At 35.0% G+C, this 144,179-nt stretch overlaps 6 protein-coding genes across 15 annotated transcripts; 2 read left to right on the forward strand and 4 right to left on the reverse strand.

Moving 5' to 3' along the window:
* Positions 1–20,435: 20,435 nt before the first annotated feature.
* LOC123525538 (crossover junction endonuclease MUS81-like) lies at positions 20,436–58,558 on the forward strand. 6 transcript variants are annotated; one of them, XM_053521335.1, is made up of 20 exons: positions 20,436–20,509; positions 26,226–26,388; positions 28,435–28,507; positions 30,357–30,518; positions 34,081–34,172; positions 39,848–39,949; positions 40,962–41,042; positions 46,084–46,172; positions 47,087–47,296; positions 47,677–47,750; positions 48,280–48,364; positions 49,138–49,256; positions 49,732–50,308; positions 52,018–52,142; positions 53,055–53,167; positions 53,293–53,409; positions 54,242–54,337; positions 54,573–54,698; positions 56,732–56,835; positions 57,852–58,558. In XM_053521335.1, the coding sequence occupies exons 2-20, from the start codon at positions 26,251–26,253 to the stop codon at positions 58,000–58,002; spliced, it is 2,634 nt and encodes an 877-aa protein (XP_053377310.1). In that variant the 5' UTR covers positions 20,436–20,509; positions 26,226–26,250; the 3' UTR covers positions 58,003–58,558. The 6 variants fall into 6 exon arrangements, with proteins under 6 accessions (XP_053377310.1, XP_053377319.1, XP_053377303.1 ...); XM_053521344.1 differs by having other exon boundaries at positions 20,449–20,509; positions 26,246–26,388; XM_053521328.1 differs by lacking the exon at positions 20,436–20,509 and adding an exon at positions 21,222–23,894.
* Positions 58,559–77,793: 19,235 nt separating this feature from the next.
* On the reverse strand, positions 77,794–80,705 carry LOC123525551 (uncharacterized). Its single transcript, XM_053521358.1, has one exon. The coding sequence runs from the start codon at positions 80,703–80,705 to the stop codon at positions 78,744–78,746; it is 1,962 nt and encodes a 653-aa protein (XP_053377333.1). The 3' UTR covers positions 77,794–78,743.
* Positions 80,706–81,039: 334 nt separating this feature from the next.
* Positions 81,040–101,200, forward strand: LOC123525561 (carbohydrate sulfotransferase 14-like). Of its 2 annotated transcripts, none has more exons than XM_045304698.2 (3): positions 81,040–82,383; positions 99,814–99,986; positions 100,164–101,200. In XM_045304698.2, exons 2-3 carry the CDS (start codon positions 99,903–99,905, stop codon positions 101,049–101,051), a joined length of 972 nt encoding a protein of 323 aa, XP_045160633.1. In that variant the 5' UTR covers positions 81,040–82,383; positions 99,814–99,902; the 3' UTR covers positions 101,052–101,200. The 2 variants fall into 2 exon arrangements, with proteins under 2 accessions (XP_045160633.1, XP_045160643.1); XM_045304708.2 differs by lacking the exon at positions 81,040–82,383 and adding an exon at positions 83,699–83,828.
* On the reverse strand, positions 82,899–85,999 carry LOC128550777 (uncharacterized). The gene is made up of 2 exons (XM_053530547.1): positions 85,121–85,999; positions 82,899–82,916 (listed from the first exon to the last, which is right to left on the reverse strand). The coding sequence occupies exons 1-2, from the start codon at positions 85,997–85,999 to the stop codon at positions 82,899–82,901; spliced, it is 897 nt and encodes a 298-aa protein (XP_053386522.1).
* A 5,250-nt stretch (positions 101,201–106,450) lies between the features above and the next one.
* Positions 106,451–116,378, reverse strand: LOC123525572 (carbohydrate sulfotransferase 11-like). The gene is made up of 4 exons (XM_053521369.1): positions 116,360–116,378; positions 115,853–115,943; positions 108,669–108,820; positions 106,451–107,572 (listed from the first exon to the last, which is right to left on the reverse strand). Exons 2-4 carry the CDS (start codon positions 115,935–115,937, stop codon positions 106,679–106,681), a joined length of 1,131 nt encoding a protein of 376 aa, XP_053377344.1. The 5' UTR covers positions 115,938–115,943; positions 116,360–116,378; the 3' UTR covers positions 106,451–106,678.
* A 5,447-nt stretch (positions 116,379–121,825) lies between these two features.
* LOC123525579 (carbohydrate sulfotransferase 11-like) lies at positions 121,826–130,331 on the reverse strand. 4 transcript variants are annotated; one of them, XM_045304736.2, is made up of 4 exons: positions 130,024–130,331; positions 126,477–126,567; positions 125,236–125,387; positions 121,826–124,520 (listed from the first exon to the last, which is right to left on the reverse strand). In XM_045304736.2, exons 2-4 carry the CDS (start codon positions 126,559–126,561, stop codon positions 123,630–123,632), a joined length of 1,128 nt encoding a protein of 375 aa, XP_045160671.1. In that variant the 5' UTR covers positions 126,562–126,567; positions 130,024–130,331; the 3' UTR covers positions 121,826–123,629. The 4 variants fall into 4 exon arrangements, with proteins under 4 accessions (XP_045160671.1, XP_045160666.1, XP_045160665.1 ...); XM_045304731.2 differs by having other exon boundaries at positions 126,477–126,596; XM_045304730.2 differs by having other exon boundaries at positions 126,477–126,625.
* Between the last annotated feature and the right edge of the window lie 13,848 nt (positions 130,332–144,179).

A 144,179-nucleotide genomic window follows, 5' to 3' on the forward strand; every position in this document is an offset into this window, starting at 1 on the left:
TTAATTTCACCAATGACTTATATTGTGTTATTAAATTGTTTGGAGCAAAAAAATGTATTAATTAAAAAGTTTATTAATTCTTAGTTTACAACTGGAATGATTTCAGTCCCACAAAATAAAAAATTGAAAATACCTTTGCTAATATGCTTGCCTAAGTCTTTCGGCATGCTATGCATACTACCATACTTTTGTCAAGAGTTTAGGTTGATGGTTTTCCCGGATTAATTTTGTATAAGCCATATATCTTCCAAAATATGAGTGATCACAGAAGACCTCAGTTTTTGTCGAGACTTTGGAGGAAGCCATTTTTAAATAGAGTAGTTTCCCTTGGCGAAATTGTCCCAAAGAACCGTAAATACCAGAAAGAAAAAGGTCAGAAACAACTGAATCATCCGTTTAGGATGCCAAATAATTAATCGGTCAAGGAAAAGTGCAGTCGGCGATCGCGCTCATGAATGCAACGCCGACGATTATTCGATTGTCGCCGATTGTCGGCCCATCACTACTGAAACGGTCCCATTTCAATGCTTATAACCGGCCTGATTTCATGTATAGAATAGTTTATCATATACACCTTCCAGTACCTTAAAATAGACGAAAATAGAATGAAAATAGCACTTTAGCCATCTTTATAATGACTAATTAATTTTGAAAGAACTTGACAGCATGCTAGGTTCCAGGAGATCATTGAGCATGGGCCTAATACCTTCACAATTTTATTCCCAATTACTTTTCTTAAATATAAACAAACGATCCCTCAGAGTCATTTCTTGGGAACAATACCGTCTTAAAGACATAAATTTTCCTACATAAAGAACTGCCTGTATCATATTATCCCCCAGACAATATTGGTTCAATACAATCAGCTGAGTTATAATTGATAGCGAATACTGAATGACAAATTAAATTGGGATTAATTTACTTGTAGCCTCCCTTGGGTTAGCAAAGACCTCAGCTAATTTATGACAACAAAATCCGCTCTTACTGAAATATTGTAAGTAGCAGCTTATGAGACTAGTATCTCGGTTGACAAACACATAAAATTCCTGTCTTTATGGTATCTTTCGTGTCTAATTAAAACCTATTTTGTCTCAACATATCATGAGAACTACGGACTATACTACATTTTCCTGTACAACTGACGCAATCAAAAGAAAATCCGAACATTCGACAAAATTTTACTTTTGATTCATGTGTATATTTATCGCTGCTTGAAGTGTCACCCAGTTTTTCAAACATTTTGCACACGATACAAAATAAACTTGAGGAAAAATATCGCCCATTAAAAAGTCTACCAGAGCAATATTATAAAATCAAAATGTTCTTACATACCATATATACAAAATCAAAAATATCTGAAGTAACGTTTATTGAATTAAAGGTATTAGTATAGCAAAACATCAAGTCGAAGAAATCATTTAAATGTAGGCATAGTTATGAATATATACATTTACAATGTATCCTGTATAGACAGGGGAAAACCAACAACATTCACGATGACAAGAAGTGCCAACACATAACTTCCGGCATACAAGCTGTTTTAATTTGCATTGCATATACAGTAAAATTAAAGCAAAGCATATTTGACATGACGCCACGTTTTATGAAATTGCAGTCATTGAAGTCACTGAAGGTTCTATGTCCACCACCGTATGAACACATTTGGATGTCTCTATTTGTAACATGTATAAATGCTGAGTTCAGCTCAACCAGAGGGTAATGTCGTGGATGGCAGTATGCATTCCCCGGACTACCACCCACGCATGGGTTCAATTAAATCCGAGCTGACAATATTTTCATTTCTGTCGAGCTGGGCGACCTGTGGAGTTTCCGCTTTTCCTGTTCACGTGTATATGTAGAATTTAAACATTAACGACAAACACTGTTTTTGACAGTAGGGGAAAAACTTTTCTTTGTCAGCAAGGTAAGGTTCCAAGATTTAAGTTTGAACGACAATTTGTAATTATTTACGCCAGAGGAGATGAATATATAACATTTAACTTTACTCACTGAACATTTGGGTAGTAGTTTAGTCACATGTTATTTCATGCCTGTAAAAGTCAATGCATCATGAACAAAAAGCGAAAATTATGGCACCGTATACTGAATTAGCAGTCGTAAATGAAAATACAATATAATCAATAAACCTGCCGTTGCGAGAATCCATTTGTTTCGATATTTTAAAATATAATAAAATCTCCACATTATGAAATTGTTATCTTTTACTTTAAGATGCGTTTTGAAGATATTACATGTTTTTTCGCGGTCTATACTCTACGTGGCATTTTTATGCTTCATTGTGTCTGAAAGGGCGGATGGACCGTTATTAAACTTAAACACTGACTGATTACATGTTTTTATTGAAACTGTACATACTACGGTGTCCATATTTTACATAAAACGATGTATATGGTCTAAGTTATTTCTTTTTAATCCATTCTAAGTAAAGTCAAAACGTTTACAACATAGATCTAGATCTAGATACATTCGAAGACATGGGTAACAAATTTACTTTACATAGTGACCATTAACTCAAATATAGTACATAAACAGTTTCCTGTGCTTTAGTACAAAGCTTTCCGAAAATCATTCTCCGCACCCACAGGCGCGGAGTATTTATGATGGCTTTTTTGTCGTAAATGACTATTTCATCCTTTCGATTTGCAAACTTTCAATTTTTCATTTTTAATGTCTGGCCTGGCCCTTAATAATGGTATCAACTTTAAAATCATAAACGAGAAAAAATAGGTTTCATAAGATAGGAAAGAAATCAAAGAGCAGAAAAGGAAGCAATTTTTGTCGGACATCACTTGGAAATTTCCTTTCCTTTTCAGTTGATCAATAAATTCTGAAACATGTGACTGTGCAATTGATGGCTTACCAATATTGTTTTAAATGTAAGCGTATCCAAATATTTTGTTCAATGTGTTGCAATCGTTTGCATAATTTGCAAAATTGAAATGATATTTGTGGTAGCTGAGCAAATGTTTCGCACAAATAACCAGTCTGCGAATTTTGTAATCGCCCAGTGCAAATAACCAATGTGTGATTTAGACATAATGATTTTATCCTCCGACAAATTTCATATGAGGACCTTTCGTATAAAATTGTTTAACGATATAAAGGACAGAAACAGACACATGCTTGGAGGTGAGAATTGTCCCAGCCGCTCTGTTTTGAGTGTATATTTCTTTAAACAATAAAAAGGTGATCTATATATTTATGCAGTTATTTGAAGAAGATATTTATGTCCTTTGTAATTTACGCACTATTTCTTTAAAAAATCGTTTTTAAAGTTACTTATCGTCATCCCAGGTGTATCTAATAAACACTTATTATTCTTAACCTTTTAATGTGTTTATATGTTAACATTTAAAAACTGAAATTGTAACTTTCACAAACTCATCAACAAAATATCAGATCCTGACATGTCTTCTAAGTATTTTTTCATAAAATTTTGTTAATTTTACCAAGGACGTTATTTACGTCCTAAATCTTACTTTTGTATGCATTATAGATCAAGGTTAAATTATGCCTTTCATTAATCTAAATAGCCACGTTGTTTTTTCCTTTCAAAATTTGAGTTTCGCGCCTCTTTGTCCAACATTCATGAAACGCCATCAGACTTTCTGTTTGCCTAGGGTCTACAGCAAAGACACGTTCAAGTCACCTTCTGTTCTATCAGTACTACATACACTGCTTTGTTTGGCGCGAAGTTTCATTTTGCTGCATCTTGCAGCAACTTTCTTACTTGTAGGTTAATTGAAGTTGAAGCTTTTTTATTGCCAAGAGTGAATAATTTTGGTAAACGCTTTGAGTTTGACGTCGTTTTCGTTGGTCGAACTGACTTTGTCTATAACAGGTAAAGACAGAAGGAATGTTCAATATTTCAGTTGGAAAAGCTAGCATATGATAATATTACATTTGCGTCTTTCCACGTTGAATTTTTTTAAATCGTTGAATAAAATTGAGATAACGCTCGAAAGAGCCTTGCATTTTATTACTGTATTCAGCTCGTTTAACAAGACACTCCTCTAATCGCCTCTATATGTATAGGCATTTCATATGTTCGAGGCAAAAATATATATTCTGACGTTAGGTAGGATAGTTCTTCTAACACTTCTTGTCAAAATATTGCCATTGTAGTGTAAACACTCAGGATTCGGTGTACGCCCGAAAGTATGTGTTGACACTTGTCGCTGTGATAATTGTGGGAGATGCAAGTGCGATCTGACGTCCCACCCATGTATGCATTAAGATGGGTATAAAACACATTGGACATCCCTATTAACAATGTTTGTTATAACGTACGTAATGGCATTTTATTTTTCGGCGACGCCGTCTAAATTCGTTTTCGTTACCTATGCCACGTGACTTCAGTTTGCAAATCAAACTACTTGATAACGCATTATAGATAATTTATCAAAATGGAAGATTTATGCAACACTCTGCCTGATTGGACGGGAGTGTCAATTTCTTTCACTCTGTTGACTAAAACGAGGCTATGAATATGGCGGACGTAATTTTTGAATCTCTCTTGGTGTTGAGTGAGAAAATACATAATAATTGGATAATATTTGCTTTTTTTGATCGGACATTATTGAAAATCTAGAAAACTTTGTTCGTTGTTACGGAGTTAACACTTAGTGACTAATTACTATAGTGGATTGGGTCCAAAAATAGAAAAAGGACTAAGTCGGAAGCTTCACCAAATTCTGCACTGTTGACTCAGGATAAACGCCCTTTTCTTGAAACTTTAAGAGCGGTACCGATGGCACAAAACTTAACCTCACCGACTCAAACTCAGGCTGGGTTTGTGAACCAATTTCCAGTTTACATGGGCAGCAATCCAGGAAATAATGCAGGTCAGTTCGTTCCTCCATCAAGTTACATGTATATGTCGCCACCACAAATGGTTAACTCAGTACAGAATCCACAGTCTTCGGCAAGTACTAATGTTGACTTTACATTTTTGTTTAAAAAGTTGGAAAATAAAATTGACTCGAAATTTGCAGCCATTGACAATAAGTTGAGGAAACTGGATGATATTGAAAACAAAATTTCGGAATTGACCCAGAAAATGTTTAGCATGGATACGAGATTAGGTGCGATTGAACTGAAAGTGAGCGATTGTCAACATAACATAACAGGCCTAGAGGCTAGTCGTGCGTATGATTCAAGTTTTTGTGACGAAATTAGGTCAAAGCAATTAATGATCGATAAACAGTTAGAAAATGAGAAAAAGGTGCAACAAGAAATTTCGAAAGATCATGATCGTTTGCAACGGGGAAATACGAGGTTATCAGAGGAGATTATTGATCTTCAGGCACACTCCATGCGTGATAATCTGCTGTTGTATGATTTCGAAGAAGGGAAAACAGCAGATGAGAGAAAAGCAGAAGACTGTGTATCATTAGTATATAATTTCTGCAGGGATGAGTTAGAAATTGACAATCCGCAGGAGAATGCCAAAATTGTTCGAGCTCATCGTATTGGGCAGTATAACCATGACAAGAAACGCCCCATAGTAGTTAAATTCAGGGACCCGGATGTAAAATCAGTAATTAAGCAAAAGGTTTTGGACAAAAAAGAAGCGACAGGGCATGGGGCAAGTGACCAGTACCCTAGAGCAATTCAGGATAGACGGAGGCTGTTGACCCCATATATGAAAAAAGCACGTGATGCAGGTTTGCGTGCGAATCTCCACCTTGACCGTCTATACATTGGCAACAGATTATACACAGTCAACGACCTTCCGATTCATGAGCTTGAAAATTCAAGTTCTATCCCGGGTTTGCATTTTATTGGCAGTAATTCTATGGAAACAAATCAAGGGTCAGTATAGGAAACACTATGGGAACAGTTTAAGATTGTATTGTGGAATATTCATGGTTTAACATCTAAAATAAATGACGCTGATTTTTTAAGTTTTCTTTCACAATATGACCTGATACTTTTGACAGAAACATGGACGTCAAAAATTTCAAATGTATCTATACCGGAATTTGAATATTTTAATTGTCCCCGACCGGAAAATAGCCAAAAATCAAAACGTGCTAGTGGGGGCTTAGTTATTTACTTTAAAAAGGAATTTTTAGGTAAAATCGAAGTAGTTAATTCGAATGCAAAAGGAATAGTATGGATTAAATTGAAAAAAGATTTTTTTGGGTATTATAAAGATATTTATATAAGTGTATGCTATTTTCCACCAGAAGATTCGAACTTATATAAATCGCCGAACTCGTGTTTATTTGAGTGCGATTTATTTGATCAGTTGAACACAGACATAAGGAAGTACAGTGACCTGGGGTATTTGTTCTGCACAGGTGATTTCAACTCACGTACTGGAGAGAGACCGGATATCATTGAAACTATAAATATGAACCGTTACATTTCTGCGCCTTTAGATGATGATAATTTGAATGACTTACCAAACAGGAGAAATAATGATAAAACAGTTAACTCTTTTGGGAATCAATTATTGTCGCTTTGTAAAGAAAATAATATACAGATTTTGAATGGACGTCTCGAAAATGGTGAATGCACTTTTCATTCAAAAGTAAGAAATAAATGTATTCAAAGTACGGTGGATTACGTTTTGTCACACTATAGTAATTGCTCTAGTGTAACCAACTTCAATATTTTAGAGCTAACGGAATTTTCGGACCACTGTCCGGTGGCATTTTCACTGAATTACAGTACTAAGTTTAAAATACAGACAGAATTGATCAAGGTTGATAAAATTAAGTGGAAGGAGGATAACAAGGAAACATTTTTTTTATAACCTTGAATTAAAAAGGCACATATTTGATCAAACATGTGATAAACTAATAAACGGAGAGAATGATATAAACGAGTGTGTTAATTGTTTATCAGATCTTATTCATGTATGGTATATTGAGGCACAAGCAGGTTTTAGAGCAAAAATGAGCACAGTCGATAATGTTTTTGTATTGAATGGTTTAATAACGCTAATATACTAAAACTTTTGATTATGTTGTACGTGATAATCTCTGGTACAAGTTAATTAAGCTAGGTCTTAGAGGAAATATTGTAAATGTCATAAGGTCAATGTATGAATCAGTCAAATCTAGAGTTAAGCATTGTAACCAATTAAGTAATGAATATACATGTATGCTTGGGGTAAGACAGGGGGAGTGTTTGTCTCCCTTTTTATTTTCTATGTTTTTAAATGACCTAGAAGAAATGTTTATAAATAGTAACATGGAAGGTATCAACGTTAATATGTTTAAAGTATTCATGCTGCTTTATGCTGATGACATAGTTATTTTTGCTAATACTGCTGAAGAATTACAAAGGAGTTTATATTTATTATATGATTATTGCTGCACATGGAAACTGAAGGTAAATGTTTCAAAAACAAAAGTAGTAATATTTAAAAAGGGTGGTTCCGTTCCCAGAAACACAACGTTTTATTATGATGGTAAGGTGGTTGAAATAGTGAATAAATTTAGCTACTTAGGTATTGTTTTTACTACTGGAGGATCTCTTAGTAGTGCACAAGATACATTAGCCGGACAAGCCCTTAAGGCCATGTATAAACTAGATAAATATTTATATAAATTCACTTACATTCCGCCTAGACATAAATTAGAGTTGTTTGACAAACTTGTTTCTCCTATTTTAAATTATTGCTGTGAAGTTACATGTTTTGCAAAAAGTCAGTCTTTAGAGAGGGTTCATATGCAATTCTGTAAGAAATTACTTGGAGTAAAGAAAACCACACAAAATGATTTTATTTATGGGGAATTTGGACGGGTTTCTTATAAAACTACTCAAATGCTTCAGATTATAAAGTATTGGTTAAGAATATTGACATTAAGGCAAGACAAATATGTGTATATTGTTTATCAGTTATTGAGAAACGACATGGAGTTATATCCAAACAAGGTTAACTGGTGTACTTTACTTAAAAATTTGCTTTGTTCTCTTGGTTTGGTAGAAGCGTGGGTGTACCAAGGAGTAGGTAATGATAAAATGTTTCTTTCTTTAGTAAAGCAAAGGTTAAATGATCAGTTCGTGCAAAATTGGAATGATCGATTAAATAACTCAAGTAGAGCATTATTTTATAGATCAATCGCATCATTCAAGTTTCAACCATATCTTGAAAGTTTTAATACCAGTAAGTTCAGTCAAGCTTTGTTTCGTTTAAGAGTATCATCCCATAGATTACTAACTGAAGCAGGAAGGTGGAATAAACCACTAAGAATACCATTACACGATAGAAAATGTCAAATTTGTAACATATTAGAAGATGAGTATCATTTTGTTATTGAATGTATTTTATACCAAAATATTAGAAAAATGTATATACCAAAAAGGTTCTGGACAAATCCTAGTATGTATAAGTTTGTAGAGCTAGTAACTTCCGAGAATAAAACACTGTTGAAAAACTTAGGTATGTATACATATCATGCCTTTGAATTAAGAAACTTGAGAACGTATAGATAATTTAATGTATATCACACAGATGACTTGTATATGCACTGCAAGGTATTGAGTATGCATAAACGAAAAGTAAAGGAAATTTTAAGTATTTATATTAGTTTTATTTAGAGTAAGAATAATTAGACCTTATTTTTCGATGATTTCGTATAAGGTCTTCCTAAGCTAAATGTTGTTTAATGTAAATCATCTGTAGGATAGCTAGTCTTGTATTTTATTTTCGACAAGGCTTTGCATCCATATTGTAGCATAAAAATATAATGTACTATGTAGTTTATGTACTTTTGTATTTATATAGCTAATGTGACAGTGTGTTGTTGTTGTCTTGTTGTCTCTGTTAAAATTGTTTTCAAATATGTTACATAAATATCCTTAAACTGATTGTGAAACTGCTATTTGAAATTGGCTTACCAGTCTCGTAATTATCTTTCTTTCCGGTAAACATTGAACGTAACTAAAAGGTGAAATGTTGACATTCTAAAATCGCTGTAAGGTTAATACATTCGAAATGCACTCTGCTATGACATTAGTTTTGATATCTTATTTCTATTTCTTACCGGCCTTCTCCGGGTGAATATATGTACTTTCCTCAGAAAATAGGGTTTCATTAAACTCAATGTCAGTTTTGCTAGATGTTTATGTTACTATATTAGTATGTGTCATTGAAATACTATATTTGTTTTGTACACTGTCCGCTATTGTATTTGTGTCAAATGTATGTCATCATGGGCTTTTTAGCCTATTTGATTTGAAATAAAATGTCTGTCTGTCTGTCTGTCTATCATTTAAAAGTTTTGGTAGAACCTGTACAGTTAAGGAGCGTAAAAATGATAAAAAAGCTCCGTGGTTTAATACAGAATGTAAAGAAGCAAAGAACTATTTTTTCAAGTGTAAAAGGGACTTTAAAGCTAGTAAATGCGATAGAAGTTAACATATATTTTTGCAAAGTAGGGACAGCTATGCGAAAGTTAAAAATAAAGCTAAAAGAGATTTTTACTTTAAAGAAAAACAAAAGCTTTCTGATTTGAGTAGAAAGTCTCCAAGAAATTTCTGGAAATATATTAAGAAATTTTACAAAAGAAACAATAGTGGAAATATTTCTAACTCTAACGATTTCTTAAAGCATTTTGAAGATTTATCGAATAGTTCGGACAGGCAAGTTCCTAATGATATTTTTGATAATGGACGTAATGAATCGGTTCGGATAGACCAGCTAGATTGTGAAATTACTGTTGAAGAAATAGAAAAAGTTATTTTATCTATGAATAGAAATAAGAGTCCCGATTTTAATAATATTGTTGCGGACTTTTTTATAGATGCTAAAGCATTCATAAGTCCATATTTATGTATTATTTTTAACAAAGTTTTTGATTCGGGTGTATATCCAGAAAACTGGACTAAGGGTATCATTGTACCTATTCATAAAAGAGGTGATAAAGACAATCCTGCTAATTATAGAGGAATAACATTGGTTAGTATCATGGGTAAGATTCTATCGCTAGTGTTGAGAAACAGAATTAACTCTTGGTGCAAATCGGAAAATGTTTTTAGTGATGTGCAGTATGGTTTTAGGCAATCACGATCTACAACTGACGCGATATTTATACTTCATTCATTAATTAAGAAAATATTAGATAAAAACAAAAAACTTTATTGTATATTTATCGACTATGAAAAAGCATTTGATACTGTTGTTAGGGATGCACTCTGGGTTAAATTAGTTGATTCTGGAATAAGTTGTAAAATGGTAAATATTGTAAAGTCTTTATATTCTTGTGTAAAATCATGTGTTAAACTAAATTTTGATGTATCAGATTTCTTCGATGTTTCGATTGGTTTAAAGCAAGGAGGGCCATTATCTCCCTTGTTATTTATACTGTTCATTAATGATATCGAAAATTGTATTAATTTAGAGAGAATGACTCCATATGATCTTGAACTTTTATCAAAATATCTTCTGTTATTTGCTGATGACATTGCACTATTTACTACTGATATCGATAGTCTACAGGCACAAGTCGATAGCATATATCAGTATTCATGTAAATGGGGTCTTAAAATTAACGTTTCGAAAACAAAAGTTTGTGTTTTTGAAAAGCGTAAATCCATTCATGATAAAGCTATTAAAATAAATGGTGTTAATATAGAATTTGTAGATACATTTACATATTTAGGCGTTAAATTTGCTTACACAGGGGATATGAAATTAGCTATTAAGGCCTTATCAGACCAAGCTTTGAAGGCGTATCATAATTTACTGTCTTTATTTGACAGAGTTGATTTTGACATCAAAACGAAATTAAAGCTTTTTGACTCTATGGTTGCACCTATCTTATTGTATGGATCTGAAATCTGGGGAGTGTACAACTGTAGTGAAGTAGATAAGATACATATTAAATTTTGTAAATATTTGTTAGGGGTAAAAAAACAAACACCTAATTATGCGATTTTTGGAGGATTGGGTAGATTTCCATTGTCAGTGTTATGTCAAGAAAGAGCCTTGAAATTTTGGATTAAGATTAAGAAACAACCCAAATCACAATTATTCAACATTTATATTGATCAGCTAAATAATGTAAGAGGTAATTGCTGGGCTACTTATATTCATAACCTTATTAATAACTTAGGATATGCAGATGTTATGGGGCATTCGACAATAATATTAACTACACAGCACTATTTAAGCAACGTCTGCGTGACCAGTTCGTACAGAAATGGCACGACTCTATTAATAATATGTCGAAACTTGATTTATACAGAAAATACAAAGATGTTTTTTGTTTCGAGAAATATTTAGATAATGTAGGAAACAATAAGTTACGTAAAGAGTTATCTCGTTTTAGATTGTGTTCGCATTCTTTAGAAATTGAAGTTGGTAGATATAGTGGTTTGGATAGACAAGATAGACTTTGTAAATTATGTTCACAGAATTTTGTTGAAAATGAATTTCATTTCTTGTTATGTTGTCCAGTATATAGAGATTTAAGAATTCTTCATAAGATACCATCAGCTTTTCCAACTGTTGACAAATTTGTTCGAGTTATGTCAATCTCTAAGAAAAAGCAAGTATACAATCTATGTAAATTCTTGAAATTTGCTTTTAGCCGTAGAGCTGAGTTGTTACAAAACGCTTGATATGTTAACTACATGACGTAACGTATGAATTGTTTTTTCTGTTAACGCTTTAAAACTGCTTTATATTGTACGAATTGTATGTTTGCCATATTCATAATTGTATATTGCCAAAGGCAGATAACTGCCGATTTGCAAATAAACTTGACTTGACTTGACTTGTTGATTGTGCTACGCTGAGTGAAATGTAGACAAAGCGTTTATCCTAAACGACGCTGTTCACAGTTTTAAAGCTAACTTTGGCTCAGTATATTTAGCAAGAATACTGATATATCTCAAAATGATATTAAGTAAGTTTAATAAATATGATAAAAACCTGTTCAAATACCAACATATAACAAATTAAAGAAAGAGCTGAATACGGTCTGCGTATCACATGAATAAGGGTGTGATAAGAGTCTTATATGTAGAGAAGTGCTTTTTAAAAGATTTTCCTTGTTCCAATTGTCGTCTGCATATGAAAAGGTTTCTTGCTTTTGTGACTTATTCAGATTGCATATTAAAATGAGTACTTGTTTGCTTTGATATATTTGTTATAAACTATTTAACTGATTTATTATATATGAATATTTTTCTTTAGTATGGTATGCAAATATTGAACTCAGTTGAAATCTGTTTTATTATATATATGCTATATAATGACTGAATCTCATTACACTGAAATGAAGGTACGCTGCATACAGTTTATCTATGTGATATGACTAAGGTCAAACTTTGCTTATGAAACAGAAATAATGAAATAATTACAGTTGTATGTTTTGCTTGACCTTCACTTTTTTATAGGTGTGACGTCATTGTCCAAAGATTCATGAATAGCGAATATGCATTTGTTAAAGCGGGATCAGTTGGCCTATTTTAGAAATAAATAAAAATAATAAATAAAAAATATCCTTTAATTGTATTTTTTCTCATGTATTCTAATCAAACTTGATTTGTAGCATCTTTATTATATTAGGCCCGCAGCCAACTTTGTTCAGCTCGGACATTTAACCCCTTTTAGGGGCTGCTAGAGCTAAAACTAGAAATGCCTTTATACAGCGTCTCATGAACAGCTTGGTGGATCTTTGTCATACTTGGTCTGAAGCATCATTATAAGGTCCTCTTCCACATTTATTTATATAGGAACTTGGACCCTATTAGGGACCACTAAAGCTAAAAGTAGATATGCCTTTCTTCGATCAAACTCGATGTGTAACAATATCGTAAGGTCTCCTGCTATTTTGTTACAAATGGGGATAGAGACCAATTTAGCTAAAAATATAAACACGTTTAATGACCTCTTCTCATGAACCGCTTCGTGAATCTTCATCAAACTACTTCTGTAATTATTCGTCTAAGGATAAACGAAACAAAATTGCAACCCTACGAAACCTATGCGAAAAATTAAAAGAGAATCATTTAAATTGTTAAAGTGCGGTGTTTAGTTTTGCAATTTGAAAAAAAATGTTAGATGAAAGATGAATGTTAGATGAAAAATTCATAAACTTCTTTCCTTATTACAATTCGCCGACCATCATTTTTAAAGATATTTCTTGTTAAACATATTTTATACTTTTTTATATCAGCAAAAACACAAGACTCATTGGTGATATTTCAAAGCCATGCTGTTGTAAAATCTTATAAGATGTAGTTTCTTTTCTTCCAAATTTGCTCTTTCATACAGTATGAAGTTACGTCACAGTTTCAGTATTCTGCGTTTAATAGGACAACAAATCTGGTTGTGTTAGGATTCAGGTTTAGTTTATGTAGGGCTTTTACTGAATAAATTAATCGTATCCTAAATATTATATATACTATTCTTAGTCGTAAAATTAAAACTTTTTGTGTTGAAACTGGTAGGGTTTGTAGTGTAGCACAAAAAATGACAAACATGTATAATGTTTTCATATTTCTATACTGAACGATTCTCAATATGGTAGTTCTGGCTACCATAACTTAACTGACGCTATTTTTATTTTCTGATGGTCGCGTGCAGAGATCCATAACAGCATATAAACATCTCTGAGCTGAATATTTTTAGCTATCAATATGGTTGAATTCTAGCTACTTACGAGTTTTGTAAGGCGCATTACACTGTTTGACAGTAACTTCTGACAGTCTGTTTGGCGGGGCATATTGTAATAAGTAAGTCACAAGTTGGAATATCCAGTTTTTCTTACATTTCTTAACCTTTCCACTTGCGAAACACTGGCCATTCTTTGAAAAAAAAAACGTTTTTCCCAGACATACCTTGTTCATTTATCAATTTCACAGAAGCAACTCCACTGCTCAACTGTCCAGCGTAAATATTTCATTTACCTTACAGCTCAAAATATATTCCGTTAATTATGCAGACAGGACACCCGGGTCGTATGCAGTCGGGGTATACTTTTCATGCATATCAGATGCAATTAAAGTTATTGAAAACATTCTTGTACACGAACGGACGGAGCCCAAACACTTGCATAAAGTGTTTAAACGTGCTCGACAAAATATATACAACTTGACCCTGGTAAGTGCAAGTTTAGTTTTATAATTCCTTCAAAAATAATTACAGGAACAGGGGACATGACCGCACATGCAAACAATAGTACAAGATATGCTTAATTGCACGAACAAGTGTGGACCAAACATGACTGGTATCACACGCTCTATGTGTAAATCGCCTCTGTAAGATATGGATTTTCATGGGACAAACCACAAAAATGACACGTATGACAAAGTACATACTTCCACATGTGGTTTTGTTTTTCCCTATTTTGATTATATCCAGCCTTTAGTATTGTAGTTAGATAGCTTAACATTTACGTGGCAGCAAGTTTGTTTCAAAACTGAAAAACCGTCATTTTTAACACAAGCATAGAAGGACAATTTGGAATGTATCTAATACCACACAATGATTCTTTTCTCCGGATCATTGTCTTTATTCTTGCAGACATAGCTTGTGTTCGAAACTGACGAAAAACTTCTTTCTTTATATATAATGTATTTTTTTTTTCTTCACACAGACCATTCCCCAGTGGTTTAAGAAAAGGATAACGACAATGTTGTAGAAATACTTTGAAATAACTGAACATAAAGAAATTGTGCAAGAAAAGTAAAATCTACTTTGTATTAAACGTGAAAACGTGCAAGAAGAAGTTTAAACAATGGACAAAATATGCTGTTTAGCACTGTTTGGCAAGAATTAATGCCATATTACAATGTGTTTGCAATGTTAAACAAAATTGAATTTAATATTAATTGCATAAAGGGAGTGTGTTTGAAGTGTAAACAATTTATTTATATGAATACCCGGTACATGTTATAATCACGTTTGAGAAACACGTTCATTGATAAAAAAAAACAACAAAAAAACGTCCGTTATCGTTAAAATTGTAGCTCCACCTAGCAGTTTGTCGCACTTAAATGTAAGACTTTAGTAAAGAAACAGCTGTATTTAAATCATAAATTTAAACAGCTGTAAAACAGTTTTGCACCAAACACTTGACTAACAGGCAGTTACATATTTCTCACGAGTAAAGAGGGGAAGAATAGAGAACTCATTGAAGTCCCGTATCTTGTCAAAGCAAATAAACCTATAGAAATTCATTCCTAAACGTTACAGTGGGTTAAATAAACTGACATGCAAGATAGGTTTACATTATAGCTCCTTCATTAATTTCCTTTTTAAACTAGTCTAGGCATTTAGTTGTCTGTAGGTTATAATTTTAGAATGCAAACATTGCACATACCATAAAATTACAGGTTAGGAATTCCCGTTTGAAGATTCAAACACAAGTTCTGCATTAGATTGTTTAAATATTAATTCTGTCTATTTGTAAACATAATGTTTAAATAAAGGCATCAGAAATACATCTTAACATTCGATATGTTACATAAGAAGTCTGTTTGTTAGAATGTCTGAATACCGGTACATGATTATTATGGTATTGCATTGATTGCCACAGTCATAATATATGAAAGAAATGCTTGTCCAAAAGCGAAACAGTCTAATTAGGGGTATGTACAGAAACCATAAATTATATTTTTCTGTATATTTACTTATCATATGGGACTACTTTCAACTTTACATCAAGATATTAATTCATCTTCAAAAAATGGTTAAACTTAAACACTGGCTGTAAGTTTTTCGTCCGACTAAAACATTTACTACTACAAGTTGTATTTCTTTTTTTTTCTTCTTTTTTTTCTTCTTTTTTTTTTTTTTTTGTTGTTGTTGTTGCTGCTATCTATTGTGGTGTGAGGGGATTGATTAAACAGTAGAATTTCTGAGGTTATAGTGTAGGTTGGGTATTTTTGACTTCTTTTATGGTTTGAATAGCAATACCAGTATAAGCTATCATTGCATGTATAGAATCAAAACCCTTGGTATCATGGATATCTTGGTATTTTGAAGCTCTGTCACACTATTAACTGACTCAGAAAATTCTTGGTAAAATCAAATACATGTTTGTGGCACAAATATTGTTTTCAATATGGATTCTGACTTGCGACTGTTTCAAAGACAAAGTCGGTCCTATATACTTCTCAGCGCTTATGTTAACTGATGTATGCCTTGTCGATTAAAATGATTTTTGTCTTATTATGCAAAGTACTTCGATAAACTCGTAATTGATTATGTAGCAGTACAAATAAAAGCGCACTGGATCTCATGAAGTGCAGTGTCATTTTTAATGCTATAGTTAAAACAGGATGAAGGCTACAGTGACCAGTGGCTCAGGATTTAGGCTTGGGTTGGACGGCACAGGGCTAGAAAGGCTGTTCCTGTTAATTGAGCAGTATTGGGTACGTGGATATGGAGTAGGACTAATTAAGTTTAGGTCTCTGCTAGAGATAAGGTGAATGAGGTCTACATGGATAAGATTCCAACAAGACGACGACAATTAAAATTATAAAATGTGGATACATTATTGTTCTACGGTTTGACATTCCTTCATGCTGTCTTGTCTACCAATTATTTCAGTAACGATTTGAGGAGTTTTCCAGTGCAAAACATTAGTGCAGTATTCTTGTTGAACATGCGATATATGACACTTGTGTTGATTTTTACAAAGACCTTTTATTTATATTGACAGTCTCCTAGAGAAATGCAGATAATAAAGTGCATTTGATGTTATGCTAGGCCTAGTCATTTAGATTTTTTGTTTGTTGAAGCAACGTCAGACTTTAGTGTTCAACCCGTTTACAGTTGGACACTACGCTTCCCTCTTTGATTGTGTCTGACGGAAGAGGGGGAGGACTCTATGATAAGCAGTTTTTAAATCCTACCAGGACTGAACTGTTTTGATATCTGTCTTCTGGTCTGTTTCGTCGGGCCCTTAAGGGTGTTTCTCTTGTTGCTCTGTCTTCTGAAAAGGCACTGAGTACTTACGTTTTTGGTTCTAAAGGTTTGCTTTTTATATTTTTATACACGAGCATTTTTTGTGTTTTACATGCCATACCTTTTTGTTTCCATTGCGTGTGTTAGAGATTCACCTGGAGGGGATTACTTTTATTTACACTGTCCCGTGTCTTTGGAATATGGTGGGGGTAAGAGTGAGGTTGGGTGCGCACCATAAACCGGTTTAAGCTCCCCAGTGGTGTTTTTGCCACTGACCATTCCAAGGCGGTGCCCCACTGTGTTCCTTTGTTTGTTCGTTTTGTCCTCTTGTGTAGGCTTTGTGTGTGCGCGCGTGTTTGTGTGTGTTCCTTTGTTTGTTCGTTTTGTCCTCGTGTGTTGACTTAGTGTGTGTGCGCGTGTATGTGTATGTGTGTGTGTGTGGTGTGCACGTCTGCGTGCTGTAGGTTTCGTTTTTGGGAGGCTGCGATTTTGGTACGTGGCATTCCCTGTTTGATATTTGTCTTTGTTTTTTTCAATGTTGAAACAACGTTAAAATATAATTGGATCTGAAAATTCAAATGATTGAAATATCCACAGGTACTTGGGGTTTGGACCAGATACGACCCTGTCCTGATTAATAAGTTGGCCAAATGCAAACAAAGTCCATCTAAAAAAGCATCATAACAGCTCCCAAAATAAGAATTTAATCAAAATTAATCCACTGTTATAAAATCAAAGAAACACCCACCGATCTCTTATCTCCTAAATGGTGTTAATTGTGATGTTTTTGTTGCATTTGGCTAAATTATAGATTATCCAAATCCCAAGTATCTGTGAAAATTTCAACGTTGAAACAACGTCTTTTTAGTATTTCAACCACATTTCAAAGATGATATATGGTTGAAAACCTGACATTGTTTAAACTTGGAAATATGTGGTGAATTAAGTTAAGTCGTTAAAACCAGCAAAATTGGCTAGCATTTGTCAAATTTGCGGACAAAACATAAGCTGGTTAGACCGGAATCCTTTTATACACTCAAGATAATTCATAATGTAGTGCTTTTTTCAAATAAACATGATTTTATTTCACATAACACACACATAAATTATTTCAATAAAAAACAATGTAGACAAATAAAACAACAATGAAACAATCTACAACCACTCAAAGGAGCAAATCTGGCCTTTGTTGACAGGGGTTAGAAAAATGTCACACGCTTTCAAAATGTTGGCATTTGGATGCAAGTTTTCAAATTCTGCTGGTATTTATTGTACATGATATCTGTATGACATTTAGTTTCCCTACCCGAGGGACAGCGTGGAATGAAAGGCAGGGCGTTAGCGAGTTTTATTCATGTTGTCCGAGGGTTTGGAAAACAGCTGTTATTCAAAGGTAAACATTTAGCATAATTTTTCTTGCCTATCATGTATAGGTAAAATGTATTTCCTGGCATCATGAATAAAGTTTGTGTCATAAAAGTGATGCCATTTTTCAACGGTTCAATGCATCTAAATCACATTGTTGGATTTGGGAGTCTGCAAATGAAGATTTTATTGTGAGTTTTTATATATTTATACACGAGAATTTTTGTGTTTTACATGCCATGCCTTTTTGTTTCCATTAAGTGTGTTAGAGCTTCAACTGGAGGGGATTACTTTTATTTACACTGCCCCGTGTCTTTGGAACATGGTGGGGGTAAGACTTAAAGAGTGAGGTTAGGTGCGCACCATAAACCGGTTTAATTAAGCTCCCCAGTGGTGTTTTTGCCACTGACCGTTCCAAGGCGGTGCCCCACTATGTTCCTTTGTTTGTTCGTTTTGTCCTCGTGTGTTGGCTTTGTGTACGTGCGTTTATGTGTGCGTGGGTGTATGTGTGTGTTTGTGGTGTGCACGTCTGCGTGCTGTGGGTTTCGTTTTGTGGAGGCTGCGTTTTTGGTACGTGGCATTCCCTGTTTGATATTTGTCTTTGTTTTTTATCTATCAACAGTCAATTTGTTTTGGGATGAATCAGCGAATCTTTAAGAGAAGTCGTTATATGGCACAAAAGGCTAAGGGCCATTGGAAATGTATAAAAGTTGTTAGTCTAAATCTTCTCCAGTAGTCTGGATTAGGCCTAAAAAAATCTTTGTTTCCGGTAACATGCTCAAAAAAATTAGGGAAGGTAGGTCGGAATTTTTTATTTTTTTATTTTTTTTTTTATTAAGGGAGACTTTTCAAAAATTATTTTTGTGTCAAAAAATAAATACAGATAAGGGGATTACGCCTTTAGAGCATCAGTAAGTTCATTTCTAACATCACTGACCATGTTTAAAGCATAAAAAGGACAGTTTTACAACTTTTTGTTAAAAAACATTTAGGGTCGGGCCAAAAATTTAGGATAGGTCGGGATACCGGAGACAAACAATTTTTTTTACGCCTTACCTGCCCATTACTGCTACTAGCCTCCATGTACCATCTCTCGACCCAGTTTTACACTATTTTGTTGTAATTTTATAGGTTAAAAAATAATCAAATATAAGATATCAACATTGATTGGTAGACTGACCCTTTTCAAAGCTGTGTATTCTATTTTGAGATGTTCACTTCTACTACATGATGTAATACAGGTATGTACATGTAGGTAGGTTCGATCGATAATCACATTCAGCAGAGAACCAATTCTCGACCTTCCACCAGTACTGCCTTTAACGGTGTCATGACACCAAATCAGACAAATATTTCAGCAATAATATTTAATGCATTTATTTAAGGAAGTGTCTAGGGGTACGGATCCGTACCTCTAGACAAGCCTGTTAGGAGTTTTCTAGGGGTACGGACCTCCTTCTTCTAGAGATTTAGGGTTATTTACATCTTAAGTTTTGTTGAAAATGAAATATCAAATAAGACTTAACCAGTGTTCACTTAAAACTTGGATCTAAATGGTTTACAGATACCAGCGTTCACCCGATTGTTTACCTTTTTCTTTCAAAACCTAAATAACCGAGGAACTCCAGATGAATACACTCTTCCGTGCCGATTAGTTTATTGTAAAATAAACTGTTGATAACAGATTAATGACTGATTCTAAACCTTGAATGAATTATATTTGAAATTCAGCAGAAAAAAAATTAATTAGGCATAATAATAAGCACCTATTTATTTTGTTATGGTATTTGAATAGTCCATAAGTTTATTTTTATAGTCTCATCAAAATGACAAAATTTGTACACATGTATGTGTTAGATCTGACAGACGGGAAACATACCAAAACATAAACAATTAGATTTTCTTGTAAATTTTATGAGGTCGGTGTACTTTGTCAGTAAGAAAAGGATAGAATAAAACACTTACCATTTCTTTGCTTAAAACTGGCAAAAGACCAATGAAAATGCCAATAGATTAGTAAAGTACCTTTGCAGAAAGCGGTAATCCGGTGATATATTGAAACCGATCGAGAGATGGTAGCGTTCGATAGTTGGAGGCTACAGGTCTTTGAGATACAATATCTCTTTTGGGGCTGAGTATATTCCTTTGGGTTTATAAAGTTGTAAACAAAAGGGGAGGTAACACATACAATTGGCGGTCGTTTTAAATTTAACAAAATCATTAATTTAAAGTCACTGACTTCAAGTATGACATTGAAACTGATATATTTTGAGTTCAATAATAAATCAGACCTGACTTTGTATGTAATCAGTTGATTGTAAAATTTATGAATCGTAGAAATTGTAAATGTTATTAGATTCCGCGATGACAATCAGACAATATCCGAACTAACTTATTTAACGTAGGCCACATTGCATTGTAATGTTTTGTGTTATGGTACTTTGATACTTTCCTTACATTTAAAGTTTTAATGCGATCTCAGGATGAAAGAACTACTGTAGCCAAGTCCTAGTCAAAATAATTTGACGTTCGGATTGTTTCATATTTGTGACAGGGCAATTCATAATTTTAACATGTCCAAAATATTGCGGAATGATACTTATTTCACTTGGGTATTGATTACATTTTACTCGGACTTTATCATAGACTCCCTGTGTAAAATCTTAAACTTTTAACTAAAATAAAGGTATTAAATCGATATAATATTTCAGTGAAACTTCAAAGTTTTGTTGTTTGTAGCATCATCTGGGGCATGTGCAGTGAAAAATCTGAATTTGATTTCTAAAATAGTGTGATATCTATTTCTGAAGTCACTGTATCTTCATTGTAAATATACTTCGTTATACCCAAGTGGAAACTGGCAGGTACTCGAAAATGCAGCCCTCTGATTGGTCAATTAGAACCCCTAATGTACTGTGATGTCATGATAAAGTTAAACGTCAAAATTTTGAAGGACCAAAATAATGGAAGATAAATCCCAGTACAGGGCATCACTGGGCAAAGTGTAAAATCTGGCCGTCCTATCTATCCAGTTAAGAATTTATTGAAAAATCCGGCCATACTGGTACTGATGATAAACCCGAACAGAAAATGAGGTTTTTTACCTGTAACTTTTTTATTTCTGCAAATTGAAATCAATGGTCAGTATCAAAATAAAGCTTAACCTTTGCTGAAAACTTTACATAATTCAAATTTATATTTAGTAAGCAAGCTCACATGAAGTGAGGGCCTGAAAGGGGTATGTAAACAGGGGACTTTATGAACGTTGACTGATGATAAATTCGAACCCTTTGTCATTTACAAAATTTCCTTGATATTATTATATTGAAACTTTCCCCAAAAAGCTGCAACAGTCATTCCTGATCAAGTAATGAAAAGTTAACAAATGTCAGGCCTTCATGTTTCGACAGTGAGCATGCGCAATAAACACCCTCTTCCCCAGTAATTTTGGATAAATATTTTTTATACAAATTTATGTAAGTCATTTATACAAAATATTTACCAATTTTGTTTTTGTTTACACCAGTTGGTGTTGTAAGTGGAAACTATTAGATGGTGTGTTCGATTTTATAAATAACCGATTGCAATCGAATATTTCCAAGGTGTTCGACTTTATCATCTGTCCGGGTTTATCATCAGTACCAGTACTGCAGTACCCATTTATTTCTTTATTTCTTGATCAAATTTAATAAAATTGATATCAGATGAAAGCGGTTATGTACTTGCTAAATATATAACTTAAATTAAGCTTGTATGCTGAATAAGTACGGAGAACTACATACAATATCGACTCATTTTCCAGCCATAGGTTTGCATATTTTTGAGAATGAAAACTACGGCCATCCCATTTATTTCTCGAAATAAGATACATATCGTAACAAATGTAATATCTTTTGAAATAATACCTTCCTTACTTTACATATGTGGCATTTGAATGACAGTCTTGCAAATATTAATAAATTGTGCAACATCAAACTTTTATAAATATTACAACTGCATGATTCTATCCAGCAGTAGTAAGTACAAAGTACAAAAATACGGCCATAAATTATTAACTTATAATTCTTAATAAACCTTATATATTTTGATATCATATGAAAGAGTGTGTTACGAAGTTTCTAAAAATGTTAAATTTGTGGAAATTCATCAATTACAACAGAAGATATACTTGGTCAAAGATTTATGATTTTTTTTCGACAGCGTTTGGTGTTATTACTGCATGCTGTATATAGCTATGATGACGAGGACCTTCTTATGTTCAAGTCATATTATTATGAATAAAGTTCTGTTCTGTTCAAAAAAAAGTTCTGTTCTGGTGTTGTCATTTATTGAAAATTTGAAGTGGTGTAGTTCTTAACCCTTACCCTGCTAAATTATTATTTCTATAATGAACTTGTCCATCTTCCAATCTGGACAGTGCCACTGACTGTTAAAAGGGGTGCTTACCAAAAGGATACTGGCTGAATGGCGAACAGTGCAGATCATAATCAGACTGCACAGATGTGCAGGCTGATCATGATCTACACTGGTCGCAAAGGCAGAATTACTTGTGTATAGCATGGTAAGGGTTAATAATAGGAGCAACAAACTGAGAAGTATTGTAAATAATATATACAATATTCACCGTAAATAATTAATGTATTTTTACTTGCAGTTTGAACATCATTTTACATAACAGAGTGTTCTGTGAAATATCGTGACAATAATTGTTATAGATCTAAGCTCTTTTAATTGTGTCTTATAGAGTCTTATCAGTTTATCACAACAGGCTCTAGTTCATTATGTAATCGAAAATGACTTAATAAAATATGTGTCGTCAGTGAATTCATTTATGGTTTCAGGCATAAAAGGAACAAAACGCGTAGTGACTTTACAACCAACAGAATTGTGCAGTTGTCCCTCAACTGGGCAATGTTATCATATTTTAGCCGAGAAGCAGTCTTTGATTATCGATGATAATTTAAAAAACAAAACCAAAACTGTTAAGAACTTGTCTATTTTAAGAAAAATCACAAGACCAAGAATTGCCAGAAAAACGGGCCAGAAACAACCCAGAAAAACTGATAATGAAGTAATCGCTGCACCTGATTCTTTGTCTGCACAGAAATGCTCCACACCGTCAGCAAATGATCCACCGACACCAGTGTTCAAAACAGAAAACAAATGTTATGTTACACCACAGACACCCTGTACAATAGAGAATCACATTTTAAAAAGTAGCTTTAAAAAACGAAAATCCAGCGAAACTTCCTCTAAAGCCAAAAAGAAGATGAAATTTTATGAAAACATCGATTCGGTTGGAAACAGTGATAATTTATGTCAACAAATTTTGATTGAAGAACTGAGCACTTCAACCTTCGATTTAAATACTTGTATAGAGGATAAATGGATTGATCAGCTTCTATTATCAGATAGGGACGATGTTCTAAACGAAAATGCATGGCTGAACAACCGAGTCATGAACCATGTTCAAAAGCTACTTAAATCTTCAGGCCCAGCTAATGGTTTACAGGACACTTTATTTGCTCTGCATTTTGATGACACCAAACAAGAATGGGTTTTACATGAACATTTCAAAAAACAAAATGTTCAAAGTGGCCAGCTTCATTTTAATGGCAACAGTCATTAGGTATCTTCTAAAGCCAAGGAACTGATTTACTTTGTTAGTTATTGAGTTTATGTGCTTATCCCATTTCAAGTTGTTTTGAAGTGTTACACCTAGATATTTTGATGACTGAACTTTTTCTAGAGTATGATGATGTAGTTTATATTTAAACTGTATGGGATTCTTTTTCTGTGTAGTACTAAGGATGTTACATTTATCAGGACGAAATGCATCAACCAATGCTGTTCCCATTTACCAGCAGCTTCCAAATCAAACTGAAGAAGTTTAAAGTCATTTAAGGTTTTAATTTCTCTATAAATCATGCTATCATCTGCAAAGAGTCTTAAAGTACTGTGTTAAATTATATAGTTGGCAAAATCATTGATGTAGATTAAGAAGAGGATAGGACCCAGAACTGTTACCTGGGGTACCTGTAAAACTTGAAGGGTTTGGAACGTTGGGTCAATTATTTTTAGCTTGACTGTATTGAGCTATTCTTACTCACCCTGGCGTTTCCGTCACACCTTGGATAAAGTTTTGCATGCAAGTAGGCAAGTACGTATAGCAATCATTTAAGGAGCTTCATTTGTTTATGCTGTTGTATTTACACTACATGTATCTTCTTAAAGACCCTCAGCCAAACCTTTTTTTGATGATCTCTTTTTAGCTCACCTGAGCAATGCTCAGGTGAGTTTTTCTGATCGCTCGATGTCCGTCGTCTGTCGTCCGTCGTCTGTCAACATTTAGCTTGTGTATGCGATAGAGGCTGTATTTTTCAATTAATCTTCATGAATATTGGTCAGAATGATAACCTTGATGAAATCTAGGCCGAGTTCGAAAATGGGTCATCTCGGGTCAAAAACTAGGTCACTAGGTCAAATCAAAGAAAAACCTTGTGTATGCGATAGAGGCTGTATTTTTCATTTAATCTTCATGAATATTGGTCAGAATGATAACTTTGATGAAATCTAGGTCGAGTTCGAAAATGGGTCATCTCGGGTCAAAAACTAGGTCACTAGGTCAAATCAAAGAAAAACCTTATGTATGCGATAGAGGCGGTATTTTTCAATTAATCTTCATGAATATTGGTCAGAATGATAACCTTGATGAAATCTAAGCCGAGTTCGAAAATGGGTCATCTCGGGTCAAAAACTAGGTCACTAGGTCAAATCAAAGAAAAACCTTGTGTATGCGATAGAGGCTGTATTTTTCAATTCTTCTTTATGAATTTTGGTCAGAATGATTGCCTTGATGAAATCTAGGCCGAGTTCGAAAATGGGTCATCTCGGGTCAAAAACTAGGTCACTAGGTCAAATCAAAGATAAACCTTGTGTATGTGATAGAGGCGGTATTTTTCAATTGATCTTCATGAATTGTGGTCAGAATGATTACCTTGATGAAATCTAGGACGAGTTCGAAAATGGGTCATCTGGGGTCAAAAACTAGGTCACTAGGTCATATCACGTAAAAACCTTGTGTATGCGATAGAGGCTTTATTTTTCAATTGATCTTCATGAATTTTGGTCAGAATGATACCCTTGATGAAATTTAGACCAAGTTCGAAAATGGGTCATCTCGGGTCAAAAACTAGGTCACTAGGTCAAATCAAAGAAAAACCTTGTGTATGCAATAGAGGCGGTATTTTTCAAATGATCTTCATGAAATTTAGCCAGAATGATAACCTTGATAAAATCTAGGCCGAGTTTGAAAATGGGTCATCTGGGGTCAAAAACTAGGTCACTAGGTCAAATCGAAGAAAAACATTGTGTATGCAATAGAGGATGTATTTTTCAATTGATCTTCATGAAATTTGGTCATAGTGATTGCGTTGATGAAATCTAAATCGATTTTGAATATGGGTTATCTGAGGTCAAAAACTAGGTCACTAGGTCAAATTAAAGAAAAATCTTGTGTATGCGATAGAGACTGTTTTTTTCAATTGATTTTTATGAAATTCGATCAGGTTGATTGCCTTAATGAAATCTAGGTCGAATTTGAATATGGGTCATCTGAGGTCAAAAACTAGGTCACTTGGTCAAATCAAAGAAAAAACTTCTGTATGTGATAGAGGCTGTATTTTTCAGTTGATCTTCATGAATTTTGGTCAGAATGATTGCCTTGATAAAATCTAGGTTGAGTTTGAACATGGGTCATCTAGGGTCAAAAACTAGGTCATATCTAAGAAAATGCTTGTTTTATCGCAAGAGACCAATTTTTTGGTCCAATCTTAATGAAAATTGGTCAGAATATTTGTTTCCATGAAATCACTAGGTCAAACATGTTTTACACTGTTACGGAGTGTTTCTTAGGTGAGCGACCTAGGGCCATCTAGGCCCTCTTGTTCATATTTTTCAGTTAAAACCTACATACTACAGATAACATGGACAAACACCCTCTGTATGGTAAAAAGAAGAAAAAGAAAGAAGTATGTCCGAATCCATTGTTTGTACAATGGCTGACAGAGTGGAGAGACAGTGCAGCTGAGAAAGGCATCAAGAGTCAGTATACATATGGAAAGGTATTTGTTTAATGTAATCATACTTATTTTTTGTCAGTTTTAGAGAAATCTGTTACTAGTTATATTATATGTAAACTCGCACAACTCCTTCCTGAAATGAAATATAGTACTCTGGCCTTCAAACTGGAAATATGAAGACTGCAGTTATATTTGGCACTCCTTCAGATTCAAACATTAAGTTCTGAAGTAGTAGTTGGATGCTGTACCTAAACATCTCCCTGTCCTGTAATCTGAATGAATAGTAATAACTGTCTTGGCAAGTTCATTTACAGACTAATAATCATAAATCACTCACTCTAATGGCATAAATTATATATGACTGCAGCTTTCAAGTTTTATAGGATTATTGTCTGTGGTCACCTGTTGTCAAGTGGATAGTACGTCAAAGGTTAAGATTACAGTGACTTGGAGACTTAAAATTGTTTCTTGTCAATAACTGGAGAATGCTAGGACCTACAGCTTTCAAACAGAGTAGAGTTATTGCCATTAGTCAGTAGATTACCCCTTAGATTTTTGTGTTGATCAGGTCAGGACCCTCGGGCTCTTGTATCTTATGTTGTTTGATTGTTTGACGCCCTGCATTTTCGAGCATTTTACTCATCTTGCGACCTTCAGTGAGTTCTACTGTGTGCTGAATAAAAAGATGTCAAAAATAGGTTAAGTGGCCTCCATGATTGAGTGGCTAAGGTTGTTGACTTCCAGTCAGTTGCCCTTCACTGATACGGTTCTAAACCTTGCTTTAGCCAAATTGGGTGTAGAATTCTTTATGTGAAAAAGCCATCCAGCTAGCTTTTAGAAAGTTGGTTCTACCTTGGTGCCATCACATGTCTGAAACATTGCCTGGAGGGTTGCCAAGAGTCCTTCTCCACCATGAACAGCAGAAGTCACTATATGACCTATGTTGTGTCTGTGTGAATCTAAACCCAAAGAAAACAGACAAAAATAGATAAGACACACTAATTTGTTAAATGTGTTGACCATTGCTTCTGTTAAAACAAAGTTCATGAAATTGTAGAGATACATCCAGGAATATTGCAGGGATCAGCCTAGGTCAAAATTTTAGGGAGAAGTGACTTCTCCCTCCACAGAATTTAGGGAGAAGTTGAGAAATTTAAGGAGAAGAATCGGCATAGCATTCAGTTTCTTGCCCATATATATCCACTTTCTGTGGGTCTAGCTGTAACTTATAAACAGTAAATATTTAAGGAAATTGATTCTTGCATTATCATTTTCATGAATTTCTAAATAAAGTATAAACTTAGCTATGAAAAAGTCGCCTTTAAATTTTTATCCGAAATTTACATGTCCGAAATTAGTAAATTTAACAGGTGCACGATCAAAACGGCGTGAAAATTTTCATTAATGTTTCGATTCTCGTACTTTTATAATGCCCGATTTTTGCACCAATTTGTTCAGATTTATACATTTAATTTATTCATTTATTATTTTTTTCGAAAATAATACCAAACTCGTAGTTAATGGCGATCTTTTTACAATATTTTGTACGGCAGTTCTGACGTCCGCGAAATCATTTTTTATCCACAGTACCCGTGCCGTTCATTTACAGAAATTGACCGTAATTATGGTAATTGAAATAATTTTTGAAGTAATCTTTAATAAAATGAAAGAATAATATACAATTGTTGCATAAAATCATGCTCTCGTTAAGTTTATCGGCTTTTTACACGCCGATTGAAAATTTTCAAAATGGCGGCGGCTTACAATATTATTGATTGACACTGTTAGATATTAACGCTACGATTGGCTGAAGTTTGACAGGCGAGTAGGCGGGGTTGACTATGGATTTATCGATAATTTAATCTAGAATATGCATCAAGTTTTGCAACTTAAGTAAACAGATAATAACTCGCTGAAAAACTCGGCGATTTGGATTTCGCCCGGAGGCGATAATTAAGCGAAGTGGCCGACTTTAAGGCGACGATATCGCTCAAATCGCCTTGTAGGCTGATCCCTGATATTGGTAGGTTTTTATTGTTGGTATAGTTATACCATATTTCGTGAAGTGTCGTAATTTATGTATTTTAGGCTTTGAACACTCTACGAAAATTCCCCTTGAGGTTTGAAACTGGAAAAGAATGCAAAATTTTAGAGAATTTTGGTAAGTATTTAACTCCTTACCTGTGCTTTATGATAGTACCAATTTGCCGCCTCATATTTTCAATGTTTTCATTTTTAGTTGGATTTTGGTTGAGATCCATTTTAAAACAGGAAGTTGTTTAGTTATCTTAAACCAATAATCTTGTATGAATATGTATTGTCAAGAGCATGTTTTTAGCTCGACTTTTCGAAGAAAAAGTAGAGCTTTTGTACTCGCCCTGGCGTCGGCATCGCCATTTGTTAAAGTTTTTGATAAAACCAAATATCGCTGTTACTATCAAAGCTATTGATTTGAAACTTTAAATAGTTATTTACTATCAAAGTCTACACTAGGAGAAACAATCCCCATAACTCTGATTTGAATTTTGACAGAATTATGCCCCTTTTTAACTTAGAATTTTTGGTTAAAGTTTTTGATAAAGTCAAATATCTCTGTTACTATCAAAGCTTTTTACTTGAAACTTAAAATAGTTATTTACTATCAAAGTCTACACCAGGAGAAACAATCCCCTTAACTCTGATTGAATTTTGACAGAGTTATGCCCCTTTTTAACTTAGAATTTTTGGTTAAAGTTTTTGATAAAGTCAAATATCTCTGTTACTATCAAAGCTGTTGACTTGAAAGTTAAAATACTTATTTACCATCAAAGTCTACACCAGGAGAAACAATCTCAATAACTCTGTTTTGAATTTTGACAGAATTATGCCCCTTTTTAACTTAGAATTTTTTGTTAAAATTTTTGATAACGTCAAATACCGGTATCTCTGTTACTATTAAAGCTTTTGACTTGAAACCCAAAATAGTTATTTACTATCAAAGTCTACAGCAGGAGACACAATTCCCATAACTCTGATTTAAGTTTTGACAGAGTGATGCCCCGTTTTAACTTAGAATTTTTGGTTAAAGTTTTTGATAAAGTCAAATCTCTGTTACTATTAAAGTATTTGATTTAAAACTTAAAATACTTATTTACCGTCAAAGTCTACACTAGGAGAAACAATCCCCGTAACTCTGATTTGAATTTTGACAGAATTATGCCCCTTTTTAACTTACAATTTTTGTTAAAATTTTTGATAAAGTCAAATATCTCTGTTGCTATTAAAGCTTTTGACTTGAAACTCAAAATAGTTATTTACTATCAAAGTCTACACCAAGAGACACAATTCCCATAACTCTGATTTGAATTTTGACAGAGTTATGTCCTGTTTTAACTTGGAATCTTTTTTACTGGCGAAGCTTTAATTCAGAGTCAAGCACTGAGAAAAGTCGAGCGCGCTGTCTTACGGACAGCTCTTCTTTTGTTTGTTTTTGGATATGTTGTCTCTGTAAAATAATATTAAATTTAAGGAAGAACTTTAAACACCAGTTCTTAGGTTTTTGAATCACTAGCCCCTCACTGCTGAGTTCTGCACTTGGATTGTAAGATTCGTTCATGTGAGGAAGCCATCCAACATGTATATACAAGGTTGGTTGTAGTACCCAGTTGTAACTGAAATATGGCTCGAGGGGTTACTGGGTCTTCTTCTTTCACCATAACTTGAACCTAAAATTATGTTGATATGATTATGTTGTTATTAATTGAGAAGTGTTGTACAAATGATCAGAAGTAAACAAGCTAGTGTGGGGAGGGGGCGGGAACAGGAAAGAGTGGCAGATTTCCTTTATACTACTTTAACTTTTCGGGGGGAAATGTCCATCACGGTTGGGCAAAAGGCAAGATCCCATGTAACGTATATCATGGTGGCAATACAAAAGAAACATGAATTTTTTTACTCTTAATTAATTTATCAAAGAAACAAAAGGGAAGGAGGGACTGAATTTTTCAAAGTTGTTAAATATTGTGTTTCAGGTGACAAGATATGTAAAATGTTAGATGAGAAACTTGCAGAGCATGTGTCCCTGTATGGCACCACAGCACCTGTGGACGTGACAGACACAGTAACTGATGTACACTTAAACAACCAAGCTAGATGTAAGGTGACTACATCAACAGGGGCTAAAAAGGAGAATGGTAAGTTTACACATAATATTTTAACTTATAAAGTTCCATAGAACTTTAAATTTGTGTTAAAAAAAGAACATGTATTGTAACGTGGATAGAAAAGCGCAATTTTATATTTTTCACAGGAATTTATGCTGTTAGAGCCATTAAATGGAAGTAATAAAAAAGAACAGATTCAGTAATATTTTCTACTATGTTAATCTAGTATTCAGACCTATGATAAATATATGAGGCAACCATTATTAGTCCCCTACTGGTTGAAAACCAGTTTCGGGGGCTATAGGAATGCACTTTTCCATCATTCATTCATTCCATCCGTCCGCAATTTTGTATCCGGTCCATAATTTTGTCATTCATGAAGGGATTTTAATATTACTTGGCACAAATGTTACCCGTGATGAGACGACATGTCGTGCGCAAAATGGGACCCCTGGCTCAAAGGTCAAGGTCACACAAGGCAGTTGTCTCAGATGTTTTACAAGGCATGAACAGGGTCTGTTTCGTGTCCAGTCCAGCATAAATGTTCCCCGTGATGAGATGACATGTCATGCGCAACACCCAGAACCCTAGCTTAAAGGTCAAGGTCCCACTCAGAGATCAAAGGTCTGTAGGATTTCTTTCCTGTTCGGTCTATAACTTTGTCATGCAAAACAGGATTTAGTTATCAGTTAGCACAAATATTTCCCTGGATGAGACATGTGTTATGCGCAAAACCTGGGCCCTTAGCTGAAAGGTCAAGGTCACACTTGGAAGTCAAAGGCCAAAGGGGCTCTTTTCCTGTCCATTCTGTAACTCAACTATCCTTAGAGGGATTTTAATATTACTTGGCATAAATGTTCACCATCATGAGACTGATTGTCATGCACAAGAACCAGGTCCTTAGGTCTAAGGTCATGGTCACACTTAGAGGTCAAAGGTCAAATTCAAGAATGACTGTCCAGAGCATTTCTTCTTCAGGCATGGAGGGATTTTGATGTAACTTGGCACAAATGTTCACCAGCATGAGGCACACTTGTTTTTAGAATTGCTTCCCTTTGTTGTTACCATAAATAGCTTATATTGTAACGTTTTTTATTACTGCTGTAGGGAAAAATTGAGACCACTTTTTTGTGGTACAACATGCATGTTACATCCATTTTTAGGTGTATTTTGACCTATCTCTACCTGGTAAAGCGTTTTTTGTGGACTTATATTATATAGAATTTTTTTTAGGATTTACTTCCCTTTGTTGCTACTATAAATAACAGTAGAGAAAATTAGGTGCCTTCCAGTTACATGGCAATACTTCATTCACTTGTAGGAAATAGGGGTGTCACGATAAACTGGTATACCAGTACATTGCAATATGTTGCCAAAACTGTATTGCACCGCGATACGCACCCAACGTACCGGTTTTCTACGGTATTTCCTCACATTTTTTCTTTGTCAAATATGTTTTGCAAATTGCCATTTTTTTCATGGTCTTCTTGATGGAAATATTACTTCCAAAACATTAATCGAATCGATAAATGTTCCGTGTGATGCAGGTGCTTACAGCAGTTGATAAACCAACCTCCGCGCAGGAAAATAAGTAAATTTATTATTTCTTCATATTTTTTTTTGTTCTCTACTCGTGATACAATCAAAATATACATTTTTAACTATTGGCATTTGAACTTTGTACAACAAAACTCAAAATTGAAAAAAATTCACTCGGCTGAAATCCAGCCGAATTTATATGTGGTGGCAGTGTCTACTGTACCGATAAGGGGAGGTATCACTGTGTTGGAGTTTGTTGATAAACGCATGAATCCAATCTTTCCATGACAATGATTAAATATAAACAACATGGCAGACAGAGGTGCTGGCCTTAGAATTGTCGCGAACTAAAAGACAAAGAGAGAAATCTTAGGTCTCGTTTCGGGTTGAAATTTGACCTGCAGACAAAAAAAAATAGTCAGTGGTATTGTAATCTGTCGGTTGTGCAGTGGTACCGTAAAATACAGCGGCGGGACATTTTACTTTAAGGTATTGGACCTGTAATAGAGTACCTCCTTTTTGAAGAGTATTCAATTCCTACCATAAACCTACTTTGACTGCAATTTTCAGGGGTGCTTAGGTTCACGCCCCACTGGGACCCAAATTTTTTTCTCCATATTTTCCTCTTTTTCTAGTAAGTTTTTACTTCTTTCAAGACTTATTATGGATGTTTTGTACGAAAGTGGAAAATTTTCATTTTATAAGCAGTTTCTTGCTGTTCAAAGTGAATTTACCTCTGAATCAGGAGGGGTAGAGTTAGACATCTTTAAAAATACTGAGTTATATATGGTAAAAGTTCTCTATTTTGCCGTCATTCTTTAGATTATATATTGTGGAAGAAATGCAGGTAGGTTTTACTCATGCCCCAAGATTATTTTTGAATGAAGTGAGCAAAATTCAAAACAGACCTACAGGATTCGACTTTAATTTTTCAATGTTGGAGTTAGAATTCTGTCTCATTAAATCTGTTTACTTGAGGCACCCTAGAAAAAAGTTATATTTACAGTTTTATTTTGTGTTTTATAATTGTTTAACAATAGTTTGATGTTTCTTTCATCAAAATTAATGCTGTAATGAAATTCTCTGCAAACATTTTAGATAGTGGCCATCACATTGAAATTTGTCTCTATTTGAGCTTGAGGAAATTCCATAAATTATACAAAATTTACAAAAAACGGCACAGTAAAAGTTGTTTAAAATTTGCAGCACGGTGCGAAACATGGTCAACTTTAAGAATATACCAAGCAAATGCCATTTTTAAAACATTACTATAAGGGGTCCAATACCTTAAAACGCATATCAACCAGCAGCATCTGAGAGTGGAACCGAAAGTTGGACACAATCATGTCCATACTCTAAAAATAAGTTGTAGAAAACAATCATGAACTAAACATGTTGAAACAGTGCAGTATATATCTAGTACATACAATAACTTTCAGAATGAAACTGACTTGCACACGTATACATTCCTTATGTTAATTATTTTCTAATTTCTAGTTCAAGTCATGAAGCCCTTATAAGTTATATTCTATTCAAAACCTTGAGAGTGATACTTGTTTTAGCTTATGTTTACTTTCTACAACTTATTTTTAAGAGTATGGACGTGTATAAAGGTTTTACAGTAGTAAAAGAATCTCGGGTCATAGCTTTAGTTCAAGAAGCAATATATTGTGGTACGTATTGCAATACGACAAAAATGTATTGCAATATATTGTGGTACACTTCAAGCGTATTGTGACACCCCTTACTTAGGAAATAGCAAAAAATTAACAAGTTTTGTTTTGATAAAAAATGTAGCAGCCACATTATAACTAAGCCCTTTAAAAGCTCTGGATGATTGTGTAAATCTTACCTTATTTGTTTTTATACCTGACAAAACTTTGGTGAGCATTGTTGATATTGAGGTGCACAATGAGAACCTACAGGTTGTTTTTTTTCTTCTGTGGGATAAAAATTTATCTAAGTTTTGTCACTTGCAGGGAAGTATATGCTCAATTGGTACTGCTTAGTGCTATGATGACACCACACCTGATTACGATTTGTTCTTTTACAGTTAAAGCAGCACCCAAAGAAAACATTGCTCCAGTCCGTGTACATGATATATCAGACAATAGTGATGATGAGGTACAGGAACAACCAGCCAGAGTAAGTTCATAAGACATATATATACATACGTAGGTCTTTACAAACACCCCATCTATGCATTGAGAAAGTTTGATCCAGATGAGGTCTTCGTAATGCATATATCTATGAATTATATGTTCAAATGGTTCTGCTTGACCCCGTTTAGGAGCTGCCACAGGTAACTATAGGGAAAATCATTAAACAACCATTCACATAAATCACTTGACAGATCTTTACCAAACTTGTTCCATAGCATCCAAGCATGTACCTCTCTCTACTTTGTTCAGATGGTTGTGATTGTGAGAGCTTAAAAAGGAAAATCCTTGTAACAACTTCTAATGAAACTCTTTAAGGAGAGAGTTTCAAATAAGCTTTCAGCTTACTACTCAATCCTGTATGCTTTTTTGATATATATATATACATGTTGTAAATGAATTGTGATTAATAAAGTATTGTTTAAACCAATGAAACTCTTGAAAGATCTTGGTGAAACTTGGTCTGTAGCATTTTTGGATTGACCTTTCTCAATTTTTAGCTCACTTGAACATGAAGTGCTCATGGAAAGCTTTAAGGATCGTTGGATGTCCAACTTCAGTCTACCATCCGTCCATCGTCTGAAGCTTTGTTAAAGAACGTCTTCAAAACCATAATGCCAATTTCAACGAAACTTTATTGGAAGAAACTTGGTTAGCTGCGGTCAAAAACTAGGTCTTAGGTCTAAAAATAGAAAAATCTTGTGACCTCTCTGGAGGCTATACTTTTGAATGGATCTTCATGAAAATTGGTCAGAATGTTCATCTTGATGATATCTAGGTCGAGTTTGAAACTGGGTCACGTGTCATCAATAACTAGGTCAGTAGGTCAAATAATGAAAAAACCTTGTGACCTCTCTAGAGGCCATATTTTTCATGGGATCTGTATGAAAGTTGGTCAGAATGTTCATCTTGATGATATCTAGGTCAGGTTCAAAACTGGGTCACATGAGGACAAAAACTGGGTCACTATGTCAAATAATAGAAAAAAATGACGTCATACTCAGTTCAAAACTGGGTCATGTTGGGACAGGTGAGCGATTCAGGACCATCATGGTCCTCTTGTTTATTATTGGCAGTAGGGAAAAACCGAGACCACTTTTCTGTGGTACAACATGCATGATACATCCAATTTTTAGATGTATTTTGACATAACTTTACCAAGTAAGAATTTTTTTGTGGACTTTGAAAAAAAATTTTGGGGAATTTCTTCTTTTTCTTGTTCCTGTCCTTTTGGCTTCAACAGTCAAGTTCTTTAAATTTTGCTCCCATCCTCTGATGTAACCCTTTGGGCGTATATTGCCCCGTTTGGCGGCGCTCTTGTTTATGATCTGATTTTTACCAAACTTGCACAAAACTTGTGTCACCATAAGATCTCGGTCCCTTTCTTGAACTGGCCAGATCCCATTATGGGTCCAGAGATATGGCCCCTGAAAGGGCCATAATTAGCTATTTTGACCTTGTCTGCACTATAGCAGCTTCATTTATGATTTGATTTTAACCAAACTTGCACACATCTTGTATCCCACAAGAGATTGGTTCCTTTCTTGAACTGGCCAGATTCTGCCATGGGTTCCAGAGTTATGGCCCCTTTAAGGTCATAAATTTGCCAATTTGGCTAAAAATTTGCAGCCATATAGAGACTTCATTTATGGTTTGATTTGATACAAACTTCCAAAATATCTTCAACAACAATAAATCTTGGATTCCATGGCGAATCTGTCAGATCCAATTATAGGGTCCAGAGTTATTTTTCATCTGATTACCTCCCTTGATTTTAATCAAAATGGGTTTATATCAGTAAGTACTTATAGGACTTATTTGAAATTTCATTATTGTCATAAGTTGGACTGAGACAATCAGGGTAGATAACTGTGGACTGATTTTATGTCATATTACCTCCCTTTATTTCAAATTATAATGGGTATATCTTGGTAACTAATGAAGATACTGATCTGAAATTTCATTTATGTCAACAGATGGACTTGGACAATCAGTGAAGATACATATTGACTGAATTTATGACAAATTACCACCCTTTATTTTTATGCCCTCAGCATCTACTGATGCGGGAGGCATATAGTGATTGTCCTGTCCGTCCGTTCATTCGTTCGTCAGTACAAGGTTAACCAAATGGGACCGTATCATCTAGCATCAATACTCCTTACTAGAATGACTTGATACTAATGAGATGTAACCTGTGACCTTTCCTCATCTTCAGACATCACCTGACCTAACTTTGACCTTGACCTCATTTTGGACTTAGGTTGCTTTATATGGACCATCTCTTGGTTAACCAAATGTTTTGTCTAGCATCAATACCCCTTACAAGAATGAATTGATACTAATACAGATGTAAACTTTGACCATTCCTCATCTTCAAACATCACCTGACCTCAGTTTGACCTTGACCTTGTTTTGGACTTAGGTGCAAAATCTGTCGACAAGGATACCACCGGGGGCATCAAGCGTTTATTGAACGCAGCACGCAGCTTCTTGTTTATCTAAATGAATACACCTTAGCAGCTTCTAATGAGATTGGTTTGAAATGTTATTTATGTCTTCCATGGTAAGAAAGAGTCATATTAGATAACTTTTGATTGAACATTTATCGATATGAATACTTTACTAATATATTGTTGTATAGGCTTGAACTCTGTATCTTCTACATGCATATACCAATGCATGATTACTCGCCTGATTTTAATAAAAATGGATTTATCTCTATAAATATTTATAGAACTCATTTGAAATTTCATTATTGTCTTAAGCTGGACTGAGGCAGTCTGGGTAGATAGCTATGGACTGACTTTGTGTCAAATTACCTCCCTTTGTTTCCGTAGGGAAAAATCGAGACCACTTTTCTGTGGTACAACATGGATGGTACCTCCATTTTTTAGGTGTATTTTTTTGTGGACTTTATACATATCTGTACCTTGTAAGATTTTTTTTTTCTTCTTGGTTAAATTTCTTCCCAGTGTTGTTTGACCTTCTTGTCCTTAAGTGCAATGATATCAGGTGAGCGATATAGGGCCATTATGGCCCTCTTGTTTAACATATTGTCCAGCACTTGCAGACGAGCGATGGCACCCGTAGGCGGTGCTCTTGTTCTTACCTTATTATGTGGAGGAGTGACCAGTGCCAAGCCATATGGTGCATATTATTGGCATGTTTTGGTTCATTGATTTTCAGCAGAGTTATGAACCTTAATTTGTCGATCTTATGATGTATGTGCTACTTCTATACCACTGGTTGGAATTCCACCAAACTTTACAAGAGTGATCAGTTTCAAGCCAAGTTGTGTTTATCAATTAATGTTATGGTTCAGTGATTTTCATTAGAGTTATGGCCCTTAATTTGTGGCATTTTACAATGTCTGTGTGGAAAGTGGTGGGAGACATACATTTTTTCATGAATAAGAAGTTCTAGTTATATGATTGCAGATGTATAACAGCTATGTGTATGGCCTCCTTAACTATTTGTCCTCTTTTTAGCTCACCTGTCACATAGTGACAAGGTGAGCTTTTGTGATCACCCTTCGTCCGTCGTCCGTCTTCTGTGCGTCCGTCCGTGCGTGCGTGCGTCAACAATTTCTTGTCTGCACGATAGTGGTTTCATTTATGTTTTTATTTTAACCAAACTTGCACACAACTTGTATCACCATAAGATCTCGGTTCCTTTATTGAACTGGCCAGATCCCATTATGGGTTTCAGAGTTATTGCCCCTGAAAGGGCCAAAATTAGCTATTTTGACCTTGTCTGCACAATAGCAGCTTTATTTATGATTTGATTTTTACCAAACTGGCACACAACTTGTATTACCATAAGATCTTGGTTCCTTTCTTGAACTGGCCAGATTCCATTATGGATCCCAGAGTTATGGCCCCTGAAAGGGCCAGAATTAGATATTTTGACCTTGTCTGCACAATAGCAGATTCATTTATGATTTTATTTTAACCAAACTTGCACACAGCTTGTATCACCATAAGATCTTGGTTCCTTTTTTGAACTGGCGAGATTCCTTTATGGGTTCTAGAGTTATGGCCCCTGAAAGGACCAAAATTAGCTATTTTGACCTTGTCTGCACAATAGCAGCTTTATTTAGGATTTGAATTTAATCAAACTTGCACAAAACTTGTGTCACCATAAGATCTCAGTTTCTTTCTTGAACTGCTAGATCCCATAATGGGTTCCAGAGTTATAGCCCCTGAAAGGGCCAAAATTAGCTATTTTGACCTTGTCTGCACAATAGCAGCTTCATTTATGATTTGATTTTAACCAGACTTGCACACAACTTGTATCACCACAAGGTCTTGGTTCCTTTCTTAAACTGGCCAAATTCCATCATGGGTTCCAGAGTTATGTCCCCTTAAAGGTCCAAAATTGGCTATTTTGGCTTTTGCAGCCATATAGAGACTTCATTTATGGTTTTATTTGATACAAACTTCCAAAATATCTTCAACAACAATAAATCTTAGATTCCATGACAAATCAGATCCAATCGTAGGCTCCAGAGTTATTTTATATCTGATTACCTCCCCTGATTGTAATCAAAATGGATTTATTTCAGTAAGTACTTAAAGGACTTATTTGAAATTTCATAATTGTCATTAGTTGGACTGAGACAATCAGGGTAGATAACTATGGACTGATTTTATGTCAAATTACCTCCCTTTATTTAAAAATAAAATGGGTATATCTCCATAACTAAGGAAGATACTGATCTGAAATTTCATTTATGTCAACAGATTTATTTGGCAGAGCCTTCTTTTGTTCACTTACAATATTTATTTTTTTTAATTACTTCCCTTTTACGTTACTATAAATAGCTTATTTTAGTAACTTTATTATTATTGGCCGTAGGGAAAAACCGAGACCACTTTCCTGTGGTACAACATGGATGGTACCTCCAATTTTTAGGTGCATTTTGACATATCTGTACCTTGTAAGAATTGTTTTTTCTTTTTGGTTAAATTTCTTCCCTTTGTTCCTTCCTTTGGACTTAAATATTTTTACTGATGACCTTCTTGTCAAGTGCAATGATAACAGGTGAGCGATATAGGGCCATCATGGCCCTCTTGTTAAGATAATTCCATAGAAATGTTCCATGAGTCACTATCTCCAATTTACCAAAGATTGTTTTAACTATTTAGATTCATCAAGGAACATGGCTGTTAGGGGCATGGTGAAGTTTTCCCTTTTTTGTATAGATTATAGTGGAAATTTTATAAATATTCTTGTCAGAAATTTTCAGCCAAACTTTTTTCAAAAGACAATTTTTGGATGACCCTCTACCATAGTGTTCAATGATAATTTCAGTTTGTCTGCAGGCAATGCACCAGTTTCCCTGTGTGTGTGCTGAGAACTTAAAAAATATTCATGCTGGCTCTATATTGAATTAATTTGACATTGTTGTGAACATCTGTCAAAAATTTTAAAATGAATAATGAAGGAAACAACAGAGTGCAGTTACTTTTACATATCTGTATATAGTGGACACTTAAAAAATATTGTCAGAAATTGTTTACCTGATCCTGCACAATTCTTTGATTACCCTTTGTCAAAGGTGTTCAAATTATTTTGATTAGTCAAAAAAAACATGGCCACTTATAGACTTAATTTATTCAAGCTTGAAATGAGAATAGTTGTTTTTATTATTTACAGAAGCGGCAGAGATCAGGACGTCATAGTGGAGAGCGAGAATATATTCCAGCTTTTCGGTCAGGACCGTATGCGTTACTGCTGACACTTTACAGAGATATGCAGGTAATGTGAAATCTCAGTAAAATAACTCGACCTTTTACTGTACTACTGATATTTTAGGACCACTAGTGTATTCAATTTTTAGCTCAGGACCATCAGCCTATCAATGACTCACATTTGTTTTACAAAAAGGTAAATGGTGGCGGACTTCAGATCGTTTTGCACCTCACGTCTGTGGATTTGGGTTATCATGAGCTAGCATATGGCAGGTTGGTGGTTCTTAGGATCTTACCCAAATGCACAGTCAAGGCTAAAGTAATTTCTGGAGAAGCATCTGGAATTTTTTTCCACCTTTAAAGCTGGAAAGTAGCAATCTGACCAGTTGCGTCAGTTTAACTCAAACAAAATCAAGCAAAAGAAAACAAACGGCCCTTGTTATGTTTGTTAAATGATACATGCTTGAATTCTATTTACATGCATATGTAAACATTTTTAGCTTGACTATTCGAAGAATAGGGGAGCTATCGTACTCGCGTCAGCGTGAGCATCACACAAATGTTATAGTTTGTGAACCACCCCAAATATTTTCAAAGTCCATTGAGATATTGCTTTCATATTTGCATACTTGTTTACCATCATGACCCCAGTCTGTAAAAAGGAGGAGGCAACTCTATCAAGCATTCTGACTGAATTATGGCCTCTTTTCGACTTAGAATATGCTTATTGTAATGTTAAAGTTTGCATACCACCCCAAATATTTTCAAAGTCCATTGAGATATTGCTTTCATATTTTGCATACTTGTTTACCATCATGACCCCAGTCTGTAAAAAGGAGGAGGCAACTCTGTCAAGCATTTTGACTGAATTATGGCCCCTTTTCGACTTAGAATATGCTTATTGTAATGTAAAAGTTTTACTCATAGCTTTTATTGTACTGTCAAGCACTGAGAATAGTCGAGCATGCTGTCCACTGACAGCTCTTGTTTGTAGATAATCTTGTGCATGTACAGAATCAATTTTCTATGTTTTCTGTCATCCATTCACTGGTGCATATAACTATCATGTTTTTTTTTAGTCAGCAGAGTCTCAAGGATTCCTGAGTAAAGCAGATCTTGTGAGGAAAGCTCAGCCATTAGCTGACAAGTCCTTTACTATGGTAATGTATCTATGCTAACAAGTTCTTAGCTGTGGTAATGTAACTATGCTGATAATTCCTTTTCTCTGGTAATGTATATGTGTATATGTGCTGATAAGGTCTTTACTCTGGTAATATATCTTAGCTGATAAGTTCTTTACTCTGGTAATATAACTATGCTGATAAGTCCTTTACTCTGGTAATGTAACTATACTGATACGTTCTTTACTCTGGTAATGTATCTGTGCTGATAAGTCCTTTATTGGTGATGTAACTATGCTGATACATCCTTTACACTGGTAATGTACCTATGCTGATAAGTCCTTTACTCTGGTAATGTATCTGTGCTTATAAGTTCTTTACTCTGGTAATGTATTTGTGCTGATAAGTTCTTTACTCTGGTAATGTAACTATGCTGATAAGTCCTTTACTCTGATAATGTATCTGTGCTGATAAGTCCTTTACTCTGGTAATGTTTTTGTGCTGATGAGTTCTTTACTCTGGTAATGTAACTATGCTAATAAGTTCTTTACTCTGGTAATGTATCTGTGCTGATAAGTCCTTTACTCTGGTAATGTAACTATGCTGATAAGTCTTTTACTCTGGTAATGTATCTGTGCTGATAAGTTCTTTACTCTGGTAATGTAACTATGCAGATTAGTTCTTTACTCTGGTAATGTATCTGTGCTGATAAGTCCTTTACTCTGGTGATGTAACTATGCTGATAAGTTCTTTACTCTGATAATGTATTTGTGCTGATAGGTTCTTTACTCTGGTATTGTATCTGTGCTGATAAGTTCTTTACTCTGGTAATGTATCTGTGCTGATAAGTCCTTTACTCTGGTAATGTAACTATGCTGATAAGTTCTTTACTCTGGTAATGTATCTGTGCTGTATAAGTTCTTTACTCTGGTAATATATCTATGCTGATAAGTCCTTTACACAGGTAATGTAACTATGCTGATAAGTCCTTTACTCTGGTAATATATCTGTGCTGATAAGTCCTTTACTCTGGTAATGTACCTATTCTGATAAGTCCTTTATTCTGGTAATGTAACTATAAGTTCTTTACTCTGGTAATGCATCTATGCTAACAAGTTCTTTGCTCTGGTAATGTATTTGTGCTGATAAGTCCTTTGCTCTGGTAATGAAACTATGCTGATAAGTTCTTTACTCTGGTAATGTATCTGTGCTGATAAGTTCTTTACTCTGGTAATGTAACTATGCTGATAAGTCCTTTACTCTGGTAATGTAACTATGCTGATAAGTTCTTTACTCTGGTAATGTATCTGTGCTGATAAGTTCTTTACTCTGGTAATGTGACTATGCTGATAAGTCCTTTACTCTGGTAATGAAACTCTGCTGATAAGTTCTTTACTCTGGTAATGTATCTGTGCTGATAAGTTCTTTACTCTGGTAATGTAACTATGCTGATAAGTCCTTTACTCTGGTAATGTAACTGTGCTGATAAGTTCTTTACTCTGGTAATGTATCTGTGCTGATAAGTTCTTTACTCTGGTAATGTAACTATACTGATAAGTTTACTCTGGTAAGTATCTCTGCTGATAAGTTCTTTACTCTGGTAATGTATCTCTGCTGATAAGTTCTTTACTCTGGTAATGTATCTGTGCTGATAAGTTCTTTACTCTGGTAATGTATCTGTGCTGATAAGTTCTTTACTCTGGTAATGTAACTATGCTGATAAGTTCTTTACTCTGGTAATGTATCAGTGCTGATAAGTCCTTTACTCTGGTAATGTAACTAAGCTGATAAGTCCTTTACTCTGGTAATGTATCTGTGCTGATAAGTCCTTTACTCTGGTAATGTAACTATGCTGATAAGTCCTTTACTCTGGTAATGTAACTATGCTGATAAGTTCTTTTCTCTGGTAATGTATCTGTGCTGATAAGTCCTTTACTTTGGTATTGTAACTGTGCTGATAAGTTTTTTTACTCTGGTAATGTATCTGTGCTGATAAGTTCTTTACTCTGGTAATGTATCTGTGCTGATAAGTCCTTTACTCTGGTTATGTATCTGTGCTGATAAGTTCTTTACTCTGGTAATGTATCTGTGCTGATAAGTCCTTTACTCTGGTAATGTAACTCTGCAGATAAGTTCTTTACTCTGGTAATGTATCTGTGCTGATAAGGTCTTTACTCTGGTAATGTATCTGTGCTGATAAGTCTTTTACTCTGGTAATGTATCTGTGCTGATAAGTTCTTTACTCTGGTAATATATCTGTGCTGATAAGTCCTTTACTCTGGTAATGTAACTATGCTGATAAGTTCTTTACTCTGGTAATGTATCTGTGCTGATAAGTCCTTTACTCTGGTAATGTAACTATACTGATAAGTTCTTTACTCTGGTAATGTAACTATGCTGATAAGTTCTTTGCTCTGTTTATGTAACTTTACTAATTTTAAGTCCTTTACTGTGGTTATGTATTACAGTAACTGTGCTGATAAGTCCTTTACGAAATGGTAATACATCTATAATGATTCTTATAGGTTGTTAATGATGCTGACACATTTACTATGGTGATATAACTATGATGATAATTCCTTAAATTTTATAATGTAACTGTGCTGAAATGTTATTGTATTTATTTTATTAGATTTGTATTGAGAATTATGTGATAGTTCTGCAGTGGAGATATTGCATGACTTTAGGAGTGCCATATTATTAGCTCATGTGATTTTTTGAAAAAAAATGATGAGTTATTGTCATCACTTGAGCGGTTGTCGGCGTCGGCGTCGGCGTCGGCGTTGCCTGGTTAAGTTTTATGTTTAGGTCAGCTTTTCTCCTAAACTATCAAAGCTATTGCTTTGAAACTTGGAATACTTGTTCACCATCATAAGCTGACCCTGTATAGCAAGAAACATAACTCCATCTTGCTTTTTGCAAGATTTATGGCCCCTTTTGTACTTAGAAAATATCAGATTTCTTGGTTAAGTTTTATGTTTAGGTCAACTTTTCTCCTTAACTATCAAAGCTTTTGCTTTGAAACTTGGAATACTTGTTCACCATCATAAGCAGACCCTGTACATCAAGAAACATAACTCTATCTTGCTTTTTGCAAGAATTATTGCCCCTTTTGGACTTAGAAAATCAGTTTTCTTGGTTAAGTTTTATGTTTAGGTCAGCTTTTATCCTAAACTATCAAAGCTATTCCTTTAAAACTTGCAACACTTGTTCACCATCATAAGCTGACCCTGTACAGCAAGAAACATAACTCCATCCTGCTTTTTGCAAGATTTATGGCCCCTTTTGGACTTAGAAAATATCAGATTTCTTGATTAAGTTTTATGTTTAGGTCAACTTTTTCTCTTAAACTATCAAAGCTATTGCTTTAAAACTTGCAACTCTTGTTCACCATCATAAGCTGACCCTGTACAGCAAGCAACATAACTCCATCTTGCTTTTTGCAATAATTATTGCCCCTTTTGGACTTAGAAAAATCATTTTCTTGGTTGAATATTATGTTTAAGTCAACTTTTCTCATAAACTATCAAAGCTATTGCTTTAAAAGTTGCAACAGTTTTTCACCATCATAAGTGGACACTGTACATCAAGAAACATAACTCTATCCTGCTTTTTGCAAGAGTGATGGCCCTTTTTAGACTTAGAAAATCATGTGTAGGACAATATTTCTATTATACAAAAAAAATCAGATGAGCGTCAGCACCCGCAAGGCGGTGCTCTTGTTCCACATTATATTTAGTGAATGTCTCTTGAAACAAACGTGATAATCTTTCTATTGCATGCAATCTACATTTATTATTGCTGTTATTATATAAATAATAACACCTTATTCTATGAATAGATGAATCAGATATGCAGAACTACAGAATTGAAGTCTATAGCACAACAAATCAATAAAACACTTTTCTCCAGTAAAACATTTTAGATGGTTATACATGTACATGTACAGAAAAAACAAGAATTGAAACAAGTCATTATCTTGGAATAAAAAATTGTTAAAGATGCAGTCAGCCTTATATTGTATCATTTTTGTAAAGAGAACATTTCATTTGTCATAAAATAAGGATTAAAATGGTTTAATTGTTGATACAATCATAATTGTCAAATGTTGTATCCTCAATTGTTGACTACAATCATAATTGTCAAATGTTGTACAGTGTAACTTCCGAAAACCGAACGACCTCCGGACCAGCCCAAAAGTTTGGTATTTGGAAGTGTCCGGAATTCAGAAGTTTGAAAATTTGTAGGCAAAGTGGACGTGGTGCACAAGAGTTATATTTTCTTATATGTAGGATGAAGGAGATTATTATCCTTTATAAGTTAATATATAGTAATTAATTAATTGATTGATTAATTATTCAATTACAAACATTAAGGATAATAAATACAAATATAAAAAACTACATATCTATAATAATAGCATTTACTCAAATATTTTCCACTTAATTTTACCATCTCTTTGAGTCCTGAGTTCGTCAATACTTAATTAATGTTGATAATGTATATAAAAGTTTAATTTAATCGATGTAACTAAATCAATTAAAACACCGGTCTTTCTTTCATTCAAACCTCAGAAAGTTTTTCACATGTAAGATATTTAATTCATCACGTTTTCATAAATAGAATACAAATGAAAGTAATCGCTGATTACTTTCTTACTTTTGCATCAAATGATCATTGTGATTACAAATCATGTCAAAACAAACAGCTGCTGCTAAAAGATAAATAAAAAAGCATGTTGACAACTTGCCATGGGCGTTTTTGGATTAATAGGTGATACTTTTAATCTGGCAAATATATATTGCTGTTCGGTTTTTGGAAGTCAATTTTAGTGTTAAAATATAAACGGTCTTTCAAAAATCGTCCTGTTTTCAGAATTCAGAAGTTCCGGTTTTCAGAGGTTAAAAATATATAGAAATAAGAACAGAAAAAAACGGGACCTTGAGTTTCGTGCGGTTTTCAAAGGTTTCCGGTTTTCGGAAGTTACACTGTATCCTCAATTGTTGACTACAATCATAATTGTCAAATGTTGTATACAACAGACCCTTACATGATTACTACTGATTTATCTACCTTGCAGGCAGACCCAGGATGTCGCTATACTGCCTGGTCCTCTATGGGAACTTTGATAAAGAAAGGCTTGATTATTAAAGAAAGTAGCCCTGCAAGGTAATGTTCATTTGAGCCATGTCATGAGAAAACCAACATAGTGGGTTTGCGACCAGCATGGATCCAGACCAGCCTGCGCATCCGCGCAGTCTGGTCAGGATCCATGCTGTTCGCTTTTAGTTTCTCTAATTCCATTAGGCTTTGAAAGTGAACAGCATGGATCCTGACCAGACTGTGCGGATGCGCAGGCTGGTCTGGATCCATGCTGGTCGCAAACCCACTATGTTGGTTTTCTCATGGCACGGTTCATTTGGTTTTCTTAATATTTCACTTTGCGTATGCATAAATTCTTACCAGGATGGCTATTCGATTTATACCTATATCAATTTATGTAATCTGTAGGTACCATGTAGACAGGATGCTTTCAGTTTGACAAGAAAAATTTGTCTTGAATTTTTAGTGTAATTTTTCAAGATCCAGGTATAAGTTAAACATTGTCTTAAAGCTTAATGGTCTCAACCTGTAGTGTAGTGTAGAAATTTTTAAGATATCTTTGATAACATTTTTGTCTGAAATGTTTTTGTATTTTTGTTTCGAAAAGGAGCATTGATTAAAGGGACATGTTTCTTTAATACTTACTGGGGTATCCTGGAAGTTTTAAAATAATCTATCAACAAATCAAATAAAACCGAAATTGAAATTGTAAAACTTTTGATGTAAGAAATAGCTGATTTACAATTAAAAATACCCATTTCAAGTAATCTTTTAACAACAAATTCAAGAATAATGAAGACATTTTGAAAATTTTAAAGATTCTTGTTACCACCCTTGGTAATTGTTAGAATGAGATATAATACAAATTCTGCTGGCCTGTAGTAATTAGAAGTCAAGGAAAAACCTTGTTACAGAAAAGAGAGATCAAACTCTCAGTTGATTTATGTAAATAATATTCCAGGTTTTTATTACTATTTTAGGTATAGTATAACTGATGCTGGATGTGAGCTGGCACACAAGTTGGAGGCTGTACAGGAAGGTACCGGCACTGCAGTTGATACAGGTATTCCTTTCAGGATACATGACCCTGTACCTGATACAGCTCCCAGATTACCCAACATGCCACAGGATTATGACAGGATAGAGTACAATAATGTGCCAGAAAATGCTCCAATACAAGCAAGTTCTCGGTATGGAGGGTTCAGTCCTAGTTCAATATCTTATTTATAAGATTAAGGGAAATTTACTTCATTAGTCTTACAGCTTAGTGGTGAAGTAAAACATTACTTTGAGAACCTGATTTGAAGCATACGTCTGGGGACACTTTTTTATGTACAATGTTTTAAATTTCTTCTTTTAAGTTCTATATGAGGGATCACATTTAGTAGAATTTCTTGAAAAGTGAAGTTAAATCTATAAGAAACACACTTTTGAGTAGGTGTAGTTGTCTCTTTTTTGCAGTGGTATCTTTTGTATGGGGGTACATCAGAAACATTCCGTTGATCAGTTTAAGTAGTTTATGTAATTTTGATACTGATTTGCCTGTTATAATCATTAATTATGTTATCAGTTTGAAGTATTGGTATGTAACAGAAGAAGGGACAGAGGTTCTAGTCAAAGATAAAGCTGTTGTTTCTATAGATGGTAAGTACTGATTATATAATCTATACGATATGTTTGAAATCTTTGTCCGGAAATGTGTCCACTGTACATATAGCAGTGTATGTAAACAAAATATTGTGTAAGGTTTGAACCCCTCATTAACCCTTAGCCTGCTGGCAGCAAATGATTATGCCTTTGCAACCAGTGCAGACCAAGATCAGCATGCACATCCGTGCAGTCTGATCATGGTCTGCACTGTATGCCATTCAGTAAGTATCTTTTTGGTAAGCAACCCTTTTAACAGTTAATGGCACTGTCCAAATTGAAAGATGGCCAAGTTCATTATAGAGGTAAGGGTTAAGGATTGGAACAGGGCCTCCTAAGACAACATACAGGTAGTAATGCTCAAATTTTTAATGAATGTGATATTGTTTCAATCTGTGTAACGGAGTGCTTTGAAATAGGATATGATGGCTCTGCATGATACTAGTAGATTAGACTTTTAAAAATTTGAACTTTTGATTGTATAGGACAGGAAACAAAAACTTTCTTATATAAATCCTGTTTTCAGATGAGATTGGTGTAGGTTTTCTAGTCAAATGTAACTATACAGAGTTGTTAAAGTCAGGAGTGAAATACAAGCTGGACACCACCAGGTAAATTTTATATTTATCTTTAAAATATCATTGTAAGCTCAACATTGAAAAGCATGTAAAATAAAATGAAATAGATATTATTACCTTACCTGGGTTGGAAGGACATTTGCTCACGTAAATTGGTCATCATTTTTGGTTCAGGCCATACTTGGAGCTTAGGATTGAGTTCTTTTATGTGTGGAAGTCATTGATCTGGCTTGCAGATACCGGTAGTCATCGGTTCTACCAAGGTTGCCATTTGAGTATGAAACCATGTTTTGAGATGTTCTTTGTATAATCTTCCACCATTGGAAGTTGGAATTAAGTCTTAAATTCTAAGTTTGGCACACCATAATATTCATCCATGGACAGAACTTGCCTTATCTGCTTAGAAACTATATTGCAATAAAATAGCTGTGACCTTTGCAATGGTTGTCATACATTCCATAACTGAAGTCATATGGAAGTCTTAAAAATATTGTATTCAGTTCAAGGGGATTTTGCTGTACATGGACCACACAAGGAGTGAGCTTTTCTTTATGTAATGATATAGAAGATTTAACAGTATTTAGTTTGATAATTTTAGCAAGTTTTTTAAGTAAATGGAGAATTATCGATTTGTTGAAAAATCTTTTATATGAATACAATGTAAGTATGAAAATAAAAAAAAAAACGAGTTTTCAGAAAGTATAAACATTTTTATTTTCACTTCACACTGACAAATTTCAACTTTGCTCTTATCCTTGTACATATATTCTTTCCGTTTAAATACTAACTTAAGTAAATTATTTCAGGCCTCTAGGAGACAACTTCGTGTATGTGTATTTAGGAAATGAAAATACAGATGATATAGCTAACGCACCTTTTGGAAATGTGAATACTCATATTGTTCAAGGAAGAACACACAACGCAGGTAATTCAACCATCTCTGAATTCATTTACACTGTCTTATTTATTCTGCTATTTTAAAATTATCTAAAGTTGTTTACATTGTCTCATAGTCTGCTATTGAAAAATCAGACATTTGTGTGTTGGAAACATTTACTGAATGGTGTTGAACTATACACAGACTATGGACCACGGATTTACATAAGGAGTCATATAGTTGTTTGTTTTTTTTTATTTCTTCTTACTTCATTGTAATGCTTAACTGAATGATAACTTGTTGCAAAAGTTTTATCTGCTTGAAGGAAAAAGTGTGTTACCTGTTTGCCTCTCAGATTTTCAAAAGCTTTTATTAAAATAACATAAATATATCAGAGATGTATATTTTGATGTCCCATAGTGACATAGTACTGTTTATTTCCTGAACATTGCGTAACAGCATAATTTGTAAAAGTTTCTTTAGTTATGTTTCTTTGATTGAAATATGTTTTTATTTTTGACAGTACATAACACTGAACATGAAGATGTAAATCTGAATATGAATACTGGGAAAAGAAAAATTGAAAAACCAAGGAAGACAACTGCTGTACTGAAGGCAAAAGAAACTCCACAGTTACTTCCCTTGATAAAATTGTCCCTGGAATCTAAACCAAACAAAGATGATGGTGCCAGTAAAAACATTGACAATATTGTAGTCATTGACTCTGAAGAAAGTTCTAGAGACTACTTACCTTCCATTCAAGTGCCAAAGAAAACTTCTAAACATAAACAGAGTAAAGATACTGACTTAAACTCTATTGTGCCAAAATCAAGTTCTGTCTCGGACAGAAGTGACAGTCAAAGTTTGTTTGAAAGACTGAGCTCTAAGCAAGATATACCAAAGTCATTATTGCTAGATTCACAAGACAGTGTTTCTCAGTGTACAGTTTCAAATTTGAGTAGTTCTCAGGGTTCGATAAAGAGTGTCAGTTCAGTGAGCTCTGGATCCTCCACACAAACCCTGCCTGTACCAGATTTCGTACTGCGTCCAGGAGAATTTGAAATAGTGCTATGCATTGATAATGCAGAGTTTTATGGAGCGTGAGTATGTTTGAAGATAAATTCTTATTTTGTAAAGTTTTATTTGTGATCACATAATAGAATTTAGTGAATTTAGAATACATGACAGGGTTTTTTTTCGGCTGTTTTTATAGCCGTTATTGGGCTATATTCCCAATGCCAAAAAGTATGTTTTTTTCCCAAAATGAGTGCAAAAATTCCCAATCTACATCCTGAAAAAAAATTCATCGAAATTGCACAAACACTGACCAAATTATGGACAATTTTGTAATAGAAGTATGTTAAGTATGTTAAAAAGGTTGTACAATGTGAAACAAATGTTACAGTATGAGAAAATGCTTTTAACACATCTTTTCTATATCCTGTGGGACTAATTATTTCCAAATTTGGAACATTTACACGTCAAAATTCCCAATTTTGGGGGTATAGGCTATGTTCCAAAATTAACTAGAAAAAACCCTGCATGAAACTGAGATGAGTTTTGCTTAAAAAGAAAGTAAATGGATATATAAGTTAAAAAGTATAACTTTTTCTCTGGTTTCCTCTTTTGTAATATTAGAATACTGGATAATATTGCTAATTAAGCACAGTTCAGGGTTTTCTTTCGGGCTACTAAATTTTTTCAGAGCATGCCTGCCGGGCTACCTTGAAACTCCGTATAGTGTAGCCCGGAAATCAATAATTTAGTCTTCAAATATAATTTTGATAGTTGTCTATAATCCCCTTGTATTTCGAGAGATACACGCCCGAGGCTTTAATTATCTTACCACCTACTGTCACAATCGGCAAACAATTAACCGTTTAATCGCACCCGCAGGCAAATGTTTACAAAAACACGTGCACGAGAGATTTTAGACTGATCCAATAACATCAGAGTTGCTGATCAGTATTGTTCAAAACAATATGCAAACCAGTCTTAAAATTACATCATTTTAGCGCCATCTGCCAAAGTGTACTTTCAGTTTCGCTGACATCAATATTTATCGAGCGATCAGAAAGAACAGATATTTAATTTTGAGGCAGTTTAGTGCTTACATTGATTATGCTTTTCATTTTAAATACTGTACTTGCCTAACATGTAAAAAAAAGTCGACCATGATTTAGCAAAATATCAGAAAGCATACAGAATTTTGGACAAACATAAATTCGGATAAGTGAATACAGTGCCAAGAAACTGAGAGACGTTATATACGCAGTTCTAGTCTGTTTATTAAACTAGACATTATAAGATGTTTAGAATCATCAGAATTATTAATATGTCAACTTTAAATAATTTTGAGATAAATTACAATTCATACAGCTCTAAGGAATTTGCAAGATTATAAAAATTGATTTACATTTCTTTTATATTGCCATGTTGCAATAATTATCAGGAGAATATTTCTCAGTTTAAATACATGTTGTTTTATCTTTTAAAATGAGAAAAGGGAGAAAAAGGAGTAATGATAATTGCTATTTAAGAGAACAAAATTTATAACAATGTGCTTATGGCGAAAATTACAAAACCTCTAATAACTTAATCATTCCATCCGCTGTAGTATAGAAGTACTTTGTAAATAAACCGAAACGATCATTGCCAAATAAACGTAATGTTTGGGCTACCAGACAAAAATTTTGGTAGCCCAATGGGCTACCAATAAATTTGCAGATTTCTGAAACCCTGCACAGTTGTTTATGATTTAACAGAATTGTAGTATCTTATATAAAGAACTTCTTTTTGCCTTTTGAAGGAATAAGGGCAGTAGTAAAACGTTACTTCCTGATTTGATAAAGAATGGAATAGACTGTGACCTCAGAAAGCTGCATGTGGGGGATTTATTGTGGATTGCTAAGGAGAAAAGTAGACCAGTCCAAGGTAACAGATAAAAATAAATGAAATTTTGTTGTGAAAACTGACTGATATTGGTTAAAGAAAATATTAATCATGTTACAAAGGTCTTTGATCATTGTAAAGTCTTTTAAAAAATTCTAAAAATCAAGAAAAACATAAAAGTAAGTAAATGGTAATCTTAAAGTATACATTAAGTAGGATCTCAAGAGCCTCTGTGGCTGACTGGTTAAGGTTGCTGACTTCAAATCACTTATCCCTCACTCAGGGCATTGAATTCTTCATGTGAGGAAGCCATCCAGCTGGTTTACGGAAGGTTGGTGGTTCAACCCAGGTGCCCACCTGTGATGAAATAATGCACAGTGGGGTACCTGGGGTCTTCCTCCACCATCAAAGCTAGAGTCATCATATGACCTATAATTGTGTCAGTGCGTCATTAAACACAACAAAACAAACAAATATAAAGTAGGATCTCTTTCCTATTTGTATTTTACCAGTGTGCCTTGATCATTCTTTATTACTTATTTACTTACCAAGACTTCCACTTCCATGTGTAAAATGGGAAGTGTATTGTTGTTGTTTTGAAATTCATACCATATCAGTGTAGGTACATTCTAAAAAAAGGATCATCATTTTTCCTTAACTGATCTACACATGTTCCATCAATGTCTAGATATTTGGTTACAGTTTTATACATTTCCCTTTTCATGAACCAGCAAAAAGTATTGTTGTAGAATTCTTACATGTGAGGAAGCCATCCATATTGCTTATGGAAGGTTGGTGGTTCTACCCAGTTGCCCAGCTGAGATGAAATAATACCTCGAGGTTCGTCTGGGGTCTTCTACTTCTGTCTGTCAATGGAAAGTCGCTATTTGACATGTAATTGTGTCATTGTAACATTAAACCTAACGAAAACAAGCTGTTCTTTCTTCTTTGTAGGTCAGTTGACAAGACCACCAGGTCGAGAATTAGTATTAAACTACATTATAGAGAGAAAAAGAATGGATGACTTGGTTGGTAGTTGTATTGATGGAAGATTTAAGGAACAAAAGGTATGCCTTTGTCTCCTATACAATCTTAACATTTTAAGTTTTAACAGATGTTTTAAATTCAATCATGCCTTTATTTATACATTTTATGATAATTGGAGAAAGAAATTTTCACTATTATTTTTCAGTTCCGGTTAAAAAAATGTGGTTTACATCACATGATGTACCTGGTAGAAGACTACGGTTCTATACAACATTTTAGCTTACCAGAGTCAACGATTAAACAGGCTATAACAAATACACAGGTAACAATACCAGAGTTCAACTGGGCTTGAAAAAGTACTAGCCAAAACTGATGAAAACATTTTCACACAAGTTTTATGTATGTAATGAGATGCCTGCCTGCCTTATTTCATGTCCGGAACATAACTTTATAACCATTCAGTGTATTGACTTCAAACTTGGTGTAAAGGTAGGTGGCCGTGAGACGATATGCAGAGTGTACGACTGGTTGCATAGGTCAATGGTAATGGCACAAATTGAGCTGAAAGGTCAAATCTTTCTGTCATACTTTATTCCAGAGCATAGCATAAAAAAAACATTTAAGGTATTGACTTCAGACTTGACATATAGGTAGGTGGCAATGGGATAATGAATCAGGATGGTAGGCCAAAGGTTAAGGCCACTGAGTGATCTAAGAGTTCAAATATGTCAGATGTATTTCATGTCTAGAGGACAACTAATTGAGAAACTGACTTGAAATATTGAATATAGATAGGTGGCAATGAGACAATGTGCAGTGTGCAGCAAATCACACTACTGCAGTTGAATTGTCCAGAAAGTTATGAAGATATGTGATATTCTGCACTTAAGATCGATAATAGAGTTTGCCTTTTGTCAACATGTTCAGTAAATATATGTTTGTTTATTACACCTTTTGGCCTTTAAAAACATAAAATTATACTGTACAGGGATAATTTCATGAAAACAAATATATGTATATTGGTGATAAATATTCACAAAGTACAAGTTAACAATTTTTTTCTTTTTTCTAAAATTTCTGAATATTTCATTTAAAAGTTTTTATTCATCTTCTTATAGACCACATGACAGTACAAGTAAGTTTTTCTGTTTCAGGTTATTGACGGTTTTCAAGTGAAGAGAACAAAGGACACAAAAGAGACTGTAGCATTCCTGACAGTGTTTACCCGCTACCTCCAGAGTCACTTCAAGGTACGGCCAGTTATGTAGGCTGAAGTTTCTTTATAGTTTCAAAATGCAGAGAAATTTAGTTTCAGTATGTAGTTGCTATTTTGGTTGTAGTTGCCCTTTAGAGAAAACCTGAACAGTTGCCATTTGTGTGACTTCACAAGCTCTTAAATATCATCAAAAAGAACAGTTCTAATAGCTGATACTTGAACAGTTGCCTCAAGTTACAGCATAAAGTTGGATCATATGGCTTTTTCAGGATAAGACATTGTATGCATGTAGCCTAGATGACATCAAAGAGTCCAAGATCGTAACTAATGTAAATGACAGTCACCAGAAGCTGGCAACATTTGAGGAGTTCAATCAGGGATCAGTGAAATCAAAGGTAGCAGCAGTAATGTATATACAGTCAGGCTTCTTTTGATCAAACTCAGATTGCTGGATTACCTCCCTTCTCTCAGACTTATTGTCCAGTCTCGGGACAATTTTGGTATAATACATATTGTTTTACATCATAACTGCTGAATATGGATAGCTGGAACTCAGGAAGCAATACCTCAGGTCCCAACGAATGAATTATTGCGTGGATTACATCTTTTTGCTTGAAAATGTCACATTTATTACTTTCACTTTCTGTAATTATTGGTTGCATTTGTTAACATATAAGTTGTAAATCCGGTATTATTCGCGGTGTTTTAATTTTCGCTCTTTTCCGCGAATCGGGTGCATCGCGAATTCATAAATCCGCGTAAGTTTCCTTCCATAACATACAGACAAATCCAAAAAAAAATGTCCAAAATACGGTCAGCAATGAATACTAGCCGCCTGTACACGATGTTTATTGAATGAACTACAAATTATGTCAATATATTAAGAATAAGTATAATAAAAATCCTCAAAAGACAGAATTTACGCCAAGGTCTAAAGGTTGGAGAGCATCTCCTTGATGCATTTTTTTATGTGTCAGACAAGCAGAGTGCTCGTTTATCTTCTTGACAAACCTGATTTTTTACACATTTTGTTTAGATAACAATAGGGATTAGCGGACAATTTATCACTCCATTGTATTATATACATGTACGTTACAACTATTTATGAAATTACTGTAACAAACTTTGAACTTTGAAATTTTAGCAGCTATTAAATGTAAATGTAAAAAAGCCTGTAAATTGAATAAATTAAGTTGTGTGAATAAAGTAACCGATTACTAATATGAAATAACCGTTATGGACCATGTATTTAACAAGTCTTTGGCGTCATAAATTCGGTACAGTACTGAAGAATGGGCATTAATGTAATCATGACTTCCTGAATTGGACTTTCGCTGATATAAGATAAGAACCTTCGTGAATTTAATAAATCCGCAAAATAATTCAGGGTGCTGGAATTCGCGAAATAAAGATCAAGCGCATATAAAGCGATTTACAGTAGCTTGTGTATATGAAGGGCAATTATTAGAGTATTTTTTGAATGATTAAAGCATCTCTTCAGCTACATACTATATTTACATAGAAGATGTTGAACCTTCACTATTAAATGATGTACTTGGTCAATCCCTAATTAGCTCCACTTTTCAAAGAAAAAGTAGAGCTATTGCACCCGCCCCAGTGTCGGCGTCGGCATCGCCATTGGTAAAAGTTTTTGATAAAGTCAAATATCTCTGTTACTATCAAAGCTATAGACTTGAAACTTAAAATACTTATTTACTATCAAAGTCTACACCAGGAGAAACAATCCCCATAACTCTGATTTAAATTTGGACAGAATTATGCCCCTTTTAACTTAGAATTTTTGGTTAAAGTTTTTGATAAAGTCAAATTTCTCTGTTACTATCAAAGCTATTGACTTAAAACTCAAAATACTTATTTACCATCAAAGTTTTCACCAGGAGAAACAATCCCCATAACTCTGTTTGAATTTTGACAGAATTATGCCCCTCTTTAACTTTTTAGTTAAAGTTTTTTGATAAAGTCAAATATCTCTGTTATTATTAAAGCTTTTGACTTGAAACTCAAAATAGTTATTTACTATCAAAGTCTACAACAGGAGACACAATTCCCGTAACTCTGATTGAATTTTGACAGAATTATGCCCGTTTTTAACTTAGAATTTTGGTTAAAGTTTTTGATAAAGTCAAATATCTCTGTTACTATCAAAGCTGTTGACTTGAAACTCAAAATAGTTATTTACTATCAAAGTCTACACCAGGAGACACAATTCCCGTAACACTGATTTGAATTTTGACAGAGTTAGAGTTATGTCCCTTTTTAACTTGGATTTCTTTTTACTGGCAAAGCTCTAATTCAGAGTCAAGCACTGAGAAAAGTCGAGCGCGCTGTCTTACGGACAGCTCTTGTTTTTAAGACTATTTACATTGTGTGATGAAATTTGGCATCTTATACTTCTGTTTTGATACAGGCTTTGACAGTTCAGGAGATGTTTGGTAAACAGCTGATACAGCTACATGGAATGTCTGCAGAGAAAGCTCGAGCTGTTCTAGATAAGTACCCTACTCCCTCCCAGTAAGTTATGTTTTTGTTATGTACTTTAGGTACTCTGACAATAGTGTTATAGGTTGTATTTGACACCGGTGGTTTTTGTATGTCATCAAGTAACAAACTTTTGTAGTCTTACTGGATGGCAAGATAAAAATGATACATTGATCAAAACAACACTTAGTATAAATTGTTCTCTAGCAAATTCATCTGTCAGAGATTCATCAGAGTCCTAAGACAAATTTCAGATTTGTTTTCTCTGTTTATTTGTTGAGCATGCAAACTCAAATTTGTTACCAGGAATAGTTTCTGCCAATCAATGTTTACCAATGTTTGGCATTCCAAAGTTAAGAAAGATTACACAAAGTGACTGCAATTGATGAAGATTTCCTCCCCTGATCAGATATTTAGAAATTTACTTCAAGAAATAAAAGATATTCTCCTTAGTTTGGCGTCCCTATTATGAGGGATGCAGTCATGCTTATCACTGATGATTTTGATTGTTTTTGCAAAGATTTATCGCAAAACCTTGCCCATTGTCAGACACCTTTTCACCTATATTGAAAACAATTTAAAAATGTTGGCAAGATGTGCCAGAGGTTCAACCAGAAAATCATGATAGACCTCTGGTATGTGAGACTGACCACTGCCTAAGAGCTCATAGAATTTACTTAACCCTTAGCCTGCTGGCGGCAAGTGATTCTGCCTTTGTGACCAGTGCAGACCAAGATCAGCCTGCACATCCGTGCAGTCTGATCATGGTCTGCACTGTTCGCTGTTCAGTCAGTAAATTTTAAGTGAAAACCCCTTCGAATAATAAATGGTAGTGCCCATATGGAATGATGGACCAGTCCATTTTAGAAATTTAGCAGGCTAAGGGTTAATATACTGAAACTCTAGTCTTCATTGATGCACATTTTGTATGTAAATTGCTGTGAAATGACTAGGGGCTACTGATGGTGTTCTATTATTGGCAGTTGTCAAGCTATTTAAAAGTACAGACATTTTAGGGATATTTATGAATTTTATGCGTTAACTTTCAGTTTGTTTCAAGCCTATGAGATCTGCTCTACTGACAAAGAGAAGGAAAATCTCCTGACATCTGTTAAATGTGGGAAGTCTTCAAGAAGTCTTGGTCAGGCACAGAGCAAACAGATGTATCAGTTATACAACACATGCACACCTCTGTCTTAACTGTGTTACATATATATACTGCTGTAGCCTGATCATATTGAGAGAGACAATGACATACATGTATACTGGCTGTCAACATCATTATGCATATAATTGGACACTTCACTTCACCAACAATGAACTGAAGGACACATATGACACAGTACGAATTTATATAGCTTAACCTTTTGTGACTGATTTTGTTTTGCGCACTTCATCCATTTTTATAAAAATTTATGTCAACATCAATATGGTGCATTTTTGTGTTGTGGTATGTTCTAGTCAATAAATTAAAAAACCAAATGGGATCCAGGATAATGATATAATGATGCAAGTCTTTCAGGCATGTAAGACACCTCAAGGGCATTAAATGTGTAAGTTTGATTTTAAAGTATATGAAAAGCTGTTATTCTAACCATGTGATAATTCACCACTCGCATTTGAAAGTTTCTACAGTCACTGTTGCTCATGTAAATGGGAATTAACTTTTTGCATAATCAGTTTGTTCAAACATTGTGTTGTTTGTTGAGATTGTTTGTTTTTACTTTAAAGGCAGAATTTAATGCTTTATGAAATTCTTCAAAGTTTTTATATATTTTTAGTTCATTTGAACCAAAGGTTCAGGATGAGCTGTAAGTAAAGGTGGATGGTCCGGCTTCAGGCGTCCACAATTTACATAAACATCATTCCCGAACTTCTGGTCAGAATTGCACCAAACTTGATTTGTAGGATCATTGCAAGGTCCTCCCTCAGATTTATTCAAATTGTTCTGCTGGATTGATTTTAGCCCCCCCCCCCCACCCCACCCTCACCTCACCCCTAGAGCTAAAAAGTAGATTCTAAGGAAGTTTTCTCATGTACACCTTGAAGGACCATCATCAGTTTTGATGTGTAGTATCCTAGTAAGGCCCTCCCATTTTTAGCTCACCTGTCACAAAGTGACAAGGTGAGCTTTTGTGATCGCGCGGCGTCCGTCGTCCGTCCGTCCGTGCGTGCGTCCGTCCGTCCGTAAACTTTTGCTTGTGACCACTCTAGAGGTCACATTTTTCATGGGATCTTTATGAAAGTTGGTCAGAATGTTCACCTTGATGATATCTAGGTCAAGTTCGAAACTGGGTCACGTGCCATCAAAAACTAGGTCAGTAGGTCTAAAAATAGAAAAACCTTGTGACCTCTCTAGAGGCCATATATTTCACAAGATCTTCATGAAAATTGGTCAGAATGTTCACCTTGATGATATCTAGGTCAAGTTCGAAACTGGGTCACGTGGGGTCAAAAACTAGGTCAGTAGATCTAAAAATAGAAAAACCTTGTGACCTCTCTAGAGGCCATATTTCTCAATGGATCTTCATGAAAATTGGTCAGAATGTTCGCCTTGATGATATCTAGGTCAAGTTCGAAACAGGGTCACGTGCCGTCAAAAACTAGGTCATTAGGTCTAAAAATAGAAAAACCTTGTGACCTCTCTAGAGGCCATATTTCTCAATGGATCTTCATGAAAATTGGTCAGAATGTTCAGCTTGATGATATCTAGGTCAAGTTCGAAACTGTGTCACGTGCGGTCAAAAACTAGGTCAGTAGGTCTAAAAATAGAAAAACCTTGTGACCTCTCTAGAGGCCATATTTCTCAATGGATCTTCATGAAAATTGGTCAGAATGTTCAGCTTGATGATATCTAGGTCAAGTTCGAAACTGGGTCATGTGCGGTCAAAAACTAGGTCAGTAGGTGTAAAAATAGAAAAACCTTGTGACTCTCTAGAGGCCATATTTTTCAATGGATCTTCAGGAAAATTGGTCAGAATGTTTTCCTTGATGATATCTAGATCAAGTTCGAAACTGGGTCACATTGGGTTAAGAAATAGGTCAGTAGATCTAAAAATAGAAAAACCTTGTGACCTCTCTAGAGGCCATATTTTTCATGAGATCTTCATGAATATTGGTCAGAATGTTCGGTCACGTGGGGTCAAAAACTAGGTCAGTAGGTCTGAAAATAGAAAAACCTTGTGACCTCTCTAGAGGCCATATTTCTCAATGGATCTTCATGAAAACTGGTGAGAATATTCAACTTGATGATATCTAGGTCAGGTTCGTAACTGGGTCATGTGTGGTCAAAAACTAGGTCAGTAGGTCTAAAAATAGAAAAACCTTGTGACCTCTCTAGAGGCCATATTTTTCACGAGATCTTCATGAAAATTGGTGAGAATGTTCACCTTGATGATATCTAGGTCAAATTTAAAAGTGGGTCACGTGCCTCCAAAACCTAGGTCATTAGGTCAAATAATAGAAAAACCTTGTAACCTCTCTAGAGGCCATATTTTTCAATGGATCTTCATGAAAATTGGTCAGAATTTTTTATCTTGATGATATCTAGGTCACTTGCGCTCAAAAACTAGGTCACTATGTCAAATAATAGAAATAACCACGTCATACTCAGTTCAGCACTGGGTCATGTGGGGATAGGTGAGCGATTCAGGACGATCATGGTCCTCTTGTTGTTAAATGGTTCTGCTTGACTGATTTTAGGGTTAAACACAGAAAAAGCTTTTAAACAACTTCTTTTCATGAACAACCTAATGGATCATCACCAAACTTGGTCTGTAAAGCAGCCCCCTCCCTCCTCCACAAAAAACAACCTTCATTTTTGCTCACCTGAACTTTGTCCAGGGTGAGCTTATTAGTATAGGTGGATGATCTGTTATCCTGAGTCAACATTTTACTTAAAAATCTTCTCCTTTGTAACCATATGGTGGAAGTTGATGAATGTTGGCCTGGATCTTCCTTGGATGGTTTTCTATAAAACTACTCAAAAATTTCCATTCCATATAGAATTATGGTTGCCATGGCTTTAAAGATGTTCTCCAAGGTGCCAGGCCGAGAGCCGAGATATTTTGTTTGTAGCATTGTTTAGTGGACTACTACCAAATTTCTTCTAATCATACCACAGGGGTTAAAATTAACCCCACTACAGGGTTCACTTGCTTTATATATTCTTTTGTAAGAATGTGGCATTGTGTAGTGGTCCTCTACTAAGTTAGTTCAAATTATGCTCCTGGGTTAAGTCTTGAAAAAACATTTGGATTTTTAAAACTGACTTCTTCTAAGACTTCATGTATGTTTGTATCTTTTTGTTTTAAGCTCACGTGAGCACATAGTTGTCATGGTGAGCTTTTAGTATTGTTAGATACCTGTTGTCCTTCTGTCTATCCACAATTTCTTTAAACAACATCTCCTTAACCACTATCCCAGTTTTAACCAAACTTCACAGGAATGTTACTTGGGTGGTTCCCGTTCAGATTCTTTTAAATCTAGGTCATCCATACAGAATTCTGGTTGCCATTGAAACCAAATGGAAAAACATTAAAGATCTTCTTTTCAGAAACCACAGGCCGATTTTGAATACTTGCACAGTTTTCTGTGTTTGTTCTATGGGTGACCCTCTACTAAATTCCTTCAGATCATTGTTTCTTTAGAAACATTGCTGCCAGGTGATGGGGCTAGTTTTCCTTACCCGACTGTATGGAAAACTTTAAAATTGAAAATAATTTGACAGCAACGTTCCTTGAGTGACCCTCTACTAAAGTGCATCAAATAATCTTCTTTTTTTTGTTAAAATCATGGCTGCTAAGGTGTAAGGTGTGGTTTCACTATATGGCTGCATAAAAACATTGAAAATCTCCTCTGTAAACTGCTGGCTCGATATAAAAATAATATCACTGCAGTGTTCCATTGGTGACTCTGTTCAAAAGATAATAGGTAAGATTTCTCGGAAGCACAGAGCACCACAAACACAGCCTCAGAGCCACACATTTGCAAAGTAGGCCCACAACAAAAAGCTGTAACGGAAAAATATTACAGACGGGTTGCTTCAAAAATCCAACAGGTACATTTTAATTTTATGCAAAATATAGAGGGGGAGGAATGGGTAAGGGGTAGAAAGTGGGGTTAAATTGTTAGTATCATTTTGTTTTGTTAAACTACAAGTCAGTCAGGTGATGGAGCTAGTTTTCCCTTTATGGCTATATGGAAAACTTTAGTGTTCTCCTCGCAAACCACTGGCCTGATTTAAAAATAATAATTTGATAGCAATGTTCCTTGGGTGACCCTCTAACGAATTCTTTCAAGCCATATTGATTTCTTAAATTCACCTTACCTCCCCACCCCCATTGAAGTCCCACTCCACAAAAAAAAAATTTCAACTCTGATTTGATATTTTCTCTTACTACTGTTTGCAGATCAAATTGCCCCTTCAACTTTTTTCAAATCGATAGAGTTGCACGTTTACGTCACAAAAACTGTGAAGCTGAAGCTATTTTTGGAGTAACCCTGACAGGTTAACCCCTCCTCATCCACAGTAAATTATTCATTCACCTTATCGTGAAACTTTTTTTCTTTATCTTGACGTCACACAAAGCGTGCGCTCTGACTCTTATCTTTGAAGTATCGCAGTACTTGCATACATTGTAAAATGCAATAAGGGGATAATGGATTTGTTTTAAAAAGTAGAATATAGAATTTTTCAACTACGTTCAAATGAAAACAGCGTTTTTTGTTTGTTATAACCATTATTATCGACGAAATTTCCAACCACGCAAGGTATACAAAGTTTTATAGAAAGGTATCATTGAACCTTCAAGCTATGTAACACTTGTAGATCTAATTGTCATATCAATAAAAACTGATTTATTTGATATTCAAACTTTTGCAGTCTTCTGTAGCTTAACTATCGCAAATCTATCTCCATTATAGATCTAGTTTTTTATTTTTAGCTCACCTGTCACAAAGTGACAAGGTGAGCTTTTGTGATCGCGCGGTGTCCGTCGTCCGTGCGTGAGTCCGTAAACTTTTGCTTGTGACCACTCTAGAGGTCATATTTTTTATGGGATCTTTATGAAAGTTGGTCAGAATGTTCATCTTGATGATATCTAGGTCAGGTTCAAAACTGGGTCACGTGCCTTCAAAAACTAGGTCAGTAGGTCTAAAAATAGAAAAACCTTGTGACCTCTCTAGAGGCCATATATTTCACAAGATCTTCATGAAAATTGATCAGAATGTTCACCTTGATGATATCTAGGTCAAGTTTGAAACTGGGTCACGTGCCGTCAAAAACTAGGTCAGTAGGTCTAAAAATAGAAAAACCTTGTGACCTCTCTAGAGGCCATATATTTCAAAAGATCTTCATGAAAATTGGTCAGAACATTCACCTTGATGATATCTAGGTCAAGTTCGAAACTGGGTCACATGCCGTCAAAATCTAGGTCAGTAGGTCAAAAAATAGAAAAACCTTGTGACCTCTGTAAAAGCCATATTTTTCATGGGATCTGTATGAAAGTTGGTCTGAATGTTCATCTTGATGATATCTAGGTCAAGTTCGAAACTGGATCCATGCAGTCAAAAACTAGGTCAGTAGGTCTAAAAATAGATAAACCTTGTGACCTCTCTAGAGGCCATATATTTCACAAGATCTTCATGAAAATTGGTCAGAACGTTCACCTTGATGATATCTAGGTCAAGTTTGAAACTGGGTCACGTGCCTTCAAAATCTAGGTCAGTAGGTCAAATAATAGAAAAACCTTGTGACCTCTCTAGAGGCCATATTTTTCATGGGATCTGTATGAAAGTTGGTCTGAATGTTCATCTTGATATTATCTAGGTCAAGTTCGAAAGTGGGTCATGTGCCATCAAAAACTAGGTCAGTAGGTCAGATAATAGAATAAGAGGACCATGATGGTCCTGAATCGCTCACCTATCCCCACATGACCCAGTGTTGAACTGAGTGTGACGTCGTTATTTCTATTATTTGACAAGGTGACCTAGTTTTTGAGCACATGTGACCTAGATATCATCAAGATAAAAAATTCTGACCAATTTTCATGAAGATCCATTGAAAAATATGATCTCTAGAGAGGTCACAAGGTTTTTCTATTATTTGACCTAGTTTTTGAAGGCAAATGATCCACTTTTGAACCTGACCTAGATATCATCAAGGTGAACATTCTCACCAATTTTCATGAAGATCTCATGAAAAATATGGCCTCTAGAGGTCACAAGGGTTTTCTATTTTTCAACCGACTGACCTAGTTTTTGACCGCACATGACCCAGTTTCGAACTTGACCTAGATGTCATCAAGCTGAACACTCTCACCAATTTTCATGAAGATCCATTGAGAAATATGGCCTCTAAAGAGGTCACAAGGTTTTTCTATTTTTAGACCTACTGACCTAGTTTTTGACCCCACGTGACCCAGTTTCGAAATTGACCTAGATATCATCAAGATGAACATTCTGATCAATTTTCATGAAGATCTCTTGAAAAATATGGCCTCTAGAGAGGTCACAAGGTTTTTCTATTTTTAGATCTACTGACCTAGTTATTGACCGCAAGTGACCCAGTTTCAAACTTGACCTAGATATCATCAAGATGAACATTCTGATCAACTTTCATGAAGATCTCTTGAAAAATATGGCCTCTAGAGAGGTCACAAGGTTTTTCTATTTTTAGATCTACTGACCTAGTTATTGACATCACGTGACCCAGTTTCGAACTTGACCTAGATATTATCAAGGTGAACATTCTGACTAATTTTTATAAAGATCCCATGAACAATATGGCCTCTAGAGAGGTCACGAAGTTTTTCTATTTTCAGACCTACTGACCTAGTTTTTGACCCCACATGACCCAGTTTCAAACTTGACCTAGATATCATCAAGGTGAACATTCTGACCAATTTTCATGAAGATCCATTGAGAAATATGGCCTCTAGAGAGGTCACAAGGTTTTTCTATTTTTAGACCTACTGACCTAGTTATTGACCCCACGTGACCCAGTTTCGAACTTGACCTAGATATCATCAAGTTGAACATTCTGACAAATTTTCATGAAGATCTCATGAAAAATATGGCCTCTAGAGAGGTCACAAGGTTTTTCTATTTTTAGACCTACTGACCTAGTTTTTGACCGCACATGACTCAGTTTCGAACTTGACCTAGATATCATCAAGATGAACATTCTGACCAACTTTCATAAAGATCCCATGAAAAATGGTACCTCTAGAGTGGTCACAAGCAAAAGTTTACGGATGCACGCACGCACGGACGGACGGACGGACGACAGACGCCACACGATCACAAAAGCTCACCTTGTCACTTTGTGACAGGTGAGCTAAAAACCTTGTGACCTCTCTAAAGGCCATATTTTTCATGGGATCTGTATGAAAGTTGGTATGAGTGTTCATCTTGATGATATCTAGGTCATGTTCGAAACAGGGTCATGTGCCGTCAAAAACTAGGTCAGTAGGTCTAAAAATAGAAAAACCTTGTGACCTCTCTAGAGGCCATACTTGTGAATGGATCTCCATAAAAACTGGTCAGAATGTTCACCTTGATGATATCTAGGTCAAGTTTGAAACTGGATCACGTGCCTTCAAAAACTAGGTCAGTAGGGCAAATAATAAAAAACCTTGTGACCTCTCTAGAGGCCATACTTTTTATGGGATCTGTATGAAAGTTGGTCTGAATGTTCATCTTGATGATATCTAGGTCAAGTTTGAAACTGGGTCAACTGCGGTCAAAAACTAGGTCAGTAGGTCTAAAATTATTAAAATCTTTTGACCTCTCTAGAGGCCATATTTTTCAATGGATCTTCATGAAAATTGATCTGAATGTTCACCTTGATGATATCTAGGTCAGTTTCTAAACTGGGTCACGTGCGGTCAAAAACTAGGTCAGTAGGTCTTGAAATAGAAAAACCTTGTGACCTCTCTAGAGGCCATATTTTTCATGAGATCTTCATGAAAATTAGTGAGAATGTTCACCTTGATGATATCTAGATAAAGTTCAAAACAGGGTCACGTACCTTCGAAAACTAGGTCAATAGGTCAAATAATAGAAAAACCTTGTGACCTCTCTAAGGGCCATATTTTTCAATGAAAATTGGTCAGAATTTTATCTTGATAATATCTAGGTCAAGTTCAAAACTGGGTCACATGAGCTCAAAAACTAGGTCACTATGTCAAATAATAGAAAAAACGACGTCGTACTTAAAACTGGGTCATGTGGGAAGAGGTGAGCGATTCAGGACCATGATGGTCCTCTTGTTTTATTTTATTTTTTGGTGGGGTTTACGTGTAGATATCTACGTGAATTTATCTACTATTTATTTGAAGTTGTTTAAACACTCTTTCAGTTATTTACATACAGGCAGTTGATAAGCACTGCCTTCGTTCATGAAAAGAACCAGTTATAGACTCACATAAGTCAAAATAATTCGATGTTAAGTTTGTTTTATATTTGTGACAGTCACTCTAAAATGACCAAAATAATTGAGGATAAATAACAGCACACCCTCATTGTAAACTTACTGGTTTTATCACTTGCACTTTATGTGTAACGTTACTCGTGTTACGAGGAATTGAATCGTGTAAGTTTTATTTGAATTTATCTCATATTCGCAACAAAATCAGCATTTAAACCCAAATCTAGCGATGACAGTTTCTTTCGAGTGGAAAAAATAACTTGTAACTTTTTCCTAGGATCACGTAAAGTTAGTTAGACTAAGACTCACATATTCCATAAGAAATTGCCGACTTGTTTTCAACTAAAAATGGTTTCCAGGCAATAACTCAAGAACGCTTGGGCCTAGTGTCAGGAAAATTGATAGTTAGGTTGGCCATGACCAGCAGATGACCCCTATTGATTTTGAGGTCAGTATGTTAAAGGTCAAGGTCACAGTGACCCTGAACAGTAAAAGTTTCCGGATGATAACTCAAGAACGCTTAGGCCTAGGGTCACGAAAGTTGATAGGGAGGTTGGTCATGACCAGCAGGTGACCCCTATTGATTTTGAGGTCATTAGGTCAAAGGTCAAGGTCACATTGGCCAGGAACAGTTAAATGGTTTCTGATCTTCTTGTCCAAAACCATAGGGCCTAGGGCTTTGATATTTGGTATGTAGCAAAATCTAGTGGTCCTCTACCAAGATTGTTCAGATTATTTCCCTGGGGTCAAATATGGCCCCACCCCAAGGGTCACATGGTTTATATAGACTTATATAGGAAAAAACTTTGAAAAACATCTTGTCCAAAACCACAGGGCCTAGGGCTTTGATATTTTGTATATGACATCATCTAGTGATCCTCTACTAAGATTATTCAAATTATTCCCCTAGGGTCAAATATGGCTCCGCCCTGTGGGTCACATGGTTTACATATACTTATTTACAGTGAGCATATAATTTCTGTTCCTTGTGCAATTACTAAATGCATCAAGGGGGGCATTTCGTGTTTGACGAGCTCTTGTTTATTGTAAACTTTTAAAATCTTCTTGACAGAAAACTCTAGTCCTATTTCAAGCAAACTGTGGAATTCAAATGAGGGTTCCAGGGCCATCATTGTCCTCTTGTTTACAAATCAAGATGACTTTTAATAATTTTAGTATAGTGTCACCAAGGGAGCATTCCAGTGAAAAATTAGACCTATGGCTTTTGAGGGTTATTCTGTTTTTAGCTCTGGCAGCAGTGTATTGTTTCTTTTGATAAACCAAAATTATTATGAACATACTTCATACATGGTTATCCAAGGAACATTTCTGTGAAATGATTTCAAAATCAGATGAATATTTTTTATAAACATTTTGGGAAACTGTTTCCAAATTACAAAAATCTTGGTAGAGGGTCATCTAGAAACATTCATGTGAAATTAATTTAACTTTTGGCCAGCAGTTTCTTATATTTTTACATTCCTACTATATACGTAAAAGGAAGAATTACCACACCTCATTTCTGCCATGTATTCTTGACAGATTGGAAAAAATGAATATTCTTGGGAGAGGGTCATTCAAGAAAGATTTGCATAACATTACTGTTAATTTGGACCTACAGTTTAGGATGAGATTTCTTTTGAAGATTTGTCTGTTTTTAGCTCACCTGTCACGAAGTGACAAGGTAAGCTATTGTGACCGCTTGATGTGCGTCGTCCGTCGTGCGTCAACAATTTGTAAAAAAATCTTCTTCTTGAAAACCACTGGGCAGAATTACACCAAACTTCACAGGAATGATCCTTGGGTGGCCCCCTTTCAAAATTGTTCAAAGAATTGAATTCCATGGAGAACTCCGGTTGCCATGGCAACCGAAAGGAAAAACTTTAAAAATCTTCTCAAAAACCAGAAGCCTAGAGCTTAGATATTTGGTGTGAAGCATTGCCTAGTGGACCTCTACCAAGTTTGTTCAAATCATAGACCCCGCCCCAGGGGTCACTTGATTTTACATGGGAAAATCTTACAAAATCTTCTTCTCAAAAAGCAGAAGCCCTAGAGCTTATATATCTGACCTGTAGCATTGCCTAGTGGACCTCTACTAAAGTTGTTCAAATCATGACCTCCGGGTCAAAATTGACCCCGCCCCAGGGGTTACTTGATTGTACATAGGAAATCTTAAAAAAATCTCCTCTCAAAAAGCATAAGCCCTGGAGCTTAGATATTTGACATGTAGCATTGCCTAGTGGACCTCTACTAAATTTGTTCAAATCATGACCCCACCCCAGGGGTCACTTGATTTTACATATGAAAATGTTCAAAAAATTTCTAAAAATAAACCAGAAGGCCTAGAGCTTAGATATTTCACATGTAGCATTGCCTAGTGGACCTCTACTAAAGTTGTTCAAATCATGACCCCGGGGTCAAAATTGAGTCCCCCCTAGGGGTCACTTGATTTTACATATGAAAATCTTCAAAAAATTTCTAAAAATAAACCAGAAGGCCTAGAGCTTAGATATTTCACGTGTAGCATGGCCTAATGGATCTCTACAACATTTGTTCAAATCATGACCCCCGGGGTCAAAATTGACCCCGCCCCAGGGGTCACTTGATTTTACATATGAAAATCTTCAAAAATTCTCTAAAAATAAACCAGAAGGCCTAGATCTTAGATATTTGACATGTAGCATTGCCTAGTAGACTTCTACAAAATTTGTTCAAATCATGACCCCCGGGGTCAAATTGGCTCCGCCCCAAGAGGTTACTTGATTGTACATAGAAAAATCTTCAAAATTTTCTAAAAAAAAACCCAGAAGGCCTAGAGCTTAGATATTTGACATGTAGCATTGCCTAGTGGACCTCACAAAATCTGGACCCCCCCCCCCCCCCCCCCCCAGGGTCAAATTGACCAGCCCCAGGGTTACTTGATTGTGCATAGGGAAAATCTTCATAAATTTGCAAAAAATTTAAACCAGAAGGCCCTAGATCTTTAAAGCTTTAGCTAAGAAATTTGTTCAAGCAAGCAACTCTACTCAGGTGAGCGATATAGGGCCATCATGGTCCTCTTGTTAACTCTTGTGACCATGTTTTATTTTTACAAATCAGAACAATTTAATCATTCTTAGAAAATAACTCAAAAATTGGGCCACAAGTTTCTGACAGTAAGACGGCAGACTTTAAAATAACATTGAATTTATGTACTCAACAACTTTTCTAACTCCATGCCTGGTTTTTAGCTCACCTGAGCCAAAGGCTCATAGTGAGCTATTGTGAACGCTTAATGTCCGTCGTCCGTCATGTGTCTGTCAACATTTTCTAAAAAAATCTTTCTTCTTGAAAACCACTGGGCAGAATTACACAAAACTTCACAGGAATGATCCTTGGGTGGCCCCCATTCAAAATTGTTCAAAGAATTGAATTTCATCAGAAACTCTGTTGCCATGGCAACCAAAAGGGAAAACACTTTAAAAATCTTCTTGTCTAAAACCACAGGCCTAGGGTTTGATATCTGGTGTGGTAGCACTCTATTTTCCCCCTACCAAAACTGTCAAACTATCCCCCTAGGGTCAATATGCCTGCCCGGGGGGCCTGGTTTATATAGGGAAATCTTCGAAATTTTCTTGTACAAAACCACAGGCCTGGGGCTTTGATATTTGGTATGTAGCATCATCTAGTGGTTCCTCTACCAAGATTGTTCAAATTATCCCTCTAGGGTCAAATATGGCCCCGCCCCAGGGGTCCCAAGTTTTACATAGACTTATATATGAAAAAAAGTTTAAAAATCTTCTTGTCTGAAATCACAACACTTAAGACCTTTGATATTTGGTTTGTAGTATTGTCTTATGGTCCTCAACCAAATTTGTTCAAATTGTACCACTGGGGTGAAAAGAGGCCCTGTCCTGGGGGTCGCAAGTTTTATATAGACTTATATAGGAAAAAACTTTAAAAATCTTCTGGTCTGGAACCATACGACCTATGCTTTTTATATTTGGTATGATGCATTGTCTAGTAGTCCTCTACCAAAATTATTCAAATTATGCCCCTGGGGTTAAAAGAGGCCCCGCCCTGGGGTCACTTAGTTACTATGCGAGTTATATAGGAAAAAATACTTGAAAAAATCATTTGATCATATTTCCAGGACTGTTTAATTATAATTACCTGATGACCCCCAAGTAATATGATGTCACTTGACTGTGACCTTGACCTACTGACCTACTTTCTTGTTTTTTAAGATACAGCCTTGAAATTTTGATGACATACACATTTTGCACCCCAAAATGGGAAAAACTGAATTTCATTGACCATGAATGTGGACCTATTTGACTTTCTTAATATTTTATCATCATTTGATCTTTGAAAAAATTGTGGGTTTCGTATTACTCATGTGAGCGATCCAGGTCATCATGACCCCTTGTTTTCTTTTATCTCTGCCAAATTTTGACAGATTTGAATGAAAATTTTACACTATATTTCTCTGATTATTTTATTATGATTAAACATTACAGTGAAAACAATCGAAGGTAAACTCATTTAGCCGTAATTGTCACAATAGAGTAACTCTTAAACCAGGTCACATAATCTTTAAATCCCATATAGCAGTACACTATAAAGTTACCAAAATGGTGATTCAAATTATTATTTTTTTTTTCAACTCCATTTAGTTGAAATGGAACCGTCATCAATATTTTCATATCAAGATGTAAATATCATAGCAAGTGTGTGATATCACTAATGACACCACATTAATGAATGACATGCCATATATAGATGTTGAAAGATTGAAGTGTTTGGTAACTAAAGTTTCCAAAATTTATAATCAAACCAATTTTTGACAAATACAGAGCTAGTCTAGTTTTGTGATGAGTCATCAAAATGCTTGGTGCTTTGTAATTCAGTAAAAACATCAGTTCTTTGTGCATTTATAACTTACTGGTAAGCCATTTAACTAAAATCAAATTGATATAACTGAACAGGAAGATTGTAAGTCTTAATATGAGATTTTTATCAGGACATTTCAGTGTGTACTTCTTTTGCAAACATTTTATACAGAGATATTATTTGTCTGGTGTATGATAAGCTGCTGTGCTGCTTCCTTCAAATTGTGTTTCATGAACTAGACAAGAACTATTATGACCAACAATGTTCAAGATAAGTTTATAAAGTATGATTTAACTGTTTATGACCAGTTCAACAACTTTCTCTAAAAGGATTCATGAACAGGCTTTAACACTGCAGTCATTTGTCTTTAACGGATTGTTCATGCACAGTTCATGAACTTATATTCTTGCACAATTCAAAAAAGTTCATGAATTGTCCTTCAATCTTTTGCAGGGGATATTGCTATCAGCACTCTAGACAGCCCATATAATGGTTACATAGATATCCAGGAATCAGACCCCTAGCTGCTTTCTTTTCTTAATAATTTTTCAAATAAATTATCACAGTCTCTATTTACTTAAATTCTGATAAATTTCATTTCTGATGAAAAGGGCAGTTTATTAAAAATTATTTTTATTAGACCAATTTCTAAATTAATAACCAGTTTTACTTGTCCTATTACCAAGGTTGAGTGGAAGTATATTGTTCATAAAATACAGTATTTTAAGAAAAATGAAATAGCATGCATTGTTGAAATGTAAAAACCCCTTTTCCATTATTCTTCACAAAATGCTTGGAGATTTATGACCTTTCTTTTGTCGATTTGCCGTAAAGCCCAACTCACTCACTCTTCACAAAAAGGGACTTAAATTTTTAAAATCAGTACAAAAAAGTTTGTTTGTCCATAGGACACTGGTGTCCCTGTCACTGTACAGTCCTATGTTACTTGTTGACAATGCAAGACTTAGTAAACTTCTATATAACGTTGGGTGTATGAGTCATCAGGGGAGTTGAGTGGGGGTACAGGTATGAATACTATAAAATATCAAAAATCTTGAGATAAAAGAAACTGAAAGAGTAACTTTGTTTGGTTGGAGGGGAGGGGGTTAGAAGGGGTTAAATCCCAAATGCACAGCTTCACATTCCTAAAAGGTCTCGAGACTCAGGGTAAGATATTTTGACAAAACCACAGATGCACAACTTCACATGCTGAATAAAAATCCTGTAAGGTTTAATTATTCTTGATCAGTTATCTTTGAGATACATGCAACATGGTTGAGTGAAATCCCAAACACCCCAGGTTTACGTTACATAACTGAAATACTGTTGAAAAATGGTGTTAAACCAAAAACAAACAGTCAAACAACACACATTTTGACATGCAGACAGACATATAAATCTAAGTGCACCCCTCCCCCCACAAATGAAAACAAAATAGTGGGGCACAATTATTTAAATTAATTTTAAGCTTGACTTTTGAAAGAAAATGTACAGCTATTGCACTCACCTCGGCGTCGCCGTTGGTTAAAGTTTTTGATAGTCAAATATCTCGGTTACTATCAGAGCTATTGACTTGAAACTTAAAACAGTTATTTTCTATCACAGTCTACACCAGGAGAAACAATCCCCATAACTCTGATTTGAATTTTGACAGATTTATGCCCCTTTTTAACTTAGAATTTTTTGGTTGAAGTTTCTGATAGTCAAATATCTGTTACTATCAAAGCTTTTGTCTTGAAATTTGAAATAGTTTTTACTATCACAGTCTACCAAAGTTTAACTTAGAATTTTTTTTATCAAGTTTTATATAATGTCCAATATCTCTGTTACTATCAGAGCTATTGACTTGAAACTTAAAACAGTTATTTACTATCACAGGCTACACCATAAGAAACAATCCCCGTAACTCTGATTAGAATTTTGACAGATTTATGCCCCTTTTACTGGCAAAGCTCTAATTCAGAGTCAAGCACACTGAGAAAAGTTAAGTGTGCTGTCCGTCTTACGGACAGCTTTTGTTTCTATCACTGTATATACTAGAGGATTCACACTGGCCCAAAACTTTTTTGAGCCACCTGTAGTGAAATGTAATATGTTTTGAAGGAAGAAAATGAGCTTTTAATAGCCTCATTTCAAGAACCATATGAAAAAATTGAGACCTGAAATTGAAGCGGCACAGGACATAAGGAAAACAGATGGTTACAGGTTCTGATAAAAATAGGTTCATGAAATTATGTAAGTATGAAATGACCAACATTGAAATCTATATAAGAAACTTAGCTTAATTTCATGTACCAGAATTTCTTTGGAAAAGGAACTGGATTATAACATTAGAAATAATGTACAAAGCCTATTTTGTTTATAGACTTTAATAATTTACAATAATTTTTATGACATGGCTAAGAAATAAGTCCTGAAATCCAGTAAGAATATTTTCTGACCAAAGTCTATAATTTGAGTAATGATGGAATCCTGCTCAATTTGACCAAGGCGGACAAAATATCGTCCCTTTCATTTTTTCCAATTATATCTAAATTTCACTCAGTTTAAAAATTGATACATTTCATCTTAAATATTTGTTTATCTTTATTTAATGAATTTTTGTGCCTCCCCCCCATGAGTGGTGGGGGCATATAGATTTGCTCTTGTGTGTCCGTCCGTCCAAAGTTTGTGACACGCCTAGCTCAAAAAGTATTTAATATAAATTAATGGAACCTTGCACGAGTCTTTATCATGATATGAACTTGCGCTCCTTCTATTTTTCGTCTGGCTGCGCCCACTAATTTTAGAGTTATGGCCCCTGAAATAGTCAAAAATGCACATTTTTCACCTTGTGACATGCCTAGCTCAAAAAGTATTTGAAATAGATTCATGAAACCTTGCACGAGTCTTAATCATGATATGAACTTGCGCACCTCCTATTTTTCATCTGGGTCCGCCCCCTATTTCTTTAGTAATGGCCCCTGAAATAGTCAAAAATGCACATTTTCACCTTGTGACACGCCTAGCTCAAAAAGTATTTGATATAAATTGATGAAACCTTGCATTAGTTTTTATCATGGTATGAACTTATGCACTATCTATTTTTCGTCCGGCTCCGCCCCCTTTTTCTAGAGTTATGGCACATGAAATAGTCAAAAATGCACATTTTCACCTTGTGACACGCCTAACTCAAAAAGTGTTTGATATAGATACATGAAATCTTGCATGAGTCTTAATTATATGAACTTGCGCACCTCCTATTTTTCATCTGGGCCCTGCCCCCTATTTTCTATAGTTATGGCCCCTGAAATGGGTCAAAATGAAACATTTTCACCCTGTGAAAACGCCTAGCTCAAAAGTATTTGACATAAATTGTTTGAAACCTTGCACGAATCTTTATCATGATATGAATTTGCGCACCTCCTATTTTTCATTCTTGGGTCCGCCCCTATTTCCAGAGTTAGGCCCCTGAAATAGTAAAAAAATGCACATTTTCACCTAATTATGTGCCTCACTCAAAAAGTATTTAATGTAAATTCATGAAACCTTGCTCGAGTCTTTATGATATGTGACCTTGCACATTTGGTATTCTTCTTGAGAATTTTAGCATTTATTACAGAGTTATGGCCCTTGAAATAGCTAAATTAGTGGATTTTTTGTTTGTGATGCTCATAGCTCAAAAAGTATATGGTATAGAATAATTAATCCATTTCATAAATATTTTTTTGTGGCTATACCCCATTAAGACTGCAAACATTTGTACGATTTCCCCTTATTTGTGACAAATGTACCAGTGGGGGGCACACCCTATGTCCTACAGACACATTCTAGTTTATTTAACAAAGAAGGAAGATTTGCGCAGGAATGATTTTATACAGGTGGGGAAAGGGGAGGGATGTGTGGGATTTTGTCCTACACTCGGTAGCAACATGTTTTTACTGATGATTATTACCACAACTAGAATTATTTTCACAAAAAAATACTTTTAAGAATATTTTAGCTGTATTTCTTATGCAATTTTGGAAATGTGTAGGATCTAGCATTTGATCAAATTCCAGAAATGAGGGCTAAAATCTTTTCATAAACTGAAATTCTTATGGGACAATATCAGGATGAAGAAGAAAAGACTACTAAGGTCTTGTCATTCACCTCGGATATGAACTTGGAAAAGACACAGGAAATAATCTACCAAATTATTTTTCATAATGATACACTTTGTTTCAATTTAAGTGAACAATAATTGTTCCCTTTGCAAGGCATTTCGTTTTTTATCCAAAGTTTTAAGACAAAATTTTTGTTTTTCGTAAAAGATTAACTGAAAAGCATGCTCTAATACATTACCCTTTATGGCCCATGGATATCTAACCAATTTGATAGAAAAAAGTGGTATTTCAGAAAAGAATTTTTCTTTAATGAAAATTTGGCCTTTTTTTAAATGTTACCATTACTTTTATAAAGATGATTACTTCACAATGTATGAAGAACAACAAAATGTATTTCATTATCAGACTGAAAAATTAAAGGTCCATAATGCTTAAAATTTTTATCTTAAAAACAGATGAAACAGCTTTCCAAATAGATCTTATACGTACTTACATGGTTAGAAATATTCCACATGAACTAATATAGATAGAGCCATAAAGGGAGGTAATAAAAAACAATAGATTCAATAAAACATTCTAGTTTATTCAGCATTCAAACCTTTGACACATGTTAAAGAAACTAATTATCAGAAATAGGATTTAACAAGAAACTAATGTATTTTATGTTCAAAACAGAAAATGTGGCAGCCACATTTTAAACAAAGGCATTATGTGCCTTTAAGATCTTTTTTGAAAAAAAAAATCATTTAATATTTGAATGGGATTTTATGATATTTTGATGTCAGGATTTATTCTGTTTTTAATTGATTATTTTATCTTCAATGGTTCAAATTCACAAAGAAAATACAGGCACATGGATTGAATTATGACCTTATACAATGTATTGCAGTCCAATTACCCTTTCAAGCTACATTCCTTTTCAATCTACTATATGACAAAATGCAACTAATAAAGAAGGTTATACAACATTAAAGGGCCATAAAACTTTACGTTTGTTTTAATGTAAATACAGTATAAAATATTCTTTTAGTTTGTTTCTGGGTATAGAGTTGTGTGAAAAAGAACACACACAACAACAGAACTTATTAATTATTCCTCCCTTTTATTAAGAAGTATTTTGTTGAAGAATCAGGCTTTATTTTTACATATTGCCTGCTGACAAAAATCCCTCAAGATTTTCACACTTCAGGTTTCAAAAGATATATGGGGAGTACCTTTGGTTTACAATGGTATATGTAGAAGTTAATTACTATTTTTGAAGTCTGAAAGATGTCTTGGGCAATGGCTCAGATAACCAAAGAGATATAATGACTAACCAAAATTACCAAGGATATATAAAGGTTACTTATATTGACCTTTGTGCAGTGATGCACATGCTTGGCCATACATGCAAAGTGATGGTAACTTAGGCTACATTTTCAATGACAACAACAACAAACCAAGTGCAAAAATCATACATTTCGCTTATCTCATGGCAGAAAGATTTAACAGAAAACCATGCAGTTCATATGGACATTTTAACAGCCTTCCACCTTCTATGTTTTGGCTGGTTTGCTAAAGAAAGGTGATTACCATTTCTTTTTAACTAACACTTAACATTTATTTATACTAAAGAATGTCTGTATTGCATTAAAAGAACTTTCTGTAACTGTAAATCATTGGTTAATAGAATAAAGTTTCATTATACCCCCACAAAAGGTGGGGTGGTATATAGGAGTGATCTTGGCGGTTGGTAGGTCCATTGGTTTTTGTGGTTTCCAGATGATAACTCCTGAAAGGCTTGACTGATTTAAATAATTTTTGGTACACAGGTGTAACATTAGAAAATACAGGTCCAGTTCGAATTTAAGGTCAAAGGTCAAGGTCAGAGTGACACTGAACAGTTAAACGGTTTCCGGATGATAACTTGAGAACGCTTGGGCCTATGATCATATATTTTGGTACACAGGTGTAACATCATGAAATACAGGTCAAGTTTGACTTTGGGGTCTGTAGGTCAAAGGTCAAGGTCACTGTGACTCGGGAAAAGTTAAATGGTTTCCGGATGATAACTTAAAAACACTTAGGCCTAGGGTCATAATTTTTGGTACACAGATGTAACATCATGAAATCAGGTCAAGTTCGACTTTGAGGTTTTTTAGGTCAAAGGTCAAGGTCACAGTGACTCGAACAGTAAAAAAGGTTTTCAAGTGAAAACTTGAGAACGCTTGGTCAGGATCTTAAATTTTTATACGCAGGTGTAACATGATTAAATACAGGTCATGTTCGCCTTGAGGTTAGTAGTCCCAAAGTCAAGGGCAACAATAACACGAAACAGTTAAACGGTTTCCGGATGATAACTTGAGAACGTTTGGGCCAGGATCATGAAAATTGTTTATTTATTTATTTATTTTGTTGGGTTTAACGTCGCACCGACACAATTTTAAAGGGCATATGCGACTTTCCCCGCTTTTTAAAGGTGGAGGAAGACCCCAGGTGCCCCTCCGTGCACAATTTCATCACGAGCGGCACCTGGGTAGAACCACCGACCTTCCGTAAGCCAGCTGGATGGCTTCCCCACGTGAAGAATTCTACGGCCCCAAATGAGGTTTCGAACCCACATCGATGAGGGGCAAATGGTTTGAAGTCAACGACTCTAACCACTCGGCCACGGAGGCCCCCATGAAAATTGATAGCGAGGTTGGTTATGACCAGCAGATGACCCCTAATGATTTTGAGGTCTGCAGGTCACAGGTCAAGGTCACAGTGACCTGGAACACTTAAACGGTTTTCGGACAACAGCTTCACACGAAATTTAATAGGGAGGTGGGTCATGACCAGCAGATGACCCATAATTATTTTGGGTTCCAAAGGTTAAAGGTCATTTAAACCTTTTCTGGACAATAACTTGAGAATGCTTGGGCGAGGATCATGAAACTTTATAGGGAGGTTGATCATGACCAGCAGATGACCCTCTATTGATTTTGAGGTCAGTAGGTCAAAGGTCAAGCAAGTTCAACTTTGACATTGGCTTAGTTCTGTGACAAGGCCATATTGTGGGGGTATAATTCGTCACTCCTGTGACAACTCTAGTTTTAAGCGAATTTTGTTGAAATATAGAGGAAGAGAGACAAATTGTCATTGATATTTTTAGGTACGTTTAAGGTGGTCAAGTTTATTATTTCCTATCACTTAAAAACTTAGTTGTATTTCGTAGAAAACCTTTAAAATTGAAGGCATGTCTGCCTTGTTAATGATTCAGTGTTATGGAACTGTAAAATTTATTTATGTGACTGGATGCATAGTCCTATTTTGGTTTGGTATTCCAAGAGATATAAAAAATGCTAAATTTTTTATCAACACCTAATATACATCAACCAACACAAGTACCATTACAAAAGTAGAAGACCAAGGCAAATAGATAGAAAAGATACCCATAATATAATAAACGCATTTCCATACGACTGTTGCATTCCAAAACCTAAAAATTTTGACCAGAGGTGGGTCCTTTCAGAAATCACATTGCTAAACATTCACCAGCTTTTCTGCTGTCTGTAACAAAAAAAAACACCCACTTACTTCAGCTGGTATAAAAATGGTCCAGGATTGTTTGCATTGCCAAGAATAACAAGATCCTCACTGTTGTCACTTAAGGCAATAGTTGTTGGAACCATTTTGATCTTCAATTCAGACAGTTCAACAATTCTTATTTGCTGTCCTTGACGTGTGATCATATGGATATTGGCAGAGGAAATTCCACATATGTATACGTTTTCTTCAAAATCTATATCTATACCACCAGGACACTTGAGTTTTCGGTTTGTGTAGGTAAATATGTGCTCTGCTGTCGCAAGTTCGAAAGCAATCACATGATTGTCTTCTTGGCACGAATGATAAACAATACCTTGAAAAACCTTGAAATGCCACAATGTTTTAAATGCGTCGCCTTTGCAGTCTTCAGTCATACAACTTAACTCGTGCCCGCCGCTTCCATAGGTGACTAGGTTCCAGGTTTCCCCATCATACAAAGATGCCACAATCTTTGCATCATCGCATTTTGAAAGGCAGTCTATAGCATAGCACTGATGTTTTGTACGAATTTCTGAAGTCTGTTTAAATGCAGCCCTTGTGTCGTATTTTCGTATTTTCTTCTCATGTGGAAAAGACACATAGATGCTTTTCTGTGTACTCACAACCATATACGGTTTCGAGCCTAACTTTATCTTGTCCTCGTTTCCATTTCTTGGAAGAAAAATGACCAGACGCTTGTTGTTTTGATCAGCCAGTACAATCCTGTCGTCCTTGTCATCAACTATGTAGCATGCAGATGGAAAGTATGGTTTTTGTCTGCCTACCACAGTTTCTTTGGCTAGTTCAAAGTGCCTATCTTTGAGTGGTATAGATTTTTCCATGCCTGGTAAAAGAAAATCACATTTTTCTTCCGTAAAAGTCCCAAATGTCTTGATTTGACTGAGTGACTTAAGAAAATCCTGATCGAATTCAAAGTTGTAACAGCTAAACGTTTTTTGACGTGAAAGTAAAGCCTGGATTTGATCATTAATTTTAGTGTACCTTTCTTCTAGCTGTCTCGATATGATTACGTATTCCGGTCTATCTATAGCCATTCCCATCGTATCCCTTGTTGTTTTATCACTTTTGTCCAGGTACGCGATTATTTCTTCACATTCGTTCATTCTTTCATCATTAGCGAGTTTATTATGTCGATTTTTTTCTTTCATTTGCCTTCGGATTTGCTCATGAACTTTCTCAAAGCCTTTTAGAACAATGTTCTTTGTTTCTTTTAACACGGTAGTCAGTGTTTGCTCATCATTTTCAAGTTTTTTATCGTACCGTCTTAGTATCGCAACATCTTCTTTTACATGCATGGTCAATTTTTGCAGGTCCTTTGACAACGCAGGAAGAGGTTTAACATTTTCGATGTCCGCAAAATTGCTCTTTATCTCAAGGACATTGTCACAAGATCTGTGGTGCAGGAATGCACAAGTTGGACAGAAAATGGCGTCGTCATCTTCACAAAAGAATTCTATTTCTTTATCAGGGTGCGTTTCACACATAAGTAGCTTGTTGTATTCTAGGTAAGTAGACATTTTTCCGTCTTCAGTGACATCAACTGCGACAGTCTTGTGCAAGTTTGATACTTTCAACTTTGTATGTGTTACGTGACAGAAAACACACAGGTACTCTTTGCAGTCCAAACAGTAAAACTTTGCCTCCTTTGTTTCTTGTGTAGACTTGCAAGGCTGACATAAAATAATTTCTTTTTCTGTTTCAGTTATGAAATCGGGTAACATTCCTGCCCAAAAGGCTGGTTCTGAACCAGTTTTCGGCGGTGATGTAATTTTTCGGCATAATGGGCATTCAACGCCTGACCTTGTTCTTGATTTTGCAATCCAAGTACTGATACACAGCTCACAGAATTTATGAGAACACGACAGAAGCTTAGGCTTTTTCAAAGTCTCGCTACATATAGCGCACTCACAGTCCTCACTAGAACTAGTAGCAATAGTTGATGCCATTTCGTTTTCTTTTTATGTACTATTGAAACTAAAACGAAAGTAGGAAAATACAGATAATAGAACCTAGATAACCGTGATCGATTTTGTTAGCCCAGCTTTACAGATTTGAACGAAAAAAAAAATGTTTTACTATTTTATAATTTTGGGCTTTTTTTATTTAGATGTACTTAAAAAGTAATAAAGTATAAATTTACATTCATAACCTAAACAGTTTTAGCTAACTTTTCAATAGATCTACCTGTCTGAAACAGATTTGGATTATTTTATATAGCGATACCTTGATATGCAATGGGTGGAAACAGGTACCTAGTCCCACCATTTTACTTTAATTATATATTAATTGTTTAGCTAAAAACCCTTCGTTCGGTTTTATGCATTTAATAAAATAACAAAACAACCCTACAACCAGGAGGAGTGTACATTTTAGCGCAGTCATGGACGAACTCTACACAGCACAATGCCATATATCCATTTTTTCAAAAAAATAATAAAATTTTAGACTGGAAGAGACTACTTCAAGTATAGGTAGTCCGTTACTAGGATGACGAATCTAAACTTTCCCGACGCCTACGGATAAATAACCGCTTTCAAAAAAATGTAAATGGGTAGGTAGCTTTAAAGTTTAAGGGGCACTACTCCAGCACTCGACTTATAGTTTATGTCACACGATTATTGTTACTGTATGCTAAATAAGTATGCGTGTTCCGTTAGGACTCGTTCAATAAAGTTGTATAAAATGAAATGATACTTGAGTATTTCTTGACACACAGACGAGAAAACATAACGTGGTGTCAGAACTATCAAACTAACATGCCCGCATTATAAGAAAAGGTATTATTATATAAAATTAGTGGAATAAAGAATTTGTTCATTTTGTGCGACGGATTGTCTGTTAAAAATTACCATTGAACAAGATGGATTCTAACATTAACAGTCACACTCCCAAAATGAACTGGGGCGCAAAGGACCTACCAAGTGCTTTTACGGCATTTAAAACACATGCTCAGTTTATGTTCAGTGGTCCACTTAAAGCCAAAGAGGAAGCTGAAAAGTGCAATTACTTGATGCTATGGGCAGGAGACCATGCCCGACAAATATATTCCACATGGACTTTATCTGAAGATGACAAAAATCCCTAGAAACGCATTAACAGAAGTTTGAGTACTGCGAGCCAAAGTCAAACATCATCAATGCCAGGTATAGGTTACGTTCAAGAACCCAACAAGATGGAGAAACATTTGAACAATATATAACCGACCTCAAACTTCTACTCAGGAACTGTGGTTACCACGTTGACATGAGAGATGAACTCATGTGGGATCAAATCGTATTTGGAATAAAATCACAAAAACTTAGAGAGAAACTTATCAACTAAGGATCGGACTTAACTTTGCAAAAAAATCTTGGACATTGCAAGAACAATACAGCTAAGTCAGATGCCATGTACAGTAATACAAAATAAACAGGACGTTGATTTGGTAAAATCGTTGATTCAGTAAAATACAGGTCAAAAGGAACATCGCAGAAGGCAAATCCATCGCTGTACCATCACAGAGCCCCATCAGCCAAAGGTGCAGTTTCGAAACAGCAAGCGAAAGTTTCATGTAACACTGACCGGCGAAAGTCATTAAACACTGTGACAAATAGATCTAAAGCAAGGAGGAATGATATCAAAGAAGTAAGTGGTTTACTTGTCTTCCAGATCTTTAGAGTACCCTTATTGTTGACACAATTACTTATATAAATTATAACCAAACCCAAAAGCAAGCTTTTGCTACATTAACCGTAGGCCCAGAAGCAAAAGTATTCGATTTAAGCTTGAAGTTGATACAGGCTCCAAAGTCAACATTATCCCAAGGTCAGCATGGGATACCTTAGGTATGTATGGTCCTATCCAACCCACAGGGAAAATTCTTACTGCTTATGATGGGTCATGCATTTAAGTTGAGGGCAAAGCCACTGTCGTGGTCAAACTTGAGAATACTATCGGACATGAAGAATTTTATGTTGTAAGTACAAACTCTAGCCCACTCGTAGGTTTGAAAACCTGTATGTCCTTGATATTACTCAAGCTTTAGGTTGACAATCTGGATATGCCGTTGACTCGAGAAGAAGTGCTTTCAAGACACCCAGATATATTTTAAGGAATAGGTCAACTTCCCTGGGAATGTGATATTCACTTACAGCTTGATGCTATGCCAGTAATTCACCCTGAATAGAATAATTTATTCAGAATACCACATGACATTGTATAGAATGGTGTTTTCCATACATAGTTAAACTCTCAAGACAATTTGCGCTATGGAAAGGAAAAAAATGCATAGCGACAAAATATAATGAAAACACAAATCACTTAGGAATTATCATTGATAATAATCTTTGTTTTCATCCTAAATGTGTCGAAAATTAACAAATATAAAGTAAAATATGAGCTCCCTTCAAAAGATACATATGTCTACTGAAGGCCAGAATCTCGAGAATCGAGCCTGCGAGCAATGGGTTCACTTCCCGGTCCGTTGTGAAATAAATTCTCGAGGCAATTAAACAAACTATCTATCACTATTTCACATGTACATTTAGCTACAAAATGAGACCGACACTAACTCTCTAGCCCTCTCTCTTCATGAAATATCTACCAGAAAACGAGTGACTTTCTGCTGCAAGTTCCAGGTAGATAGAAATGTGGCACAACGAAACAGTACGAAATCACGGACTAAAATATGTGTTTCAGCCTAACACGGGTCAAATTCACTTGCCATTAATAACAAGTATTACTAAATATATAAATTATGGCCACTCACCAACGTCAGTAGCATCTGATATTCGCGAGATTTACTCATTTTTTTTTATTTTTCCGTCGGTCTTTCAATTCAAAGAGCTATAAAAAATAATTTATTACTTCTTTGTTCAATTGCAATAACCGCCACTGAAACCGATATGATAATATCCAAGTAATTTTGTGCGAAACGTTTCGGTTCTGTTGGAGGTGTGTCGCTATTGGCCAATCAGAAATTGCGTTTAAAAATACCGAAGGAATTCCGTTCAATGGCGTAGCATTCAATTGAAAGACCGTGAAGAAATTTGAATCGCCAATATCGCGTGTTTGAGATGCTACTGACGATTGTGAGTGGCTATAGTTTATGTATTTAGTTATATTTTTAAGTACCTTTTAGTGAATTTGACCCGTGCTAGGCTGTAAAACATATTTTAGTCCGTGATTTTGTTCCATATAAGAGTATATATAGGGGGGAAAAAATTTCAAAAAAATTTTTTTTTCGTTTTAAGCTTAAAACAGTGTTTTTAATTTTTTTTTTTTTTTTTTTTGCGGGGGCGGCACCCATATGGGCACCAAGACTGGACGGGCACCTGTGATTCGTTGTGCCGCATTTTTATCTACCAGGGAATTTCAGCAGAAAGGCAATAGTTTCCTGATATATATTTCATGAACGGGAAGGGCTAGAGACTTGAGGTTTGTCTCATTTTGTAGCTAAATGTACACGTGAAGTAGTGATAGGTAGTTTGTTTAATTGTCTGGAGAATTTATTTCACAAAGGCCCGGGAAGTGAACCCATTGCTCGCAGGCTCGAATCTAGAGATTCTGGCCTTCAGTAGACATATGCACGGGGAGGAACTGTTACACGAGACTCTGTTGTGGAGGATATCATGTTACAGATTTAGGATGCTTATGTTACAGTATTCCCGGATAACGTTACTAACAAATAAGAAAAATCAACAACAACACGTGTAGCGTTTGTTCATAGATAATTATTAACTTCCAACGTTTCGGCGTTAAGCCTTCCTCAGGGAAGAATAACAATAAAAACAACGGACGTGACGTCGTTAAACAACGTCGCGTAAAAAGGCGGTAAAATGTATACAAAGTTTAGATCTACATTATTTACAATGTTAAATTAATTAAAAATAACGTTCCTTTAAACGGATTTAACAAACATACCGAGTAAATTGTCGGATAGTGTTTATACAAAATTTCCTATACTTATGTATATAAAAAACAGAAATAGGAAAAAACAACGATATACTCGGCATTACATATCTATATATGTAGATCAATACAATTAGTTAATTGGTCAATTAATATCAAATAAAACTTTAGAATTTAAACCATCTGGATAGAGCGTTTTCAGTTTATGTATCCACACTGTTTCTTTGCAGAGACGATCAATGTCAGTTCTTACAACATCAACAGGCATAAAAGAAAAGTCCTTTAAGCAATGATCTCGTAAATTGAAATGTGATGCAACCATTGAGGAAAAAGTAGGGTCAGTAAAACTATTAATATCAAATCGGTGACTGTTCATGCGTTTTGATACAGGTTGCTTAGTTTGTCCCACATACTGTTTGTCACATTTTTTGCAAGTAATCAAATAAATTACACAGTTACTTTTACAGTTTACGTTATGATGTAAACTGTATGATTGACCAGTCATTTGACTGGTAAATTCTGAACCTGTTTCGATATTGGTACAATGCGAACATCGGCTACCATTACATCTCTGTGAGAGATAAAGTTTATCACTTTGCTTATTGAACTCTGAACTTATCAAATAGTCTTGTAAATTTTTCGGACGTCTATAGGCAACAACAGGTTTACAGTTCTCATAAACGGATTTAGTTGTAAAGCTTTTTGATAGGTTCAAAATACTCCAGTATTTATTAATAGTGTTACCAATACGTGGAAGTGCTGGATCATACACAATAGTAAAAGGAATTACGCTATTTTTGTCCCCAACTTGAGTCTGTAAAGCATCTTGCTGAGATATATTGACTACTTTTTGGAAGGCACGGTCTAACACATCATGTGGGTAACCTCTGTCAACGAAGAATTCACGAAGCTGTGATAATGAATGTTTGAACTTGTCATCATCTGATATTATACGTCTATAGCGTTTTGCTTGACTATACGGAATACCGTTCTTACATTGTTTGGGATGACATGATGTATAGTCCAAGTACTGGTGGTTATTAGTTTCTTTCACATATATGTTAGTTTCGACACATAAATTCTCTCCCTTGGATATATTTACATCTAGAAACGAGAGCGAATCTTGTGAAATAGTATGCGTAAACTTTATGTCAGGATGAAAACTGTTTAACTCTCTGATGAAAAGTTCTAGTTCTTCCAAGGAATGATCCCACACCATAAAAATATCATCCAGGAAACGCAGCCAAAGTGTCGGTTGTAGATCTCGATTTCTAAGGAAGTCTTGTTCAAATTTTCCCATAAATAACGATGCGTATGATGGTGCCATTGAGCTGCCCATCGCAGTACCCATTTTTTGGAGATAAAAATCTTCATCAAATTTGAAATAATTATTTTGCAGAACAAGTTTAATGAGTTTTGCGATATCGTCACTTTTCAATCTTCCATGGCAATGCTCGTCCAAAAAATATTTACATGCGTCTATTCCGTCGCTGTGCGGTATGTTTGAGTATAGAGTATGTATAGAGAAGAAACATCTAGTGTCACTAAATAAGTAGCCTTACTCTTGAATTTGAAACTTTTAATCTTTTCAATAAAGTCAGTTGTGTCTTTAATATAAGACGGTAAGTTTATCATGTGCGGTTTGAGTAAATAATCAAGATATTTTGAAATGTTCTCCGTGGGCGAGCTGCATGCCGACACAATGTGTCGCCCGGGATAATTTAGCGGTAGATTGCTGTCGGGAGTCTTGTGTATTTTCGGCAGCACGTAAAATACCGGAGTTCTAACAGACTCTGGAAACATGTCAAATTCCTTAGTTACATTACTATTTGTCTCTTCTATACTTTCAATACATGTAGATATATTCTTAAGAACATTCTCTTTAGGATCTTGTTTAAGTTTTTCATATTATTTACCATCACTAAGTTGCCTCAGAATCTCTTTCTTGTAATCCTCCGTATTCATTATAACAACTGTATTAGATTTGTCAGCTTTCTTGATAACAATCGATTCATCTTGAGATAATTTTCTGAGCGAATCTAATTCAGTTTTTGAAATATTACTATATCGTCTTTTCTTGTTACAATTCTGTAATATTTCTTCAGTAACAGCTGTTATATAAAAGTCTAAGTACATATCGCGACCAGCTGGAGGAGTAAAAGATGACTGAGACTTATTGTAGAATGGAAGACCATGATAATTATCTGTATCTGCATTGTTATCATCGCTCTCGCATTCGCTGTCATTTATTATTTTTGAAGCAAAATATTCCTTTAGACGAAGCCTGCGATTGAATTTAAAAATGTTTTCTGCTAATTTAAGCTTATCATGCGAGTTAGATTTCGGGCAAAATTTTAACCCCTTACCTAGAAGTATGTAGTCATCGTCTGTAAGATTTTTACTCGATAAGTTTAATACTGTCCCCTTTCCTTTCCGTATTTTCTGTAACCGCCGTTTCGTTTTTCTCCAGGATTTTTTGTCCGGGGCCCGGATGAAGCGCCTTTGTCGTTTTCTGCCGTGTCGGCCCTTCCCTCCAGCAGTGCTGCCACACTCGTAACTGCCTTCACTAGGTTCTGCACTGTCTCCTGCAGTGTTGTCCCGGTCTTCACGTCCTCCTGCAGTGTTGCCCCGGTTTTCACGGCCTCTGCGTAGGTTTTCTGTGGGCCCGGGGTTTTCATGTTTTTTGACATTTGAAGAGTAGATTCATCGTTAGCTTTCGAAATCTGGTTGCTAGTTCTTCTGCCGAAAGTATTTTTGTTGGTTTTGGTTGATTTTGTTTCGGTCTTCTTTCCATTGCGTTTCCGTTTTGATGTGCTATTAGATTGTAGTTCAACACGAATCTCATCTTTATCGTTATTAGACGTGCGATTTTTGTTTCTATTGTCAATCAAATGAGACAGCTTCTTTTCATGTTGACTGACGATAACGTCTTTTTTCTGTTCTATCCGGTGGTGGATTTTTTCATCAACGTTAAAAAGTTTATCATCGCTCATCTTATTTTTTAACTCACTTCTCAGAGTTTCCATCTGCCTGCCAATCTCCTGAGCTCGCTGCTGTTGACAGTCACGTACCCTGTCACAAATTTCTCCGCTTACCTTCACCAAGAGGCTGTTAATTGTTTCTTGAAGCTCGGCACTATATCTATCGTTTCCCACATTCACTTTCAGCTTCAGGCGTAGACCTTTAGGTATGACACTCTCCGCCCTGCAGTTTTCCAAAAAACGTGCGTGTAAAACGCTCTTCATTTGCTTTTCCGCCAGTTGTTCTATCTGTTTTTTTTTTTTTTTTTTTTTTTTTGGATAACGTTACAGCATTCGCAGGATAATAATAGCTGTCGGTATTTCGTTTGCCAAAAATGTGGTAAAAATTTATCTCTATAAAAGTTGTTTTTCTAGATCAGTGATATGCACGTCTGTTGAGACATGGCTTAACCTGCGAAACCCAGTATATTGATGCCAATCAAGCGTTTTATGAAAAAATTCGAAATTTTGATAGAAAAATATCTAAAAGAAATTGATTAAAAGATATTCCAACCGTATTTCATGCAAATTTGCATTGATTAAAACCCTCTTCAGGCATGGACTTATAAAACGAGGTAGAAAAATTACTGTTGATCTAATATTTCGTGGTTTTATAGAATGTTTAGCCGGATATGTTACAGTTGTTGGGTGCTGCTTTTGAATGTGTTACAGATTTAGGATGATACTTTTTCCTTCCTCAGATGTAAATACTACTAAACAACATTTATTTTGTCATTTGAGGCAGTCAGACATGTACTAGAGTGGCGTTGCTGTAACGACATTTAAAAACACAGGAAAGTCCACCTAACGTGAGGAGATGTCGGTTGTGATATGTCAAGAATCACATATGATGAACAGTTGATGATACAAGTTATGCAGAGCAAATCTCCCACCCTTTTTCATGCAAATTGACCGATCGTTTGAACAATCTCTAAATACACCGGTTGTTAAATGTTTTTCCATAACCTCTAAATAAATCACCAAAGATATCGCGGAGCGAAATCGAAAAATGTTTTAAGTGTGTATTTATTTATATTCACATAGATTAGTTACTTTCATTCAAATCTAAAAAAGGAAGTGAGTTACTATGTTTATAAGGTAACTCCTAATTTTTAAACAACCCGAATTTAATGTGCTCGTGCTCGCGTTTACGCAATGCCTACAGTCCTGAGACATGCCTTCTAATGGCGCACAGTCCTGAAAAGCCCTTGCCACCGTCATACACACAAAGACAAAGACGCATATACTTTTAGATGAAAATCCTGAAACATTATCCATTTTAATTATGAACTGCGTATAAAATCCTCTGTTAAATGATTTAGGCTCCTAGCTGTGACCAAACAGATTCAATGCTTCAGATTAGCCTATTTGATTGTGCATGCATGCCAAATCTTCATTGCGCAGATGCATATCTGCTTGTAGGCAGCTACATGCCTGCCGGCAGACTATGATTCGATGGTTGTTCCAACAGTAAACACGTATACATGTTTAACAAAAAAGAATCTTTTGTTATTTGAAATGAAGTTTTATTGCACATGTGCGAGTTGTCGTGAGAAAAGCCAATTAATTTCATAAGTTCTCCATTACCGATTCCGAGAAGATATTTTCTTTTAAGCTTATTAGTAATTGAAATCGTTGATAAATACACGCATTGCCAAGCTCTTCTGAAGCTAGGGCACATCGTTTGCTAGCTTAATACATGTAGCATAAACAGGTACTATTTATGAAAGAACAGCTTATTAAAGTGCAAACGACGATTCAATGCGAATTTGTGATTATGGTATCATATACATTAGATATAGAACACTAGCTTTCCATTGAAAATGTTTATATATCATTTTATTATATATAGCTGTTGAATCAGATTTAGAATTTCGAAATTAGAAAAAAATGCACTTGGTATAATATATTTGTTACATCTTACAAAAAATCCCGCATAATTCATTGTATCTAAATTTTATTTGCTATCCTGGTATTGTATATTGTCAAAATGTATTCCAAAAAGTATCATCCTAAATCTGTAACACATCCAGAAGAGGCACCCCACAACTGTAACATTCTATAAAACCACGAAAAATTAGACCCACATTGATTTTTCTACCTCGTATTATAACTGCATGCCTAAAGAGGGTCTTTATCGATGCAAATGAGCATAAAATATGGTTGAAACATATTTTAATCAACTTCTTTTAGATAATTTTCTATCAAAATTTCGGATTTTGTCATTAAATGCTTGATAGACATCAATATACTGTGTTTCACGTGTTAAACAATGTCTCAGCAGACGTACATACCATTGATCTAGAGAAACAATTTTTACTTTTGCAAAAAAGAGATAAATATTTACTATTTTTTGGCAAACAAAACACCGACAGTGATTTTTATCCTCCGAATGCTGTAACGTTATCCAGGAATACTGTAACAGTAGCATCCTAAATCTGTAACATGATATCCTCCACAACCGAGTCTCGTGTAACAGTTCCTCCCCCGTGATATGTATCTTTTGAAGGGGTATCATATTTCACCACATATTTTTCATTTTTGACTCAGTCTGGTCATACTACCCGTTAAGAAGATCTTTCCCGTTTGACCATTTTCCTGCGTTTCACTTTGAACAACATCAAAACACAATATTGCTGCAATATATACGTCACAGTCACCAGCTATTGTTTACTTTTACAACGACAAGCGTATAGGCCAATCAAAAATTAGTTGTGTGTTTAAATTTATGTCTTGGTTTGTTATTTAAGATAACCGTTCAACATTTCTGTTTACACGGAACTATAACGTCAACATATAACATTATGTATGAATACGCAGTCTACCGAAGGCACGTGCAACGTTCCCGCCAAAATACCAAAATACGTATAAATTAGCTGTTATACAATACATTCAGAAATGTGTCGATCTTAATAACAGCAAGCGAATATGGAGTTATCAATCCCCCGCCGTGGCGGAGGGATTATAGGAATGGTCTGCGTCCGTCCTTCCGTCCTTCCGTCCGTCCTTCCGTCTTTCCGTCCTTCCGTCCGTAACAAAATCGTGTCCGGTCCATATCTCCTAAACCCCTTCAAGGATTTTCATGAAACTTGGGTCAAATGATCACCTCATCAAGACGATGTGCAGAACCCATGAGTCAGCCTTGTCGGTTCAAGGTCAAGGTCACAACTCAAGGTAAAAGGTTTGAGCCTGCCATTTTGTGTCCGCTCTATATCTCCTAAACCCCTTGAAGGAATTTTATAAAACTTGGGTCAAATGATCACCTCATCAAGACGATGTGCAGAACCCATGAGTCAGCCATGCCGGCTCAAGGTCAAGGTCACAACTCAAGGTCAAAGGTTTGAGCCTTCCATTTTGTGTCCGCTCTATATCTCTTAAACCCCTTGAAGGAATTTTATAAAACTTGGGTCAAATTATCACCTCATCAAGACGATGTGCAGAACCCATGAGTCAGTCATGCCGGCTCAAGGTCAAGGTCACAACTTAGGGTCAAAGGTTTGAGCCTTCCATTTTGTGTCCGCTCTATATCTCCTAAACCCCTTGAAGGATTTTCATCAAACTTGGGTCAAATGATCACCTCATCAAGGCGATGTGCAGAACGTATGAGTCAGCCATGTCGGCTCAAGGTCAAGGTCACAACTGAAGGTCAAAGGTTTGAGCCTTCCATTTCGTGTCCGCTCTATATCTCCTAAACCCCTTGAAGGAATTTTATAAAACTTGGGTCAAATGATTACCTCATCAGAATGATGTGCAGAAATTATGAGTCAACCATGCCAGCTCAAGGTCAAGGTCACAACTAAGGGTCGAAGGTTTGAGCCTTCCATTTGGTGTCCACTCTGTATCTCCTTAACCCCTTGAAGGATTTTCATCAAACTTGGGTCAAATGATCACCTCATCAAAAACTCATGAGTCAGCCATGTCAACTCAAGGTCAAGGTCACAACTGAAGGTCAAAGGTTTCAGCTCTGTATCTCCTAAACCCCTTGAAGGATTTTCATGAAACTTTGGTCAAATGATCACCTCATCAAGACGTTGTGCAGAATTCATGAGTCAGCCATGTCAGTTCAAGGTCAAGGTCACAGCTAAAATCAAAGGTTTTACCCTTTCACTATCCATAGCAGTGGCGGGGGATTTAGCTGTCATTCAGACTGCCTTGTTGTAGATATTGTATATAGCACTGTTTCAACAAAATACAATTTTGAAAGTATTATTTTCAGTCAAAAGCATCTAACATAAAAATGTATGTCATGATTTATGATTCGGATAAGGATATTGTGTGGTTCATGTCTTGGCAAAACATGTATTACACGGGTATTTCGCGAAAATTAACACTTTGTGATATATTTCATTCTCGCATACCTGAGGTCTACCGTGGTTCCCCGGATGAACGTTCGTCTCGGGATTTTGACGAACATCTGATGGATGAGAATGGATATATTTTAGATACACGATTTCTAATATTGACGATTTTTTATGAATAATAAGTCAAAAAAACTGTTTGAAAAAGCATTGGAAATATTCCCTGAGTCTAAAAACAGTCTAACTTGTGTTTTGATTAAATTATAAATCGATTTTTAACAATAAAATGTGTGCTGTTCATGTCACAAGTATTTCGAATGCGGAAAAAAAACAAATGTTACAATATTTATCTCTGCAATCATTTACCCAGCACAGCGTAAAATAAGATATTCTTAATGACATGTTAATGATGTTAAGCATATTAAAAAGTAGTCTGAGATGCAAACTGGCTTTGGAGATTGGACAAATCTACTGTAAAATAAGTGCAATTTACAGTGCACAACAGTTTTAATGTACATCTAAGACTCTTCTTAAAGAAAACCTGTGATTTGCAGACAATGAATCACATATATATTTTTGAGCCAACACAGTTCTGATAAAATATGTTTCATTACGTATCTTACACTTGCAAAAATAAGACACTGATACCTTTCTGCCAATGTCTTAACAAATGACATATTACTGATAGCAAATATATGTTTAAAAGCATATTATGTTTTCCTCGTTTATGGTAGAATGCGCCACCCCATATACTTTAACAGACAGTTATCAAATTTTCACAGTTAGATCAATATAATTTGTAATATTTCCAACAGTGTGTTACGTTTATTTCTTAATTCCGCTTCTGTATATCTTCAGGAGTAATGAATCTATTTATCGGACCTTATATTTTCAAACATGACCACTAACGTCGTCTTTTCAGGATCTAGGGGTCGTGAGTTCGATCCTCGGGCGGGGCGTGTGTTCTCCGTGACGATTTGATAAACGCCATTGTGTTCGAAATCATTCGTCCTCCACCTCTGATTCATGTAGTGAAGTTTGCAGTTACTCGCGGAAAATAGGTTTGTACTGGTACAGAATCCAGGAATACTGGTTAGGTTAACTGCCCGCCGTTACATGACTGAAATACTGTTGAAAAACGGCGTTAAAACCCAACACAAACAAACAAATCAAGACAAAGCAAAATGACAGACCTGATTTAAATTAATTCAAATTTAGTTTTTGATTATATTGCTGGATATAATGAAATGATAAAAAAGAAGTTGTTGTATTTAATAGCATTCTTTCAATAGATAAATGTTTTCGATAAAGTGCTCTTCCTTAAACATACACAGATCTTTGTACTAAAAAAAAACAAGAACACAATATGCTTCATATATTGTATAATATGTAATGAGCACTTGGGCACGATTAGCTTACATTGTTTCTTCTTCCAATAATATCATATCCATTACATTTACATATAAGAAAATACTGACATGAATCATATAACAACTTCAAATACCATTCAATTCATAAATCTCAATTCAATGATTGAACATGCATAACATTCACTTCTCATGTCTACATATATAAATAAACATTTTTAAATAAAGTAACAAATAATTTCCCGTGATTTAGATTTAAAAAATAATCTGTTTGTAAGCATAGGTGCCCAAAGCTGAATGACCATACAAATCACAACAATCGGCACGATAACTTGCCTTACCAGCGTTACTAAGGCTACCAACAAAACAACCATCAAAATAAGATTTTGATTGGCCTGATACAACAAAGGATCTATACCTATTCAGGGAAAATATTTCCCGCCTAATTCGCTTCGCTTAACCGACGGAAAATATATTTCTATACATGATACACGCAAGTTTTATAGTATGCGAGTGCGAGTGTCCAGCTTAAACACGCGGGACCTCCGTGGCCGAGTGGCTAAGGTCACTGACTTCATACTACTTGCCTCTCATCGATGTAGGTTCGAGCTTCACTAAGAGAGATGATTTGTCATGTTAGGAATCCATCCAGCTGGCTAATGGAAGGTCGGTGGTTCTACCCAGGTGCCTGCCTGTGATGACATAGTGCACGTATGGGCACCTGGGATTCTTCTTCCACCATCAAAGCTGGAACCAACAAACTCAATTACATGGACTGAGACGACTAATACATTAGTGCATGACACGGTAAAATAAACCGATGACACGATTTGATTACATCTTTTATTTCAGAAACTGTACTGAGAAAACAGAGGTCACGTAAAACTTTTGCCGATAAAGGGCACTCGACTACGATAATAAATTCGATAGCATATGATATATGACAGGAAAATTGGATAGGATTATAGGAACGTATTTTAATAAACAGAAATAAAAACAAATTAAGCGGCAAACAAACAAAATTTTGGTTTAGGCCTAACCGGGTGTTTTTCAACATGCTTATTGATAAAATCCGCCCACAATGAAACGGTACGCTTCAAAGACATGTACTGAGGTCACGGAGGGCAAACAGGTGTTCGGAGTGATTCACAAGTATATACTGAAAAACGTCTTCTTTATGGATCAGGTCCGATACTTGTGCCTGTGGTCACAGCCGGCGAATAGGCAGAAATCAGTCACCATATAATTTTTTAAAAAATGTTTTAAACATGAAAAATGATATCTTCCACGTTGCAGACATACGAAGGCATCTTCCACAGCTATAAATGTTTACATCAACAAATTTAGATCTGTAAATATAAAACAATGCATTTGAGAAAACCCTTGATATTTTATCATGTTGCGAATTTTAGATATTTCAAGGGGATCATCTCAACATATTTAATTTCATTTTGTACTATAACGGTTGTAAGGTCTGGCTTATGCCGGGAGATATAGATGTGACTTTGTCTGTTGGTCCGTCCGTCTGTATGTGTAAAGCGTTTGAAAAACAGCCATGAAATTGTATATGAATTTTAACTGGCATTAGGTGTTACTCTTGAGTTTTTGTTTTAGCTCATCTGAGCACAGTGTCCGTCTACCGTCTACGTCGGTCGTCGCCCGTCGTTCACAACAGTCTGGAGGTCACAATTTAGCCCAATCGTAATAAAACATAGAAAGTTTGTGTTAAGCATGTATGATCAAATTTTTTCTACAATTAATTTTAGTTTTTCATACTCTGTGAGCTTGAAGAACATTAATTGTTGTTTTTTTTGTTTTGTTTTTTTTTTTAGAAAAAGCACATGTCACCGTACTTGTTTTCTATAGGACATTTTCTTCACCCACTGTTTAAGCATTTCTGAATAAAGTAAAATAGGAAAAAGTGGGGATACTTTATAAAATATAATATCCCATCTAATGTTATAGGGAATTCAGGTCTTGCAGGTTACAATGATGATATCAGTATAATATAAGCATAAATGTCACTAACAAATCTCTTTAATTTTTACACTTTGACATAATTACCCCACCCACGTTTGTAAATTGAAAAAAAGAAAACGTATTTAAATATATCCAATGGCTATCTTTCATTATTAAATGTCATGCAGTAATAGTTGATTGTACGGTGGTATGTTTAGGACATGCATTTATTTCTTATAAGATTAAATTATCTCGTGCGCACGACATTTAATCTAACAGCTTATCTCTAGCTCGGCGCATGACATCTTGTCTCATGCGCAGGACATCTTATCTCGTACACATGACATCTTTTCTCGAGCGCACGACACCTTATCTCTTGGTTACGACATCTTATCGCATGGTCAAGACATCTTATTTCGTGCGCACGGCATCTTATCTCGTGCGCAGAACATCGTATCTCGTGCGCACGACATCTTATTTCGAGCGAACGACATTTTAGCATTTTGAAATTAGCATGGCGCACCGGCATTCCATAGGCTCGTTACAATACTACAGTGTTATTTTTTTCTTAAAACAGAGACCCGCTCCCAAAAATAAAAATGAAAGTACAATGTAGATCTAATTGTTAAAAATATTTTAAAAAAATATTTAGTTGATGGCTATGGTGGCTGATTTGTGCCATTTCATTCTGCCGCAATGACACAATGACAAACGTCGTTGTGGCAAACGGCCAAACATCGCCTCGCCGAAAACGTCTTTATGGCGCCCCACCAAACGTCGCCCCGCCGAACGTCGCACTGCCGAATGTCGCCTCTCTGGACGTCGCCCCTCCAAACGTCGTCGTTTCGTCTTCCGGAATGACATGATTGTATTACTAGTAAATTAATTGCACATAAAAGGTGGTAGTAGTTGTGATACTTCTCCCAGCTCGGTACATGCACGTCGTGGAGAGGGTGCGTATGGCGCTCAAAGGGTCATCGCCCTAACTAGGTCAACGTCTGGCTTAGTTAGCGTCACATGAAGAAACCCAAGAAGGGTGGTCCAAAAAAGGAGTAATTCATCGGCTGTGTTTCATCTCGCCGACGTATCATTGATGTTAGACCTCTCTCCAGGAACCGGGGCACGAGTGTCGGGATCTGGTTGACACCCCCCCCCCCCACACCCCCTGAATCGACACCTGAGCAACTTCTTTGGACTACCAACCGGACTTGTCGAGGATGGGATGAGGACTTCCAGATGCTGGCACTCCGGGCAAGCGACGTAAAACGCCGAGACAAGGTGGACGGGATGGAGACCAGACGACCAGGCCGTTTTTTAAATGCGGATACCATAATAGCGCTGTCAACTACTTCAAGAGGTCTACATACATAACTGCACAGGAGATACACAAATAAACGGTGTTCCGTTTGGACAATCGTGACTTTTTATTGAATACTAAACCGCGATGCACGATGGTACGATGACGAAAACGCGATGGCACGATGATGAAACAACGATGGTACGATGGTGAAAACGCGATGTAATATCGCGTTTTCATCATTGTATCAAGCCTGTATTTTACTGACACATATACTGTACCACTGCGCATGACCACCGGAAGGCGATGGTACGATGGTGAAAATGCGATGGTACGATGGTGATAACGCGATGGCACGATGGTGAAAATGCGATGGTACGATGATGAAAACGCGATGGCACGATGGTGAAAACGCGATGGTACGATGATGAAAACGCGGTGGTACGATGATACGATGGTGAAAACGCGATAGTACGATGATGAAAACGCGATATTACATCGACATTTTCATAAAAATGTCACTGACAGACTCACTGAGGGATTGAAGGTTGGGGTTTGGGTTTCCCCTGGTAACTCTTCATTAGTGACTAAAAATATATCATAACTATTAAATGTTTCTAATTTAAGCAATACTGTGTCATTCCGGAAGGCGAAAAGACGACATTCGGCAACATTCGGTGGCAACGCTGCGCCCTCGTGAACTTATTACGCCCGATTTATAACAGCCCATCGTGTATAAATAGTGTAAAAACATGGTTTTGCTATAAATTATTTCTTAAATAAAACAAATTTCAGTCTTCCCATTCTATATCGCTCTGTAGATTTATTGCAATTTTTAAATAATGAACTGAAAAAAGTCACCATTTTGCATGAATAATTACATTGCATTCACATTGTATATCGATTTTCACATATTCATTGATCATTTCTATTATATTTTCATATCGATTTCTACATATCTAATCATCTTTACATTATTTTCGATCTTGGTTTTTACATATAAATTATGTAATATTTAATTAATAGTTCTTTATCTAAGATACAAGAACATACGTACAAAGTTATACTATGTATATAACCATTTTAAGTGCGTCACCACACCGGTCTATGAGAAGCTAAAAGACAAAAGAAAAATATGAGAAAGCATATAGTAGTGTAAAAATGTATTAGGGCATTGCCTTTTAAGATCGTACTGACAAAAACACTTATTATACTAATTACAAAATGTGTTGTAAGATAAAACTTTCAATTAAATTTTAATTAATTTGAACGCATCCAATAGCCCCAGGTTATACTGAAGTATTGCTGACTGTTTTATATAATATGTAATATTCATTTTTTATAGCGATTTAAAAAAAAATAATTGTAAAATTTTAAAGCGTGGAGAAAATGTCTACAAAATGTTTTGTGCATACAAAATCTTTTATACATAGACTGGACTATAGACGCTACTATTTAACTATCATATGTCTGGTTCTTTTGATTGCTACAGTTGGCATCAAAATGTACGGTATGTCTTTTTATTACGTTTTATTGCGTGTATTTAAAGGAGTAGCTGTGGAAACATGTTTATTACATACTTATTTATAAACTCCATTAAGTTACAGTGGAACCTGAAACGTCAATATTTTTCCATATTGACGTTTAAATTTCATATCAGGTGCTTGACATCATTTTTGACGTCAGTTTCATGCATGTCATCGCGTTTAAGAGTTCTTTAATGACGATATTTTTAATTTTACTCAGGCTAAAAGACACATTTATATCATTTATATCATAATTATAAGTGCAGTATGTGTATGTAATAAAAAGATTTTTAGATTTGTATCTAGTTCTTTAGCGGAATGATATTGCACTCCTAAAGTCGCGCAATATTTCCGCTGCAGAACTCGTGCATATTTCTCGATAGAAATCTAACAACCTATAAATATCACGTTTCAAAGAAATGTTGATGACTGCTTTCTTATTGCATGTATACTCTGTATTTTTGTCACTTGTACGAACTTGTATCCTATATGAATTTATGCACGTTTTACCGTACGTCTAGTCGGGAGTCTTACTTCTTGCAATCAATGAACTTGGTTACTTTTTGTTTTGACACAGAACTAGCAAAACAAAACAGTATAAAGTTATTGTACTAAACAGTGTACTAGTTCACTCTTCATTTTGGATATTTTATTTTTGGAATCGGTCTGATAATTATAATAAAGTGTGCATGCAACTGAAAACTCGATAATTGATTTTGCTGTCAAAGAATTACCACCGATATCATCATAAAGATCAAAGTCATACAATTGGAAGTAATCTTACCACTATATTTTTATATACAATAGTTCTTTTAAAAGAAAAAGGTAAAATCGTTTTATCATAACATGCAACAATTGTTTTGTTTGAATACGACCGGTAAGGAATAAACTCAAATGGATGTGTTTCATGTATAAGATTTATATTTTCCGGCATAAACAACCGTTACAACTATCTCAAACTATTATTCGAAAGTTTTCCGTTGTTGCATGTCAAGGGTTACAAACACTTATCCGTGTCTGTAGGGAGGAGGCCATGGCTGTCTGCTAAATAGGGGCGGTGGTTTCAGAGAAGATCGAATATCCGAATATATTATTAAAGCTTATATATTAGTAAAAATATTTGGCCTCTCAGCTATCCAGTTCTCGACTTCTTCAGTTTAATTTAGGCTATTGTATGCCTCATATTTTAGAGGGACGCAGTTCAGATCCACCTAACATTTGTTAGACATCTTTTCAGTTTTCAGCTCGACTATTTAAATTTTCAAATTGTCACCCTTTCATCGATGTCGGCGCTCACGTCAGGGTTTGCGTCGACGTCCGCGTCACAGAAGTTTTGCAGGTGTAAGCAGGTTTCTCGTAAAACATACTTCGCCTGTCTTCGGCATCATGAAATAACCTCAAAGAGCATGATAAAGCTAGCTTTTATTTCGTCAAAATTATACCCCTTTTTGTCTTTGAAATTTTACATGTAAACATGTTTTTCAGAAACTACTTGAACAAATGTTTTCAATTATCCACACGTCTTTAGCGTCATTAGGTGTATGTAGTCTAGTATTGGGTTTCAGAGCATCAAATAGTCCAGCGTGCTTTCATTAGGCAGCTCTTTATATATCAGATATGATAAGACATGTTTCTTTAGGAAATACATATGTACGCATATTGGAGCTTTCTGTAATGTCATTTTTACTGTTTTAATAGAGACGACAAGAGCCAAACGAATATTTGTGAGAGAAAAGTCTGTAAGCAGCGACTTTCTTGGGGACAGTCCAGGTATCCATGACGACAACATGGTTTTCCATAGCAACGGAGGGATGTTAGACAATCTGAGACTGATTGAGTTGTACAACAATGCATCCTTAGGCAATACTGAGGTACTTATTTTTATCAAATTTTCACCACACTAAACTCATTTTAATTAAACAAGGACTGTTGCATTCACTGCTCTGTATATCGTAACCTCTGTATATCGTAATCTCTGTATATCTTAACGTTTATATATCGTAAACTCTAACTGCATAATCAAGCGAATCTTTGTTTCTTCGCTTCAGAACAAAGAAGACCAGATGAAGGCCAGAAAAGATTTGCTTGAAAACGTGTGTTCCGTAATGAATGAGAATAAATCGGTTAATCCTGCGTTCACAAAGTCTTTCCGAAACGAGTACCTTGTACACGTAATTGCTAATAGAGAAAAGAAATTTCTATACTGTTATTTGCCTAAAATAGCAAATACAAATTTTCGACGTGTGATTCTTGGCTTGAACGGTGTTGTACCAAAAGAAAAAGTTGGCAGTGTAGATGGAGCGGATGTATACGAAAAATATGACAAACAATTCCAGTATCTGAAACAAACTGACAACGATAAGGTGGAGGAAATGATTCAGAATTTTAAGAAATTCATTGTAGTCAGAAACCCGCTTGTTAGACTTCTTTCCGCCTACCTGAATAAATTCCAGCAACATCCTCTTGATGAAGAACGGAGAAAGTTTTATGAGAGAATTCCAAAATTCTACTCGAAATATCCACAGCTTAAAAGATCGTTTTGGAAAACATTAGACTTCCGTTCAAAGTCTCTCACGTTTGAAGACTTTTTGGCGTATTGGACTGACAGTTTTGAAATGAATTCGTACCTGAATGAGCATTTTGTACCATACTTTTTACTATGTAACCCATGCGACATAACGTATGATTACATAGCTAAACTTGAAACACTGTATAGTGATGTTGATTTCATATTTGAAAAGCTTAACATAGATATACCATTTCCTGGAAGAAATGATAATTATTCTATTTCAAATACCGACGAATTAGTTGAGAAATATTACAAAACAATTCCCGAATCATTAACTGAAAAGGTTTGGCATATTTTAAAATTTGACTTTCTCATGTTTGGTTACAATCTACCCGAATGGTTAAAAGCAAAATTAAATCTAAGATAATACTTTCTTGCACGCCGGGCAGGACTTTCCCGAGTTTTTTGCCGGTGCTGGAAAAATCTCGTCTTACATCCCGGGTGACATGCATGCTGAAATTTATGAGTAAATGCGTAAATTCATACGCTACTATAATTTAATAGTGCTTAAAAACACTCGTTTTAATTTATTTCTTCCAATAATTGAAGAATAAAGCATGCAAGAAAAAGAATCTATCACTAGTTGATGGTACGGATTGGTTTATTAATGCAAGAAGACGTATTGTCCAGCCAATGATTGACCAAACAAACAGAAGTGGTCCAGGATCTCAGCCTCGTCCAAGTTTCTATCCTGATCCAACATCACAAATAGACAGTCATAGCACGCCTAAACAATTACCCTCGTGCCAGATATATATATCCATCTGCCTCTTCAACCAGTGAAAGCTTCTTATATACTGCATTCATTTTAGCTCGACTTTTCGAAGAATAAGGAAGGCCCCGGTATCGGCGTCCGCGTTGGTTGAATTTTTTATGAAGTCCAATATCTTCTTCATTACTTCAGATATTCAATTGAAACTTGTTGTACGTGCTTTTAGTGATATTAAATGTTCATAACTCTGGCATGTTATGTAACTCTACCTGAAAAATTTTCAGAACTATGCCCATTTTAAACTTAGAAATTTCGGTTAAGTTTTTATTAAATCCAACATGTTCTGCAGTATTGAAGATACTCATTTGAAACTTGTTCTGCTTGCTCATAGTGGTAACAGACATTAGCGTGACAAGATGTGTAACTCTATCTGTAGTTTGTCCAGAGTTATCCCCCTTTTTTATTAAAATTTTTCAAAGAATATACTATCAGGTTTTAACCATTGCAGATACTAAATTAAAATTCCACACTATTTTAGGTAAAAACGCAATGTTACGGCATAAAGTCTCATTTACCTTTAGCTAGTCCAAATAATAGGGCGTTTCGGGACAGCGTGATAGCTTTTGACTACCGGCGCTGCCTCCGTCACTGTCACTGTCGCTGTCTCCGTTAGCGGAATGACAGCTATAAAATATCAGATCATAAAATAAGTCATCCCGATAAGCCAAATGAGTACGGCTAACCTTTAGCCTGCTAAATTTCTAAAATGGACTGGACCATCATTCATTTTGGGCAATACCATTTATTTTTCGAAGGGGTGTTCACTGAAAATTTACTGACAATAGCGAACAGTGCAGACCATGATCAGCTTGCACGGACATGCAGGTTGATCTTGGTCTGCACTGGTTGCAAAGACAGAATCACTTGCCACCAGCAGGCAATTTAAACAAAACTATCCGACTTCTTGGACTTTGAAAATGTAGGTTGAAGTTTTGCATACAATTTGTTCTTGACAAATGGCAATGATTTTTCTAAGGCTAACTACTTGATTGCGCACTAATTTTACCAATGGTAATGTGTATTCTAACTGTATTCAAAGGTTTGTCGCAATCTTGTTTGACTGCAATTAAATTATTACATTACGAAGAGTTGCTATATGTTTATTTTTTTTGGTGTCTAATTTGTTGATTGTTTTGCAAGAAATGAATTTTCATTTGACTAATATAACTATTCTTATGAAGATATATAACTCTTACAGTATATTTGATGTTTTGTTTGTATATTTTTGTCTATGTTATTTAGAGTGTGATGATGACGCTGGTTTAACCAGTATATAAATATAATTACCGGTATGAAATAAATCTGAAAATTTCACAACGAAAAATATACTTGATCTTTTCACTGGCCTAGCACTAAAAAAATTGATAAAGACTATTTAAAGTCATTAAAAAAGAGAATTTGTTTCCATGTAAGATCAAACTTCTTTCGATCGTGACCACTAGATATAACATTTTCGCTCGTGGCTACACCACTTCACTCTGTAAAAAATCGATCTTACATTGAAACAAAGTGTTTGTAGTTTTGTAAAGAAATGTTCTAAGAAAATTTAGAGATAAACCAAGTATGATTACTAAGGTTAGTCTAAATCCGTGAATCTAGTTACCTAAGATAAGGTAAGATAGAATAAGATAAGGTAAGATTCATTTTGAGTCGGCAAACACAGTGTATACAACGAGAACTCGTGGACCTTTATAAATATTTTTCTCGTCAATATCGTATGAAAACTTCTTTCAGGCTGGTGAAAGTTAAATGTGTATATTCATATTGAAACATTTATATTCTTAATGATGAGCGCTTACAAGTTCTTATTTGAAAGCATCAATCAAACTTTCCAGCCAAGAATGGCATCATGTATCCCATCTATACACGCTTGAGAACTTTAAAATTGCAGTGGTAAATTTGATCCAGTAAGATGTTTGTAATACATGTACATTGTATTTATGAAATATACATAATAAATAAGGGTATTTAGGTAGAAATTTTCTCTGCTAAATGAAGCTCATGTGTAGCTCGTATTTGGATAACTTTTATTCGGATATATAGATATTCGTTTGTCGTCGTCGGAAAAGAATATCGAATACCCGTTTAATTAGTCATGGCACATTTAAAAGGTAAATACAGTGACCAGATTTTGCAATGTCAAAGGGTTGTGGGTTTTTCTTGGCCAACAACATTCGTTTTGCTGTTTTTCCTGCTATAAGAATTGGTTCTAACTCGGGCCTGTTTTCACAAAGTCTGTTTATTCTTAATCGTTGTTCTACTAACAAAACATTTGTGTCAATGATATTTTTCCATGATTGCTTTGAACGAAAACTGAAGCTTTTTCATATCAGTCATTGATTCTATAGATTGTACACCGGTTGCACTTAACGAGAAATCTGTCGCTGTACTCTGAGTTGTTGCATAAATCTTATACAGAATCTATGAGCTCTTTCCAATGTAAGCATATCATTCTTTGAGTATGTACTCCACAGTTCATAACCGTACTGGGACTTTGACAAAAAACTGATTTGTAAAACTGGATTCAGCAAAACTGCGTGAATTCCACTATTAACAATACCCAGGAACGCACCACGAAGTTTAGCACTTGTAAGCGTCATACAGAAGTCGTCCAGGGTGTGTATAAAACTCGACCTCACAGACTGCTTCGTTTCCTAGTAAGAAAATTCGGTGGTCACCTCCAGCATTATTTTCATTAAAAACCATCACAGCACATTTACTGGCATTATACATGTATCTCCACTTCCGTGCGTAATTATAGCAAATATCTAGCATTTTATCAAGACCGCATATCGAAATTCAAAATGTACAAACAACTTACGATATCATATGCCTTAGGGCTTTGCTTAAAACTTTGTGTAAGTATATACAATGCATGCAGATATTTGTGTAACTTGTTTCAATAATAAACTTACCGATGTTGTATTGAATACTAGTAAAGAGACTGAGGCTTTGTGTACTTGTAACATGTGCAGATGTTGAGTTCTGCTCAAGGGTAGCATGCATTTTCACTACTAGACCATGAACAGGCTCGGTCAATCCGAGCCTTCAACATTTTCATTTGTGGTGTGTTGGGTATGGTTTGTATTTCTGCCATTTCGCGTTTTCGCCCCGCGACCCCGCCGAGCGGAAACACGAGAATTAACAAGTTAAAATGGCGGGGGCGTGGAGCGAAAACTCGCTATTTAGCGGGGGCGGGGAGCAAAAACACGATAATTAGCGGGATCGCGGGGCCAAAAGTCGGCATTTAGTAACTCTAATGGCGGGGGCGCGGTGGAAAGCTCAACGTTTGAATAGCGCTAATTATCGTGTTTCGCCCAGCACCCTCGCCATTTTAATTACTAAATCTCGACTTTTCGCTCCGCGACCCCGACAATTAGCGAGTTTTCGCCCCGCGCCCCCGCCATTGTAATGCTTAAATTTCGCATTTTCGCCCCGCGACCTGGCTAATTAGCGGGTTGTTGCCCCGCAACCCCGCTGTTTTATTTCTCTTATTTCGACTTTTTGCATTTTCGTTTTGCAAATGTTATGTGTTGCAATTATCTATGTGGCTGATTTATGCCATTTCGACTTTTCGCCCAGCAACCTCGCCGAGCGAAAACACGAGGGTTAAGATGGTTAGAGTGGCGGGGACGCGGGGCGAAAAGTCGTTATTTAGCGGGGGCGCGGAGCAAAAACACGATAATTAGCGGGGTCGCGGGGCGATAAGTCGAGATTTAGTAACTGGAATGTCGGGGGCGCAGTGCGAAAACTCGGCGTTTAAGCAACGCTAATTATCGTGTTTTCGCCCCGCGCGCCCGACATACCAGTTACTAAATCTCGCCCCGCGACCCCGCTAAGCAGCGAGTTTCGCTCTGCGCTCCCGCTAAATAGCGAGTTTTTGCCCCGCAACCCGCCATTTTAACTTGTTATTCTTGTGTTTTTACTCGGCGGGGTCGCGACGCGAAAACGCGAATTGACAGAAATCAGCCACCATAGTTGGGCGACCTTTGGAGTTTCTACATTTCTATTAGCATATTATTACCCCCCCCGCCGATGAAATCGGGAGGGGGGTATTGAAATGGCGTTGTCCGTCCGTCCGTCCGTCCGTCCGCAGCCATTTCTCAGTAACTACTTGGTATAATTTCATGAAACTTGAAATAAACATGAACCAACATACTGCGATGATGCCCGTCAAGTTGTTTTTTTTTTATTGGTCAATTTCCCTCAGAGTTATTGCCCTTGATTTAATAAAAAATGTCTGTCTGCAGCCATTTCTCAGAAACTAACAGGTAGAATTTCATCAAATTTGAAATAGACATGAACCAAGATACTGCGCTGATGCCCGTCAAGTTTTTTTTTTTGATAGGTCAATTTCCCTCAGAGTTATTGCCCTTGATTTAATGAAAAATGTCCGTCTGCAGCCATTTCTCAGTAACTAGCAGGTAGAATTTCATCAAACTTGAAATAGACATGAACCAAGATACTGCGACGATGCCCTTCAAGTTTTTTTTCGATTGGTCAATTTTCCATTTAGTTATTGCCCTTTAATTGTTTAAAAATCCACAGATCTGTACATAACAAACCAACCAATTGGAAGAATTTCATTAAACTTCTTCCATTCTTTTCCATGCACATTTATTATAAACATGTGATATTGTGTACCTACACCTGGTCACCACCTTACATTGGTCATCCCCCTCCCTCCCTCACCCCCCCCCCCCCCCCCCCATTTTTTTTTTTCATTTTTCGTTTTCTACCAATATTTATAATCAACATGTAAACTGTTGTATCCTCACCCCCCCCCCCCCCCCCCACCCCCCCCAAACAAACCATTCATTTTCTTTTAATTTGATTTGAATAATGAAATTATTTGCTTCTTGGTAACATTCTTAACTTTTTGCAGGATATATTTTTTTGCCGTTCCTCAACTCTGACCCTTTCGGCGGGGGATTCCAATTCATCGAATTTGCTTGTTTATATTTATATTAGTCTTAAAACGGTTAGGATAGGAAAAACATCATCTAGAATTGCCGTTGTTATTTTAAATATTTATTTTAGCAAAGCAAAAATATAGGTAAAAAAGTACAGACATAAGGTAAGATAAAAAAAAATCATATCACATTGAAAAGTAGACACTTTCTAAAATAAGTTAATATTTTCTTGTCTAAATTCTGTCACACACCTAAGTGCAGTTTATAACAAGTGACTAAAGTGTAGACGATCTAAAATGTCTTTAAAATTTATCCTTTCTTTAACTTTTCTCTGTACCATTCTGGCAAATGATAACCAAACACCAAAAAATCAAATTTCATTATTTCCCACGTTTTCTGTAGCAGCCAGTCAGGAATTGGTTTGTAAAATTCCTCTACAAGTGTACTCGTTGACACTGAAGAATAATTATCATTTCTTCCTGGGAAATCAATATCAATGTTCAAACGTTCAAATATATATTTGACATCATTGTTTAATGACTCATATTTACCAATATAATCATATTTAACGTTACATGGATTACATAGCTGATTTGATGGCACAAAATGTTCATTAAGATATTCATTTACTTCATATACATCCGTGAAGTACAAAAGAAATTCTTCAAAAGTCATTTCTTTGGAATTGAAATCAACACGCACATTGTTCCTTCTCCTCAGATGAGGATGAAGCCCGTAAAAAGCAGTAACTTTGTCATGATATTCAGCCTTGTGGCGCTCATTTGGGTGAAAGAATTTATTTCTATATCCTGAAAGAAGCCTCTCTAACGGGTTCCTTACAACCAGGAACTTTTTATACTGGCGTAGTAATTGTGACTGCTCAAGAGGTTTTAATGAATTCAAATGTTTAAACGTCTTATCATATTTAAAATATATCTCATAACCGCTTATGCTGGGTACTTCCGGTTTTGGAACAATTCCTTGTAAACCAAGAAAAACACGACGGAAGTTTGTATTGGCAACTTTTGGTAAATAACAATATAATACTTGATGGTCTTTGTTATAAATTAAATGTTTAAGATCCTCATGTTGATACAGTGGTTGGTTTGGAGGTGATAAATTCTTCTCTTTCATCTTGGTGCATACTGTTCTTACTTGTTTAGTCCTTGCCGCCATCTTGGCCTCAACACTTCTAAGTGAAATCTAAAACAAAAAATCAGGCTTTAGAATTGTTATATTAATCTATGTTAATGTAGCTACCTCTATATGATTGTGTAAATGTAATGAAAGAGAGGACCAATAGTAGCCTTATACTACGAAATCACACGTTCACTGTTCTAATAAATATAATTTGAAGTCAATGAGAGATCTTAATGGTGAAGCATGTGAACCGGTGTTGGACAGACTGCGTCGTGTACTATCTCTAAACAAAACAAATTTGGCAAGCATGCATCAACATTTGCTATCGCACTAAAAGTAAAATTTGTTCAATAGAATTGGGGCTGCTGTAAAGTTGAAGACTTGAAATACCGTAAGATGTGTCAATATAGTTACCTTAATATATAGAAAAGTGCATGTTGGTGTATATCTTGTAAAAGTAGTCGGGCGGGGGGGGGGGGGGGGGGGGGGGTAATAGAAGCGATTACAACACGATTGTAGGTTTGAACACTTGAATCATGTTTACGTCCTTTATTTCTCAAAACATTTTCTTGTATATTTTACTTATTTCATATTGCTCCGTTGTGTTACTTTTCTATGAGTCAGTGTATAAAGATATGAGCCGTGCCATGAGAAAACCAACATAGTGGCTTTGCGACCAGCATGGATCCAGACCAGCCTGCGCATCCGCGCAGTCTGGTCAGGAACCATGCTGTTCGCTTTCGAAGTCTATTGCAATTAGAGAATCCGTTAGCGAACAGCATGGATCCTGACCAGACTGCGCGGATGCGCAGGCTGGTCTGTATTCATGCTGGTCGCAAAGCCACTATGTTGGTTTTTTCATGGCGCTGCTCATATGTCTAAGACAGAAGTCGAATATTTAGGTTGTGATATATATATATATATCAGAGCTTCAGACAAATTGATTACCAAAAAGTTCTTAATCGGTAATGGGTTCTTAAATCAATGGAAAAGAATCGACAGTAACTACAACAGAATGACGTCAGTAAAATTGTCTAGATTCTATTAATGTTGATGTTAATTTTAGCGATTCAATAAAAGCCATGTGGTGAATATGTAGCTACTAACATGTAATGTTAGTGTTTTTCGTCACAAAAAAGAACATAATTTGCAGTTTTACCTCGTCGTTTTCTATAAAATCTGCATTAACGAATCTGTCGAAGAGATCGACGTTTGCATTTTCTCCACCACGAAGACTATCGCCAAAATCAGCTTCGTTGACTAAAAGGGGTCCGTCGCCAATAACAAGAATCCTGTGTTGTTGGGTCGTATCTGAAATTGAGAATCAAAACAAAAGGGATGTAAGTTTATTAACCTCATAGATAAAAAGTGGAATGTGAATTTTGTCTTGAAAAGTTCCATCTCATGGACTGTAACTATATTGGAAACACTCTGAAGCAATAACTCTCTAGAGACCAGGTGATTTGGTAACATAGTGCAAAGATTGTGTAGCAACTTTGTTAGAGACACTAAGTGTGTGTGCTGTACACATACATGTACTGGTTGCGAGATTAAGTAAGGAACAGTTCTGCTTTGAAACAAAACATTTGCTCTTTTGGGAAATTTTGTTCTTCGACACTTCATATGACTAAGTTATACTTCACATATATTTCCCTGTATAAAATTCCTGTACTGTAGCGGTTAAAAAATTAATGTTGCCCGTATAACATCATGACATTACACCCTGGAAAATAGCATATAAGCCTAAAACTGATATGTAAACAATTTGTTATATCTCTTTTCGAATATTGTACAAAAATTCTTTCATTTTGTTATTTTTCGGTATAATGAAAAGATACATGCTTTTGAGTGTATTTCTTTTACACTTTTTAGTGAAATATCATTTGATGTGTTCTTCGGCCACTGTGTCAACAAGTCTGGTAAAATAATAATAATAATAATAATAATAATAATATTAATAATAATAATGAAACTCATTGCTTATTAACGTCAAACTTCTTAATTCTTTAGGCGTGAACGTAAGGTTTAATGCAAAAAAAAAGATTAAATTACAAACAAGTATTTCAACAAATTGTCAAGCATGCAGCCTTGCATTCAAGTTTCGCTAAAGTTTATTTTCATAATGCTACAACTACTAATCCCCAATGATAACGTGATTCCCGCCGAAACGCGAGGACGAGTCTAATTCATGATAACTGATGAAATAACCATTCATAATGCTTGCACATTACTTGACAAGCAAATATTAGTATTTGTTTCATTTCAAATATCCAGTAAAAGTGTATGGCAACATAGCTCAGTGGGATAAAATGCAGACAATGATTGGGTGTAAGCGGATCGTTTTGTGGGTTCGAATCCTCACGAGGGTTTGTTTTGTTGTTTTTTTTTTCAGATTTTTGTTTTTGTTTTTCCTATTCGTTTTCATTTTTGCTTCCGTATTTTTGTTTCTTTCTTTGACGGTTTATTGTCGAGCACGCTTGCGGTGAGCTCGATATAGTCGCCACTTTCTGTGTATGTGCGTGCGTGCGTCTGTCCGATTTTGTCCGGACCAAAACTTTGACATGCATGGACCAATCTTGTTTAGAGTTCGCAATAATATTTAACTCAATGAGAAGGCGTGTCATGCGCAAACTCCATGTTCCTATCTCAAAGGTCAAATTGAAGTTTGTCCGGAGCATTTCTCCTTCAGGCATGGTAGGATTTTGATGTAACTTGGCATGAATGTTCACCATTATAAGACGGAGTGTCATGCGTAAGAAGCAGGTCCTTAGGTCAAAGGTCCAGGTCGCACTTAGAGGTCAAATGTGCTGGTGGTCTCGACATTCTGCCCGTGGGCATACTTGTATTTGTATATATGTCTTTATATAACACACTAGTATGTTCATTATTTGCATGGCTACGTGCATGCATTTAATCAATATCATCTTTGTTGTGTAATAAACTCAAAAACTATTCTCATCTGCAATATCGCCTTTCGATACCTCTCTGTCGTGTTGTCACACAGCTCATGAAGGAATCTTAATTTTTATGCAAAAGTGAAATAAAATTTAAAAAGAAATAAATGTTGATGCTGAGTTTCGAACCCACACGGCAAAAGATCTGTTGAATATGGACTGTATGCTTTACCACTGAGCTAATTCGTAACTGGTACAAAACCTGGAAATATTTAGATTGTAACATTTTAGATAAATGTTGAATTCCCTATGTTCCATTTTAATCTATCTATAGTCATGTTTGTAAATATCAAGTTATCGTTGGGGCATAGTACATCGACATGCCCAGTACACACATCACATATGCAAATCACGTTTAACTACTAGTACATTATAACCAGCCCATGTACTTGAAACTACGTTTCTACCTCTTAAACTATTTTTCTTTCTTTTCTCTTCTTTTTTTTTTTTTTTTTTTTTTGTTAACTCTGTAAAATATTGACATAAATCAGGTGAAATTGGACACACTACAATAATCAGTAAATGTAATTAAAACATAACGTTAACAAATTAGGAATAAATGCTCTTCAGTAAGGTAAACCACGAAGAAAAAGTCAATTTTCTCGCTATACGGCAAGTAGTGCCATCTGCGGAATTAAACAATTTTGCGGTCAACATGAAACTGTTCAAAGGCTCTTACCCTGACATAGGATTTTATTCTGCAAGTGTTCATTACTATAATAGATTATCAGATTAGTATCGAGAAATATACACTTGTACTTGCGCGACGTTGGCAATGCAATATTAATCCGTGAAAAAAAATGCACATTTCTTGATGAAAAGCCAACCAACTTTTACTTATAAAATGACACACAGATTTCCGTTTGGCTGAGTGAAATTGAAAGTTATCAACGTCAATGTACTTTCTGATATTTCATCCATTAATTTTGTATCATTAGTGACATCACACACCTGATATAAAATTTATGCAACTGATACTGAAATTATTGACGGAGGTTCCATTTCGAAATCAGTTCGTTATAATCTGAATTTCATCAGCACGACAAGTTAAAAGTGTACTGCTGCTGACATTCGGAATTTACTGTGTATGTGAAATTTGATTTAAGGGTAACCTTGTTTCAACCGTTATGGCTGAATGAGTTTACTTCCTTTTGTACCATTCATTAAACTGTGTCCACTGCCAACTTTGGCAGAGGTGAAAAACAAAAAAAAAACCATGTATGGAGTTAGAAAAGATGTTGAGTATAATTATATGGTGATACTTTAGAAATTACATTTTCCAGAGTAGTCAATGTTTTGTGAAACATATAGATGTCAAGGTCGTAATCCCCAAGTCGTGCTTTTGATCCCTTTCATCACTATCCTTGATGCGCATGGCATGATTCAATACCCTTACCATGCTACATTTCTGTAATTAACTTGTCCATCTTACAATTTGGACAGTACCGTTAACTGTTAAAAGGGGTGCATACCATAAATGATACTGACTGAATGGCGAACAGTGTTGATCATGATGAGACTGCACGGGTGTGCAGGCGGATCATGATCTACACTAGTCGTAAAGGCAGAATCAGTCGTGTCAATCATAAGCTTTAAGTCGACTCTCCGTATAATAATAATAATAATAATAATAATAATAACTTTATTTTCTGAAGGTGACATACTAAGTGTACAAATACAGATATTTTACAACTTATTTCCAGTATGGCCTTCAACTGATATACATTCACACATACACACAATCATACAGTCAATTTATAATTTAACATTTATACAAAAATACACATATCAGAATTACTTAAATTTTCTCGACAAACACGTCTCAAAATAATGAAGGCTTAAATAAACGTAATGTAACAATAACTATGTTTTAAAAGAATTATCATGCGTCACAAAGATTATACATGACAATTAAGATACATACAAAAAAGAAAGTCTGTCCCATAAGATAATAAATAGTTCCAGATTTGAATAATAAGATAGTATGAATATTATTATTATTGGAATAGAATACAGTAACATCAATTCAACAAAATTCTTGTAATTACAAGTAATTAATTGTTAAAAACTATTTTAACAAGAGAAAATTCTTTAAATTATGCTTGAAAGTAGTTATATTATTATTATGAAGTTTAATGTAAGAAGGAAGTGAATTCCATATGTGTGCAGCTTTGTAGCTAAATGTTTGTTTCAGGTAGTTCGTTTTAGGTTTAACAATAGAAAGATCCATGTTTTCGATTGAGCGCAGACTGTAATGATCATTATGAACAAAATGTAGTAAATCTGAAATGTATATAGGACAATCTCCTCTTTTACTTTTGTACACTAATAATGAAATATGGTATTTGCACCTGTTCTCAAAAGATAGAAGTTTTGAATTTCTTAATATTTCATCAAAGTTGCTACACTTTGATTTTGTAATTATTTTTATAGCGTGTCTCTGCAAAGATGTAATTTTATCAGTGTCCGATTTGTGACAAAGTCCCCAGACATTGCAACAATACTCCATGGTTGACATAATATATGCATTGTAATACAATAGTTTCATCTCATCTGTTAAGAAAAATGCAATTCTTCTAAGTAGAGCAATTTTTGAGTTTAATTTATTGGCCATGATACTAACGTGGGATTGCCAAGACAGAGTTTCATCGATATATACACCTAGAACTTTCTGACACTTCACATTTTCAATGACCGAACCGTCTAAAATTAACTCAAGTTTTTTAGTATGTTTTATTTTGACTCTAGTGCTCAATACCATACATTTTGTTTTTGAAGGATGAAGTGACATGTTATTTATTTTACACCAATTATGGACACTATTTAGGCTATACTGAAGTTCAGACTGAATTTTTGTAATACTGTCGACGGATTTATGTAGGGTGGAGTCGTCGGCATATAGATCAATGTTGGTAGTATTTGAAATTAACGCCATGTCATTGATATATATCAGGAAAAGAAGGGACCTAGTATGGATCCTTGCGGGACACCTGATTGTACTGTCATTCTTTTGGAATGCAGCTTCTTTACTTCTAGAGTCTGTGTTCGATTAGCTAAATAAGATTTAAATATATCCAATGTTCTGTCTGTAAAATGGTAAAGTTTCAGTTTATAAATCAGTATTTCATGATCCACCATATGAAAAGCTTTCCTTAAGTCAAGAAATATAGCCCCTATATACTTCCCATTGTCAATGTCTTTTAGCCACGTTTCTATTAGATATGTTAAAGCAGTCTGACAGGAGTGGTTAGGTCTGAATCCTGATTGATTTTTGTGTATTATATCTGTTCGTTTAAAGAAGTCCTGTAACTGTGTAGCAATGTGACGTTCAAATATTTTAGATATTGTATTAAGTACGGAAATAGGTCTATAGTTTCCTGGGTCTTGTTTGTTACCTGACTTGAATTTAGGAATAACCCTTGCTTCTTTTAATTTATCAGGAAAAGTACCATTGTATATACTATTATTATAATAGATGCAATTGCAGAAGTAATATGATCTCCACAATATCTCAACAATCTTGGTCCGATACCGTCAAGACCAGTAGATTTTGATAAGTCAAGTTTGTCAATGATATTTTTTACATCTAATGGAGTTATGTATTCAATATTAAACTGTACATGGCGCAATTTCGCATCTAAGTATTTTTGAAGTTTTGTGAAATTTGTATCAACTAAAGGTATTTTTGTAATTATATGGATACATTTACAAAATGGTAATTAAGGGCATTTAATATTTCCAACTCATCAGTTACGACATTATCATCAATTATGAGTTTATTAGGAATATTAAGTTGTTGGTTTTCTTTGTCATTATTGGTAATATTCTTTAGATTTTTCCACAGATGTTTAGGGGATTTATTATCTTTTACAGCGTTGTTATAAAAAGTTTTCTTACTTTTCCGTATCATAGAAGATAACTTATTTCTAGTTTTCTTGAAATTTTCAAAGTCTTTATGCTTGTAATAGTAGTCTCGGAGATAAATTGCTTGTCGAATATCTTCTGTAAACCAAGCTGGTTGACAAACCTGTTTAATTCTTTTCTGTTTAACCTTTGTGTGTTTGGCTAGAACACTGTTGATGATATCATAAAACATATCTAGCGCCAGATTTGGGTTGGATACAGTTTCGATACCATTTAGATGTGAATTTGCTAAGTCAGTTCTAAAAAGGTCTACATTAAAGTTTTTGAAACACCTGTAAACTATTGTTTCATGACTATTTATATTGTTTTTCATTGTTTTCTTTTTTGTAGATCTTGTAATAGTGACAGGTAAATGATCGCTTATAGCGTAGTCATATACAGCGATATCAGATATGAGATCCCTTCTTGTGGTATAAATGTGATCTATAATAGAAGTACCCGTTTTATGTATTCTTGTAGGTGTTTCAATTAATTGTGAAAGACCATATTTTGCAAGGAATATCTCCCATCGTTTGTTTTTGAATTTATCATTTTTTGCAGTTGGGAAGTAATTTATATTGAAATCACCCAGAACATGTATTTCATAATGTTGATACTCTAATTTACTAAACTGACTGTCATATAAATCTATCCATGACTGCTTAGAATCAGGGGGTCTATATACAAAGTTAACAAGGAAAGGTTTATTTCTGGTTAAACTGATTTGAATCCAAACTGATTCTAACGCATCTAATTCTAAATCATAGCGCCTTATATATGATATTTTATTTGATATATATACAATATCGATTCTTTAAAAGCAGAAGCTGGCTCGTGTTGTGTTACGTACCATCAAAGAATCTTATATTACATTTTCTTTGATATGAAATCCGGTGAGAACGATGCATTAAAACAGATACAAAGAAATAATATATTAATTTATTGATTCAGTACGCGCTAATCGGCTACCTCATGTACTATCAAGTTACCGCCCCATGTCCCTGTCATATAATTAAACATAGAATCTTCACAGGGTTAGGGTTAGAGTTAGGAGTGATTTCAGTAAATCAAAATTGACGTGAAATATTTTGAAGCACAGTTTTACCAAATTGGACGCATTACATCATGCTATGTGTATTGATACATAACTCCAGCGGGCTTTATTGTATGCTGTTATAGTTTCAAATGGAAGAACGGCGCTACTGGCTCTTCACAAAATGTACGTATTAAACAGATTATATGATTGATCCGAAACAACCATTCGACATATCTGGATAAGTTCAGACCTGTTTTCAACGAACACCCTTGGGATGGCTAAAATGTGTGTTTGTTGTATAGAGGTTGTTGCTCTGCAGAAGTTCATTTACTAATAAATCTAATTAGAATAAATATATATACAACGACATGTAGAAAAAGGCGTTTACTTTCACAGATTGTATATATGAAATGGAAATAATTTAAAAAAAATATAATGAAAGTTACTTACAGTACGTGGTGAGAATTACTACAGAGAATGCTATGAATCCAAAACTGAAAACTAGAACCAACTTGCGTCTCCTCATTACAGCCATATTAATCTGAAATATCGACATATCTAAGTCATATTTCCACTCTTTGTACACATAGTTTAAAGTAATTCAAGTGCACCCTAGTCTAGAAATAGTAAAAATGTACGTATGAATCCAGAACTGAAAACTAGAACCAACTTGCGTCTCCTCATTACAGCCATATTAATCTGAAATATCGACATATCTAAGTCATATTTCCACTCTTTGTACACATAGTTTAAAGTAATTCAAGTGCACCTTAGTCTAGAATTTGTAAAGATGTATATAAAATAAACACCGTTGTGTTATATTGATCTTCGTATGGTAGTACTTTATTGTTATTAGTTAGATTTTAGACCTGATACATTAAGTGTAGAATAACCACAGGATATTTATAGAATAAGGTGTAATGCCCATTTATCAATATACATTCGTAACTACATTACTTCTTTTAGTCCATTCTTTGCCAAAAGTAAACTTTAAATCCACGGAATTTTAAACATACTGTATTCATATTGGTTTATATTAATGGTGAAAATATGACTTAAGCTAGGCAGTTTCCTTGGTGATGAAAAGTAGATTTCCCAATAACTTTACAATCAATGTTTCTGAAGTAGATATGAGTCATATGACATTGTCATAAATACATTGTATAATATCACAAGTAAGTGACTGACAGTGTGAAAAAGATACTTAACAATGGTTCAAAATATATTATTTAAATGCAGTTAGAAATAAAATAATAAAAGTATCGAAAATTGGAATACCTATCATGTTAATGAACACTGTAAACTAAATGGTACTGCATACATTACAAGAAATTATAATATCCATTAAAAAATTAATAGATCTGTAAAATAGTACAGACGATTGTATTGGATCTTTTACCTAAAATATTGATAAATGAAATCATATACAGTTCATGGCCAGTCACGTTAAAGGTTCACATTTTAAGATTTTGTAGTTTTAATAAACTATGAATGTGTGTCAGTTTAACCCGTAGCCTGTTGGCGGCAAGTGATTCTGCCTTTGCGACCAGTGCAGACCAAGATCACCTTGCACATCCGTGCAGTCTGATCATGCTCTGCACTGTTCGACATTCAGTCAGTATCTTTTTGGTAAGCATTCTTTTTAACAGTTAATGGTACTGTCCAAATTGAAAAATAGACAAGTTCATTATAGAAATTGAGCAGGGTAAGGGTCATAAATTTCGCTTTGTTAATATTTAACACATAGTATCATGTATGTTTCATTTGTTCTCTTTATGAATTTAATTTCCAGCAAGTGCCTGGGGCGAGAGGATGGTGCACATTTCGTTGCGTTTGGTATCATATGGCACGACGGATCTTCTACTGACATATTTGATTAACCTTTACAAATAATTATTTAAGTGCCGCGCGGCGGTCGTCAATAGTTGCCACGTACGTAGCATAAGTACTTGATTCAAGTCTGTTCAATATTCCTTTACAAGGAAATTCATTGATGCAAGCATCAAAGACGCCGTCAAGTGTTGTGTCTAAAGTACATTTACTGCAATATGAGAAATTACCTAATCATTATACCTAATCATTACTGTGTTAGACTGACTGGTTACAAATTATCATCATTAGCACATAGTACAATACATGTTATAAACTGTTAAAAGTCAGTCAAGAATAAACATGATAAAGAAGTATTAAAATTACCCTCTACTTGCAATGACCTTGACATTGCGAGTAGGCGGTCCCTTTACATACAAAATTAAAGTTATTATTTCATCAACTAAGGTCAGCACCTGTGGAAAGTTCTTATATGCAGGTGCATGTGTATGAAATTTCACATAAATGCAATTTGTTGGGAAATGAGGAAATATTGAAAATTAATTATTTCAAAGTTGTAGTTTACAGAAACTAAAAAAAAATATTATCATTTTCTGTTCACTGATAAAATTTCATGGACCTTAGCCACCTACATTATAGATTTCAGGATTCAGATTATACACAGTATTTTGCTGTTTCCGTTGCCAAAATTTTTGTCCAAGAAAAGAATGATATAGCATGCATAATCTCTATATTGCCCCTACACACAAAGCAAATGTCATGAACCTTTCTTATATACTTTTGGAATATCATAGAGTTCAGTTTTTTTCTATTCGGACGAACGGTGAACCTGAAGTCCTCTTTGGTTGAACCGAAATGTTACTAGAAATATGTCAGAGTCTGTACGGTCTGGTTACTTTAAAATATACATATTGTTCATCACATTTCGAAATTTCAATAAATTTAAATTATGCCATCATAAGATTTCTTTTTACATTCACAGGTAGATCTATTAAATTTATAAACACTTAAAACGGAAGATTTTTTTTTTATAAAAATATGCTAATATATGACGGTAACTAAGAAGAAGAATTTGGATATGTGAATACATTTTTGTTTTAAATAACGCTTTCCATTTGGTATTAATACATTTCTCCGAGTTATTCTTTTTTTTTCTAAATATTCTTTTTTAAAACTGAATGTGTCACAAAATGAACAGAATAATATAATAACATCATCCATTCATACATATATATTGATGAAAAATCGGTATGTTATTTCCAACATGGATATAAAATAAAGAGTTTTTCGGCTAGTTTATTGAAATAAAAAGTGAAGAAAAAACATTTGTTTGCGATGTGCAGGCTACAAACCTGAACAAAAATAACGAAATTAATGCAAAATCTATGGTTTACTTATGCTATTGTACAATGAATGCACTGATTGTTTGTCCGCAAATTGAGTCCTGTGCTATGTTTAGATAGCAGAGCTTATCGGTGACGTCACAGATCCTTACATACTGGAGTGTATTATTTAACAACCATAATAACCCACTGCTAACTGTGGTATAAATGCCATAGTATCAGGTATAAAGTAGGTTATACTAAGGTCAGAAATAGAAAACTTGATTTACAGTTACCTCCCTTATCAATAAATCGGATCAACATTTTTACGAATTTTTAAATAAAAAAAGTATTTTCTGCTCTTCAAATAAGGAGAGGAATGACAAATACATCGTTTTATATCACATGATAATTTGCTTAACATACATTTTTGATCTTTTCTTTTTGCCATTTTTTGTTTATTCACTAAAATCTATTGTGCAATATCGTGAGTCCTTTAACACACAATTCACTGTGTTCTATTTATCGTTTCGAAACTATTCATAACAATCTTTACATGGTCCAAAACAAAAGTGTATCCCATATACTCGACGGCGCCAGGAGGCGGCGTCGAATAATAGTCCCATTTATTTTGGATTTAGCGGTCGTAAAGGATGTTGCACATTCATTACCTCTAATGAACAGCTTCATTTAAATACAGTCCATGCTTAGTATAATAATAATAATAATAATAATAATAATAATAAATAAATAAATAAATAAATAAAAATTAAAATTGAAAAATAATAGTAACTTTATGAAATAAGGATAACATATTTGACTATAGCCAGTCTGGCATACGGACTTCTATTATAATTATTTAAAAAATCCTATCCTTAGTACGTAACATAGGACATGAATTTAAAAAACGCATTATGAAGAAGCTAAATGTATGTGCAGGTGGTGAAAGAACAAATGTTATTTCTAGTCCGCGTACACACACACACACACACACACACACACACACACACACAAAAAAAAAACTAAACAAAAAATACTATTATTTGAGAAAAAGTACATGAAAGCGTTCGTTTACATTTCAAAATTAACAATAATGTGATCATGTCTTAATGGAAATAATTATTTGTAATAACAGAAGTAAACTACAGAAAACATAACAACAAATTATATAAAAATGTGACATTAAGAGGGGGAAATTAGAACGAAAAACAAAAATATAACCTGACAGAATCGTTATACAAATTTAACTTAACTAAATAGAAAGAAAAAATGCTGCGAAAACACAATGCCAATTAGTAAAAAGTAGTCATAAACAGCCGAAAGGAAATGTGTACATATAATGAATACATTATAGAAATGTCTGGGAACTCGTTGAAGGTCAGTAACTCAAATCCTTCTTTGTTTCATTTAAGAACGGCAACTTCAGGCCGTCTTTACGTATCTTTATAGAATATTTTCCTACACCTATTTTTTATGAAAAAAACAAGGATAACTATCAAACAAGGAATGATACGTTCCAAAAACGCAGCCTCCAGTAAACGAAACTCACAGTACACAGGTGTGCACACTGGCAATACACACATACAAAGCAAACACACGAGGACAAAACGAACAAGTGAAGGAACACAGTGGGACACCGCCTTGTAACGGTCAGTGGTAAAAAACACCACTGGGGAGCTTAAACCCGTTTATGGTGCGCATCCAATCTCACTCTTACTCCCACCGTGTTCCAAAGTCACGGGACAGTGTAAATAAAAGTAATCCCCGCCAGGAGAATCTCTAACACATGCAATGGAAACAAAAGGCATGACATGTAAAACACAAAAATGCTCCTGTATAATTGTATAAAAAGCAAACCTTAAGAACCAAAAACGTATGTACTCAATGCCTTTGTAGAAGACAGAGCAACAAGAGAAACACAATTAACGGTCCGGCGAAACAGGCCAGAAGACAGAAATCAAAACAGTTCAGTCCTGGTGAGATTTAAAAACTGCTTATCACAGAGTCCGCCACCCCCTTCTTCCGTCAGGGAAGCGTAGTGTCCAACTGTAAACGGGTTGAGCATTAAACATGTGGTGTGTCTCAAAACAGTTGGGTCGTAACCTCTTTATAATTTTACCAAATACAGTTTGGAAAATTACCATGACCCAAAAACTTACGAAGTTTATAAACCATATCCCCATAAAAATCGGGGAAATACCTTCTCACAAATTACTACTGAATTTTAAAACCAAATCAGAATTACGCTGGTAAAATGTAGTATAAGTTCTCTTACAGATTAACGAAAAAAAATGAAAAGAATTTTGCTCTTGTCCGCACAATAAACCCCTTCTTTCGGTTTTGATTTGCAAAACTTGCCATATGGGGTGTATAAACATGAAAACCCTCTCATTTCATGCAGAATGTTTTTTAGCAGTGAAAAAGTGTGATTTAAGCACTCGTTCTACACGAATTTGCGCAATAAAATGGGGAAATTAGGATCTATTTACTCTGGACTTCTTTCGACCAGGAAGGTCTACGTATCAGTTGTTCCAGTTTCGACGCACCACGGAAGCACTTTTCGACCGTTTTACTGACCTTATTCCTTGAATGGATGAATGGGAAGAATGGATAGCGTACACAAATGCCGGCAATGAAACTGTGGATGGTATTATGAGTTGTGTTAATGGTTAGTAAAATGGAATGCATAGATCAGGAAGTTTTGAAGCTAACAGCCATAACAGCACCACGTTTTTGTTGAAGTTCAGAAATCTGACTATGTTGTAGGCAGATGTAACGTTCCATAAGACGCAGCCGCAATCACGCAGAAGAAGAATGTATGTATTATAATGTACAGTTAAAGATTCTTTTGGAATGTGTGAGTGTAATGTCTTACGTGAAACATTGATACACAGTTGATCTATCTGTTTATTCAAAGTTAAGTGGCATCAATATTGATTCCTAACAGTTTTTGAAATTCTTCATGTTTGTTTGTTTTGTTTTGTTGGATTTACGTCGCACCAACACAATTATCGGTAATATGGCTACTTTCCAGCTTTGATAGTGGAGGAAGACCCCAGGTGCCTCTCCGTGCATTATTGCATCACGAACGGACACCTGGGTAGAAACATGTGGTAGTACATTTTGTATTTGATTATCATATAAAATATCAAATATATGTTTCTAACGGATCTTCCAATAGGTTAGACGTTGGTTTTGTAGGCCACAGTCTATTACAGTTAATAAGGACACTATTTAGCCAATACGATATGAGGTAGCCTCACTGCTTAAAACAACAACAACAACAACATTTATTTAGCAAAATCGACATATACATGCCTTTGGCTGATGAACAGTTTACAATAATATAAAAATCACGCAATATGCATATAAATGAATGTACGAAATAGTTTAGACCCTTGATACATATACTTCCTTCAAATATTTACCAATTGGACCTTTTTCTTAGCAGATGATAACAAATTATCAAACATTTTCAAAGCTGGCCACGATATTTTTGGCACATACACGTTAGTTCTTATATTTAAGACAAGTCAATCAATCATAATACCCAGGTTCTATTATATCTAAATTACAATTTGACATATTCTTTGATTCCTAGCTATACCACTAGATCTTCCAGTTTCAAGAAGATATTCTTTATTTCCTTATCTAGTCATTGTAGTCTATCTTTATGAGAAATGGTTCAACCATAATCTTGAATAGTATTCTAGTTTTGACATATTTGTTATGCTGCCATGCAATTGCAATTCCTGTATAAATTGTTCTCTTGACCTTTTTGCAGTATTGGAAAACAGTTTTTATTCGGCGCCATATGGTTCCATAAATATCCATATACTAGTTGTTATAAGAGAGTTTTAACATACCTAGACCTATTTGTACATCTATGCAAACTGGCATGGTTGCTTTGGTCTTTAACAATATCTGTCATGATAGATTCAGGGTTTATTTGTAAGCCTCAACCAGTATTTTAAAACTTTCTCTTTACAAAGTATTGAGCGATTCCCCCAACACTGCCATGTTCGGGGTTTGCATTTTTACACCGAGCAATTTTTACAAACTTATATCGTGTACGTCCTACACGTCAGCATAATGTGACGCGACAAGACTGGCTCAACCATGCGATCTAACAGTGTCAATTTGGTCTTAACATCTTAGCTTATAGAAAATAGAAATCACAAACCATTAACATTTTAAGTGCTTGGTCAGACAGCGCTTTGATTTAATAGCCATTACAATAAAATTTCATATCAAGACAGCAAAAAAAGTTCATTGTTTCTACTGGTGTATTATTAATGTGCCACTATATTCTGTCTCCTTTTTCTTAAAATACATACTTTCGTTTTATCAGTATTTATCCTGAATCACCATTTAATCTAACACAGCAAAGTCTGATCGTGAATGAAGGTATAACACAGCGGACAATAACTACAGTGTAATATAAAACGTATCTACAAAGACATTTCTAACATATGTCAAATATACATATAGATTTATCTGAAAATAAATAATTTCGATAAATTATCATTATAACAACAAAAAAACGAAGTCAGTCGCAAATCTATACTGCTGTTACATGTAAGTGGTATGCAAAATTCTACGTCTTAATATACCTAGAATTATTTATAAGCAGTAGACATAGAAATAGACTTAAAATACTTAGTATAATTTATCAAATTATAACAATTACTGTATTAAGATATATATAACTAAAGAGCTCAAGGCACTAACTGGATTACTATTCATTGCACCACAGTGGTTTTATTTGCGTTTTAGAAATTGATTAGACTGACTCTCAAACTTATATGTATTACCATTTCTGCATCAGCGCCTTTAGGTCTAAATCAACACAGACATTTCACTACATCCATTCTAATTAAAATCTATATCATGGAATGAAGGCGCGTATATTTTTGTGTCTGTTAGAAAGTTGTACATATTTGTCCTGACTGCAGTATAATTCTATAAGATTTCTCATTCAAGCGTGGTTCCGTACCAAGGTATTTTCATAGTGAAATTAATAAATATTATGCATTGTAATATGGCAACAATCCACTAAAAAACATAATAAAATGTCACGTTTCCTTTAATCTTTCTCTGAACCATTTCGGCAAATGGTACCCGAACAAAAAGTAATCAAACTTAGCGATTTCCCATATTTTTTGTAGTAGCCAGTCTGGAATTGGTTTGTAAAATTCCTCTACCAGCGCGCTTGTTGACACCGAAGAATAATTATCCCTTCTCCCAGGAAATTCAATATCAATGTTCAAATGTTCAAATATATATTTGACATCATTGTTTAATGACTCATATTTACCAATATAATCATAATGGATGTGACATGGATTACATAGCTGATTTGATGGCACAAAATGTTCATTTAGATATTCGTTAACTTCCATTACGTCAGTCCAATATATGAGAAATTCCTTAAAAGTTATTTCTTTTGACCGGAAATTCTTGCGAACATTGTTTCTTCTCCTAAGGTGAGGATAATGCCTGTAGAATGACGTAACCCTGCCGTGAAAATCAGCCTTATGCTGTTTATTTGGATGAAAGAATTTATTCCTATACCCTGACAGAAGTCGTTCCAAAGGATCCCTTACAACAATAAACTTTTTATATTGACGTACTAGTTGTGTCTGTTCAGAAGTTTTAAATGAATTCATATATGTAAATGTTTTATTGTATTTAAAATATACGTCATATCCACTTATGTTGACCACTTCCGATTTTGGAACAATTCCTTGTAAACCGAGAAAAACACGACGGAAATTCGTATTTGCAACTTTTGGTAAATAACAATATAAAATTTGATGTTCTTTATTAACAATTATATGCCCAGTATTCTGCTGACCTAGCCGTCTGTTTGGAGGTGATAGATTTTTCTTTTTCATTATGGCGCATACAGCACTCACTTGTTTTGTCCTTGCCGCCATTTTAGTCTCTACACTTGGCAGTGAAGCCTAGACAAATAAAAAGACGTAAAATTACTATATGAGTCGCGTAAGTTGCTTTCATGGCAGCCATGTTGACAGCTAAACTTCAAGTTTATGAATGAAAAACCAACAATCGTTCTTTACCAGACTTTAAGTTTAGCAGTCAAGATTGCTTAAATAAATTATTTAAACGTATTTATGATTCAGTAAATTTAGGACCCGGGTCAGCAAATATTGTCTTTGTTTTTGTTGGCTTTAACGAGTCAAAAACAATTATATCTTATAATGCGACATTCCAGACGGTTTGTTGGTGGAGGAAGACTCCAGGCACCCCTCCGAGCATTATTTCTCGCACGAGCAGGCACCTTGGTAGAACCACCGACATTCTGTAGGCAAACTTGGTGACTTTCTGATATGAAGCCCCAAGCGAGTATTCGAACCAACAGCGGTGAGGACGAAATGATCTAAGGTCATCGAAACTTAATCACTCAGCAACGGAGGTCGTTCAGCAAATAAAATCACATTCCATGCTAAGCACTATTTTAAATGAATCTGGTCTACATTTTTGACAGTACATATGTTAGACCGTGAAACAATTGAGACGGTTTCATTTCATTAAAAATGCTGTAAATCTAAGCGAATCAATATAAGCCATGCCATGAATATGCATTAACCAACCCTTCATGTTAGTGCTCTTCAGCATCTAAACATAATTTGACAATTAAAGTTTTCGCAGTCTTACCTCGTCGTATTGTATAAAATCTGTATAAATGGATCTGTTGAAGGGATCAACCGTAGCATTCTTATCACCGTGGAGACTATATTCCAATGCAGCTTCTCTATTTATGAAGGAATCCTTCCCACTAATAATGGACCTGTGTTGTTGGGTCGTATCTGAAATGGGAAAATGAAAATAAAAGAAAACCACACGCACATGCACACGTACTCGCACACAAACACACTCGTTTTATATTCCTTTCACGTGAAATTTGATGATGGTGAAAAAGTCAGTGGGACAATTGCCATCTCAGGTATTGCTTCTTGTTGGTTAACTGTTATTGTGATACCGGTATTCCATGTGAAACAAAGATATATGACTAACGCAAAGCAACTATTATATGGGAACAAAAATATAATTGTTATATTTGTGAACTTTTGTATATTTGGAAATGACGATTAATTGCATAGCACATTAACAATAAAGAGGTTTCATGATTTGAAATAATATTAGAGTAAACCGGAATAGCCAAAAGAAGGTCAGTTTGCGATACATATTCTAATCGACAAAACAATACACGATAAAATCCTTCTTTGTTTACATAAAAGAAAATCTTTAAAGTGTTAGAATCTAATATAACGTTCACATGGTTGTAGCACAATTATGACGCAATAAGCTGTACCTAATTTGAGGAAAATAACTCGCATTAATTTGTCATGGCGATCTATTTTGAACGTGATATGCAAGAAAAAAATATCTTACATACATGTCTGTTAATGACGGTCGAATATATCACAGACGATCTGATTATACGGCACATCACAGTTGTTTTCCCATCCTTCGGGACAGCATGGATAATAAAACTAGCTAACGCTCAGGTTCTCATTCTACAGCGTCCCTCAGGTAGAGAAAACCCTGTCTTATACAAGCAGGCATATTAAAGATCCTTTTAATCTCAAACATAATCAGTCATGCGGATCGCAGGGTTGTGATTTCAATCTTCTAGCGAGGTGATTTTTTTTCACCGCCATTGGCTGGGATCATTCGTCCTCTGCTTCTGATTTATGCGGAGAAGTTGACAATTACTTGCACAGAAAAATAAAAGCACTGGTACAGAATCCAGTGACACTTGTTAGGGTAACCGCCAGTCATTACAAACCTGAAATACTGTTGAAAAAATGGTGCTAAAATCGAGAGAAAACATCCGGTTTAAATGAGCACTGATTTACTAAAACTTTAATCTAAAGATAATGAAAATTACTTACTGTGAAATATGAATATAACTGGAAAGAACAGCGTTACTCCAATACTGACAACTAGAACGAATTTGAGCCTCCGCAATATCGTCATATTATTCTGAAACGTCAACATATCGTCATGTTATTCTGAAACGTCAACACATCGTCATGTTATTCTGAAACGTCAACATATCGTCATGTTATTCTGAACATCTACATATCGTCATATTATTCTGAAACGTCTATTGAGTATATATCGTCATGTTATTTAGAAACATCAACATATTACTACTCGCACGAATAATTGCAGTAGTATATAACTGCTGCCTTTTGATGAGGTCGATATGTTGATTTGATGAAACCCAGCAGATGACGTCACAGCTGTAGGTCAATAAGTGTTTTTGACTCAGCCTTCGAGTCAGTACGACTTTTTATCATTGATCGTGTGGCTACATCTAGACCAATGGAAAGGACAATAAATATAAATTAAATAATAATATACAATTACTGCCTTTTGACGTGGTCGATATGTGGATTAATCGACCTGATAAAAGCGATATGTAATGTATCGGACGTCATGCAGCAATTTGACGTCATAATTGACGTCATAATGCTCTCTTACCAGTCCGCGCGTCAACCGTTGTTTATCGCAGAATATACAAAGCTTGATTTCCTTCTTTGTTTAATTGGAAATCAAATCGAGCCATGTTAGAATTATAGATAAAACACAATAATTTGTTTTCACCCTATTATGTTATATTCCAAAAAGTATGACTGCATGTCATGATAAAATTGTTTTACAAATTTTGATAAAAATTATATATAAAGATAAAATAACTTTCACTGGTATGGCTTTTCCATTATTATTATAATTATATCGTCAACAAAACAAAAAGGTTTCACTATAAACTGGAGTGTATTTTGTATACAAGGGACTGTGTATAGACACCTATTGCCTAGCCTTTTTTATATTAAGGTTTAGGAGTATATCACCAAAACACAGAAATATTTTATAAACGAACAACATAGAGACCGTACCATAGCTCTTCGCATACTTTGATTTTTCAAACTTAAGTGATTTTTACAAGTGCACCGGTTACGATAAAAATGTAAACAACGGACTCTGTCTATGAAACTTTGAAATGAATGAATGACAGTCGATCTTAGTCATAATACTGATTGACAGTGAATGCTAATGACTCCATGTGTTGCAGAAAGGTATTTAGTTTGTAACTGTAATTTCCCATCAATTGAAATCCTCTCAAAACTGGTAAAATAATTACTTATATTTGGACGAAACTCGCCGACTTTGCCGTTCGACAGCTTCAAAAAGGGCAAATATAAAAGATTCAGTGTAAGTAATATTTCACTGGTACTACCAGTTAGTAAGTTCATACTCTGAACAACACGTCAGAGAAATTTGGGCAGATTTGACCGATTATGACGTTGGCAGCATTAGATTATATTTTTTCTTTACACAAAAATTGCCGTTATGTAACAAAGCGAATACGCCGATAATCCGGAGTTCACCGATTATTGTTCCAGTTCACACAATGTAATACAGCAATTAAACTGCATAGCTATTAGCTACTGCTGTTATAGGGAAGTGGTAGAGTGTCTGCCTTAGGTGTGAGAGGTCCTGGGTTCGAGTCCCAGTTAGAGCTTAACTATTTAGATTCTGCTAAAGCATAGTTTTGCTGTTAATAGACTGTTCCAGATGTTCTAAATTTTCAGCACACAGTATCATGGATCATTATTTAGCAACCCAGATCAAAACTGAATGTTAAATCAAATTCACCTAATTAGAAAATATTGACTATATTATGTCCCTTTGATGTTTATGCTCTCCATGTTCAAGAAGAGTTACATTTTCTTGATCACAAAATTTTCGTTATCATGAAAATATTAAATGGTCATAACTCCGAACTTCTGGTTAAAATATTGTCTATATTTCTGTTTTTGAGAAACATATGGACATTTGTCTTCGTTTCAAAGCTTTTTAACTTCAAACCTATGGTTTGAAAAAGTTTGGTACTATCTCTAAACAACATCGTTACCAATACTTTACCTGACCATTACATGTTCTGCCGTACTGTCCCGTACTTTCCGGAATTCAATGTTTATATCGGTATACTGACACTTGTTTTGTAGAGTAATATACACGCTATCATTACAAAAACTACAAAACAAGTGTCAGTTTACTGATATAAACATTGAATTCCGGAAAAGGACTGCCTAAAGGGACCCCACTTCTGGACAGTCAAGCGCCTTTGAAAACTCACCATTTTCAAAGAAGTCATGCGTTAAATGAAACATTGAGGATGATCTCAAAAACGATAACAACAAAAAAAAACTAGTATACATTCTTAATGTGTGCGTAAACGTTCCATTCATTGCCTAATAAGTATGCAATCTTTACGTTTCAGTGACGAAAATATTTTGAATCATAACTATATATCTACTGTTACTGTTGATTTAAAGTTGTTTTGTCCTAGAGTGTTTTGTATAGAGCAATTCACAGAAGTCTGACTTTTCAACATATTAAGTCTGGCATAATTCATTTTGTTATTTATCTTTGTAACGAGGTAAAAAAAGGAAAAATCTGCGAAATAGATATTCAACATATTAAAATCTTAGATAATATTATTAATGAATACTAGTAGGAGCCAAGTATCGTGCCAGAGCGATCGAGCTATTGCAGCACACAATTTGCATGATAAATTACATAGAACTCTATACGGAAAATGGTTATATTCCTCAAAGTATCCGAGGCTGTTCTAGTTACTATTTTAGACACTGTAACGATCCCTACTAGTTAGCGTGTGCGGTGTGATAAATTGTGAATTCAAATGATTATCGTTGTAATATGAAGTACAAATGTGACAAACAAAATATATTAACGCTGAAATATAGCAAGAGAACACATCCCTTGCGGAAAATATTTCAACATTTTCAAGGGGAGGCCCTAAAAACCCAATCCACGGGAGATTCAGACCCCCTCCCTCACCTACCCCACATTCGCAGCACATCTGATTGGTTCGTAGCTATATATGCTGCTCATATTCGGCGTACATTTCAAAATCATCCAGGTACGCCCCTGTGTACTGGTCAGGTAAAATATTGGTAACGATGTTGTTCGTTTATCAAAAATTTCTGTGTTTTGGTGATATACTCCTAAACCTTAATGTATAGGCTATTCAAATAAGGTTATTCAAATGTATAATGATATACGTTCTTCTTCAATAACCACATGCTATTTATAGAATAAGACGTATACTCCACAATTTGACTTTATTGACAATCTATAACCATGTATGAACAAGACTATCGGCAGTTTTACACTGTTGTAAAATATTTTATCAAAATAATAATTGTAGTGAAATTTAAAAGTTCGGCTTTGAAGTAACTATTTTCATATTTGAAACGATGGTATAAGATGTGGTTTCGTTGTAAACTATGATCTATGACATTTCCAATGAAAAAAAGTGCATATACACGTCTTACATACGAAAAAGGCAGTTACAACTTACTCGAAAGTATTTAGAAAATTATCTGAATATTGTACATATATTACCTATCATGTTAATTCCGATTATAAACTGAATTCTTACAATATCCACTCTAAAACCAATATTATGGTCTGAATTCTTACAATATCCACTCTAAAACCAATATTATGATCTGAATTCTTACAATATCCACAATTAAACAAATACATCGATAATATTGAATAGTAAAGTCATTGCCCCAATACATTTGTGAAACGCTATTATATATATAATAAATCGTTTATGCCCTACGTATCACTCTCGATATTTTGTGATTTAAAGAAGTATACTAAAATGTTTCTAAAAGACCAACTAATCAATCAGGCTCGTAATATAATTACGGAACAGCATAACTGCCAGGTGTATGTTATTTATTACTCGACTTATTAAGTTTCGAGTTATGTATCTCGAAAGTTCGAGTTACTAATTACAATAGTTTACGTCGATGTATAGGCCCTGACTAAGATTAGGTACCTGGTGTATCAATCGGGTAGCTCTACATGGTCATATGATTAAGAAAACCGGGCAGCACATGTTTAAAGTTATAATACTGGCCAGATAAGATTACGTAGCGAATGTAATAGGAGGGTCATTTTTCTACAGCAACGCATAAAACGTCCGTTCACGAAGACATTGGCTGTATAAATTTACTTGTAACCGATGGAGACGGATATAAAAATGTTACTTTCGGTTTCAGTGACACAACCGCCATCATTTGGATACGTTCGTAACTACGCTAAAGGAAGTGGCTAATCGTGCGGTCCTGTATGAATAGTGAAACTAATCGCAGGCGGCTATTCGTACGGCAGTTTTGTATTACATTGTACTGAAGTCATTCAACTGATATATTTTCAACCGATTTCTTTTCTTTCTGGAATGTTTTCGACCTAGTTTGAGCCCATGTGGCAAGGAAAGTTTAATTCCTACAAAAATACACATATCAGAATTAAACATTTATACAAAAATACACATATCAGAATTACTTAAATTTTCTCGACAACTTGTAATAATGAGTCTGACCAAATTGGGTACCTGAATAGATCTATATTTTGAGGAGGAGAGGTCATAGTAATTGACCGGGGAGTATTCAAACTTAGAATAGTTCACTATTTTGACCATGTCTGAAAGGTTTTCGACCTAGTTCGAGCCCCTAGTACCTGAACATACTATACATGTAAAAATAAAGGTATATATCATTAGTACATTTTAGATCTGGCGTAGCCCTAGAGGCTATGGGATAGGTCATACATCGATGTATGGTTCTCTACGTGTTGGGTACAATATATGGATGTGTAGATAGAAGAGTCAAAAGTCGTCCATTACATTTTTGGCCTTTGACAGACGGACAGACGTACAAATTTTGTGGATAAAAGGGAAAGATACGAAGTCGAAATTTCGTGTTATGAGTTACTAACTCGAAACTTCGGGTTAAGTATCACAACTTTTCGAGTTAGTAACTCGAAATTTCGTATAAGTATCTCGGAATTTCGAGTTAAAAAACAAAACGCACCTCACACTAATGATCTTCCGTATATAATTGTATTTATTAAAGGGAATTGCTATATTTTTTTATAATAATAGTAATAATAATAATAATAACTTTATTTTCTGAAGGTTACATACTAAGTGTACAAATACAGATATTATACAACTTATTTCCAGTATGGCCTTCAACTGATATACATTCACACATACACACAATCATACAGTCAGTTTATAACTAGAAATAGCTTTTGTAAAAAAGCGCATGTTTCCCCCAAGTCCTATAGGCAAGAAGTCAATAGGGGTCAGGAGCGAAAGTCAAAGAGACACTGATGGTTGGCTGCAATAGGGATCATCTACTTGGCATGTCCAGTCATCCCGCTATGTTTCAACACTCTTGGCCTAGTGGTTCTCAAGTCACTGTTCAGGCTCCTGTGGCCTTGACCTTTGATCAAGTGACCCCAAAATAAATAGGGGTCATCTACTCTGCATGTCCAAAAATCCTATTAAGTTTCAACATTCTAGGTCAAAGTTGTTCTCAAGTTATTTTCCGGAAATGATTTTACATGACCAGGCCCCTGTGACCTTGACCTTTAATAGACTGACACAAAAATCAATAGGGGTCATCTACTCTGCATGTTCAATCATCCTATGAAGTTTCAACATTCTGGGTCAAGTGGTTCTCAAGTTATTGATCAGAAATTGTTTTCCATGTTCAGGCTCCTGTGACCTTGATCTTTAACAGACTGATCCCAAAATCGACAGAGGTCATCTACTCTGCATGTTCAATCATCCTATGAAGTTTCAACATTCTGGGTCAAGAGGTTCTCAAGTTATTGATCGCAAATGATTATCAATGTTCAGGCCCCTGTGACCTAGACCTTTAACGGAGTGACCCCAAAAACAATAGGGGTCATATGCTCTGCATGAACAATCATCCTATGAAGTTTCAACATTCTGGGTCGAGAGGTTCTCAAGTTATTGATCGGAAACGGTTTTCCATGTTCAGGCCCCTGTGACCTTGACCTTTGACAGAGTAACCCCAAAAACAATACGGGTCGTCTACTCTAGCAGCCCTACAATCCTATGAAGTTTGAAGGTTCTAGATCAAATGGTTCTCCAGTTATTGATCGGAAATGAAGTGTGATGTACGGACGGACGGACGGACGGACGGACAGGGCAAAAACAATATGTCTCCCTCAGAAGGGGGGCGGGGGGAGACATAATTAAACATTTATACAAAAATACACATATCAGAATTACTTAAATTTTCTCGACAAACACATCTCGAATTAAAGAAGTCTTAAATAAACGTAATGTAACAATAACTATGTTTTAAAAGAATTACTATGCGTCACAAAGATCATACATGACAATTAAGATGTACAAAAAAGAAAGTCTGTCCCATAAAATAATAAATAGTTGCAGATTTGAATAATAAGATAATATGAATATTATTATTATTGGAAACGAATACAGTAACATCAATTCAACAAAATTCTTGTAATTACAAGTAATTAATTGCTAACAAGAAATATCTTTAAAAATGATGGTCGGCGAATTGTAATAAGGAAAGAAGTTTATGAATTTTTCATCTAACATTCATCTTCCATCTAACATTTTTCAAATTGCAAAACTAAACACCGCACTTTAACAATTTAAATGGTTTTCTTTTAATTTTTCGCAAAGGTTTCGTAGGGCTGCAATTTTGTTTCGTTTATCCTTAGACGAATAATTGCAGCAGTAGTTTGATGAAGATTCATGAAGCGGTTGATGAGAAGAGGTCATTAAACGTGTTTATATTTTTAGCTAAATTGGTCCCTATCCCCATTTGTAACAAAATAGCAGGAGACCTTACGATATTGTTACACATCGAGTTTGATAAAAATCAATTACATTTTAGTGGTTAATGCGAAGAAAGGCATGTCTACTTTTAGCTATAGTGGTCCCTAATAGGACCCAAGTTCCTATATAAATAAATTTGGAAGAGGACCTTATAATGATGCTCCAGACCAAGTATGACAAAGATCCACCAAGCTGTTCATGAGACGCTGTATAAAGGCATTTCTAGTTTTAGCTCTAGCAGACCCTAAAAGGGGTTAAATGTCCCAGCTGAACAAAGTTGGCTGCGGGCCTAATAAAGATGCTACAAATCAAGATTGATTAGAATACATGAGAAAAAATCAATTAAAGGATTTATTTATTTATTATTTTTATTTATTTCTAAAATAGGCCAACTGATCCCGCTTTAACAAATGCATATTCGCTATTCATGAATCTTTGGACAATGACGTCACACCTATAAAAAGTAAAGGTCAAGCAAAACATACAATTGTAATTATTTCAATATTTCTGTTTCATAAGCAAAGTTTAACCGTAGTCATATCACATTGATAAACTGTATGCAGCGTACCTCCATTTCAGAGTAATGAGATTCAGTCATTATATAGCATATATATAATAAAACAGATTTCAACTGAGTTCAATATTTGCATACCATACTAAAGAAAAATATTCATATATAATAAATCAGTTAATAATTTATAACAAACATATCAAAGCAAACAAGTACTCATTTTAATATGCAATCTGAATAAGTCACAAAAGCAAGAAACCTTTTCATATACAGACGACAATTGTAACAAGGAAAATCTTTTAAAAAACACTTCTCTACATAAAAGACTCTTATCACACCCTTATTCATGTGATACGAAGACCGTATTCAGCTCTTTCTTTAATTTGATATATGTTGGTATTTGAACAGGTTTTTATCATATTTATTAAACTTACTGATCATTTTGAGATATATCAATATTCTTGCTGAATATACTGAGCCAAAGTTAGCTTTAAAACTGTGAACAGCGTCATTTGGATAAACGCTTTGTCTACATTTCACTCAGCGTAGCACAATCGACAGAGTGAAAGAAATTGACACTCTCGTCCAATCAGGCAGAGTGTTGCATAAATCTTCCATTTTGATAAATTATCTATAATGCGTTATCAAGTAGTTTGATTTGCAAATTGAAGTCACGTGGCATAGGTAACGAAAACCAATTTAGACGGCGTCGCCGAAAAACTATTGTAACAAGAGAAAATTCTTTAAATCATGCTTGAAAGCAGTTATATTGTTATTATGAAGTTTAATGTAAGAAGGAAGTGAATTCCATAGGAGTTCAGCTTTGTAGCTAAATGTTTGTTTCAGGTAGTTCGTTTTAGGTTTAACAATAGAAAGATCCATGTTTTCGGTTGAGCGCAGACTGTAATGATCATTATGAACAAAATGTAGCAAACCTGAAATGTATATAGGACAATCTCCTGTTTTACTTTTGTACACTAATAATGAAATATGGTATTTGCACCTGTTCTCAAAAGATAGAAGTTTTGAATTTCTTAATGCTTGCTACACATTGATTTTGTAATTATTTTTATAGCGCGTCTCTGCAAAGATGTAATGTTATCAGTGTCCGATTTGTGACAAAGTCCCCAGACACTGCAATAATATTCCATGGTTGACATAATATATGCATTGTAATACAATAGTTACATCTGTTAAGAAAAATGCAATTCTTCTAAGTAGATCAATTTTTGAGTTTAGTTTATTAACCACGGTACTAACGTGGGATTGCCAAGACAGTGTTTCATCGATATATACACCTAGAACACTCTGACACTTCACATTTTCAATGACCGAATCATTTAAAATTAACTCGAGTTTTTTAGTATGTTTTATTTTGACTCTAGTGCTCAATACCATACATTTTGTTTTTGAAGGATGAAGTGACATGTTATTTATTTTACACCAATTATGGACACTATTCAGGCTATACTGAAGTTCAGACTGAATTTTTGTAATACTGTAGGCAGATTTATGTAAGGTGGAGTCATCGGCATATAGATCAATGTTGGTAGTATTTGAAATTAACGCCATGTCATTGATATATATCAGAAAAAGAAGGGGTCCTAGTATGGATCCTTGAGGGACACCGGATTGTACTGTCATTCTTTTGGAATGCAGTTTCTTTACTTCTAGAGTCTGTGTTCAATTAGCTAAATAAGATTTAAATATATCCAATGTTTTGTCTGTAAAATGGTAAAGTTTCAGTTTATAAATCAGTATTTCATGATCCACCATGTCAAAAGGTTTCCTAAAGTCAAGAAAGATAGTCCCTACATACTCCCCATTGTCAATGTCTTTTAGCCACGTTTCTATTAGGTATGTTAAAGCAGTCTGACAGGAGTGGATATGTCTGAATCCTGATTGATTTTTGTGTATTATATATGTTCGTTTAAAGAAGTCCTGTAACTGTTTAACAATGTGACGTTCAAATATTTTAGATATTGTATTAAGAACGGAAATAGGTCTATAGTTTCCTGGGTCTTGTTTGATACCTGACTTAAATTTAGGAATAACCCTTGCTTCTTTTAATTTATCAGGAAAAGTACCATTGTATATACTATTATTTATAATAGATAAAATTGCAGAAGTAATATGATCTCCACAATACCTCAACAATCTTGGTCCGATACCGTCAAGACCAGTAGATTTTGTCAATGATATTTTTACATCTAATGGAGTTATGTATTCAATATTAAACTGTACATTTCGCATCTAAGTATTTTCGAAGTTTTGTGAATTTTTTATCAACTAAAGGTATTTTTGTAATTATATGAGATACATTTACAAAATGGTAGTTAAGGGCATTTAATATTTCCAATTCATCAGTTGCGACATTATCGTCAATTATGAGTTTATTAGGAATATTAAGTTGTTGGTTTTCTTTGTCATTATTCTTTAGATTTTTCCACAGATGTTTAGGGGATTTATTATCTTTTACAGCGTTGTTATAAAAAGATTTCTTACTTTTCCGTATCATAGAAGATAACTTATTTCTAGTTTTCTTAAAATTTTCAAAGTCTTATGCTTATAATAGTAGTCTCGGAGATAAATTGCTTGTCGAATATCTTCTGTAAACAAAGATGGTTGACAAACCTGTTTAATTCTTTTCTGTTTAACCTTTGTGTGTTTAGCTAGAACAATGTTGATGATATTATAAAACATATCTAGCGCCAAATTTGGGTTAGGTACAGTTTCGATACCATTTAGATGTGATTTTGCTAAGTCAGTTCTAAAAAGGTCTACATTAAATATATCAGATATGAGATCGCTTCTTGTGGTATAAATGTGATCTATAATAGAAGTACCCGTTTTATGTATTCTTGTAGGTGTTTCAATTAATTGTGAAAGACCATATTTTGCAAGGAATATCTCCCATCGTTTGTTTTTGAATTTATCGTTTTTTGCAGTTGGGAAATAATTTATACTGAAATCACCCAGAACATGTATTTCATACTGTTGATACTCTAATTTACTAAACTGACTGTCATATAAATCTATCCATGACTGCTTAGAATCAGGGGGTCTATATACAAAGTTAACAAGGAAAAGTTTATTTCTGGTTAAACTGATTTGAATCCAAACTAATTCTAACGCATCTAATATAAATCATAGCGCCTTATATGTGATATTTTATTTGATATATATACAATTAAACCGCCACCTCGTTTACAAACACGATCTTTTCTCTCAAAATTGTAGCCTGGGATTACTAATTCATTATCGTGTACATCTTGTGTTAAAAACGTTTCGCATAATCCAATAATATCAATATGTAAAGACTGCGTTAAATGAAATTTTAATTCATCGCGCTTATTAAGAATATGTTGAATATTTAAGTTAAAAATGCGTAAACCTTTACTTTTACCTTTTGGCTGAATATTAATGGCATCCAATATATACCTATCGATAAATGATGGGAAACGCGGTAGGTCGTCCAGGCTGATATTAATTCTTAAGCTGTCCGAATAAAGTAATACATGTAAATGCAGTGTATTTTATCAAAGAAAATAAGTTGTAAAAGTTTGTATACAGCTGCAATATTTGCACAGGCTTAATTGAAACTGTACTATTGTTTACGTTCGAGCCATTTACACATCTACTGGCATCTTTCTGCGCAGCCGACACTTTCTATGGAAAACTGATTTGTTGAAATATGTGAAAGACAATCTTAAATATGAGGAATCTTGAATGAAATAACATTTTTTATAAGTTTTATCAGTTACTGTAATAAAATGTTGATACTGGTTTATGTTGTATTGACAAGTATCATGCCTGAAAGGTATCTTGCCATTTTTGTGGTTGTGTTTTCACATCGCTTTTTAGTACAAAGACAGTGTTGTTCATATAATGTAAGACAATTGACTTAGTACTGATAAGACAATATCACCTTTCAGATTACTTAGTATACTTTATAGAAAGAATTAAGAATTTTTAAAATTATTTTTTTAACTTCTAGCAGATATACATGTAATAAATTTGGTCAGGTTTGCGCCATTTTCGTCCGAACAGGTCTTGTATTCAAGCGGTCTTAACATAAAATTTAGCCCGGTGACCCATACATTTTTAGCCATTTTGATGCCAACAATACAATTATTTATACACAAGAAAAACAGGAAAAAATTATATGAAACAGTTTTTTTCAAAATTTTAAAAAATATTCTTCACTATGGGTATTTTTCATTGAAAGAAAGTTCACAAAAGTGAATATGAAACAAGATTTTTTTCCCATTTGTACCTATTATTGTAAGGATCTAGTATTACAAATATGACTATGATATCAAATAAGTATATGATAAAATCTGTAAAAAGAATAAACTTGATGTATATTTTGGTTGGTATTTATAAAAAAGCAGACAATTATGAAAATGTTAAAAAATCGCTGGCAGTTTCAGCAACAGTGGGTGTGTTCAAAACAATTTTTCACAAAAACAAGCCTGGTGACCTATTGTTTTTATTTGTTCATTGTTTTTAGCACAAATTTTCCTATTTTATATGTGATTTTGAAAAAAATCTATGAAAGGAAAAAAACTATAGGAATTCTCTTTAAAGCCTCGTCCTATCGGAAATTTTCGATGAGTAATAAAAAATTGAATTACTTCATTTATTTGTAAAAGCCGTAATGTAATATATAGAGGGTATTACATGAGTGCCTTTTAATACTGAATTTATTAAACGAGATGAATGAAATAAAGGCTGTGCCGAGAGTTTAATATATTCAATGTGGAATGTGACAAATGTAATATTATTTTCAGTTTTCCAGCTAGGATTTGAGAAGGGCATGTTGGAAGATAAAACAGGGCACTTCAAGCCGCGAAGCTGTGAGTGGAGGAGGCTGTGGGAGGCGGTATTCCCCTCAAACTGTGGGGAGGGGAACTCCCCAAAGAAGTTTTTGAAAAATTGGACATCAAATAGACATCTAGTGTGTTTCTTGGCTGCAAATATTGTTTTTCTTTTAATTCAAAATAACCTGAATTTGTATTAACTATACAAGTTAATGATGCTTGAAAACTACATTGGGACTGACTAGTATTTTAAGAAATCAAGCAGTATTGGAACTATAATTATGTTTAACTCTAATTCTTTTAAAAAATTCCTAAGCACTACTAAGCATTATTTCAATTTCACAATGTAAGTTTCATAAAACATTCCTAAGCAATATTTCAATTTCACGATGTACAAAGTTACAGCAATAAATTTTAAATTTCATATGACATTCCTAAGCAATATTTCAATTTCACGATGTACAAAGTTACAGCAATAAATTTTAAATTTCATATGACATTCCTAAGCAATATTTCAATTTCACGATGTACAAAGTTACAACAATAAATTTTAAATTTCATATGACATTCCTAAGCATTATCTAAATTTCACAATGTACAAATTTACAGTAATAAATTTTAAATTTCATATGACATTCCTAAGCATTATCTCAATTTCACAATGTACAAATTTACAGTAATAAATTTTAAATTTCATATGACATTCATTCCTAAGCATCATCTCAATTTCACAATGTACAAATTTACAGTAATAAATTTTAAATTTCATATGACATTCCTAAGCATTATCTCAATTTCACAATGTACAAAGTTACAGTAATAAATTTCAAGTTACATATAACATTCCTAAGCATTATTTCAATTTCACAATGTACATGCACAAAGTTACACTTATAAGTTTCAGGCAGAGCTAACATTCCTGAATATTATTTTCTAATTGTGACATTTCAGTGTTCCAGCTAGTCATATAGAAAGTAATAACCATTCAAGTTACAATGTACAAAGTTCCATGTTCAGATGATTTTCTAACAGCTTTGTTTTTTTTTCAAGTAGGAAGAAATTATGGACACCAGACGTCTGTCTTTTTTTTAAGAAGTTGGCCACTATACTTTAGGTCTAAAATTTTCAAAGGTTTCACTCAAACAATTTAACTTTACATTTAGAAGCATGTTTAGGGTTTGTGGTGTCAGTACACACCGGTGGTCAGTCTTTATCAATTTCAGGGATGAGAAGACTCGTTCTACCGCTGCAGTGCTGAGAGGGAGTGTGAGAGCAACTCCTACCTACCAAGTGGGTAGGAAGTGGACAGACCCTTGTCAAGATGTTGTTTTCCGTGGAACAGCTCAGCAAGGTGTCGCAGGCTCCTGCTCTGAGCAGATGTAGTGGTCAGAAGCTCAGTGGATCCTTGCCACTGTGTCTGAAGGTCAACAGCATTCATCATGTACTTGTCTGCTAACAAGTCCATCTCAGTAGTTCCATGAAATGACGGTATGTCCTGCAGGTGATATAGGTCAACGACAGACAATTGCCTCCATAATATCACAGTCAGTGAATCTGCGAGTTATGTTTTCAGTTAGACCTGACAAAAAATCAATGCATGCCTTGGAGAAAGAGTTGATAGCATCACTGTCACATGATATTTTACATTCAGACATGATCGAAGCTGCCTGGGCTAACCACGTACCATTCTCTACTTTCCTCTTTTCTAGGATGCGCAGAGTCTTGTTCACATTAGCCTCCGCCATGCCCAGGTTTATTCCTTCTTTCTGGAAGAAGCAACTAAGAGCAGCAAGATGTGGAAGGATGACTACCAGTAAGAGAAGGATATGAAGGTTCACAGGATTTTTCAACAGTTTCAGGATACCGGTACCATGGCCTACAGGGTATTCAGAAATGGTGTTGGACTCCGGGTCCACAATGAGGCTGCGGTAGGCACTTTCTGAGAGCTGTCACGGCACGCCAACGCTAACCTGTAGTCCTTACAATGGACAGTTACCAGACACGGTTGTTGATCCTTCAGCTGTTTTGCAACACCTGTGTTCTTGCTAGTGAAGACTGCTGCACCATCAGACGCGAACCCAGTCATTTTGCTCATTGAAAGATAATGATCTTAATCTGCTGTTAGATCTTCTCTGTGATGGCGTCAGTAGTGGCAGACTTCAGTGTGGTGTCACATTGGAACGTTGTTTTTAGTTCACCAGAGTCATTGATATAGTTACAACACATAGCCATGTGTTTTTCATTTGACAGATCACATTCTTCGTCTACCATGGTAGCAAAGCAGGGGCTGGCACCAACGACGGACTTAAGATCTTCATGGACCTCGGTGTAAGTTCTGCATAATGTCCCAACTGGTATAGCTAGAATTCTTAGCCAGACGTAGATTCTTAAGAGACGCTAAACCAACTTGAATGCACAGATCAGTCAGATCTGCAAAGAGACTGAGTGGCAGATTTTTCACAATAATGAATTGAAAAATTTTAAAGCATCCAATATAGCTGTCTGTGCCGGACTATTCACCTTATCATCGGTAGGATACCGTTTCATCAAACTTAAACTTAAACCATTCTTGTGTTGAGAGCTGTTCTCATGATCCTTTACTTTGTCAATCCTCATTGTTCTGTAACCGGTATCAAACCAGGTCCTAGATCCATTCAGTCCATTGGAATTGAACTATTTCACAATTTACACAATAACACAGAGACATTTCCATCGTTAGTTTCCCCTATTTTGTGGATTATCCAGGGTCGACCTTTCTGCCACCCTGGATCGAATCCAATTTTGTGTCCTCTTGCAACCTTGCGGCGTTTAGCTGGAGGTGCTGCTACTGACTCACTCTCGCTTCACTGAAAATACATAAAGAACCATACTTGTTAAATAAGTAGTACTTTAACTATTATTACCTGTCTACAAAGACCATCATTTTTATATCCAATCAAATTATTATCAATAACATTAAACCTTTTCAGAGAGACCACTCTTGTTGTTTCTATAGGTGGTCTGTACAAACAGGTTGACTTGAATTAGCTGTACTGGCAAGAGAACAGTCCCCGGACAGTAGTAATTGCCGTTCACTCTCCCCTAAATCAGATGCATGTTTTCTTGATAACTGTTCAGTTCGTTCTTTATATAGGTATATGTATATAAATGCTCTAAGATTCACAGCAAGAGTAGGGTTTTATATTATCACCCATGGGGGTATCTGTCTACATGAGCATGCATAAGAGGTGCCTGTTAAGGGCCAGAGGCATTTGTAATAGCAGGATTTTGCATTAGTCAGACTCGCAGACAACATTATCATTATGTAATGAGTACTGATATTTTCTGTCTATACGTCTTGGTCTCGATTTACATACATGAGAAAAACAAGTGGACGGCCATTACTGCTGACAGTGTTTAAAATGTGACGATTTATGTACCCCTTATTTATACCGCAATAGAAACAGACCCAAAGCCTCTTTACTAACCAGATTTTTACTATAGACCTGCTTTAACATCTCTAGCACAGTATTTGTATGATTTTTGTCCGGGAACTGCTCTTATGTCAGTATTGTATTTATTGTAAAATAAAGTTTAAACTTTAAAAAAAATATCTATTGTCTTCAGTTCGTGAATGCAAAATTTCTGGTTTGTTGATACTTGCAGAGCAACTTACATTTTAGATGGTGTTTCTGGTAGTGAAGATGGTGTTTCTAGATTTGGTGTTGGTTTTTCAGGCTGTGTAGACACTGACCCGCTCACAATCTCGCCTAGAAAAGAAAAACAAAAAGAATGTGTTTATTACATGTTAGCTTTACTTACTGAAACATCAAACATTCCTCTTTCTTACAAGAAATAGCGCTTCCAAATCTCATGAAAATATTTTACATAATAACATGTTTTAAACGAAATGTTACATTGCAGAAATGTGTTGATTAATTTACACACATACAAAGTTAGTTATTCGCTTTGCTGAATATTTCGCAATAATTTTCGCTTGAACTGAACTCTGCCGCAATACGTATTACGATTTCCAGTCATGGCGTGTTTAAACAAAGACCTAAAGTTCCATCATATTTTATATTAATTTTACAATAAAGAACATATTAGAAACGAAATAATTTATAGAAAAACAGTGTTTTAACACTATTTAGATATACACTCGGGCGGTTATATGCGCCCTCGTGATATTATTATGCCGGACGTTTAACCGCCCATCGTGTATAAATAGTGATAAAACACTGTTTAACTATATTTTTTCGTAATTCTAGTATGCTTTTCTCTGTTAAAACACTCTAACGCTAGAATGACGTCACGTAAACGTGCGATGACGCCAATGTTTTTGTTATACCCATTTCCCATTGTACTTTAGTGATTCTATGTATCTACTTGCATGTATATATAAGCAATAAAATATGGTTAAGTTAACTTAAATTAAAGAGCGCTTTTATATTTTGTCTACTGTTTTAGATTAAGGGCATATTAGAATCGAAATAATTTATACCAAAAATACGGTATTTTAACACTATTTATAACTCGGGCGGTAATAGATCTACGTACGTAGTACAAATAGTTTCACCCGGGCTGAATCCTCATGAAATTATTACGCCCGACTTATAACAGCCCATCGTGCATAAATAAGTGTTAAATCACTCTTGCTATAAATTATTTCTTAAATGGAAAAGAATAGGACGAATGTAAATATCAAGTGTAACATTCAAATAACAAATGGAACTTAATGAGGTTTAGATGGGGTGGCATGATACGGGGATGGTAGGCCTAGCTACATTAAGGGAACACCGTTGACTGGACCTGTGTATACTTAGTACACTATAAAAGCTGACTGACGAAGTTGCCAAATGGAAATAGGTCTTCGCGGGCCGCGACTTCGATTTCCCAATCCTTGAACTTAGATTTCTGACATGCTTTCGGAAAGGAGTCCCGTAAATTGGTGTTAATCACACCTGACACTTAAATTGTTTCTGACAAGTCGTCCAGATAAAGTAACTTTATTTAAAGAAATACAGTACAGCAGCTCCTGTCCAGAAAAAATAGTTGATTCTTTACATCGTATGAAAAAACACAGGTCGTCTAACACGATCGACAATGCAGGGTCCGTTCATGGACGGTAGTGGAAATGCATGCAAGCTATCGCCCAAGCACTCTAGCTCCTAGTTGAGCAGAACTCAACATTTACACTTCTTATAAGTACTAGAAAGTAATTTAGAGACATTCGCAGATGTATATTTTGAAATGTGCGCTCAGGTAATAACAAATATTAGACAATCATATACAGTTTAGTTTAATAATATTTTATTGTATTTGTTATTAGGCATATGTACAATAGTATGAACACAAAAGTAACATATACAAATGGATTGGGCCACGAGTTATATCAACATCAGCAAACGGCCCGTTCCACATGAAGTCAAATTAACAGCTCTGTAAACAAAGTGATAGATAATATGTCTATGATAACTTTTTAACTATGAATGAGAAAAAAAAAAAGAATATGCTTTAAAACCTATTAATTTCTGATCAA

This window comes from Mercenaria mercenaria, chromosome 1, assembly GCF_021730395.1.
Source record: "Mercenaria mercenaria strain notata chromosome 1, MADL_Memer_1, whole genome shotgun sequence".
In the NCBI taxonomy this organism is placed as follows: Eukaryota; Metazoa; Mollusca; class Bivalvia; order Venerida; family Veneridae; genus Mercenaria; species Mercenaria mercenaria.

Excerpts from the sequence above, each read along its gene's own strand:
- LOC123525538 (XM_053521335.1), top strand. The coding sequence starts at position 26,251 with ATGGACAAACACCCTCTGTATGGTAAAAAGAAGAAAAAGAAAGAAGTA. Across the intron at positions 46,173-47,086 it reads AAAGAAAGTAGCCCTGCAAG|GTATAGTATAACTGATGCTG; the intron begins GTAATGTTCATT and ends TTACTATTTTAG. Across the intron at positions 54,699-56,731 it reads AGGGATCAGTGAAATCAAAG|GCTTTGACAGTTCAGGAGAT; the intron begins GTAGCAGCAGTA and ends GTTTTGATACAG.
- LOC123525551 (XM_053521358.1), bottom strand. The coding sequence starts at position 80,705 with ATGGCATCAACTATTGCTACTAGTTCTAGTGAGGACTGTGAGTGCGCT.
- LOC128550777 (XM_053530547.1), bottom strand. The coding sequence starts at position 85,999 with ATGGGTACTGCGATGGGCAGCTCAATGGCACCATCATACGCATCGTTA.
- LOC123525561 (XM_045304698.2), top strand. The coding sequence starts at position 99,903 with ATGGTTTTCCATAGCAACGGAGGGATGTTAGACAATCTGAGACTGATT. Across the intron at positions 99,987-100,163 it reads CATCCTTAGGCAATACTGAG|AACAAAGAAGACCAGATGAA; the intron begins GTACTTATTTTT and ends TCTTCGCTTCAG.
- LOC123525572 (XM_053521369.1), bottom strand. The coding sequence starts at position 115,937 with ATGGCTGTAATGAGGAGACGCAAGTTGGTTCTAGTTTTCAGTTTTGGA. Across the intron at positions 108,821-115,852 it reads AGTAATTCTCACCACGTACT|ATACGACCCAACAACACAGG; the intron begins GTAAGTAACTTT and ends TCTCAATTTCAG. Across the intron at positions 107,573-108,668 it reads ATTTTATAGAAAACGACGAG|ATTTCACTTAGAAGTGTTGA; the intron begins GTAAAACTGCAA and ends TTTTTGTTTTAG.
- LOC123525579 (XM_045304731.2), bottom strand. The coding sequence starts at position 126,582 with ATGTTGACGTTTCAGAATAATATGACGATATTGCGGAGGCTCAAATTC. Across the intron at positions 125,388-126,476 it reads AGTTATATTCATATTTCACA|ATACGACCCAACAACACAGG; the intron begins GTAAGTAATTTT and ends TTCCCATTTCAG. Across the intron at positions 124,521-125,235 it reads ATTTTATACAATACGACGAG|GCTTCACTGCCAAGTGTAGA; the intron begins GTAAGACTGCGA and ends TTATTTGTCTAG.